At 32.7% G+C, this 114,591-nt stretch overlaps 4 protein-coding genes across 4 annotated transcripts; 2 read left to right on the forward strand and 2 right to left on the reverse strand.

Moving 5' to 3' along the window:
* Positions 1-22,718: 22,718 nt before the first annotated feature.
* LOC128170802 (uncharacterized) lies at positions 22,719-25,591 on the forward strand. The gene is made up of 6 exons (XM_052836566.1): positions 22,719-22,795; positions 23,248-23,499; positions 23,601-23,681; positions 23,884-24,006; positions 24,170-24,291; positions 24,383-25,591. Exons 1-6 carry the CDS (start codon positions 22,787-22,789, stop codon positions 25,164-25,166), a joined length of 1,371 nt encoding a protein of 456 aa, XP_052692526.1. The 5' UTR covers positions 22,719-22,786; the 3' UTR covers positions 25,167-25,591.
* A 15,557-nt stretch (positions 25,592-41,148) lies between these two features.
* On the forward strand, positions 41,149-60,764 carry LOC128170818 (uncharacterized). The gene is made up of 10 exons (XM_052836579.1): positions 41,149-41,236; positions 41,317-41,415; positions 57,694-57,994; positions 58,198-58,480; positions 58,620-58,856; positions 58,987-59,063; positions 59,155-59,259; positions 59,344-59,558; positions 59,683-59,847; positions 59,995-60,764. The coding sequence occupies exons 3-10, from the start codon at positions 57,785-57,787 to the stop codon at positions 60,278-60,280; spliced, it is 1,578 nt and encodes a 525-aa protein (XP_052692539.1). The 5' UTR covers positions 41,149-41,236; positions 41,317-41,415; positions 57,694-57,784; the 3' UTR covers positions 60,281-60,764.
* A 71-nt stretch (positions 60,765-60,835) lies between these two features.
* On the reverse strand, positions 60,836-62,557 carry LOC128170811 (uncharacterized). The gene is made up of 4 exons (XM_052836573.1): positions 62,483-62,557; positions 61,634-61,846; positions 61,297-61,545; positions 60,836-61,129 (listed from the first exon to the last, which is right to left on the reverse strand). Exons 1-4 carry the CDS (start codon positions 62,555-62,557, stop codon positions 60,866-60,868), a joined length of 801 nt encoding a protein of 266 aa, XP_052692533.1. The 3' UTR covers positions 60,836-60,865.
* A 22,995-nt stretch (positions 62,558-85,552) lies between these two features.
* Positions 85,553-99,109, reverse strand: LOC128173212 (C-type lectin domain family 10 member A-like). Its single transcript, XM_052838933.1, has 6 exons — positions 98,797-99,109; positions 92,989-93,051; positions 90,320-90,373; positions 89,344-89,414; positions 87,345-87,420; positions 85,553-86,189 (listed from the first exon to the last, which is right to left on the reverse strand). Exons 1-6 carry the CDS (start codon positions 98,930-98,932, stop codon positions 85,960-85,962), a joined length of 630 nt encoding a protein of 209 aa, XP_052694893.1. The 5' UTR covers positions 98,933-99,109; the 3' UTR covers positions 85,553-85,959.
* Positions 99,110-114,591: the final 15,482 nt, after the last annotated feature.

Below are 114,591 nucleotides of genomic sequence, written 5' to 3' on the forward strand. Positions count from 1 at the left end.
TCCAAAGGGTTTCCGCAGCGCTGAAACCAGATATTTCATCCAGTGAAAAGACTGTTACATAACATATACACAGTACTAAGCGTGAGTTTATAACTGGAGCCCGACAGGAATTTTTTTTTCAATTTGTGTGTACCTGAGTTAGAAAAACTGATAAGTAAATTATAATTATTTAGTAAAAAAAATCTAGCTAGTTGTATATCGCAAACAGTGTATGAAGAAGTATTTTACTTAATACACTCAATAAATTAATATACCTATTTTGTAAGACTCCTTCTTAAATCCTTTAGTTATCATTTGAATGAACCTTGAGGTACAGTAACTAATTAAGCAAACAAATTAAGGTAAAGTCGTTGTAAATTTTTACAAATCATACCAAATATTCGTACAACCTCAAGTTTAGAGCTAATTCATTTCTTTTTTAATACCACGCCAACACATGTAAACAGGTATTTTTTTATATAATTCTACAGATGATAATAACAAGTAAAACCCACTTGGAGTTTGAGTCTAATATAATAATTGTTTATTTACATGCATTTCAGACTTTACTACATGTATGACGTGACTGTATCATGATTCACTGACATCGGAAGCAAATTGAAAGTGGGGGGGGGCAGAAATATTGAGGAAAAACCCTAAATTCCCTACCCAAAATTTTTTCCCCAAAATCATGAAATTCCTAATCCGTGATCCGTGCCGGGGGGGGGGGGGGGGGGGGAAGCTAGTATGCCTATTACTCCAACTTCTCAATCTTTCAAGGTAAATTTACGAACAATTACATTTTCTGCGAGAAAAAGGGGGGGGGGGACATGTGCCTAATAGTTAAGTCTAACTTTACACTAAGCCCCCCCCCCCACCCCCGGTTTCGACGCCTATGTGATTCGTGCATTTCTATACTTTGTATTTACTTTCTGTACTGTAAACACAGATATTGATACATGTTTATGAAACATGCACATGTTTCTGTTATAAGATATAATAAGCATTATTTATAATTTTACTGAAGTTATACGTTATATTACAAAATCAGTTTAAAATCTAGCACTAGCCATGTGGTGCACGTGATTTTAATCCCATTTTTTAAATTTGATTATACATTCGTATACCTTTCACGTAGAAATTATACCAAAAAATTAAAATTATATTTTGTTTATATATCAGTCCGACGTGTACGTCTTACTTCCCGGCTTTTGTATTTTTTTAACGTACTGTTCATCGTATGACCAATCAGTGCACATGTTTAACTGTAAAATAAATGCCATCAATTCATCGTAGTTGTAAATTGACCGTACGGGTGAACGCTGTTAACCAAACCCCGTTAATTGATCGGCATCTAATTATATTTGTGATTTCTGTGTGTTCATGCAGAACCTGCTCTGTGATGAATATAATTTTTTCACACCTCTGTATTTTGAATAAGAATATGACCGTGCTTAGAATCGCGGTAAAAATTGGACAAGTCAAGACTAACTTGTCAGTAAACTATATATGGCTCTATCATATTCAGTTTTGCAAAATTATCATGCAGTACATGTAAATAAAATATAGTTGAAGACAAAATCTGACACATATGTCTCATTTGAATTTGTTTTTTGTAAACAAACGGTCGGCCATTTTTTTTGTTAATCACGTGTTACAAATACAATTGTAACAAACACACGCCAATACTTTGTCGTATTTAACCAGGAAATACTGACTCCGACAGTTTTTATTTATAATAAATATACATGTAAAAAGTATACTATTCGGTAAAAAATGATAATTTTGATTAAACATTATTTATTTTAAACTATCCCAAGATGCACTTTTCCAAGATTTAGCGGGTTCTGATTGGTCAGTATTGGCGCACTTTATGATTCCGAGCGAAGATTAAAATGGACAAGAAGGTGCTGTTGTAAAATGGAGAATTAAGAAGCATTAATAGCCTCTACAACAAGGAGATAATGCAGGAACGAAGAACTCATGTCAAGGTAACTTAATTCACAATATAAATACTCCCAATAACATGTTCAAGGCTCTAATTTATCTCTCATTTGTAAACGAGATCTCGCGCCATCAAATCAAGATGGCGTCATTTTTTTCAAACTTGGTTCGGCATGTTAATTTTTATTACCGTATCTCTTTTAAATATACGTTTTAACCAAGTTAACCATTAACCAACTTTATATGCACGATAATCAAGAATATCCAGGGTATACACATATATAGTTATATAAACGTTCCTAATATATATGAATGCTTGGTTGGTAAACAAGACGAACAATGAATCTTTCGCACATTATACAATTTACAAACTCTAAATGTAACGTAAATATTAAAAAAAATTATTAATTAAATCCGGAAAATGAAATCTTTCACGTTTTTCTTTTTCAGCATTGACAGCTTACAAAGTCAATGTTTCCGGTGATTAGTTGCATCCTCTGTTCGGTGACTCGGGTGAATGTTTTGATCAGCTGGACGATGTGAACACAAGGTATTTCTTTGAAATTGATTATTTTCACCATTAAATTTTACATGTGTTGGATGTACTGTTGGATTACTGTAGTCATTTTTTTGGAAATCAAGGTCTAAGTCCTTGAAAAGGAGGTTGATGGGGGGGGGGGGGGAGTGGTGGAGAAACACACTTATTGTTGATAAATTTTTCCATTGTTCAACAAACAATAATTGAATCAAAATGAAAAAAACATTGCTTCAAATATAAAATGAAACATTTTAGACCAGATACTACTGTAGTCATTATATGATATAGTTTAAACAGCAACTGGCAACTGCATAGTAGCTTCTGTATTGAGAATTTTATTCAGAATGCCTTTATTACATGTAAGGCTGAATGTTTATTGTTTAAAAATCTAAATGAAACTTTATTATTCTTGTTTAAGATAAAGAGAACAGACATAAAGTACAGCCCAGTGAAAGGAACAAGTTCATCGCAAGAAGAAGAATTTTAATCCTACCACTGTCCAGAACTACTAAGTCTGCTGTAACCATGATGTGATCATATGAGTGCTTCACCGGTCTGGACAATGCTCGAAAATCCCCCCAAAAGGCTTATTTCCATAAACTACGACTCAGGTTACATCAACAACAGCCAAGGACACTCCTTATTGATTCGAATGGACACATCTCTACGACCTGACTAAACCTCTGCAGAATAAGACTTTTTAACTGTAAAGTATTCTCATTTCAAAAAACCTATAAACTATAAAAGTACTTTTTTTTATATGATCAAATACCAGTATATTACAATGTCTGTCTGTAAGCTAGAATCTTAGAAAATCACATGGTTTTTACTTATTTAATGATTAATTAGACCTTGCAGATACTAACTTTCATGTTCTTAAATAATTTGTTATATTTGCAAATATTGCATAAAATATTAGACTCCATGTAACATATATAGAGGATATCTATATTGTGTGATTTTATATTTGCTTTATCCAACGAGTTGAAATGGTGTATATATTCGCAAGGCTTGCCGAGCGAATATAACCATTTCAACGAGTTGGATAAAGCAAATATAAAATCACACAATTATAGATGTTCTATTTATCTCATACAATTTGATTTATACTATGAAGCTTTTGAGACAGTCCCTTGTGTGACTTGTGTTTTTTTTTTCAAAGATTAAAAACGATGATGCAACGTTGTGTTATGCGGCTATTGTGACCTTGCGCAATACAATTTAGTACGTCATTCCTGAGATAATTCTAACTGTTTTAATGTAAAGTTTCACTGAAATAAACCTTAAAATAATTTTTTAGCTCTAGATAATTTTTCTTAGGGCTTTTTAACTTGATTAAATTGAAATTCCGATTAGAAGACTTGAATAATCAAGTTTGTTGACATACACAAAGTTGCGAATGCTCGTTAGTTTGAATTGACTCGAACGAGGAACAGTTGTTGATGCATGATGTTTAATAAAACAAACACTAGGCTAGCCTTCTGATTCAAAATTGAAAATAGTGAATAAGGATGCTTACTGGTGGTGGAATAAAAGTCTCATGAAACATTATTTCGGTAAGTTCTTGTATATAATCACAACCAGAGCGCTCTGTTTTCATCGCGTCGTCAGGATGAACTCCTTGATAGTTTTTGTAGTTTTATAAACTTCACAAAGCAAATTGAAAGTTGGAAGCGGGCTAAATTTATGAAAAATCTTGACAAACAAGAAAAAAGGGTCTTGTGGTAACTTTGCAAAAAAGTTGGGGGGGGGGGGGAAACCTCCCCCCCCCCTCTCACAATAGCCCCCCCCCCCCAGTTCCGACGCCTGTGCTACGCAGTTATGTGTTTTCCTTCATATTTGTAATTTAAATCTTTGACAAAATCAATTTTATATTAATTTTTGTAGTAGATATAGTTATGTTGAAAGTACTAGCAAATCTACGAAAATAGGTCACTGAAGCGCTGTGTCAAAAGTAGTTCCTACCGGAAGTATTTGATATAGCATCACCCGTGTGATATAGCAAAGGTTTATCACACGGGTAATATACACCACACGTATGAGATAAATCCTCACACCTCCAAGTTGATAAGTGTTAACTACTTTTTTTTCCCATTTCCTTTGTTTAAACATTTATTGATAACTTAGTTTTTATTTGCAGCAATATAGGAAATATTAAGAAACCAATCTTAAATGTAAAAACACTGCATTAGGAGATGAATGCATGGGTCATAGAAAAGATAAAATACACCAAACAATATTCAATTATGCAGTATATGAAAATATATAAAGACAACATATAAATCATGTATTACAATTTTTATATAACAAAATTACTTGCATGGAAAGTTGTTTCCATGTGGGTTTTATTTAAATCTGTGTTATGTAACTATTATTGGAATTAGCTTTTATATCATAAGTAAAATGCTGGTATTGATGAGAATTGTAAGGTGAATGATCTGTGTGATACTTTGTATTTTATACATTTATGCTACAAAAAGCAAGTACATGTACATGTAGTAATACTTGACATATATAAACAATGTATATTTTATTTCATGTCTTGGATTTAGAAATAGTAATGTAGGTAAAGTAGTGAAATGTAGGAAGGTAAACTGTGTGTAAAGAAGAATATTCATCAGGAATGAAGTGTGTTGCAATCAGCATAATTAATTAAATGTGTACATCATATTTTTGCACATGATTTGACAGACTGCTCCATTGTTAGCTTTTTCTTGGCCAACAAGCTTTTCATATCTCCCTCTGGGTCATCTATTAATATACTGACAGGCTTATGATATTAAAATCTGATCAGTTGGTACATCATGGGTGGAAATGAGAAGTTCACTTTGGACTTAATGAATTATCAAATAAATGATATCAAATCCTGTTCTATTGTAAACCATTAGATTATATTACTAACAAAGAAAAGGTTTATCCCAACTTGTAAGTGGGTCACTTTGACCTCATTTTGGAATTTATTGACATACATATTCAAATCAAATCTGGGTCATACCTCTATAGTCAACTACTATCTTGAAGTGTAATTTTTTTTTTTTTACTAAAGATGGATACTTTAGACTTTTCAAAAATATTTTATGGTGTACATATTCATTGTTGTTCAAAACAAATTGAGAGAAGTGTATCATGTTCATGTAACAGTGAAGTTTTCTTTGTTTATTCATGTAAATGCAGTTATTTTGTGAATTGCATTCATATTTTAAAAAAAATAAGATCTTTGTTGCATTTTTAAAGGGAGATTGGATAGGCATTTAATCGAGATGAAAAAAAAAATACAAATGTAAAGATTTCTATGGGATTTTTTTTTTCTTGTGCAATTTTAACATTTTTTAAATAAGAGTCCCTAATAAGGGAATTGCCATATAGATGTTTCTCCATTATTGTATCTTGGCTGTATTTTATTTATTATTGGAAACAATTTCAGTTTTTTGAACAAAATAAATTTGGAACTGTTTGAAATTGTTTTGTTTTTACATAAAGTAGAAACCTTGCTCAGCTTTTGTGAAAGCAAAAATATAAAAAGTTTCAGTAAGTTTCAGTCGCGGAAACCCTTTGTAAACAATATGTATCCCAATTGTATATGGAGGTTGAAACTATGCAGAAACTTCAAGTTTCAGTAAGTTTCCGTTGCGGAAACCATTTGGATTCATGGACAGCCTAAGTTTCAGCACTGCGGACACTTAATGAAACTTGAAGTTTCCGTGCTGAAACCTGTCGGAAACTTAAAGTAACCTTAAGTTTCCGCAGAGTTTCCAAAGGGTTTCCGCAGCGCTGAAACCAGATATTTCATCCAGTGTGAGTAAAATTTGTTCTAAACACCGAAATTATTTATGAAATGAATTATTATTGACATAATATTCGATATTTCAACACTATTATGGAATTAGGCTCAAACAAAAATAGACAAATAAACTATTAGCGAAACAGAGGAAATTCGGACTAAAATTTAAAGATTTTGTTTTCCTAATTAACACTTTTTTGGCAGTACTCGAATATTAAAAGTTAAGATTTTATATTGTAGTCTAAAACATTTTGCATATTTTCTTTTGGTTTTAACTCACTTATTTATTAAAATAATTACATGCCACGAATTGCAAAAATATTGAAAAATGCTAAAAACGATAAAAGACAACATACATGTATCTCAAATTTTGATCATTGACCTCATATAAATTATATGCCAACAGAATAAGGTCAATATAATTAGTTTGATACTATAAACGGTTTTTTATTACAACCATTCAATTTTCTGTAAAATTGGATCAAAAATGGGTAGGAATTTGAAAACTGTTAGAGGGAATTCGGACTGAAATATTTTCAACATTTATAGATTAATTTTTAATGCTTTGTATTTATTGAGTGCCACTACCATTCATAAACTGTATTCTTTTTTTAAAGTGTTTAATTATTTTAATAATTTCACTATTAAGAAAATTTCAGTCGTAATGTAAAATTTTATGAGGTTTTCCTCGATTTTTCAAAATTTATTCAATTGCCATTAAATCAAAAAGTAGGTCATTGATCTTCCTTTTTGAAAGAGAAAAAGAACACTACAATCAAATGTCTATAACATACAGTAGATTGCGTTTCATTATCATCAGTGGATTATTTTTTATTCTGAGTTAACGTCATCTTTAATGTCCATTTCCAGAAAAAAATATCCAAATATGGAACAGATGACGCATACTATATGACATTTTTATTTCAAGTTAACTAGGATATATCAAGTCGACAAAGTATGGAAATAACGATTGTTAATTTAGAATACGTCGTCAATATACCTGAATGTTGAGATGAAGGCCACAACGAGTGATATTTTTGGAAGACTTGATCTCTATATATTTATTAAATACCTTAATTATCAATAAGACAAACAGCTTTCAGATTTTGATTATGATGAGACATGGGTAGCGGAACCCCCGCTCCCTTAAAAAAATATATTCCAAAGATAAGGTTAACTGTCGTGAAATTAAAATATGTATAGATACAATTTAGAAAATTGTTTTTGGCGTTTTTATTTTTAAAAAAAAGTGTAATGGCAAAACAATTTTGCCAGAGAGAGAGAGAGAGAGAGAGAGAGAGAGAGAGAGAGAGAGAGAGAGAGAGAGAGAGAGAGAGAGAGAGAGATAATATATACTAACAGAGAGTTGGCTATAAATAAAACTTACTGCATGTACTTTTATCGCAATTTAGTACACTTTTAAGAAAGATAAATCAACGATAAATGTTGAGTTAATTTGCATAACATGTAAACAAAAGATAACAGTAAAATGGGACAATTTTGAGAGGTGATAAAATTGACAATGAAAATGTGTGAAAGCTGCCTTTGGCGCCAACGTCTTTACATTCCCCACATAACAAACCGTTTCTTTATTTGGTGTTGTATGTGTACAGTGTATTTTGCGACACAGTGCTTATATTTTACTACGCATCTCCTTGTAGCTATCCCCCTTACTTCATTTTACCCAGCTAATTGTGTTTTGTGGTGTTATCAGTACAGATATATTTGCAGTACACGATAACACGTTTAGAGAGGTACATGTGTGATTTTATATCATAAGTAAAATGCTGGTATTGATGAGAATTGTAAGGTGAATGATCTGTGTGATACTTTGTAGTTTATACATTCATGCTACAAAAAGCAAGTACATGTACATGTAGTAATACTTGACATATATAAACAATGTATATTTTATTTCATGTCCTGGATTTAAAAATAGTAATGTAGGTAAAGTAGTGAAATGTAGGAAGGTAAACTGTGTGTAAAGAAGAATATTCATCGGGAATGAAGTGTGTTGCAATCAGCATAATTAATTAAATGTGTACATCATATTTTTGCACATGATTTGACAGACTGCTCCATTGTTAGCTTTTTCTTGGCCAACAAGCTTTTCATATCTCCCTCTGGGTCATCTATTAATATACTGACAGGCTTATGATATTAAAATCTGATCAGTTGGTACATCATGGGTGGAAATGAGAAGTTCACTTTGGACTTAATGGATTATCAAATAAATGATATCAAATCCTGTTCTATTGTAAACCATTAGATTATATTACTAACAAAGAAAAGGTTTATCCCAACTTGTAAGTGGGTCACTTTGACCTCATTTTGGAATTTATTGACATACATATTCAAATCAAATCTGGGTCATACCTCTATAGTCAACTACTATCTTGTAGTGTAATTTTTTTTTTTTACTAAAGATGGATACTTTAGACTTTTCAAAAATATTTTATGGTGTACATATTCATTGTTGTTCAAAACAAATTGAGAGAAGTGTATCATGTTCATGTAACAGTGAAGTTTTCTTTGTTTATTCATGTAAATGCAGTTATTTTGTGAATTGCATTCATATTTTTAAAAAAATAAGATCTTTGTTGCATTTTTAAAGGGAGATTGGATAGGCATTTAATCAAGATGAAAAAAAAATACAAATGTAAAGATTTCTATGGGATTTTTTTTTTCTTGTGCAATTTCATCATTTTTTAAATAAGAGTCCCTAATAAGGGAATTGCCATATAGATGTTTCTCCATTATTGTATCTTGGCTGTATTTTATTTATTATTGGAAACAATTTCAGTTTTTTGAACAAAATAAATTTGGAACTGTTTGAAATTGTTTTGTTTTTACATAAAGTAGAAACCTTGCTCAGCTTTTGTGAAAGCAAAAATATAAAAAGTTTCAGTAAGTTTCCGTCGCGGAAACCCTTTGTAAACAATATGTATCCCAATTGTATATGGAGGTTGAAACTATGAAGAAACTTCAAGTTTCAGTAAGTTTCCGTCGCGGAAACCATTTGTAAACAATATGTATCCCAAACGTATATGGAGATTGAAACTAAGCAGAAAATTCAAGTTTCAGTAAGTTTCCGTTGCGGAAACCATTTGGATTCATGGACAGCCTAAGTTTCAGCACTGCGGAAACTTAATGAAACTTGAAGTTTCCGTGCTGAAACCTGTCGGAAACTTAAAGTAACCTTAAGTTTCCGCAGAGTTTCCAAAGGGTTTCCGCAGCGCTGAAACCAGATATTTCATCCAGTGTGAGTAAAATTTGTTCTAAACACCGAAAGTATTTATGAAATGAATTATTATTGACATAACATTCGATATTTCAACACTATTATGGAATTAGGCTCAAACAAAAATAGACAAATAAACTATTAGCGAAACAGAGGAAATTCGGACTAAAATTTAAAGATTTTGTTTTCCTAATTAACACTTTTTTGGCAGTACTCGAATATTAAAAGTTAAGATTTTATATTGTAGTCTAAAACATTATGCATATTTTCTTTTGGTTTTAACTCACTTATTTATTAAAATAATTACATGCCACGAATTGCAAAAATATTGAAAAATGCTAAAAACGATAAAAGACAACATACATGTATCTCAAATTTTGATCATTGACCTCATATAAATTATATGCCAACAAAATAAGGTCAATATAATTAGTTTGATACTATAAACGGTTTTTTTATTACAACCATTCAATTTTCTGTAAAATTGGATCAAAAATGGGTAGGAATTTGAAAACTGTTAGAGGGAATTCGGACTGAAATATTTTCAACATTTATAGATTAATTTTTAATGCTTTGTATTTATTGAGTGCCACTACCATTCATAAACTGTATTTCTTTTTTTAAAGTGTTTAATTATTTTAATAATTTCACTATTAAGAAAATTTCAGTCGTAATGTAAAATTTTATGAGGTTTTCCTCGATTTTTCAAAATTTATTCAATGGCCATTAAATCAAAAAGTAAGTCATTGATCTTCCTTTTTGAAAGAGAAAAATAACACTACAATCAAATGTCTATAACATACAGTAGATTGCGTTTCATTATCATCAGTGGATTATTTTTTATTCTGAGTTAACGTCATCCTTAATGTCCAGCTCCAGAAAAAAATATCCAAATATGGAACAGATGACGCATACTATATGACATTTTTATTTCAAGTTAACTAGGATATATCAAGTCGACAAAGTATGGAAATAACGATTGTTAATTTAGAATACGTCGTCAATATACCTGAATGTTGAGATGAAGGCCACAACGAGTGATATTTTTGGAAGACTTGATCTCTATATATTTATTAAATACCTTAATTATCAATAAGACAAACAGCTTTCAGATTTTGATTATGATGAGACATGGGTAGCGGAACCCCCGCTCCCTTAAAAAAATATATTCCAAAGATAAGGTTAACTGTCGTGAAATTAAAATATGTATAGATACAATTTGGAAAATTGTTTTTGGCGTTTTAATTTTTAAAAAAAGTGTAATGGCAAAACAATTTTGCCAGAGAGAGAGAGAGAGAGAGAGAGAGAGAGAGAGAGAGAGAGAGAGAGAAAGAGAGAGAGAGAGAGAGAGAGAGAGATGATATATACTAACAGAGAGTTGGCTATAAATAAAACTTACTGCATGTACTTTTATCGCAATTTAGTACACTTTTAAGAAAGATAAATCAACGATAAATGTTGAGTTAATTTGCATAACATGTAAACAAAAGATAACAGTAAAATGGGACAATTTTGAGAGGTGATAAAATTGACAATGAAAATGTGTGAAAGCTGCCTTTGGCGCCAACGTCTTTACATTCTCCACATAACAAACCGTTTCTTTATTTGGTGTTGTATGTGTACAGTGTATTTTGCGACACAGTGCTTATATTTTACTACGCATCTCCTTGTAGCTATCCCCCTTACTTCATTTTACCCAGCTAATTGTGTTTTGTGGTGTTATCAGTACAGATATATTTGCACTACACGATAACATGTTTAGAGAGGTACATGTGTGATTTTATATCATAAGTAAAATGCTGGTATTGATGAGAATTGTAAGGTGAATGATCTGTGTGATACTTTGTAGTTTATACATTCATGCTACAAAAAGCAAGTACATGTACATGTAGTAATACTTGACATATATAAACAATGTATATTTTATTTCATGTCTTGTATTTAAAAATATTAATGTAGGTAAAGTAGTGAAATGTAGGAAGGTAAACTGTGTGTAAAGAAGAATATTCATCAGGAATGAAGTGTGTTGCAATCAGCATAATTAATTAAATGTGTACATCATATTTTTGCACATGATTTGACAGACTGCTCCATTGTTAGTTTTTTCTTGGCCAACAAGCTTTTCTTATCTCCCTCTGGGTCATCTATTAATATACTGACAGGCTTATGATATTAAAATCTGATCAGTTGGTACATCATGGGTGGAAATGAGAAGTTCACTTTGGACTTAATGGATTATCAAATAAATGATATCAAATCCTGTTCTATTGTAAACCATTTAGATTATATTACTAACAAAGAAAAGGTTTATCCCAACTTGTAAGTGGGTCACTTTGACCTCATTTTGGAATTTATTGACATACATATTCAAATCAAATCTGGGTCATACCTCTATAGTCAACTACTATCTTGTAGTGTAATTTTTTTTTTTTTTACTAAAGATGGATACTTTAGACTTTTCAACAATATTTTATGGTGTACATATTCATTGTAGTTCAAAACAAATTGAGAGAAGTGTATCATGTTCATGTAACAGTGAAGTTTTCTTTGTTTATTCATGTAAATGCAGTTATTTTGTGAATTGCATTCATATTTTAAAAAAAATAAGATCTTTGTTGCATTTTTAAAGGGAGATTGGATAGGCATTTAATCGAGATGAAAAAAAAATACAAATGTAAAGATTTCTATGGGATTTTTTTTTTCTTGTGCAATTTTATCATTTTTTAAATAAGAGTCCCTAATAAGGGAATTGCCATATAGATGTTTCTCCATTATTGTATCTTGGCTGTATTTTATTTATTATTGGAAACAATTTCAGTTTTTTGAACAAAATAAATTTGGAACTGTTTGAAATTGTTTTGTTTTTACATAAAGTAGAAACCTTGCTCAGCTTTTGTGAAAGCAAAAATATAAAAAGTTTCAGTAAGTTTCCGTCGCGGAAACCCTTTGTAAACAATATGTATCCCAATTGTATATGGAGGTTGAAACTATGCAGAAACTTCAAGTTTCAGTAAGTTTCCGTCGCGGAAACCATTTGGATTCATGGACAGCCTAAGTTTCAGCACTGCGGAAACTTAATGAAACTTGAAGTTTCCGTGCTGAAACCTGTCGGAAACTTAAAGTAACCTTAAGTTTCCGCAGAGTTTCCAAAGGGTTTCCGCAGCGCTGAAACAAGATATTTCATCCAGTGTGAGTAAAATTTGTTCTAAACACCGAAAGTATTTATGAAATGAATTATTATTGACATAACATTCGATATTTTAACACTATTATGGAATTAGGCTCAAACAAAAATAGACAAATAAACTATTAGCGAAACAGAGGAAATTCGGACTAAAATTTAAAGATTTTGTTTTCCTAATTAACACTTTTTTGGCAGTACTCGAATATTAAAAGTTAAGATTTTATATTGTAGTCTAAAACATTTTGCATATTTTCTTTTGGTTTTAACTCACTTATTTATTAAAATAATTACATGCCACGAATTGCAAAAATATTGAAAAATGCTAAAAACGATAAAAGACAACATACATGTATCTCAAATTTTGATCATTGACCTCATATAAATTATATGCCAACAAAATAAGGTCAATATAATTAGTTTGATACTATAAACGGTTTTTTATTACAACCATTCAATTTTCTGTAAAATTGGATCAAAAATGGGTAGGAATTTGAAAACTGTTAGAGGGAATTCGGACTGAAATATTTTCAACATTTATAGATTAATTTTTAATGCTTTGTATTTATTGAGTGCCACTACCATTCATAAACTGTATTTCTTTTTTTAAAGTGTTTAATTATTTTAATAATTTCACTATTAAGAAAATTTCAGTCGTAATGTAAAATTTTATGAGGTTTTCCTCGATTTTTCAAAATTTATTCAATGGCCATTAAATCAAAAAGTAGGTCATTGATCTTCCTTTTTGAAAGAGAAAAATAACACTACAATCAAATGTCTATAACATACAGTAGATTGCGTTTCATTATCATCAGTGGATTATTTTTTATTCTGAGTTAACGTCATCCTTAATGTCCAGCTCCAGAAAAAAATATCCAAATATGGAACAGATGACGCATACTATATGACATTTTTATTTCAAGTTAACTAGGATATATCAAGTCGACAAAGTATGGAAATAACGATTGTTAATTTAGAATACGTCGTCAATATACCTGAATGTTGAGATGAAGGCCACAACGAGTGATATTTTTGGAAGACTTGATCTCTATATATTTATTAAATACCTTAATTATCAATAAGACAAACAGCTTTCAGATTTTGATTATGATGAGACATGGGTAGCGGAACCCCCGCTCCCTTAAAAAAATATATTCCAAAGATAAGGTTAACTGTCGTGAAATTAAAATATGTATAGATACAATTTGGAAAATTGTTTTTGGCGTTTTAATTTTTAAAAAAAGTGTAATGGCAAAACAATTTTGCCAGAGAGAGAGAGAGAGAGAGAGAGAGAGAGAGAGAGAGAAAGAGAGAGAGAGAGAGAGAGAGAGAGATGATATATACTAACAGAGAGTTGGCTATAAATAAAACTTACTGCATGTACTTTTATCGCAATTTAGTACACTTTTAAGAAAGATAAATCAACGATAAATGTTGAGTTAATTTGCATAACATGTAAACAAAAGATAACAGTAAAATGGGACAATTTTGAGAGGTGATAAAATTGACAATGAAAATGTGTGAAAGCTGCCTTTGGCGCCAACGTCTTTACATTCTCCACATAACAAACCGTTTCTTTATTTGGTGTTGTATGTGTACAGTGTATTTTGCGACACAGTGCTTATATTTTACTACGCATCTCCTTGTAGCTATCCCCCTTACTTCATTTTACCCAGCTAATTGTGTTTTGTGGTGTTATCAGTACAGATATATTTGCACTACACGATAACATGTTTAGAGAGGTACATGTGTGATTTTATATCATAAGTAAAATGCTGGTATTGATGAGAATTGTAAGGTGAATGATCTGTGTGATACTTTGTAGTTTATACATTCATGCTACAAAAAGCAAGTACATGTACATGTAGTAATACTTGACATATATAAACAATGTATATTTTATTTCATGTCTTGTATTTAAAAATATTAATGTAGGTAAAGTAGTGAAATGTAGGAAGGTAAACTGTGTGTAAAGAAGAATATTCATCAGGAATGAAGTGTGTTGCAATCAGCATAATTAATTAAATGTGTACATCATATTTTTGCACATGATTTGACAGACTGCTCCATTGTTAGCTTTTTCTTGGCCAACAAGCTTTTCTTATCTCCCTCTGGGTCATCTATTAATATACTGACAGGCTTATGATATTAAAATCTGATCAGTTGGTACATCATGGGTGGAAATGAGAAGTTCACTTTGGACTTAATGGATTATCAAATAAATGATATCAAATCCTGTTCTATTGTAAACCATTTAGATTATATTACTAACAAAGAAAAGGTTTATCCCAACTTGTAAGTGGGTCACTTTGACCTCATTTTGGAATTTATTGACATACATATTCAAATCAAATCTGGGTCATACCTCTATAGTCAACTACTATCTTGTAGTGTAATTTTTTTTTTTTTACTAAAGATGGATACTTTAGACTTTTCAAAAATATTTTATGGTGTACATATTCATTGTAGTTCAAAACAAATTGAGAGAAGTGTATCATGTTCATGTAACAGTGAAGTTTTCTTTGTTTATTCACGTAAATGCAGTTATTTTGTGAATTGCATTCATATTTTAAAAAAAATAAGATCTTTGTTGCATTTTTAAAGGGAGATTGGATAGGCATTTAATCGAGATGAAAAAAAATACAAATGTAAAGATTTCTATGGGATTTTTTTTTTTCTTGTGCAATTTTATCATTTTTTAAATAAGAGTCCCTAATAAGGGAATTGCCATATAGATGTTTCTCCATTATTGTATCTTGGCTGTATTTTATTTATTATTGGAAACAATTTCAGTTTTTTGAACAAAATAAATTTGGAACTGTTTGAAATTGTTTTGTTTTTACATAAAGTAGAAACCTTGCTCAGCTTTTGTGAAAGCAAAAATATAAAAAGTTTCAGTAAGTTTCAGTCGCGGAAACCCTTTGTAAACAATATGTATCCCAATTGTATATGGAGGTTGAAACTATGCAGAAACTTCAAGTTTCAGTAAGTTTCCGTCGCGGAAACCATTTGTAAACAATATGTATCCCAAACGTATATGGAGATTGAAACTAAGCAGAAACTTCAAGTTTCAGTAAGTTTCCGTTGCGGAAACCATTTGGATTCATGGACAGCCTAAGTTTCAGCACTGCGGAAACTTAATGAAACTTGAAGTTTCCGTGCTGAAACCTGTCGGAAACTTAAAGTAACCTTAAGTTTCCGCAGAGTTTCCAAAGGGTTTCCGCAGCGCTGAAACCAGATATTTCATCCAGTGTGAGTAAAATTTGTTCTAAACACCGAAAGTATTTATGAAATGAATTATTATTGACATAACATTCGATATTTCAACACTATTATGGAATTAGGCTCAAACAAAAATAGACAAATAAACTATTAGCGAAACAGAGGAAATTCGGACTAAAATTTAAAGATTTTGTTTTCCTAATTAACACATTTTTGGCAGTACTCGAATATTAAAATTTAAGATTTTAATTGTAGTCTAAAACATTTTGCATATTTTCTTTTGGTTTTAACTCACTTATTTATTAAAATAATTACATGCCACGAATTGCAAAAATATTGAAAAATGCTAAAAACGATAAAAGACAACATACATGTATCTCAAATTTTGATCATTGACCTCATATAAATTATATGCCAACAAAATAAGGTCAATATAATTAGTTTGATACTATAAACGGTTTTTTATTACAACCATTCAATTTTTAGTAAAATTGGATCAAAAATGGGTAGGAATTTGAAAACTGTTAGAGGGAATTCGGACTGAAATATTTTCAACATTTATAGATTAATTGTTAATGCTTTGTATTAATTGAGTGCCACTACCATTCATAAACTGTATTTCTTTTTTTAAAGTGTTTAATTATTTTAATAATTTCATTATTAAGAAAATTTCAGTCGTAATGTAAAATTTTATGAGGTTTTCCTTGATTTTTCAAAATTTATTCAATGGCCATTTAATCAAAAAGTAGGTCATTGATCTTCCTTTTTGAAAGAGAAAAATAACACTACAATCAAATGTCTATAACATACAGTAGATTGCGTTTCATTATCATCAGTGGATTGTTTTTTATTCTGAGTTAACGTCATCCTTAATGTCCATTTCCAGAAAAAAATATCCAAATATGGAACAGATGACGCATACTATATGACATTTTTATTTCAAGTTAACTAGGATATATCAAGTCGACAAAGTATGGAAATAACGATTGTTAATTTAGAATACGTCGTCAATGTACCTGAATGTTGAGATGAAGGCCACAACGAGTGATATTTTTGGAAGACTTGATCTCTATATATTTATTAAATACCTTAATTATCAATAAGACAGACAGCTTTCAGATTTTGATTATGATGAGACATGGGTAGCGGAACCCCCGCTCCCTTAAAAAAATATATTCCAAAGATAAGGTTAACTGTCGTGAAATTAAAATATGTATAGATACAATTTAGAAAATTGTTTTTGGCTTTTTATTTTTTAAAAAAAAGTGTAATGGCAAAACAATTTTGCCAGAGAGAGAGAGAGAGAGAGAGAGAGAGAGAGATAATATATACTAACAGAGAGTTGGCTATAAATAAAACTTACTGCATGTACTTTTATCGCAATTTAGTACACTTTTAAGAAAGATAAATCAACGATAAATGTTGAGTTAATTTGCATAACATGTAAACAAAAGATAACAGTAAAATGGGACAATTTTGAGAGGTGATAAAATTGACAATGAAAATGTGTGAAAGCTGCCTTTGGCGCCAACGTCTTTACATTCTCCACATAACAAACCGTTTCTTTATTTGGTGTTGTATGTGTACAGTGTATTTTGCGACACAGTGCTTATATTTTACTACGCATCTCCTTGTAGCTATCCCCCTTACTTCATTTTACCCAGCTAATTGTGTTTTGTGGTGTTATCAGTACAGATATATTTGCACTACACGATAACATGTTTAGAGAGGTACATGTGTGATTTTATATCATAAGTAAAATGCTGGTATTGATGAGAATTGTAAGGTGAATGATCTGTGTGATACTTTGTAGTTTATACATTCATGCTACAAAAAGCAAGTACATGTACATGTAGTAATACTTGACATATATAAACAATGTATATTTTATTTCATGTCTTGTATTTAAAAATATTAATGTAGGTAAAGTAGTGAAATGTAGGAAGGTAAACTGTGTGTAAAGAAGAATATTCATCAGGAATGAAGTGTGTTGCAATCAGCATAATTAATTAAATGTGTACATAATATTTTTGCACATGATTTGACAGACTGCTCCATTGTTAGCTTTTTCTTGGCCAACAAGCTTTTCATATCTCCCTCTGGGTCATCTATTAATATACTGACAGGCTTATGATATTAAAATCTGATCAGTTGGTACATCATGGGTGGAAATGAGAAGTTCACTTTGGACTTAATGGATTATCAAATAAATGATATCAAATCCTGTTCTATTGTAAACCATTAGATTATATTACTAACAAAGAAAAGGTTTATTCCAACTTGTAAGTGGGTCACTTTGACCTCATTTTGGAATTTATTGACATAATATTCAAATCAAATCTCGGTCATACCTCTATAGTCAACTACTATCTTGTAGTGTATTTTTTTTTTTTTTTACTAAAGATGGATACTTTAGACTTTTCAAAAATATTTTATGGTGTACATATTCATTGTAGTTCAAAACAAATTGAGAGAAGTGTATCATGTTCATGTAACAGTGAAGTTTTCTTTGTTTATTCACGTACATGCAGTTATTTTGTAAATTGCATTCATATTTTTTAAAAAATAAGATCTTTGTTGCATTTTTAAAGGGAGATTTGATAGGCATTTAATCGAGATGAAAAAAAATACAAATGTAAAGATTTCTATGGGATTTTTTTTTTCTTGTGCAATTTTATCATTTTTTAAATAAGAGTCCCTAATAAGGGAATTGCCATATAGATGTTTCTCCATTATTGTATCTTGGCTGTATTTTATTTATTATTGGAAACAATTTCAGTTTTTTGAACAAAATAAATTTGGAACTGTTTGAAATTGTTTTGTTTTTACATAAAGTAGAAACCTTGCTCAGCTTTTGTGAAAGCAAAAATATAAAAAGTTTCAGTAAGTTTCAGTCGCGGAAACCCTTTGTAAACAATATGTATCCCAATTGTATATGGAGGTTGAAACTATGCAGAAACTTCAAGTTTCAGTAAGTTTCCGTCGCGGAAACCATTTGTAAACAATATGTATCCCAAACGTATATGGAGATTGAAACTAAGCAGAAACTTCAAGTTTCAGTAAGTTTCCGTTGCGGAAACTATTTGGATTCATGGACAGCCTAAGTTTCAGCACTGCGGAAACTTAATGAAACTTCAAGTTTCCGTGCTGAAACCTGTCGGAAACTTAAAGTAACCTTAAGTTTCCGCAGAGTTTCCAAAGGGTTTCCGCAGCGCTGAAACCAGATATTTCATCCAGTGTGAGTAAAATTTGTTCTAAACACCGAAAGTATTTATGAAATGAATTATTATTGACATAACATTCGATATTTCAACACGATTATGGAATTAGGCTCAAACAAAAATAGACAAATAAACTATTAGCGAAACAGAGGAAATTCGGACTAAAATTTAAAGATTTTGTTTTCCTAATTAACACCTTTTTGGCAGTACTCGAATATTAAAAGTTAAGATTTTATATTGTAGTCTAAAACATTTTGCATATTTTCTTTTGGTTTTAACTCACTTATTTATTAAAATAATTACATGCCACGAATTGCAAAAATATTGAAAAATGCTAAAAACGATAAAAGACAACATACATGTATCTCAAATTTTGATCATTGACCTCATATAAATTATATGCCAACAAAATAAGGTCAATATAATTAGTTTGATACTATAAACGGTTTTTTATTACAACCATTCAATTTTTTGTAAAATTGGATCAAAAATGGGTAGGAATTTGAAAACTGTTAGAGGGAATTCGGACTGAAATATTTTCAACATTTATAGATTAATGGTTAATGCTTTGTATTTATTGAGTGCAACTACCATTCATAAACTGTATTTCTTTTTTTAAAGTGTTTAATTATTTTAATAATTTCATTATTAAGAAAATTTCAGTCGTAATGTAAAATTTTATGAGGTTTTCCTTGATTTTTCAAAATTTATTCAATGGCCATTTAATCAAAAGTAGGTCATTGATCTTCCTTTTTGAAAGAGAAAAATAACACTACAATCAAATGTCTATAACATACAGTAGATTGCGTTTCATTATCATCAGTGGATTGTTTTTTATTCTGAGTTAACGTCATCCTTAATGTCCATTTCCAGAAAAAAATATCCAAATATGGAACAGATGACGCATACTATATGACATTTTTATTTCAAGTTAACTAGGATATATCAAGTCGACAAAATATGGAAATAACGATTGTTAATTTAGAATACGTCGTCAATGTACCTGAATGTTGAGATGAAGGCCACAACGAGTGATATTTTTGGAAGACTTGATCTCTATATATTTATTAAATACCTTAATTATCAATAAGACAAACAGCTTTCAGATTTTGATTATGATGAGACATGGGTAGCGGAACCCCCGCTCCCTTAAAAAAATATATTCCAAAGATAAGGTTAACTGTCGTGATAATAAAATATGTATAGATACAATTTAGAAAATTGTTTTTGGCGTTTTAATTTTTAAAAAAAAGTGTAATGGCAAAACAATTTTGCCAGAGAGAGAGAGAGAGAGGGAGGGAGAGAGAGAGAGAGAGAGAGAGAGAGAGAGAGAGAGAGAGAGAGAGAGAGAGATAATATATACTAACAGAGAGTTGGCTATAAATAAAACTTACTGCATATACTTTTATCGCAATTTAGTACACTTTTAAGAAAGATAAATCAACGATAAATGTTGAGTTAATTTGCCTAACATGTAAACAAAAGATAACAGTAAAATGGGACAATTTTGAGAGGTGATAAAATTGACAATGAAAATGTGTGAAAGCTGCCTTTGGCGCCAACGTCTTTACATTCCCCACATAACAAACCGTTTCTTTATTTGGTGTTGTATGTGTACAGTGTATATGGCGACACAGTGCTTATTTTGTAAAATGCATCTCCTTGTAGCCCCTTCCCCCCACCCCTTACTTCATTTTATTCAGCTGATTGTGTTTGGTGGTGTTACATTGTATCAGTACATATATATTTGCAGTACACGATAACATCTTTAGAGAGGTACATGTGTGATTAAAATGTAAAACAAAACAACACATGTAATTTACACAACCAAATTTTGAAGTTTTATGGGTTTTTTACTGATGTATATTCGGCATAATAAACAACTCTACCAAGCTTACATGTACCTATGATTGTATTGACGATTCTTTCGTTTAGATAGTAATACATGCTTCTGCGCCTTAACCCTCACCTTTTAGAAAATTTAGAATTAATAAAACACATAGTAAAACAACCGCCCTCCCTTCACCCCCCCTCCCTCCCCCGCATGCATTTCTCCGATATAACCACCGTATTGTTACACTACAGACAAGAAAAATTCTTAGATTCGCAACACACACTGCATCCTAACTAACTTTATAATATAATGTGTGTAAATAATCAATACAGATAATCATTTAGCTTGGTATAAAATAGCTTAAGCGCATAACATTTACTGATAATCTATTTTAGGAAAGGAAGATGTCGATAACATACTGGCTTTTAGATCCATTATTTAAACTATTTGGTGGTTGTAAATACAAAATGTCCATTTCACAATTTTAATAACTTTGATAAATGTGGATATGTTTCTTAATAATCATAACATATATCTACTCTTTAGAAACGTGATTAATAATATTAAACAAAGGAACTTTTGTTTCTTTAGTAAATTACATGGGAACATATCAAATCGAAATTTATGGATACCTTGACTTCGTAAGATTTCGTATTGTTGGTTGTTTAGTGTGGGAGTATTTCATAAAGTATATATCAATACAGTAATTGTTTCTCTTACAAACAACAAATGGCCTGTTTTCATCCACAATTATTGATTCATAATGGGCAAGCCAACATGTACATATCACATTTGTCAAAATAAATCAAAATATACATGTACAAGGTATACATTGTTTTGTGCAAAGTGATTCTTTGGATTAGAAGTTTGAAATCGGAACCCATAAATATGCCAAATGACTATACTTCTTCAAAATATATATTCTAAAAAAACCCACTAAATTTGACTTTTTAAATCTAGTTGAAAACCGTAAGTTTTTTTGGTTTTTTTTAAAATTAATACATGCATGCTCTTTTCCGCATTACAATAACAAATAATGGTGCTTAAATTAGCTGCAATCGTGTAGCTCTCTCCAATGGCCATAACTCTTATCAACATAAGCTTACTGTTATCAAATACATGTACAACGACCAAGTCAATATGATAAAAAAAATTCCTTGAACTTGGCTTTATATATTGACTTTTGTAAAAATGGTTTTTAAAAAAACAACAAAAACACAGACAGGTTGTCTCCTATCGTAAACATGTTATCAGGGTTGTTATATGTATAGTTAGTCCGCTATTCATAGATAAAAGACTTGGTAACTATTCAAATTTATATAAGTTAGATACCAATACTTAAATTTGAAAAACCCAATTGTCTTTAATTGATTAAAGAATGCTAAAAACAGTATCAAACAATAGCGAAATTTTTTTAGGTCTTATTTAGAAATTACTGAAGTTGGATGTGTGGTGCTAGCACTGCTTAGACCATCATTCTACAAGTCTTTCTTTATATCGACTTCCCTCTCTCCTCTTACTTTTCACAACTATATTTAAGATACCATAATCAACAATTGGGTTCAGATTTAGAGTAGTTAAAACACATCGGTGACCATTTTTTCTGCACTATACAGTTAGCATAGTGTTCATTCAAAATTTGAAATAAAACGAAATTGAAACGGTGTGTTAGTTTGAATTTGGCATACACGCTTTTAAAAATCTCTTCTATTTAGAAAGTGAAACATAGTACCAAGAAACCCCATTTTGTTTGTTTCGATTTCAGTATAGACAATGCATCACGCAAACTCGGGACGAGTTTATAAGGGTACGCACTTAAAATCAGTAATCATTACTGATTTCCTTATGGCTGAGGTAAGAATAGTATTAAGTTTCAACTGCACTTTATAGTCTTGATATTAGTTTATATGAGTAAAAAAGGTTCGGTTCTGAAACAGATCTTATACGATTGATGTATCAATACAGAGGGTTAGCAAATAGGTAGGTACTTGCGAGGTAGTTACAGGTAAGATCTACGATTACCTGCTCGTATATGGTTTCTTATTTAGAAACTATAACGTATACTTGTAATTTTTTTTTTTTAATTCAGTTATCTCCATCGTATTTGCACTTTCCTCATTTTAACGGACGCAGTCAATAATTGAAAATTGCTGCAATTAATGCGATAATAATTGTACATTATCTTTTCAAGTAAACATGTGTTTAATTCTATTCGTGTTTTGAGTTTTTAATAATACACTTATATAATACTATTTGTTTGATCTGGTGGAAATTAAAACAACTTTAGATTTGTTTTGCTTTGATAGTTTGCAGAAGCAGGAAAAACGACTTTGGTCACAAGCGTACGAAAATGTGAAAAAATAGTTTCTCTCTTATATGAGGAAACAGTGCTGGCCGTAGACTGTCAAGGGGTCTATCGTGGGCCTCACCTCAGGTTGACCCTTTTACAGATTGGGACTTCCAAAGGAGATGTTTATCTGTTTGATATACATGAAAATAAGGATCTTCTTTTAAAAGGTTCGCTGAGAGCTTTGTTAGAATCTGAAAAAATTGAGAAGGTTTGTAATTTTGTATGTCTGTGTATACTTCTATTGAAAAATCAGATTTAAAAAAAACTGTGTTATCGGATTTTCAATTTGCACTTAAACTTGTTATGTAGGTGATGTTTAAGTGTTCGAAGGATAGTGGGGCCCTGAACCACTATTTTCAAATTACTCTGCAGAACGTCTTTGATATACAGGTATTAGATGAATGAGTTAAGTGCTATGTAATAACAAATTTTTCAATAAAAATATAAAATATTTAAATGTCAAAACATAAATTTATACTATTCGCATTGCTTTCACGCAATGCTAACTATTGTACAAAGTGGTTTTAAGAAATGTGGGTCCATTTATGTCCATATTTTTTAGTTCTCGAAAACTGTTTCTATTTACAAATAGGTTGCATATATTATATTAGAAGAACAAAAAGATCGTAAACTCTTCCCACCATTATTGCTGCGCAATGTTTGTCGAGTTTATTCATCCACTGACAAAGTGTCTAAAGACGAAGAAGAAATCATGGTATTTTTTTAACATTTTTTTTACATTAAAAATGCGTAAAAATTATAATAATGTATATAAAGATTTTTTTTTTTTTTAAATTTAGAAATTTCTTTATAATATTTTACTAAAGATTCCGATAGAATGTGTCCATTAGAGCAATAATATAGTTATTTTTCTGTAGAAAATATGTGCTGTGGAAAGTAGTAGATTTTGGGAGGAACGCCCATTAACTGACAAAATGGTGTCCGTAGCAGCTGGCCAGGTCATAGCTCTGATTCCAGAAGTATACAGGGAACAGAAACGGTAAATTTGTTTTCATATAAATTTATATGTGTGACATGTATGATAATTAATTGAAAATTTTATCCAAATGTTTAACCAATTCCGTTTTTAGACTTATTGAAAACTCTGGATTAAACCAAAAGTTTAAAGAAAGAGTTCTTGAGTCCGTGAAGCTGCATATTGATAGAACCGTCTACACACAGAGAAAAGATCGAATCAATGGACACGTTATGGAGATACTACATTCAATTGAAAACACATGCACTACAAACACAAAATTGCAGGACTTTGAAAAAGACAGTGACGAACGGATAGCCTTACAAATTGTTGATGTTGAGATTGCTCAAAAAATGTCCGAAATCATTCAGCAGTTGAAGAAGGAATACATTGATTCTAATTTAGATGAAATTCTTGAAGAAGTCGAATCAGATGAAGCTGAATTACTTGTTACCACAAGTAAACTTAGATTTCTTAACAAAACTCGAGGCCACCCTCATAAATTATTTGCAAGAAAAGCAGGGCGTATAAGAGAAAAAATACAAAATATTGTTCTTTCAAGCATAGAGAGAAAATACGACGTAGGTACAGATGTCAGCTTGTTATCAACATGTGAACAGGAAATATTAAGAGATTTGCCGATATGGAGTGACGATGACACCAACTTTCCCAAAGTTATTAAAGGTCTGTTTTGGCGTCTATTAGATAATGATTTGGCCAGAAAAAGTGGCGCACTTCATAAGCATAAGGGAAATTACAGACTGAACAAACATTTTTATGATCGAATGCAAAAGTTCGCCCGTGGTCCTTCATCAGTCCCGATACCAACGCATGTGCGCGAAAAGGTTAAAAAATTCTTAGATGACATTGGTATTTACAAAATAGACACAAACTTTTAATCACGCGATGGAAGTACTCAATAAAATCAGCACTCGGTCATCAATCAAGTACGATTTGTCAGTTGCACTGGCTTATTGTTTGAAGAAGAACTTGAGAGTATATAATTCCGAACGGCTGGAAATAAGGTGTTTTAACTTTTTTGTGTGTTTATAACTTCAATATTTTTATGGTGCATGTTTTTTTATAGATTTATTCCCAAACTTTTCAATTTATCAATTATTTGATATAGTACTCGCATTTTACATAAGATACACATCCTATTCTTGGGAATATTGACGACTGAGGAATGATTAAAATATCTAAATAAATTGTTTCCCTTTTTCTTTTCATGTATATTTAACTTCGATGTACTAATTAATGTTTTATGATTTTTTTCGAAATGTATATTGATGCTAGTCTATGCAAATAAAGTCTAACAACTATGTATCGTTAACATTGATTTGGAAATTTGACACTTAAAACACTTCAAATTTAATGATATATAAGGGATATGAATTCATCTGAATTTTTGCGTAGAATGTACTGTATGTGAATTCAATTACGTAAAAAAAAAACTTCAATTCTATTTTCAATAAATAGAAGAATTACCTTTTTAAAACAAATTTTAAAACTCAGAGCAATAAATAATTTATCGTAAGAATTGCCTTGACGCTAGTCACTTCAAAATATTTTACTACCAGTGTATGAATTACAGTACCGATCAGACCCAACCTAACACCAGATTAATCCCCAACTAAACCCGGGGTTTACTTTTGGTTTACTTTTTGAAAATTTGGGTCCACTCGGGGTTTACCTTGGGTTTACTTGGAAATTGCTTTTGAGGTCAACTGTTCGCACTGAAGTGTGAAGCAGATCCGTCTTATATCTGACAATCCTACTGCCTGTAATTCCTGATCCTTGTATATTCCGAATACACAGTTAGAGTCTGTTTTCAGGGGTATACTTGTGACTGGGTTTACTCTCTGTGTCCACTCTGGGTTTACTCTAGATCCATTCTAATAAACCCGGAGTAAACCCAGAAAGTAAACCCAGGGTTTAGTTGGGGTTTACTTTCTGTTAGGTTAGGTCTGATCGGTACTGTACCTCTGGTGACATTCGTTAATTAATAACTTCTATCTGATTCTCCACATAACGGACCTCCGTACGTCTATTTATACATTCACTTACAATAGCAATACATATTTATATATGAACAATAATAAATAAATAATACAAGCCTTAGGTCCTCTTGATCTACTTTAGGCTCATCTCAAACTTAGGAATCACCAAGTCCAATTGTTGGTTACCAAGCAGTTTATTAGCAAGCGTGATCGTATAGTCAAAATTACAACACCAATAAAAAGCAACCAAAATCAAAGATCTCTTATTCAAAATATGAATCAAAATCTTTTATTTCACATCCAAAAAAAAAATCCTAAATAAAGTTCTAAGCTCAAAAAATTAAAAATCACAATTCAAAATCAAGTAGAATTCTAAATAAAATTCTCTAAATCTAAAAATTGAAAATCTGCTTGAACATTATTTTACAGCGGATTATATTACATTTTATTTATGATTGACATTGTATTGATATGTATATAATAAACCCAGTACAACCACACTCCTACTAGCACTAGCTAGTTGGTTAACCCTTTTAGATGAGTCGGTACAGCGTTGGTATTTTTACTGAACGGTCTCGAGAGTTCGAGCCTAGCTTTGGATTACCTCCTCTTCTATAACAGTATATAAAGTCGAAATTGGGCTTTTTATTAAATTATAAAAGAAACTAATGGGATTTCCCGGTTAAAGTTGAACAGACTTAATTAATGTTTGATACAGTTTCCCACCAGATATACTTTACAATGGGACTAAAGGCAAATAAACATTTACAATATGTATAATTATGAAATAAAAATAATGCAAATAATGCTAAAAGAATGCATACAGATTGGAAATAGGCAAACATACTCAATCTGAATTTTCTCGACGATATTAGATATAATTTTATATAATTGATAAACGAATCAAATAGTTTTATATTATTTACAATTACAACATGAGCTATAATTATGTTGTGGTTTTCTTAGCTACTTTCTTCATATCCACCCTATTGAATATATGCACATATAAATTACTGATGTTAATGTGTTCATTGATACAATAATTTATTTAATTAAAACATCAATATCGCCTTAAAAAAGCTTAATTTATCTCCACATAGTTTGCAGGCCGGTTATCGGGCAGTTATAAATGCAGTGCTCAGTGCATGTAATTTATGATGCACCCTTCCAAAAATTGTCAAAAGAGGTCGTTGAACACTAAAAATACTCTTTAACCTCACTTCAGCTGATAGCTAACGTGAGACTTTCTGATCACATTTTGTCTGTCGTCCGTCTGTCTGCCCGTAAACTTTTCACATTTTCAATATCTTCTCATGAACTAGTAGGCCAATTTCCACCAAACTTAGCACAACCCATCCTCAGGCAGAGATAATTCCAAGTTATGAAATTTACAAATCAATTTTAAGAGTTAAATACTGTTAGAGTGTTGTTCATCTTCATCATTCAAAGATATCCTTCAAAGTTACAAAAGAGTCTTAATATTTATATATAATACAATTGATATTCATTTGGATAAAAAAAAAACATTTCATAAAAAGAAACTTATTAAACAACATTCAGTTTGATTGTATGCTTTAAAAAAACTCACATACTTCACAATTTCAATTTTTTAATATATTCTCCAAACATCATAACAACAAAAGATCATTATGATTTTATAAAACTACCTACATAATACCTATATAGTTTGAAATATGTTTCCTAAATCCTATATTTTATTTTAAAAATTGGCGAAATTCAGTTTATCCTTTCCGAATAATCGCATTACATCACACAAATATAACAAGTTTCTTGTTATCTAACACTGTAAACAGTATTCAATTAGCAGCGACTTTATTTGCAAGATATAAATTGATTCACGGGATCTTTTTGAGCGAATTAGCTTCATCTACATCCATGTTAATATTGCAACTATATAGGCAATAAATAGTTCGCTAACAGTTGGTTTACAGTACATACAGCACTGTATTGAAATATACCAATACAATATTGCTTTGTGTTCTGGAAATTAAAAGTCATATTTTTTTTCAAAATTGATCTATCAAAACGAAATATTTTGAAACTTATTTTGATTAAATAACTAAACTTTGTCTAATCAGAGAGACAGACAAACTTTCTTTATTTCCTCTATAAGTTAGAGATTAAATCCATTAAACAAGTGTTTGGTGCAATGTGTTTACAATAAATAGTGCTGAAATTTCAAGCATAAAATTATCACGAACACATATATAAAATTACTTATATACAGAACACAATCAATGTTCAAATATCAGGGAGTGTTCATCTTGAATCGCACATATTTTTAACAAAATAACGTTACAAGAGTGTTCGCATGTCCTTTATCATCACTGTCATGCCTTCCGAAACTGAAAGAATATAGCTTGTCCACTCCTCCTCTGGAATGACGTCGTCGTCCTTCGATCCGAGAATAGTACCAACTATTACGCTGTCCAAGTTGTATGTCAACTTGACATATGTATTTACAGTCAACGAATTTACTATAAGATGCATAAGATACTCGCGACTTTTATATAGGAAAGGACAGTATAGAATAAAATGCTGTACTATATCGTTTACTTTTCTTTTACAGAGCTTACACGACACTTCCTCTGTTTCATATGTAAAAGGAAAGTTGATTAATTCAAATAATTTCCAGGTGTATTGCAGATGCTGAAGGCTCAATGACCAGAGTGGATGAGGTTCAATATATTTATGCACTTCGGCAAAGCGGCTAAGTTCTGGTCGACTTTTCAAAGATTCTCTCCATTCGTCCTGAGAAGAAATACGAATAAGAGTGTCGGTGTATTGGTTCCAACTTGACTTTGAAGGTGTTTCCCTGTTACGGAGATAATCATTAAAGAAGTAATCAATTTTATAGTTTTTTATGGATCTATAGATACAATTAACGAACCCACGTTTCTTTTGGGGCGTGCCTACCGAGTATGTACACAATCTTGCAATGAACACTTTTTTAAAAAACAATGAGTAATTAGATCTGCAGAGCCGATTCCAGAAGAGTAGTTGAAGTTTTTGAACCAGATTTTCCATTTTGATAAGACCTAGTGAGTAAATAGTGCACGCAGAGGGAGATTGCTGATCAAAACCTTGAATCCTGCGTGCAGCAAATCTTTGTAAGATTTCAAGGTTTTCCAAAGATTTTTTAGATATATCTGTCCATAATTCACAGCCATAAAGGACTGCTGGTGCAACAACAGTTTTCCACATTTTGCAGCTCAGGATCGGGTTCATGCCATGCTTGTGCACTCCTATGTTTATAAGAGAGTTCATTATTTTTCGCCCTTTACAGCATGAACGCGAAATGGCACTTACACATGAAAGTTTGTTAGTAATTGTCACCCCGGCGTAGATGTTTTCGTCTGTGATATCGATAGGCGAGTTTTTGTTCCTTAAGAGGAATATGTTTTCAGTGGCAGGTTTTCCACGGTTGCGTTTGGACGTAAAATATATAATGCAGCTTTTCAAAGGGTTATATTTCAACCGCCATTTTGACGCATAATCAACAACAACATTTAGTTGCCTTTGCATTGTAGTTTAAGTATTTGAGATAAGTGATGTGTCATCGGCGAGAATAACACAAGGAACATGTAGATCGCAAATATGTGGACCAATGTTGAGACGATCTAGCCCAAGAATGAGGCCATCTATCATTAAGAGAAAGAACCAAGAGGAAAGAACCCTGCCTTGTCCAACTCCTTGTCTCATGGTATAATTGCTTGACATTTTCCCCTCGTAAAAAATACAGGAAGTCATATTCTGAAATGAGTCAACAAGCAAGCGCCATCCTTTTCCATTTATCCAAATATGAAACAGTTTGTAGAAAAAGCTGGCGTGCCACACACTGTTTAAAGCTTTTTCGTTATCTATAAAAGCTACATAAACATCCGAGTCTCTTTCTAGATAATGATTAACAGTTTCAGATAAGACAAACGCTGCCGTTATACTGCCACACCCTGGTCTAAACCCTTGCTGTAGAGGGTGCGGAAATGCTATTTCACTGCTGTAGTTCTGCAATCTAGTGTACAATATATTTTCAAAGAGTTTCTGCAGGATGGATATAAGAGTTATGTCGCGATAGCTGTTCATATCTAGTTTGTCTTTATTGCCTCCTTTCAAGAGTGTTATGGTAACTCCTCTTTTGCATCCATAATTGCATTAAACAATTTTACTAGATGGATAAGTAAGATATCTTGAGTGATCTTGATGTGTTCTGTTACAATTCCATTGAACCTGGAGCTTTTCCATTCTTCATTTTTTGTAGAGCAGCTACAACTTCATTTTCGTTAATGTGTGTTTTACTGATTTCATCAGTTTCCCCTTGAGAGAGAGTGCATTTTGGAGACTTCATGACAAATTGCATTCTCAAATTCTACATTAAATGAGGGGTCTTGCTTTATTTGGGCTAGCCTTTTGTGATGTTCGTACCAGGCGTGCCTGATGATATCAGGATCACGAACAATTTTACCATCGACACGAAGTTCATTTGATGTCCACGTTTATTGCGTCTTTTTAAAGAGCGATAAAATAGCCCTAAGTCCAGTTCAGCTGTTTCTTTGAGTCGAATGAATTCTTCTTATTCGAATTGTCATTGTGCTCGTTTCAGAGCATTTGTGAACTCACGTTCGGCCCGCTTATAATCTCTGTATGACGCATACTGCATGCCTCTAGGTTTACCATCGAGTATCCAAGTATTTCTTTTCTGCCTATTAACAGCGTGCAATTCTTTTAAATTTCCACTCTTCCAGTAAGGTTTCAGGAACGGTCGAAAAAGCTTCCTTGGTAGCGCAAGTTCTGCTGCGTGCACCAAGGAATAAGATAGTTTAGTAATATACTCCTCGATATCCGCAACAGTAGGACCATTAAGAACAATGTTATCCGTAAAGTCACGAACCAAATGCCTATAGGTACAAGCATCATCATCAGACACTTTACGCCAGTTTACACCCATTTCTTTATCGTTCATTTCCGATTTGATGTTAGGAACCTCCTCTAATGAGATATTTAAGAAAATCGGAATGTGATCGAAGCAGTTGAGGTAATAATCTTTTAGTATGCCTGTCTCCTTAACGAGATCAACTTTGTCCTATGAAATAACCACATGATCTATCAGAGATGTCTGTTCTCCGCTATGACCTACGTAGGAGTAGTCTGGACCTATGCTGACATTAGCCTGCGTTCATCTAAAAACTGCTCTAGAACTCCCCTACGTTCGTTCGAATTGACTGGGTTTTTATCTCCATATCCATGCGATAAGTGGGCATTGAAATCACCGAGTATCACCACAGGACCGTTTGCACTATATGTGTCGTAAAGTTTTTCAATATGCTCCAAAGTATGTCTGAATTCATCCACTGTTTGGTTTGTTGACGGTAGAAGTACACCAATTATATGCATATCGACATTTCTGCATTTAGCAACGGCAATGATCACGCGATCGGTACATTCGCGTTCGACTGGAAATACTGATAGTTCCTTTTTCCACATGATTGCGACACTTCCAAATCCTATTGAACGGGTTCTGTTTTCCGGCTCAATGGGTATGCTTGTGTCACAAATGCCATATGCTTTAAAATCGAAGTTGATTGGGTCTCGAAAACTGATTTGTTCCGGTAGAAGCCAGTGTTCAACAGCAATAAAAACATCTGTGTCATTTAAAAGTTCTGACAGATACGATGTTCCATACATGATTCCTCTTACGTTCCATGACTTTATTCGCAACATGATTTGAATAAAGAAAAACCGTGTATATAATCTGTGATAAAAGTTTAGCCATTGTAGGAATGATTATTGTTTTCGCGTGTAGCTTGCGATAACCACGGTCTAACTAAGATGCCGGATGGCCAAAATTCCTGTTCAAGTGCTTTTTCACAGTCCTCGGCTCGTACGTTCACCCGAAGTGTATATGTAGGATACTTTTGCTTCCAAAGTTTAAGAACTGTTATATGCGTAATGAACACGTCGCGGCCCCTTGCGTACTGTTTAATTGCACTAATTATTGATTGAATATCTCCATCTGCGTTAACTCTTGACAATAGTAAGCGTCTTACTCGGGATCCTGACTTGACACCACGGAAGACGTATTTATGTCCTCATTGTCTTTAATGACTTCGCTCGTTTTTGCACATTCGCGTTCGTTCTGAACGCTGTCATTGTTCATCCGAGATGCATGATCCTGACCTGCACTTAAGTGTTGATCATTACGTATGAGTCGAATTTTGTCTGCGATATGATTTTCTCCACTTTGATATTGATTGTTTTTATCTAGAAATGACACGACTCTTTCTGTTTGGTTTTTACCTTTTGCCTCTTTTACTTCCACATGGAGATTACTAGAGGGAGATTTGACAGCGTATGCATATGAACAAGACGGAGAAGTGGGTCGAGTGGAATTACCGATAGTGGAATCAGGCAATAGCTTGTTTTGTTGCTCTTAAAGACAAAGTAGTCTTTATCTTTCTGTTGCACTAATGTACGAAGTGCAATTACCTCCCTATTTAATATTTCATTTTGAGACATGCACCTTTCGAACATTTCATTCAGTTTGTCAAGAATTTCTTCTCGAAACCCAAGAACAATATTGGCCAACTCCGGAATGTCGATAACGGGTAACTGAGCGAGTTGCACTGGTGAGTGGTTAACGGATCTATTTAAAGGGCTATTGTAAGTTTGGTTGTGTACCGTTTGATCGGCCATCGGGCTTGACTGCACATCTTCGTTGTGTCCGTAGACTGTTTGACTGACGTTTGTGAACTGTTTTGAGAATTACTTAAATTATATTCACCAAGCGATTTTGTTCTGTCTCTATAACATTACACTGCTTTTACCTCTGAAGTTTGCACATTACCCTCTATATAATGAATTAACGTGTATATATTTTCTAAAAGTTTGTCAATTGCTTTCCATTGGCCCGAATTGTTTCGTTTAACTAGTGGTCCTTTTAGTGTGTCAGGTCTACGATCTAACGCTACTTCATAGAGACATTGTCTTACATGTGTTATGTTCTCAGGAGAATCCCTGTATACAACACCCAATTTTTGCTTAAACTTGACACGATCAAAACTTCCAAATTTTGCGCTATTTCTTCATATATAGCAAGAGCACACTCACTGTCACTCTGACTTCGGTTGTCCGCCATGTCTATTTTTTTTCAAACATTCGTTGAAAGAGAAAAATCCAAAAACTCTGAGTGGCTCGTACGAACCAATTATAATTGTGCTACTTGATCTAAGTATTTGCTTCTTACCCACACGCTGAAAGAAGCAAGCAAGCGTGGAGTCGTCTCTTTCACCCAAAGTTTGTCAGATAATCACCGGAGCTCCTTGCCATAGGTGTTGCGCGGTGGCCGCAATTTTTTTTTTTTTTTTTTTTGTTATTCCACTCCGCTCCTTTGAACATGTGTCAAATTTCATTACGAAAACTCGAAGATTCGGTGAGGCTATCAATCGCATGCGCCCGTGGCAATTTCACATTTTAATCTAATAAAATATCAGGCTAAATACACTAAACGGTATAAAACATGGCCTGATAACATATATAAAGAAACCAAATGTGTTTTATTAACACGAACGTATACGTCGTGAAATTTATGGGAACAAGATATAACTAGGGCACGGCTAAGCGGAGCATCCCCTCGCGACATGAGAATATTGAGTTATTGTGTCGTAGGTGCATTATTTAGGAATACATAGTTATGTAAAGAAGGAGACCACATTCTACTAACTCTCCATTACTACAAAACTACTTCTAAATCTACAAAGTATCAGGGTTTTGATTTGAACTGCTTCCTTTCATTTTGGTTTCACATAAGTGAAGCGGAAGTAGTTATTGTTAAGTCGTACATAAAATTTCTGTTTAAAATTGTGTTATTTTAACGATATAATAAAAACACCCCTGCGAATGTTATTGTCATTCAAATTTTAGACCACGTGGTTTTATTTGACCCTTTCAGTTTCGCAGTAAAAATCATGCTTCGTGTTTATCGTCTAATTCATAGAATCTAAGTATTTGCACTTTGTAATCAAATATAAAATCTAGAGGTTTATTGATTTTGAACTTCATCTTCGTTAATTCGTGGATAAAATGTGTTCTAGAAATAAATGTGACAATACAAAAAATAGTTTTTTATCTATTCCAACAATTAACATGCTTTAGTAGGATAAATTTTCGATCTGCGCCTGGCCTAGTATTAGCATCAAAAGTGAAATAGACTATACTATTTTATGCAGAAAATGGCTCGATATACTAGATTTTTATGCAAAACAGACACCCATTATTTTTTTAAAACATGATATTGCACACCACAAGCATCAAACATGGCTATGATTTTATTTAACAACACAATTTTTATATTTACAACCACTCTACACGTGATTGAACACGAACGATAATTCTGTTCTGAATATTATCATTTAATATAAATAACCGCTAGATGGTGAAATAAGACAAATATCTTAAAAGATTTTCATAACAACATAAATCAAAGAAAAACAACCATTACTTTGTATTTTGAAAATATTATCCGAACACTTACACTTCCGCTCAAAAAGACACTGAACAAATCTCGTTGAAGTCTCGTGAAATTTCATTAAGGCACCTCTGGATTTTTTACCTACTTAACAACGATAATGAAAACATTCCGAACACATTCGCAGGGGTGAAAAAGTACTCAACTTATTGACTTGAAAATTAATAGGGTTTGTCTTTTGACCATACTAAATAAGTGTACGAAGTTTGATAAATATCCGTACAAGATTTTTTTTTTCAAACTTGCTCCCAAGCTGAATACATACACACACACGCACAGCAGCGATGATATACCCCCCTCGCAACAAGTTGCACGAAGGATAAATAAAATTAAAGGAGAAAGAATAGAAAACAGTTTATTGACCATCCTAATAAAGCAAACCTTATAAGCGATTTTTCAGACCATCTTTTTGGAGGCACTTCAAAAGAGCACTTGCGTCAACTTGTTAAATCACTGAACGTTTAACCAAAGACCACACCTGTTGTTCACACTTTAGACTCGGACATATTCATGATGCCTGTGTATTAAACGTTACGATTGGATCAGCTACATGTACTTACATCCTCAGCCAATCATAAAACAAGGCTCATTACCGAGTTTTTCTGAAGATATTGGTCAAAACCCTGGGCTTGTTATGATGTTGAATCAGTTGTTTTAAAGAAAATATACAAGTTCCATTTATAAACATCATTCTATTGAAAACATCCAAAATACAAAAAATACAACATTTACAAAATCAAATACTATATGTAATGTTAACAGTTACACCAGTACAATTTAAGCATGGATAAGAAATACATACAAGTACATTGTCACACACCAGGTGCTTGTGGACTGGACTGTGCACTACCCCCTCCCCCCTTTTCTATTTTTTTTTATTTTTTTTTCTTTTATTACTGATCGTTAACAACCCCTTATATAAGTTTCCAGTTGAAAAATAAAAGAAATATCACGACTCTGTGGCATTTCATATTCACACTCGTTTCCCCTATATATAAAAAGAGAGAAGGTAAGCAACTCCCGTTTGTTTACATTGATGTACCAGCTGGGAAATTCAAACGATAACTATATCAAAAATCGCTATACCTTTGGTGTCATCTATTTTTCTCACTTCCACACATATCCTTCTATCTGAAATCTGATATAAATTAGCACGCTGAACCGTAATCTATCCAATTAATAAACATTTGTCACTCGCGACCACGATATTTTGAAACGTTCCAAGTAGACGCTATAGAAGTTAGTTGTACGGCGACATCAATACTAAGAACGATAACTTTCCCAGGGTTCCGAATGCTATTGACTCAATGATAACGTACAGAATTTACAGGTAGATTAGGATCAAATGTGTAAGTTTGCTCATTTGTTTTCATGAGATAGCGCCTATTCCTACGGTAAGTATCAACGTTTGGGGCATTGACAATATTGGAAAGTACAGTAGCTGGCTTCAAGGATTTGTCGTTTTGTTGAAATCTAACACTATCTTCTTGTTTGTCATTATGATGCATTCGGTATTTGCGGTTTTTGTTTAACATGACCTTGACCTTGTCATGATCAATAACCTTGGGAATTAGTTGATCACTAAAATTTAACGCAGTTGTGTACCTTGGAGGAGTTCTGCCGAGGAATAACCAACTTCTGATGGTGTAGTTCGGTATTCAAGATTACCCAAGTAGGGGTCACGGCCATCAAGCTCAGCCTTTTCGAATATTCTCTTCGCAATTTGTATTGATTTTTCAGCCAAACCATTGGATGAGCGTATCGTGGGGAAGAAGAATGAAATCATACTCTTTAGCAAAATGAGAGAAATATTGAGGGCCATTATCTGACACTACCTTTTGGGAATATGTAACTTAGCAAAAATACTATTAAGCTTCCAATTTATAGCTTTGCTCTTTGTGTCATGAAGCTGGACGATCTCAAAGGGCCGTCTGTAGTAATCAGTGACAATCAAAAAATCCTTGTTGTCCCACAAAAACAAGTCTGGCCACAACTGCCATTAAGAATGATGTGTTTAGGCAACTGAAATTGTCTATTATTGTCTGATTCTGTCTCTATCTTTCTAAGTTTTCTATCACTAATATGGAGGTTAGCCAGTGCCGAGTGTATTTGGGCTTCATTATCTTTAGGAAGACCCGAGAATGTGTCATCTACAAAACTGCGTGACAATGAGTCAGCAACGGGTATTTGCTTACCCGGGATATAGTCTACGTCAAGATCATGGCTCTGTAACTGTAATGACATTCTCTGAAGACTAGGTGGGGCTGCAAAAGGTGCTTTCTTAAAGATAGGTACTAACGGTCTGTGGTCTGTTTCAACTATAGATATATTGATGAAAACGTTTGAAACCAAAGAGGATCGTAAGTATCTCCTTTTCTATCTGGGGAAATTGCACTTCACTCTGGGCGAGACTCTTAGATGCAAATGTTATAGGCTTGCCTTCCTGCATCATGGCAGCGCCAAGACCATACTTTGATGCATCACAATGTAGTGTGGTGACCTTACGGTGGACAAAATGAGCTAACACAGGACTTGGACCAGAAGTGATTAGGTCTTTAAACGGATAATAAACGTCATTTTGTTGGTAATTTTGTTAAAAATTCAATCACGTTCCAAATGACTCGCATATATCCATTTTTCTTATATTTAATGATATTATATTACAGTCTTCATTTATTCCTCCGTTTAAACCCATTATATAAGCTTCGAATAATGTGCGCTGAATTTATGCTTCCTGGACAAAAATTCAATTGGTCATTTGCATATTCTGATGACCTTTTGTTTGACCCTACTTCGGCCATTTCGGATGATGATGGCGGACGCCAAACCGAAGTCCAGTCGTGGAAGAAAACCCACGTTAACTGACTCTGGGCGGAAAAGAAAGAAAAAGGAAACTAACGCTTTGATAAACCGGTCGAGGGTATATGTTGGTGAACAGTACAACCGTTGGAATGAATTAAAGACGACCCTCCGGCTACAAACGCATAGTGAAGTTGCCAAAGTTCTTCTCGATCGGTATGTACATGGTGTAGTCCTTGTCAGAAATTGTATAAAATATATTAGTTCTAGCCTAAATAATGTTTCATTATTCTCGATTTGATTTGGCATGGATTTGTCCGTCGTTATACCAATATATTTGTAAAAATAACCTTCAGAGAGATTGGGAAGATTTTTCACGGATGCTGGTTACTTCGTTGGGGCCTCCCAAGGGGTAATCCTAAAAACTAAATAAGAAATTGGAAATTTAGCATTTACGAAGTTAACTCGTTGAAAATAAAATGATAAATCATAAGTTAGATATGGAGGGTAATATTTTGTTGTAGAATATGATAACTAATTTGTCTGAGGTTGGAGATCTGTAGCTCCCGAGCTGAGAAAATTCGGATGGTAGTCTAACGTTATCCAAATCACAGGAGTTTGAATTTTTATCAATAAAGCCAAAAAACTTACTTTATTGACTGACCCATGAGCTATGCGTAAACATAGCGAATGCTTACGCATAGCTCATGGGTCAGTCAATAAAGTAAGTTTTTTGGCTTTATTGATAAAAATCCAAACTCCTGTGTCCAAATGCTTTCAGCGGCAGCTAAAGTTTAATTAGTACATTTACCATTATTTTTTACAAAGGATGTAAAATAAAAAGAGGACATGTTTTATTTTAGCTCTATAATTAATAAAATGTCAGACTCGTGTTAATAGTTTACAAAACTTACTATAGTACATGTTGATTGTTCAAACCATAAATAAGCCTCGCGAATATATACACCATTTCAACTTGTTGAATAAAGCAAATATAAAATCACACAACATAGATATCCTCTATCTCTGTTCAAACGAGCTATTTACTATAATTTAGAATTTACTATGAATAATTGTTATGCTATTCATTGGCATATCTTTTCCTTATTATTGTAATAATTTCACACTTCTCTCTTCTGAAAAAAAAAAATATGTCCGAAACAAAATTATTGTTCTATTGAAATATAAATGATTATCTTTAATTCATAAGGTATGATCAGAGTGAAAAAGATACCGAACTGCCAGTTAAACAGAAAAGCAATGCTGTTGTGGCAACTCCTGATTTAACAGCAAAACATGGTCTGACATCAACACCAGGACCTAGTCATCAACATAGTGTTCAAATTCCAATAGATGTTTCAGAGATCTCCAACACAGATACAGATAGGTAAGTAGTATGTACTTTATACATATGCAGCAAAAATTCAATATGATTAAAATCAGTCGTTGTGATATGCTACCGCTTTTGAGAGCGATAGTGTATCAAAACAGCTGATTTTAATCAAATTGAGCAAAAATTAATTCATGTGCAAGTCAGAGACAAAAAATTCTACAATTTCTTAAACCATGTTAATTATATATATATACATATATATATATATATTTTTTTTTGGGGGGGGGGTTGATTTTAATCAACTCTCCTATGCAGTTACTCTGGCAAACCAGAAGTGAAACAGTGTTTGGACCTAAGCACAAATCATCACCGCTGACAAGACTTAGTTCTTGAAATTAATAGAGAAATTTAAAGTGATGTATGCTGAAGCATTGTTTTTCAGGAAACTTATCAATAAACACTTTGAAAATAGTCAGATTTTATATACCCGGTAATACGAACAAATAAGATATATTTTTATAGTCTCATGTATTCCTACGCCAGATTTTAATATGGCCTCGTTCAACCAAACGCTCGGCTGTCTCCATAAATCTCTGAGAAGCAGAAAGGCTCTTTTGCTTGTCAAAGATTAATGGAGACGGCCGAGCGTCTGGTTGAATGGGACTAGAATTCGATATCAATAGTGCTTGGATCCATAAAATTTTTAGAATTGCTTCGATTACTTATAGCGAGCGCAGCTCGCTGGTGCGCAGCGCCGGCTCGAAGCGAGCTCTACCGGCAAGGCGTGTGTGAATAGAAAATTCGGACTAGTTGCACATTCATTCAACGGATTTTTTTGGCGTCAGTAAATCGGACCAGTAATGCATTGTTTTAATCGTCCCAGTAGTTCCCTGTAATTATGGTTTCCCATTTCACACTCTCACGAGAACAAGATAAAAGACTGTGTACATGCATATTGTAAATAAACTGCCGACACAACGCAAATTCCATTACATAAGAATAACAGAGTTATCGTCCTTTCGAGTGACGTCACAATGGATTTCTTACACATTGATCCGACAGAATTTTTCGGCGTCAGTAAATTTCGACCCACAATGCAATTCCTCAATGTCGGACGATCTCTCTAGACTGGATACCATCTCGCGAGAATCAAAGTAAAACTTTTGAGAAACAGATAAATTATGTAATTTCAAGAACATAATGCTTTTAAGTAAACAAAACAGTATATTTCGCGGAGTTATTTTTTTTAGGGTGTTTTCAAAGAGACAGACGACACTTGACCGACGTGAACTATGACGTCACAATAAGGGGAAATTACTCTAAGTAGTTATTGTAAATCTGCAGAAATATAAATACCAAAATCTTCTCAAAATCTTACAGAGCTAACGAATGGGGACATTTCTTCAAAGATAGGAAACAGCTGTAACTTGCTCTTATTTGAATGAATGCTCACATTTTTTTTATTCACTATATTAACGGTAATTTCCAGGAATGTTTTTTTAAAGGGGGTGTGGCAACATCATTCAAAAATTCTTCGCAAGCAAAAAGAAAAAAATTCTCAAAATAAGGAAAATTCTAATCCGGGTGAAGAATTGGGAGTGCGTAGTATGCCTATAGCTCTTTAGCTGGTCAATAGTGTCTTTATTTTCACTTCCATTTATTACATGCTCCCGGGGGATCCATTTTCCTTCTATGATCAGCAATTTTTTTTTTATAGATTTGTACATTATGTTAAAATCTTTATTATTCAACAACATTTAAATTTATCCGAGATAAATTCTATATATAAATAGATAACAAAATCTTATGAATTATGAATAATGAAAATTTACTGGAAAAAATAGGCATGTTTATTTTATTCTGCATTCAAATTCATTTACTTTACGTCGCTACTTTTATTTTTTTTGTTTTATCATAATTCATTATTTTATCACATGCTGCGCTCGCCCCAACGGTCGCACCGTAATACATATTACAAGTTTGAAATCTATCTTTAAATATTACACAAAATGATTCATATGGAGTTTCTCGATATTCTTGTTGTAAAAATCTAAAATTCATATAATAAAAAAGTGGGTAATTCAAACAAGACTAGAAACTAATTGCCATGCAAGATAAGTTGATTTTAAAATAAATGATAATCGACAAAATCAACTCCTATCAGTACTTCAGTACTTTGATTCAATTTTCTTCTTATTTTCAGTGATGGGGCAATATCAGGAATACAGGCATTACCAACAAAAGGCCTAGAAAGGAAAAATCAAAGCTATCAAGCAGTTTTCTTGATCCATTTGAGTAAGTGTTAGATACCCAATTTCGTTCATTTTATTAGGCTATTAAGCATACTCGATACATTGAATGCATTTTTTTTTTAGGTTGTCAATTATAGATACCGGTATATCTGAATCAGAAAGCCAAAATGAAAGCCACAGGTCTGATGAGGATTATGACCCAAGTTTTAATATCACTATAAGGTACATATACCTTTTGTGCTTTTTAGCTCACCTGAACCGAAGGTTCAAGTGAGCTTTTCTGATCACCTGTTGTCCGTCGTCCGTCCGTCCGTCCGTCCGTCCGTCCGTCTGTCCGTCTGTCCGTCTGTGTTCACGAGAGAACATTTATTGGGTTCAATTTATGTCATTGGAACACTTATTGGGTACTTTTGACTTATTGGGTATACCCAATAATCCAATTGCTTTCATTGTGTTCCAGAGACATTTACTGGGTATTGGATAACACAAACCCAATAAATGTTTGTCTGAGATTTGTCTATGAAATCTAGTCCATCTTATGGACTTCACTGTTTGTTGAAATCAAATTCTTTCGGAATGCCTTTGGTTTTATCATCAACAATGAAGAATTCAGAAGAGTTCCAAACAACTATGACATGTGATAAGATTATCCAATCAGAAAGTAGCAATGGCTACTGAAACAGATGCTAGATGAACATATCACCTGGAATTAGAGAAAACCGATTCAAGGCCTTATTGCTATCTGGATAAGAATGTAAGTTATTTTTAAGTCTTATTTATTTCTTTTCTTTTCATATCTTTAAAGATATTGACATAATCTATTTTAATCATAAACAACACTACTTATATGGAAGAATTAGCCAAAGTACCCAACAAGTTTGTCAATGTTTCTTGTGTTTGTTATAAAGAAGTTTTATTGTAAAACTTTCTTTCAAGAAGATTTTTTCTATCTGCTAGTTTGTTTTTGGCATAAATTTTCATTTCCAATCGTTTTACACATTGATTTCAGTTTTAAAACTGGTGTTTTTATGTATGTAAACAAAATCATTGCACAATCCTTGTTTACATTACAAAGCCTTGTGTCACAGTGAACTCTTTATCTTGCATAAAACTTTACAACTGACAATCATTTCGATTAATTATTTTAAATGCTTTATTTGTGCATTCAAAATAGCAAAATAATTTTTTACTAAAATCGTGACCATGTCCCTTTAATACTTTATTCATATGTGATTGTTTAGTTAACTTTTTGTCTTAAAAATTGACATTGTTTCAATAATTAAATTTTTTTTAGCGGTTCCAAATCAACTATAATCACTTCTTGGGGTCTAACATAGAAACATTTTGGGAAAATTGTAAATGGTAATAGATTGAAAATACAGGTAAACATCGGTATCTTGAGCTTGAAGTGACTTCAACAAAATTTCGAGATATCCAGGGGTTCAAGATATCTGAAGTGGCTTTCTGATTAATTCCATTCTTATATTTACACGTGTTTCAGTACCTGTCTATTCCAAATTCTTCTACTATACTCGTAAATGACTAATATAAACTTTGATGAACTCAACTGTTGGGATCCTTAACCCCTCATTTGCTGGGACTGTGTATACGTATATGAAATACATATCAATATTGGTACAAAAATTAGATTATTAAATCAATGTTTCGTTTCAAATATGACTTAAAATTTTTGTTACTCGACGGTTTGCAACTTGCAAGGGATGAAGCACTTACCATGTAATTACTGAAATTTATCACATATGAAATGAAAAATACGGCTTAAAATTTACCAAATAACACATACGGTATTTATTATCTAGCTAATGCACACAGTATATTTTTGTCTTTTTTGTGTTTGTGAAGCTAATGTATTTTATATTAATTTATTGCGCTCATCAGTCCTCATATCTAGTAATTATATTGAAAAGTGGAAACGTTTCACATGTATATGATAAACCATAGTCACTTCACAAGTTGTGTATTCAATATGTCCGTATACAGTGTGTTTTATTAAACACATTTGCAATATTCATGGCTGTGTTTTATCTAAATTTTTATAGATGTATTAAGGTGGTATGGGATGGGACATCTGTAGATATTACTGTGGATTCAAGAACATTTATTTCTTATAATTAGAATACTTTCACCGGTTTAGAATTTTCAAATTTTACAATATTTAACCCAAAAAAAGCTTTTGAAATAAGATGTGCCCCACACCACCTTACATGCCCAAAACACACAAGCTGCCATCTTAATAAACTATGTCTCGCATGATTGAGGTAACAATAGTTTTGTAAGGTGTAAATATTGCTATGGGCAGACGTGTGAAGTAATGATACCATGCAATTATGTTCAGCTGTTAAAAAAAATGACTCCATTTTTAGATAAATCAGGTAAAATTAGCGTTTCAGCCCTTCAATATACTTTTACATAAGAAGGGTATTCGAAAATATGTACCATATTCGAGATATCAGGAGTTTTTAAAATCATTACATTTATATAGAGATTGAACGGTCGGGACTAGCGGTAGACTTCAACATAAGCAGGGTATTCGAGATATCTCTTGTTCGAGCTACCAATATTTACCTGTGATAAGATTCATTGGTATTTGGATCTTTAGAAACCTAATGACTATATATGTACATGTATATATTGGGTGCAGTAGGAAAGTTGTGTGGACCTCTTTGGACCCCAAAATGAACAAATAAGCTAACTATGTCATATACATATACTTTTTCTTTGTTTTTTGTAGAATCATGTGATGATGACCCTTTTGATTTAGCACCTGGAAGTAGAAGTCAAGCCTGGATGAGCTTTATAATGGTAATTAAGTCAACGTCACATGCACAATGTATGTACAACATTTGTGTAATGTATGTACATGTTTTATGATGTATATTTAGTATGATTGTACCTCACAGACACCTGCATGATATAATACATCTTTTTCATAATAAGAAAATATACCCTATACCTAAAAATACACAAGGTACACATCGCTGCCATCTAATAGATTGGCTTAATTTATCTAAAACTAACACTTCAGTCCGATTTTAAGTCTGAAACTCAATCATAAAACTATTTTTTATCCTCTTGGTTTTGCAGTCTTTCATATACATATAATTAAACTCAATTTCTAAATGACCATACTAGGAGACAGACTAAGTGCCGTCACTAACACCTTTCTGAGTTTTCTCTGTTTCTTTATCGCGACTACCATTTATATCATGTTCTGGATCAGTGTTCCTTTCAGCATGAACCTCTTTGTTGTTATTAAATTCACATTAACTGCCTGATATAATTATAATTATATTGGTTAATATATCCTGGTTCGGGAGAGATTTTATGTTTTATTCAGTGATATCATGACATCAACTTCCCCGCCGTAATGTAATGTTTCATTGATTTTCATTGGTTAATCATAAAGTGTTGACCAATGAGATTTTGGCTTTTGTAGTGTGCGATTTTTTCTTCGGAACAAATCTGTGGTCTTGATAAAAATCTGAAACATTTCTTTGTTGTTGTAGAATTACATCATGATGATGATGATCAGAGCTATACTGACATCTGGACAAAGAGCAAAAATGGAGCCCTGGATTCACAGTTTAAAGGTATGTTCAACATGCACTTGTATAATTATGTATATAATTATATTATCTTGTACCTGTCAAACAATTTAAGTTTTTTTTTTTTGATTCTGTAGAAAATAGAGTTGAGCCTTGGATAATATAAATAATAATTTTCTAAACATACCTTAATACATTCTTTAAAAAAAGACTTTTATTGTAATTTGTTAACTTATTATATTGCATTATTTCTATTGGAAACAAAGACAAATTTTCTAATTCATTGTGAAGTGTCAGCTGCATGGACACAATGATAAAAGAATGCTAGCAGTCATATGAAACACACACACATAAATATAAATTCTAATTTGTAGATTGAAAGTTTTTGTGAACAGAATTTAGGTTAGCAGCATAGAAAAATCACTGCATGCAGACCTTTCAACTCTGGAAAAGTTTGTTGTGGCCAGGGGCAAGGTATGTGCATTAAATATGTATGGGTTCCTATGTGTAAAAATAATCATAAGAGAAAACTGCTATTTGTAAACTGAAAGGTTCAGAAAGGTTTCTGGCAAAGCTATGCCATTCAGTCAAGTTTTTGTTAACTTTTAGAAGGGCAAAGGTTTATCCTAGGCCTAAAAAAAAATTGTTTGTGTCGGCTTTCCCGACCGACCCTTGCTTTTACGCGCCGACTCAAAACTTTTTTAAAGGATTTTTGATGGAAAAACGTTTATTGTCGTTTTTATCCGATTTGGAAAAAAATTACTCAAAATTTTGGTCACAAAAATGCCTGAAGCAGTTACTCTTCTCAAATCAGTGTAACTCGAACGTTTTGTTTCAAAATGGCTATATGTTTTTATGTGTTATAGATTTTAATAATGCTCTCATCGTTGTCAGAGGAAGTATCTGATATATAATATCATTTTTTTGTTTTCTTAAGACCAGCTTAATAGTCAGGAATGATATTAAAGTATTTCTCATTTTATACCATTCAGCAGTGTCAGTATCTAACCGGCATGTATGGATACTGCAATGTTAAAGAAAAAAAAAATATTTGAAAATAATAAAAAAAAAAAATTCCGACCGACCGACCCTACTTTTTTTCAGCAAGAAAGCGGAAACAAACATTTCTAAGGCGTCGAGCTAATGCTCGACAGCCTTCTAGCGATCGTCTGGATTGGCAATCGTCCAAACTCATGCTCTGCACCGCCTTTTAAATGCGCATAAGTAATAAGTTTCTTAAAGTTTTGAACGTATTACAAGATTTTTATTCCATTTATTAAATTAAATTGTGTACAAAAAAACCAACTTTGCCTACCTGGTTATTGACAACTCATTGCATAAGTATAAATTTGCTTAATCAAGAAATGGCGGATGAATACAATCAGGTGTAAAAATTCACTAAATATTATTTTAGTTTATCGCTTACATTTTAATTGGAGAGCGTGCCCGATAGAAATAAATTTGCGATGTAAATTTATTTGTTATCAGGCACGGTCTCCAAAATAAATGTAAGCGATAAACGTATCTAGTGATTTTGTTGCTAAAAATAAACACGATAATGTAGTTGGTCTGGTCAAGCATTTAAGATAGCAGGTGTTGTGGATTTGTTTGTAAACAACCGTACCATAGGGAATATTGTTTCAAACGGGAATTGAAATAAATAAAAGTATGTTTTATTATTATTAGTAGGGACATACTGTTAATGTATTCAAATCATGAACCTGTGAAAATTGTTTAAAGAAAATAATTTATTTTTGAACTTTGAAATTTCTTCGAATTTTGTAACCATAATGAGTTATTGAATTGTAAAAGCACCAATACCTATTTTATAAGAAAATAAACTTATTTTTGTTGTTAAAGCAGCACAAAACATAATTCATATACTTCTCTATTCTATGTCTAAAATTATTTGATATACGACTATTAAATTAACAGAAATTCAAATTATTGATATCATTCTATATAAAAGAAAATGTCAGTTCGACGCCTTTGTGGCCGTTCCGGCCTTTGATTTTTGATAGGCCCTATGAATTTGATTTATGATATATATTATTAGGGTTAATCATCGGGCAGTTACCTTGGATCTGAAAAGTTTGAATTCAGATATGCAAATAAATAATTATGTATGTATATAAATTAGTTTTAAATTACATACAATTTATACCACTACTTATCGGTAGTACATGTACTCTAAGCTTGTACGTTAATTTGTGAACCATGAACAGATTGTGTTAACAATTTTCTGTCTGTATAAATAGATGATGTATGCATAAAACAAGGAAGTTGAATCATCTGAAAATTCTTATTTGGGACAGTGATAATAGTTAAAGTGAAAATTGACCTAAAAAATTAGAAAAGAGAGAGATACGATGCACTACAGTATACATCCACTCCCTGATTTGATATTTAAAATAAAACAATTTGTAATGAATAAATAAAGGTCATGTACATGAAGCATTGTATCATATTAATGTACAAATTCCCGTGCTTGTGCGGAATATAATCTATGTTATTTAAATAGAAATTAAATTTGATTTCAATATTTAATCAATATATTTTTTTATCAATTGCAGAAATAGCAAGCAGTCTACCTGACCTGCATGAAAAACGTAAGTTAATTTTTTAAACTTTATATTGATCACGATATTTGACATGTTTGATATAAGGGAAAAAAATATAGAGATAAAAATACAGTCCATCTTGCCCAGTGAGGTTATATTTTAACATTGAAATGCTTTCTTAGGTCAGTATATCCTTCCAACTATTTTTAGAATCGGTAGGACAAGAAAGTAGTGCCTTTAAGCAAAATAGTTCCTATACTTGCAGAGTGTATATAAGCATTTATTGGGACATTTTAAATCAGAATGCTTGATGCGTGTCAGAAAAGAGGATTAGCAATTTTAAAAGCAAGTGTCATAATTAAATTATCATTTGAAGGAAAGAATTGAAATTGATGTACTGCACCCTTTCAAAAACTGTGAAATTCACTACATTGCATTTCAATACAGACACATTTTACCGGGAAACCAATCTGACTTCACATTATGAAATTTTAACAAGAGAGAGGCAATTTGATGAGCTTTCATTCAAGAGGTCGTTCGTTGCTGAACGAAAATTAAGGCTTTGGAGCTATGAACCTGAACGTTAACATTACAGCCTCAGATGGAAATGCATTAGTGGACAATACCAATATTGAGCTCCATGCTGGTAAGGTATATTCCTTGTTTATTTGCAATTATTATGATAAACGTGCATTTCTCTGTTGTACATCTTCTCAATTATGTGAACAACCTAAATTTCCAAAAAGGTCAATCATTTAAATAACTCATTCTATAAGAAAAAATCCATCACAACCCCCACCCCACCCCTCCCACCCCCATTCCCTTTGGGATTATCAGAAAACCATTTTAATGAATGAAAGAAATTCTGATTTTGACCCAAATGTAATTTATTTTGAGTTTTTATATTTAAAAAAAAAAAAAATATCGCATTTGTTTTTTAGTGCGATCATTTCAAGCGGGTAAAAGTGAACGTAGATAAGTAGAAAGTTTCTAGTGAAGGAAAATACTTCATTTAAGCAGTGTCTAGCTATCTACATGTAATATTAGTTTGCATTATAAGGGATTTGCATTTAATGCCTGGTAGGTTCCAATTCTATGTTTATGATTATAGATGTGCATTAAATTTGCGTAAACAAATCTGCCATGTATGTGACATGACTATGTAGATGTACGTATGCACACTTAATATGTGAAAGCCTACCATGTTGCTTAGTACTAAATCCGTAAAACCTATCCTTGTTAAACATAATCAAAATATTAAATGAACTTATCTGTAATCATTTTATGTAGATAACTACCTGTATTTATCTATTCATACTTTTGAAACAATAGATTAATTTTTGGGGGTGGGGGTTGATATTGAATGTTTGAAGGGGGGAGTGTTGGTGTTGGTCTTTAGGTTGTACACATGTGTTGTGCATGGAGATGTTACAGTAGTTGTTTGTTGTCTAGCTGTTCTCTCTCACTTTCTCTCTCTCTCTCTCTGTGAGTTTTAAATATATGGCTGATTGTGACATGAAAATGCAAATGTTGGGGATAGTGTTTGATACATGTAGAGTTAAATTCAAAAAAATTCATTTTAGATACCTTGTAAATTGAATTGGAACTTCATCAAAGATTAAAACACAACAATGAGACACACTAGATGTAAGTAAAATTTATTTATGTAACAATGATGTCTACCGGGTAATTACACTTGTCCAAGTTTGAAAGAAGGAACCTGTAAAAACTATGTATTCAGTATTTGACATGCAGATAATTACTGGGAAACTTTATATTGATTATACATATATTTCACAGACTTAGTGGGTATTTTTATTCTTTTAGATTTTAAGCTCTAGTTAACTGACTCGTTTCCATAGGATATGTTTTTATATAAATGTTACCATGGTTATCATATAGAAGAGTAAAAGAAACCTCCTTATTAGCAAGTTCCTTTTCCTTATGACATATCTTTAATGGGTTAAGTAATGGTGTGCTTCTTCTGAAACTAGGGTTAAATAAAGTTCAGCAAATATTACAGTATATGTTTTTTAAGAACATCAAATGCTAATGAACTAGATGTTGTTTAATTAAATTTTGACTGGACAGTTTCAGATGTAATCCATGTGTATCAATGCTGCAAAATCCATGATTATGTACTGAATTTTTCCCAATTTGGAATCATGGTTCTGTATGGTGTCTGGAATGAATATGTATAAGCTTAGAGTTGTAAATAACCACAATGACTGTTTCATATTGGGTATATACCTCTTACTATTTTTTAGAATCGGTAGGACAAGAAAGTAGTGCCTTTAAGGAGGTTGGCGCCTGAAATAATAGTAATGTCAATCATCCGAAAACCATTTGGATATAAAGATGGGGACCTAAAATGTTCATTTATTTTATTTGTGATCCATGTCACATGCCATTTTTTTTTAAATATAAGGCCCCAAACAGAAATGATAATTTTCCTGAAATTTTTGCTAAAATTTGACATGGAATTTGATAATTTGAAGAAATCAAACAAATATTTATAGTTTGAACTATTATTTAGCTATGATTTTAATACGGTATGAAGTTGAACACATTTAGTGACTATAAAAAATAAAATCTAAGTCAAAGTTTAAAAATTCTTGCTTTACTGGTGGCTTCAAAGTCCAGTACAAAATGAACACAACAACAGATGTTACAAAATTTTGAAGTAATCAAATTATAACGCAAATAATTTTTTTTAGTAAATTGTTATCTTTCCAAAACAAGTAGGGGTCACATCTCAAAAATTTGAGATAAAGCATGAAAGAAATAAGCTAATTTTAGGCCAAAATTGGAGTTAATTTTTTCTTAACTTCTATGAAATATAAGCTAAATATGCCAAAATATACCGATAGAAATATCAAAATATTGTTTAAATATATTTTTAGAACATTATGAATATATCGTAATACACAAAATATCTAGAAGTTTGGTCTGCGCTGAAAATTAGGAAGCTAAAGTAACAGTACTCTAAAACTAGTGAGTTATGAAAATTCCATGTTTTTCCAAATTATGGAAATGTTCATTTAGTTCTTGAAAACCTTCCGCCACAAAATATAGTCCCTTACTAAACTCTGTAAAAATGTAATTTTGGTAAAAGAATTTTATTCAATAAAGTTTATTATGCATTGTAAAATATGAATATACCACTAGAATTAATATGTGATGCAGAATTTTTAGACTAGAGGTGACCCAAAATGGCTACCCAAAACCTAAGGAGCGAACCTCTTTAAGCAAAATAGTTGCTTAATTGCAGAGTGTATATACATTTATTGGGACATTTGAAATCAGAATGCTTGACACATGTTAGAAAAAAGGATTTGCAATTTTAGAAGCAAGTGTCATAATTGAATTATCATTTGAAGGAAAGAATTGAAATTGTTTGACGTACACCCTTTCCAAAACTGTCAAATTTAATACTTTTACTTTCATTTTCAGAGTTTTTCAGTACAGACTTCACACCATAAAATTTTAACAGGAAAGAGGCAATTTGATGAGCTTTCATTCAAGAGGTCCCTCGATGCTGAACGAAAAATAGGGCCGGAGCTATGAACCGGAACGTTTACATTACCGCCTAAGGAAAATGCATCAGTGGACCGGAACGTTTACATTACCGCCTATGGAAAATACATCAGTGGACTATACTCAGGCGTTTCATGTGGATACGAAGGTAGCGAGCATTGCAGGAAAAATACAAAGCTAGTGTTAGAAAGCGTTTAATGGGGTTTACCATCAGAAAAATCTGGTAATTGAAGTGGTGAAATGACGGGTTGACTGCCTAAAGGGTGCCCCTTTGGCTGGACAACTCATACAGTTTTCAAGATATAAAGGTTTTTTGTTTTGCAGATCAATTGTATATATAATAGAGATATGCATTATTGCTAGGATTTTAACTTTTGTAAATTTTTGCAAAACTCGTCATTTGCTTATAGGGTACATCTTTTGTGCAAATAACTCCTCCCAACAGTTTTGAAGATAGGGATATCTTAATTTTGCAGATTAATTGTACAATCTCAACCCCCATAAACTTGAAATGATGACCAAATATCTTAAAAACAAAAGGGATCTCCAAACAATAAATATTCTTGTTCATTGTGTAGGTCATTACCTTAGAGGGTAGTTATGAAGATAAACATTTACAATTTTCTTCAATACAGAATGTTGATACAGGAAAAACATTCAATATTTTCATATTATATATTATATATAGCAACAAGAGTAAAATGGTCAAACAAGAGGAAAAGGAAGTAAGGGAATATTTTTCAGACTGCTGCACATCAAATACACTCCCATGAATGAAAATGTGCCCAAGACTTACAGAATTTAACTAAAAGTGCGGAAGAATATTGTGGAAAAGGATATGGGACCATAAAGAAAAAATATGGAATGACCTTAAAAGAGTTAAAAAGTAATAGATTTGCTAAGATTTGCACTTTTGATTGAGTTATGTCTTAGTGTACAGGAATTGTTAATAATATATGTGTGTGCTCATAGAAAAGAACATCATGCATATGCATTGTAATACCAGTAAATATCGTATTGAAATTGTTGATCATGTTAAGATTTTCAAAGTTTATGATGAGTTACAGTGTGTCTAATTCCACACATACAAAATTCTCTGTCACTGTTTTAAGGGAAAAAAACCCAAATTGTACCAGTATGTGGATATGAACATTTTTTGAATATTTTTGGATGTGTATTTTTTATGAGTCAGCCAATGACTGTTGAATATTTAAACTTTCTCTGCATTTTTGTATGCAAGCTGAATATTATGCCAGTTTAAAGGTCTATGGAATGGTCTGTTTGATCTTCTTAACCATACATGTAAGACGTCTGACAATCTTTCTGTAAGATTTGATAAATTCGTGTACATGCATATGCATTTGCGTATATTTCATATTTGATGATAATTGTTGAAATTGTTGATAAAGTTGAGATTTTCAAAGTTTATGATAGTTATGTAAATTGATCGATTTTGAGTTTATGATCATAAATTGTTGTTTAAAGTTCCTTTAAGTTGTTGTTTTTCACTCTCCTTAATAATGATGCTCAATTTTCATTGAATTTATGGGTGCCTCTTATCCACAAATTAACTTCGTCCATGGATAAATAATTAAGGGTTATAAATTACGTCCCCGCAAACTTGTAAAATTTAAGCAATCCACGAATTTTAATGATTTCACAGTATAGTTGATGCATTTAAAGATAAAGTTATCAAAAACTTGAGTGTGTTAAAAAATTTTAAATCAAAGTACTGAAGTAATGACGGGAGTTAATTTTATTGATTATTGTTTATCTTAAAATCAACGATGTGTAATTTTGTATGGTAAGTATAATATGTAGTTTCATAGCTGTATTCAAATAATTTCGTACATTTTTCTACTATGAATTATCGGGCTTTTCCGAGCTATAGACGGAAATCCCCACGTGAATCATGTTGTGTAATATTTAAGAATATATTTAACGCCATCAAACTCTGCCATGCATTATGTATCAGTAATTGAAATATATCTTCAAAATTGCATCCCAGCAATATTGAACTTTGGCGAAGGAATACATACGACTTCAAAAAATATCTAAATTGTTCGTACCATTTAAAATCTGACTATTTCAAAGGTATTTATAAATAAGTTTCTGTGAAAAACAATGGTTCGGAATACATTACAACGAAATTATTAATTATTTCCAATTACTAAGTCTTGTCAGCAGTGATGATGTGTGCTTAGGTCCGAACACTGTTTCAATTTCCGTTTGCCATAGTAACTGCATAGGAGAGTTGATTAAAATCAACTCACAAAAATTACTCGAAGGAAAAGCATACATGACTGCAAGTATAAATACTGCATAAAGGGATTTTTTTTATGTGTCACAAATTTGCGAAAATGGGAGAGATATGTAATATTTTTAATTTGCGTCAGTCATTTCTTGCGTTTTGAAAAGTTTCTAAAAGAAAAGAATATGGGATATTATTTCTGTGAGTTTAAAAAATTAAAATATAAAAGTGGTCGCGAAAATTACCTGTAGATCATTGCAAAATTTACCGTATATGCGGTATTGCATACATGTTGCAAAGACAGCACTTTAATTAACTCAGATGTTTCCCTGAATTACTTTGTTGGTTAAAATTGCACATTTCTGTATTACCCAGTAAGCCACAAAATTTTCCATGCTTTATTGGGTAGATGTTATAAGGAATAAACCCAAAAAAGCATGAACAAGTCTCTGACTTAATGGGTAATGGATACTAGTATAGGTATTTACCCTCAAAAACAGTGACAGTGTTTTACTAACTGTTTACTTATTGGGTTATTATAAGAACAATACCCAGGAAAGCATGGGGAAGTGTAAGACTTATAAGGTATAACCAAACAAATAATGGACACGTCTGTGACTTATAGGGTATTACCCAACAAAACTTGGACAAGTCTGTGACTTATAGGGTATTACCCAACAAAACATGGACAAGTCTGTGACTTATAGGGTATTACCCAACAAAACTAAGACAAGTCTGTGACTTATAGGGTATTACCCAACAAAACATGGACAAGTCTGTGACTTATAGGGTACTACCCAACAAAACATGCACAGGTCTGTGACTTATAGGGTATTACCCAACAAAACTTGGACAAGTCTGTGACTTATAGGGCATTACCCAACGAAACATGGACAATGATCAATGCTTACTTGGGTAATACCCAATAGGTCACTTTATATGGTTATCCCCATATCTATGACCTAGTAGCCCCCCCCCCCCTTTCTTTAATGTTCCTAATCAAATAAATTCCTATACTAGATTAAAACAAAGTAGGTCACAGGCCTGTTCGTTCTCTGTTGAGTATTACTTTGTTGGGGTACTGTAATAATAGACTTTAAAAAATTACTATTTTATGCTTTGTGAATTATTAAAAAAAATTCATGAATTTAATTAAAAATATTTATTTTAATAATTTTATATTAAAAATGCATGGTTATATCTAGAATTATGTACCCAAGAAGTTGATGGACATTTGTTGATACCCAATACATCTGCAAAGAAATTTAACCCAATAAATGTATTCTCGTGTGAAACCATATCATGTACCCAATAATGATACCCAATAAAGTTTTGGACACTAAGTACCCAGTATATGTCTAAATGTGTGTCTGTCTGTCCGTCTGTCCGTAAACTTTTCACATTTTCAACATCTTCTCAAGAACTACTAGGCCAATTTCAACCAAACTTAGCACAAATCATCCTTAGGCAAAGGGGATTCAAAGTTGTGAAAATTAAGGGCCACACCCGTTTGCAAGGGGAGATAATAAGAAATTAATGAAAGATTTCGAGAAATTTTCAAAAATCTTCTTCTCAAGAACCAGAAAGCCAGGAAAGCTGAAACTTGTGTGGAAGCATCCTCAGGTAGTGTAGATTCAAAGTTGTGAAATTCATGACCCCCGGGGGTAGGGTGGGGCCACAATGGGGGGGTCGAAGTTTTACATAGGAATATATAGAGTAAATCTTTAAAAATCTTCTTCTCAGAAACTAAGCAGCCAAGAAAGCTGAAACTTGTGTGGAAGCATCCTCAGGTAGTGTAGATTGAAAGTTGTGAAATTCATTATCCCCGGGGGTAGGGTGGGGCCACAATGGGGGGTCAACATTTTACATAGAAATATATAGGGTAAATCTTTAAAAATCTTCTTCTCAAGAACCAGAAAGCCAGGAAAGCTGAAACTTGTGTGGAAGCATCCTCAGGTAGTGTAGATTCAAAGTTGTGAAATTCATGACCCCTGGGGGTAGGGTGGGGCCACAATGGGGGGTCGAAGTTTTACATAGGAATATATAGAGTAAATCTTTAAAAATCTTCTTCTTAGAAACTAAACAGCCAAGAAAGCTGAAACTTGTGTGGAAGCATCCTCAGGTAGTGTAGATTGAAAGTTGTGAAATTCATTATCCCTGGGGGTAGAGTAGGGCCACAATGGGGGGTCAAAATTTTACATAGGAAAATACAGAGTAAATCTTTAAAAATCTTCTTCTCAGAAACTAATCAGCCAGGAAAGCTGAAACTTGTGTGGAAGCATCCTCAGGTAGTGTAGATTCAAAGTTGTGAAAATCATGATCCCTGGGGGTAGGTTGAGGCCACATTGGGGGGGAGGGGTGTTAAAATTTTACATAGAAATACATGTATATAGAGTAAATCTTTAAAAATCTTCTTCTCAGAAACTAATCAGCCAGGAAAGCTGAAACTTGTGTGGAAGCATCCTCAATCAGTGTAGATTCAAAGTTGTGAAAATCATGATCCCTGGGGGTAGGGTGGGGCACAATGGGGGGTCGAAGTTTTCCATAGGAATATATAGAGTAAATCTTTAAAAATCTTCTTCTCAGAAACTTATCAGCCAGGAGAGCTGAAACTTTTGTGGAAGTATCCTCAGGTAGTGTAGATTCAAAGTTGTGAAAATCATGATCCCTGGGGGTAGGTTGAGGCCATATGGGGGGGGGGGGGGGGGGGGGTGGGGGTGTTAAAGTTTTACATAGGAATATATAAAGTAAATCTTTAAAAATCTTCTTCTTAGAAACTAATCAGCAAGATGATTCTTTATAATTGTTAAAACTTTGGCTCCAGGACAATTCTTCGGCCTCACAAGAAGTTTCAGAGTTTGATGTAGCTAAATATCCCATATATAAACAATTGTAAAGGATCTTTTTGAGAACTGCAATACTCAACATGTGATATGACTATAAAATTAAAGCAGGCAGCTATTTTTTTTCATTAGAATCTTTTTGTATTACTGTATTGAGTTATTGCCCTTGATTTAATGATTCTTGATTATTTTAATTAATGCATCCACTGTTAACCAATTATTGTGATGATTATTTTTATACAATAATAAATATTCAATGTATATAAGTTGTTCTGCATAAGAAGTTTTGGGTTAGGCCGGATTAGTTTGTTTATTTTTGATTTCCAATTTTTAGATACTATGATTTATTTAAGGCTGGCACATATATAGGGACAGTGTCTATTGCATTAAGACTGTTTGGGGTTAAACTGAAACAGGTATGGATAGTTTGAGTGTGTGAACATCCCTGCTCTATCTAATCTATGTGTTTTCTAACCTTTGATACAAAGTGTGCGGTCATTCCTGCCCTGTATCGCATTAATACAAGTGTGCAGTCATACCTGCTTGTATTGGTGGTGGTTGCAGCGGAGCACTAGTGTGGCAAGCACTAGTGTATGGTCATCCCTGCTGGTGTTCAGGCCTTTCTAGCGCAAGTGTGTGGAAGTCCTTGTTTGCGTTAGGTTGAGCTGTTGGCGTAAGTGTGCGGTCATCCCTGCCTGCTTGTGTAAATGTTGGTACCTGTTGAGTTGTGTAGTTGTGCGGTCATCCCTGCCTGCGTAACGTGTGCAGGAGCGGTGATTAAAGTCCGCTCTTGTAAATATTGGCAGCAATCAGGGCTATCCGAGTTCCAAGGGGGAAAAATGGATTTTATTTATACAGGATCTACATGTATTATTGTACATTGTCCAGATTGTTTGTATTTTGACTCCATTAAGCTGACTTTATCGTACCTATTGTTCCTCAGGTGAGCGATGTGGCCCATGGGCCTATTGTTTGTTTTTTGGAATTTCGATCCCGACATCAATTACTCACATATCGGGATCCAAGTGATCGGGATCAAAGATCATAAATTCAAACAACATCAAAAAGGTGTGGATCTTAGTTTTTACGAAGTTTTGATTCACAAACAAACAGTTAGGAAAGATAAAGGAACAAAAGATAAAAAATGGTCATGGAAAAAAATTAGGAATCATTGATAGACTTAATCAACTATATAAATACTTTCCATGTTTTTTGAGTTTAGTCTATAGGACAGATGATCGATGAGAATGCAAAATCTAACATGCCTATAATGTCCTCATCACACCTGCAATATTTTTATTTGATGAATCGATAAAGAAGCTTTTAATGATTGAAATACAAAACAGATGCCAATATCATCTTTTAATTATTTAACGAATATTTTTCAATTTTTTCAGTGAAATTGGGATTCTTTTTTACTGCAAATGGGTATTTTAGAGCTTAAAATTCAGTCTCATTTGATGTGTAAAATAACTTTGAATAAAAACATGCCAAAGATAAAATTGTTTCTTCTTTTTATGTATTGTTTAATATATGGCGAAATCTCGAAATATATGAGTTTTACAATATTTATTCAGAGTCCACTTCATAATAAACGCTTTCGAAATAAAATGATAGAGGGACTATTGTTCAGGTGAGCGATTTGTGGCCCGTGGGCTTCTTGTTTACTTTGTCCTTCTTGTTAACCTCATAAGTACATTAAATATGATATTTTGTTAACTTATACATGTAATTTTTTCCAGACCAAACAATGATGATTTTGATTCTCTAAAGATTTGCAGTGGTGTGAATGATGATGGTTCTGATGATGATGATGATGATGATGATGATATTATGGAAGAGGGGTGTGTGGATCCAGGCCCTGATTTGATTAAAATAACAAGTATCAACCCTGAGAAGTTGACCTCAGATCAACCATTTCTTGTTTATTACCAGTGTTTAATGCAATTGATAGATATATGCATCCAGGGAAAATGTAAGGAATGTGGATCAGATGTAGACCTGACAAAGAACATCATTGGGTCAGCATTACATTTGAAATGGGTGAGCTCATTTATCACAAGTTTTGATGATTAAGTTGAATGCAAATATATTGTGGATTTGATAATTACATGTATTGGTTTTATTTGGAGGTTAAATTCAAAATTGTAATTAAAATATATCATGGCCATAATTATTTTCTTTGCATTTTAAAAGGAAGATGAAAATATTATAACATTATTTAGAAGAATTCAATTTGATTTCAGACATGTAGAAAAGGACATGTTATCAAGAAATGGTGCTCGCAGCCGATATTGAATAGGAGGATGCACAGTGGGGATCTGATGTTTGCATCTGCTGTCCTGCTTTCAGGGAACAACTTTCAAAAAATTTCTTTATTTGCAAAGTTTCTGAACTTGCCCGCAATCAGCAGCACAACATTTCACAAGATTCAAAGAACATACCTTATACCATCAATAGATGACTTTTGGTTAGAAAAGCAGGAAGAAACCATCAATCTTTTTCGTGGTCAGGAATTGGTCATTCTTGGTAAATAAACTACTATTATATTATGTGTGTACATATACTTGTACTTCAAGTTAGAATATTTATTTTCAAATCTTTAAAAGTACCAGGTATTATGTTTATGTTTGCTGAAAAGGTTTAAGAATATTTCTGCTTTTTGCAGGTGATGGTAGAATGGACAGCCCTGGGCACTCGGCGCAATACTGTTCCTACACATTCATGGAATATACCACAAAGAAGATCCTTTGCATAATTACTATGGATAAAAGAATGACAAACCTAAAAAGTACAAACTTAGAGAAATCTTGCTTTGTAAAAGGACTGCAGTTTCTTCTGAACAGGGGTTTGAAAGTTGTTGAAGTTGTAACTGATGCTCACGTACAAGTTGCTTCTATCATGAGTAAGTTTCACTCAAATAATTCTTGTCTATATTAAATTCATTTTTCATAAAAATTGAACTTTTAAATTTTGAATTGATTTAATTTTAATCAGTGTTCTCTTTATATATTGTTTTTGTTTTCATTTCTCAGAAAAAGATTACCCAAATATTTGCCATTCATTTGACATCTGGCATGGTACTAAAAATTTGGGAAAGAAAATAATGTCAGTAAGTATGATCACCAAAACTAAATAAAAGCATTTCATTCATCTCTATTGATTATTCATGAAGAAAATTGATCTCCTTGTTTTTTTTTTAGATTGGACAAGAGTCAAATAAAAAAGAATTACTGCCATGGACAAAGGATATCATGAACCATTTTTGGCATGCAGCGCAAGTTAGCGATACATATGAGACGTTCATAGTAAGTTTCTTCTTTACTTGGTCAACTATCCACTGCTACAAGTTTATGTATAAATATATTATTTTTTTTGTCAATGTTTTTCAGGGCATATGGTTTGGATTGCTTCACCATGTCACTGATGAGCATGAGTGGATTCTCTCCTACAGTGACAATGGCATAAATGACTGTCAGCATGGTCCCCTGACTGAAGAAAGAACGAAGGGATGGCTGAAAAAGGATTCCCCTGCTCACATTGCTTTACGCCATGTTGTCATGGATAAGAGACGCTTAAATCAGATACACTACTATTTAAACTGCAGGTAAAACATGTTTAATGTTAAGCATGTTAGATTTACATGTATGTAAATGTATAGTGTTCAAACTTTTATGAATGCAATGTTCAACTTACATGATACATCTTTGTTCTATTTTTCTCTTCTTTAGGAGTACTGCTGAGCTTGAAAACTTTCAAAATTTGATTTTGGTGTATGCCTCTAAAAGATACTCGTACGGTCCACCCACGTACAGGGCACGAAATAAACTTGCAGCCTTGGATCACAACGGGCATTTGGAAAGGGAGACAAATATTAACAAGGATGGAAGTGTTAGGTCTGTATCCAATCATTGGTCTTAGGACATTTGTAATATTTACATAGTACATGTACTGAGAACTCTATATTAACAAGCTCTTTCGACAATTTAGATTAAATACCATAATATATTATAATGTAGTTGAGAATCGTTAAACTATTACAGGTATCAGAGATCCTTCAACAAGAAAAGTGGAATATGGTCCGTCCACGAATTGAAGGAGGATAAAACTTATAATTACATCCAATCTCTGGTTGAAAAGATTGTCCGAAGAAGATTAGATGATGAAGGAGGAATGAGTGGAAATGTTGTTTTGGAAGCAGATGATCCAAGAAGAATATCGAAGACTCTGGCCCGCATTCCTCCTCCCCCAACTGCACAACTTGTGAAGGAGAGGAAGTCACGATTTGAAGATCCAGACAAAACATTAGACTATTCATGGGACTCTTGAAGTTATTTTATTATACCCCTGCTCTGAAGGAGAAAGGGGTATACTGTTTTACCTGTGTCCGTCAGTCTGTCCGTCTTTCCTTCCATCTGTGTCCGTAACAAAAATTTCTGTCGCATTTTTCTCAGCAAGTATTTATCACAGATGCTTGAAATTTTAACTTATTGTTTGTTTAGGCATGCCATATGGTGGGATATTTTTTTGTACCAATCGGACGTCAATTTCCTGTTAAATGACAACTTTGTTTATTTTGCATATTCACATTAGAGCGGGGGTATTGATAGTGAGCATTAGCTCACAGATATCTTGTTGTATAATACAATGCATGCTAAAGGACTGGATACAAATTCTTACAAAACAATATTATCATTCTATGCTGAGTATGTACTTTATATGTCACTTGAAACATAAATGAATCCATGTACATGTATGTTTGAACAAAAGCAGAAAAAAGAAGAATTAAATAACAGACTGTTAAATTTTAAAAGATGTATGAGTTTTAATCTCTAATTGATATACTGTTACACATATTTCATATACAAACATCAGTGCAATGAGATTTTAAAAGTATGGAGTTGGTAGGGACTGCTATGCTAGTCTGCCATGCACAAACCCTGAATATTGTCCAAAAGGATCAGGAAAAGTATCTCTAATCCTCCACACGCAACAGCTTGGAATCACTCGACGATTCCCAGCACCAAGTCGGCCATGCTGCCAGAGAATGTATTGCCTGTAGGCAGTATGACGGTTACCCCTGTTCCAATCGTTGTCATTTGGAACTGCCAGGACATCTTGCCTATATGTTCTGGCAACATGAAGGATCAACTCATCTAGAACTACAAGGTCAAAATCCTACAAAGCACAATTAAAACTGATCAGCTTAAGAATTTAAATAGGGTACCATGTTATAGACTGCGGTAAATATCAAGGATGATTAAATTTCGAGGCTAAAATTTGACTGAAAAATTAAGTATCTTGTGCACAATACATTACACATGTAGTATTGAGAAGCAAATTACTCGGATCCTGGAGAAGCAGTTCTCTGGCAATTGTCCACAGCATAGCCGTTCTGCTTCGGTTGGCATTTCTCTGCAATTCCTGCAGGAACACCAGTTTGGGCTTCCCTGGTCGGGCGATGGGTGATATCCTTGCTGCACCCTAGTCCTGCTTCCTGCCTCAAGAATATCAAACACTAAAGCTGGATACTTTTTGGTGACATCAAAGAGCAGCTCTCGCACGTTTTCTTCTGGAAGGTTATTAATGCGCTCCTGCAAATGAACCCACAATCATGTCTATGTATGATTCCAATAATTTGTTGATTTACTTACACTGGTGTCATTATTATAAATACCTTGCCTTCAATTCTGTGGATCTTTCTACTCTGGCAGTTGCTGCTATTTCAGCTCTGTTGGGGGTCTGATCTTGTCCACCACGTCCACGACTTCGACGCGTTGTCAACCCTCTACCTCTGGTCATGCGTCCTGCTCTCCTTACTCTTCTTTGACCTCTGCCTCCCTGCCCCCGTACCACTCTATCTACATCACATCTTATATGTTCCTCTTCAGATGTCTGCAACATCCATGCCATTGTTTATTTTAATTTTTATATGATATAGGCCTAATAATCAGTCAACGGGATTACAATATTCTTTTTATGGGATATCAAAACTAAAATGTTAGTTATAAAAAAAAATTAGGCCTTGTGTCAAGTCAAATCTACAAAAATATACAAGTTGTTTTAATATGCTTCAATTTATCAATTCACTTTTTTATACAGACTGATACAATATGTATTCAAATATTTCGCCATAACCAATGAGTCGGGTAATGCATAAATGATGCATGTCAAATCACAGGCACCTGAATTTATATCGATCAGTTGCTCAACAATAAGCCCAATATAAATAAAACTCTACCTCATGTATGTATTTATATATTTATAGAGGAGGTACGATTTTTTTATGTTTGGCTTATTGAGCGACTGATTGATAAACATTCAGGTACTTGTGGTCAAATTATCGTATTGTTTTATATTACAGTTTCCCCGTTTGGGCCCCTTTAAGGGTGAGAAACACAAGACCCGTTTTCTAAGCAATTAAATTTTATTTACCGCTTCACTGAATGTTTATTGTATCACATATATTGCCTACTTACATTAAAGATGTTTTTATACAATGTTTCATTCAAAAAACTTTTTAAAACTCACATTTTCGTCATCGGTGTCCATGCTTGCAGACATTCGGTAATCTTCGTTGTCAGCAGCGCGCGCGCGACGAAGCATCTCCGGAACTAACGACGGTTGTTAATTACGTAAACCAGATTGGTTTTATTTACACTTAAAACTATAATATATCGAAATAAGTTATGTGTTTTAACCTTAAAATTGTCAATTTTTGTAATTGTTATACGTAAGGAAAAACGTATGTAATGCTTTTGGGCACTAAAAATTGTATTGATTTGAGCTTTAATATCCCTTTAACCATGTCAGAAGCTTTGCTTTGGGCACTATCCCAATGAAATAATGCGTCCTTTGCAAGCAGATTTTTAAGGGGACTAGTTATTTCGGACAAGTTAAGTGCAAACTTCTCTAAGTAAGTCACCATAACTAGGAAGGTTTCCTATTCAGATTTATCTTTGAGGGGTACATGTATCAAGATCTGGACCCACACCCTCTAAGGTTATCAAATGACCAAAATATTTTACTTTTGTTATCCTGTCTTCAATATGTCTTTGTTTAGCTTAACATATCTCTCTTTTGACCTTATGATAACTTTACGGAAGTTCCTGTCGTGCTCTTCCTAGTTGGACAAAATACAAGTAAATCATCGATTATAGCTACAACACCGTTCCGACCTTCATTGCATTCATCAATCTTTCTCTGAAACTCGTCTTGTGATGACTTGGGTCCAAAAGGGAGTCTAAAATACCTTTAACGACAAAATGGCGTATTAAATGTAGCAAGGTAAGAAGATGCCTTTGATAACTTAATATTCCAATACCAACTTCAAGCATCCAACCTAGTTAGGAATCTAGCTTTTGACAGTTGGGGAAGGACATCCTCAAGGGTTTACATTGGGTAAAGAGGTTTAAGTATTGCCCTCTTGAAGTCTTTCAGGTCAAGACAAGCCCATAGTTTGCCATTTGGCTTTTCGACCACTACTAGTAAACTCATCCATTGACTGGCTTTAGTGACCTTTTGTGTAATGTTAAGAGATTCTATTCACTCTATTTCGGTTTTTATTTGTCTTGAATGGCAAGGGGTACCCTACGGGTTGGGTGCACTGTCGGGTTAATGGATGGGTCTGTGTGTATAGAACATTCCCCTTTGAAAAGACTAATACCTTCAAAGACCTCCGATAATTTTGACACGACTCGACTTGCATTCAGGGGTTCACTATTGTCTTAAGTTGTATCCAAGTTCCATAAGCAGACAAGTTATATGAGACCAAAGTCTAAACATGATCTCATTCCTAACATGGGAGGGGAAGAAGTCTCAACAACATGAAATGTTAGACTCCCCCCAAAAAACACTTTTCAAAATACTTGGTCATGGTTATGATTTGTCTCAGTGATATCTTTGAAAGATTCTGATTCAGTATCTGATTGCTCTGGCAAGGTCTGTGATTGTTGAAATACAACAGTTTTACATTTCTTAGCAGAATGGACCCATCTATTACAAGTCTTACACTGTTTATCCTTCGCAGGACATTAAGCACTTGTAGAATGATCATACCCACATTGATCGCACTCTTGTGATGATGCTTTGTTCTGGCCTGCGGGGGTCTTCTTCGCTCTGCATCTTTGGTGTCGTATTGATATGGGTTGCTTCGACCTGCCTTCTTTGTGTTCTGGTTGTGAGAATGGCTGACTGAATGGACCTCTTGGCCCGACATGGTCTTCAGCTGTTCTCGAGAATACTCGTGTGACTGAGCTATTTGTATTGCCTTTTCTAATGTCAGTATTTCACCTTCTGCATATAACAATAATTCTTGATAAAAAAAAAAGACTCGTGTTTAAATTTAATTGAATTTATTTCATTCAATATTATCGATGCATGTAAAGTCTTCTACAAGAAATCGGTTTAAAAATCCGGTCTAAGGTCCACCATTTCAGAAATTATATTTTGTTGGTTTATCACTTTTTTCCACATTTTCAAATGTATATTTTTAGTCTTCAATCGAAGAATTTGATATTTTAAGGCATAATTCACTGTAATATCTAGCAGGGTCATTTCAGCCAAAAAGCCATCCTTGTTTCTTTCTTTCACTGACAAGATCTGAAAATCACAACATTAGTAGTTCAAATCAATGCATTGTCTCATAACTTTAATATTGATAATGCACCTTTGTGCGTTTTCTTTTATTTATTACATGTTTTCTTGTATTTGATAATGTATTGAAACGATAAAGCGTATGCATATTTTCTTCATACATCATATTTAGAATTACCCAATTTGAAAAAGAGATATATTGTCTGAAAACTGCAATATTGATAACGCATCTTTTTGTTTTATTTTACTTATTACATGTTATGTTGTATTTTATAATTTAATGTAACGGTAAAACATATACACCGTTTCTTCATGAATCACTTTAAAATTACCCCGTTTGCAAAAAAAGAAAATGTGTTAAATTTGGGAACAATCAATGCACTTTCAATATGCGTTATTATGGCCAAAATCAACTCATGTGGAGAAAAAATTATGTGCGAAGATTTGTCAAAACTGGTAAAACTATCATATACGATTAAATATTTGTTTAACTTAGTTTGATTGAGATTCGATTATTGGCTATCTTGAATAAAAATAAAAAAGGTTTTTCGATTAGAAGATATATTTTAACAATTGAAACACAAAAAAACAAAACAAAATTATGCAATTGTTATTTAAGATTTGTACATCCACACATCACATGAACTGAGCTAATTAGCCAGCACGTGTCCTTTCACTTTGTTATCGTTTTTACTCTGTGAATATTTCTCTTTTTTTAAAGGAACCGATGATTAATTGAATGGAAAACGAAAGCCGATCTAGATTTAAATGGCGTTCAGAAGCTTATGAAAAAAAAACCATGATGACAAATACAAGAGAATTACTGAATAATAATGCAGAAGGCGCATACCCTAATTTCTAGTATTTCTGAGTTAGAACTGCTATAACAACTGTAACTGTCTTACTTTTTTATAGCAATGATTAATTTGGGTTGATTACGTGGACTTATGCGTAGAGACCTACAGATTGTTCATTATACAATCATGGAATAAGCTATTGATTTTTTTCACCAGTTTATAGAATGTATACAATGTTTGGTAGGAAAATTACTCCGGTTATAATTTGAATAAAATATTAGAAACTTAACTGTATCTGTGAGTATGCCCTCTCGTTCCCAGTGATGCTAGGCCAAATCTAACAGTGTTTTTTTAAAATAAATATAAACACTTAATCTGACTCAATTTGTTAATACGAAATCAGATAAAAAAAATTGCTCGTAATTTCTGATTTTTTTTTTTACAAATTGCATCAAGTGTCTTCATTATTTACTAAACAAAATTTATGTACACAAATAGCGCAATTTGAAAAAAAAAATTACGTTGACTTGGTTCCAAATTTAATCCAATTGATTTTTGTTCAAAATTTAAAGCATTCTGATTTTTTCCCCGAAGAACTTTTTTTTAGGGATGCGTCATTACAATAGAAAAGACAAACATATTCATTACAGCTTTTAGATTGACAATAAGACTCTTTAAAAATAAATGACTATAATTATAATGCGTTACGTATGCCAAATTAGAAAATCACCACTGTTTTGTTTCAAATTCAAGTAATGTTTAAAATCCTTCCTTCACAAAGATTTAAGCCATTAGGATTAAGTTCATTGAAACGTAGCACTTTTTCACTAAAACGCTGATCAAAACATATTGTGACGGTGACAAATGACCTAGTACAATGCAAACATACTGAAGTTTCGGATCGTATTCCTTTAATTATCGAATCACGCTCAGTGGTTGCCTTAATCATCGATCAATTCATTGTGTACACCTGAAATAGCCGGCGGGTTCTTGGTATTACTAAAGTAGAAATAAATCAAAAGTAAATGGATACCTGCTACAGTGATGTGAAAGACAGGTGAGTGATTTTGATTCTCAGCAGTACAACAATACTCTCTTGAAACAATTATATACAAAGCTTTGAAACCGTGGGATTACAGTATAAAATGAATCGTCACATTAAGACCTAATTGATCATTCTTCTTTAATTTGTAAATTCTCACTTATATATATATATATATATATATATATATATATATATATATATATATATATATATATATATATATCCCTCTGTCTGTTCCCCCTCTCTTTTAATTTAACAATTATGCTGTATTATGTGAAAACCAGACACTCACCATTCGTGTTAACAGTTTGGTCATCATACAAACGCCATCCTATTTCATCGAATGTCATATATAAGGCATTGCATGAATTGTATGGTCGGCACATTCCTGTCTGGAGATTGAAATTGAAACACTTGCATCCAAATCCACAGAACGAGGCGCACATTGCAAGGGAATCCGCGTGTTTGATGTAAATTGGTTTTACGATAGACACTTTGTTATCAAACTCAAGCTTAGCCTTATAATGTTGAGACATTAAGACAACCAGCATGTACATTAATGTAAGGAGCAGTAGACATCCACCAACATAAGATGCCATGATTTTTCCACAATCCTTTATAAATGTATAAACTCAAAACTTTAATAGTACCTGAACATTCAGTTTTTCTTTCCGAAATGCGCTTGCTATCAAATATGACAAGTTTTTACAAACAGCAAACCAAATATCAAAAAATCAATAATATTGGTTGCATAACATTATTGTATGAATAGTGGATCCGACTTTGATTGCAAATATAAGGAGAAACAAAATTAAGACTTATGACAAATTACTAATGATTGACGTATAGCTAAAGAGAAGTAGATGACACCCGTCATTAATTTTCCTACGTAGCATTAGAACGAAATAACAAAATATTCGTTTCGCACAACTACTTTTCGAAGTAAATATCCTTCATAAAGTTATGAATTCATAACACTACGTCCGAAAAAAGAGAATGTCATTTTAACCATATTTAAGTTATTTGTGTTTTGCAGTTAAATTTCAAGGTATATCACGTTTAATCAAAGGTGGATTTCATAATAACCATAATATTTAAGTCCACACTTTACCCCGATCATTAAAAGGAACAACACTTATAGTTATATGCATCATAGCGCACTGTAGAGGGACTCTTGGTTTTTATTTGTCACAGAAAACAGAGCAGAATATTGTAATATAAATATATAACTATGCTTCCCTCGCCGCCACGTAAAAAACATAGATAAAAAATCACAATGTTATGTGTACAACAACTATGGAAACCTGTCAATCCGCAGCAATTACGACGTAAAACAAAACGAATGGCGGATTCAATCTCACAAAAATGAGTCTTAAATGAACTTTTAAAAAATCTAATTTGTACATGCTCGGGTAGAGCGTGCGCTAGAATCTGAACTTTAAAACCTAAGAATTCTACTGAAACACGTCATTCCCAAAACTCTTATTTCAGTAGCTATTACTAAGTATAAAAACGCTACTAAATATACGAAACAGAATTTCCGTTTCTGCGCCACAAATTGTTTACATGTCGTTAGGAGAACTATTTCTCGCTATACTAACGTAAATTAAACGCGAAAGTAAAATTATTTTGTTATTTTCCAGGTGAAGATTTAAATACGATTAATGATATTGGAAATCAATGAATTTCAGAAAACATGTACGATTGAAAACATTTAGAAGTTATCAGTCTCACATTAAACCTTTAAAATATCCCGTTATCGATATCCTGAAATCTATATTGTCGATATGAGAAAAAAAAATGTAAATAATATTTAAAACACAAACAATTCAAAGTAAGATACCAATGTAACAACCGTTTTCTGTAACCACACAGATGTAGACGAAACAGTAATAAAAAGATAGCAAACACTACCCTCTTTTTTTGCGTCAAATAATTATTTTTTTGGTGAATGGCTTCGGTAGATTACGGTTGTGTTTGCATGATGTATCCGGCAAAACTAAATAGGTGTACATACATTGTGCTTTAGACTAATTTGTTAACTATGCAGTGACAGCTTCTCGTCGGTTGACAATGACAATGGTTTTCTCGGGGTTTCAATTTCAACTGTTACCCTCCCAAACAGGCACTATTTATATAATAGCGTAATACGTAAGAAAATATATTTTGATGCATTTTTCTTGAAATGAAACATTTATACAGTTACATATTGATTGGAGTATTGCGCTTTTTCTCATGCGTTCGAAGTTTTTTTGGAGAAACACTTCGCTTACTATACGTTAAGTTTTATTGTTTCTTGCTACTTGAGAAAGCAAAAATACAGGAAGATTTGTCATAACTTGCTGTGCTTTTGACACAACATAACATGCGCTGATAACGAAAGTGTTAAAATTCAAAAGTCCATAGGAAAAATACAAAAGAGGAGCAGAACAACCACGGACCTCTTAAAAAATAGAGGTAGGACCAGGCGTCATGGGGGAGTGAACGGTCACACCCACTGTGTGCTCATTGTCGTTATCGGGAAATACGGAAAACTTACGGAGGTGATAGATTATGATCTAACAATAAGTGTAAAAAACGTTAGTCAGCATGCGACCCAGTCTAAGATGTATTTGCTGACAAGATCCTTTAAACCACCACAGAACTTACGAAAAACTGACTTCAATTGAGAGTGTTGATAGTCAATTAACTGAGAGACAAAAACTCCATATGCAGGTAATGAAGGTATATTACTACATAAGTTAGGAAAGCTAACTATAGAAAAATTGAAGTCATTACGTTTCTCATTAAGTTCTGTTGTAAAGTTACCATCAATGCCCCTTTTCAGTAAAATATCCAAATATGAAACAGATGACGCAGACTCTGTGGTATCTTTGATTCAAAATTCGCTGAGATATATCAAGTCGACGTAAGGTTGGAAGTAACAATTGTTAATTGCTAATACTTCGTCGATATACCTGAATGTTGAGTTGAAGGCCACAACGAGTGTTCTTTTTTTTGCGTACACAATTTTGAATAGCTTCATAAGAATACAAAAATAGGTCTGTTAACAATTGGGCGAAATTAGTGCCCATGGGAATTCAAACATATTGTTATAAGACCTTATTTCCAAAAAAAAAAAAAACTACATTTAACGCAGGACAGATAAGGCTACACGTCGTTTTGATATGCAAATGAAGGGATAATGAGATATGCCGTCATTATATACGCCTCGCCTCTGTATTTTGTGTTTTTTATAAGTTTACAATAATCAGAATATACGAAGAATTTTCATAACGCATTTGTCGTATGGGTGTGAATCTGCGTCCTAAAAGCGCTCGTCAGACGATGTAAACACATGTTGCTGGTATTCCCGATGATAGCAATATTTTGATGATTTATCAGCTAAGTAAAAAAGATATACAGTGTATTTGTTATGTACCAGATAGCTTAATAACTATTTTATTGTGATTGTTGATGAATTTCCAACCGACTAATTGTGTTGTTTTATTCAAAACATGAGGAGAGACTGTATTGTTTACATTTAGGCCTATACAATGTACATATAGCTTTATTGCAAGACCGTTAAATTGTTGACCATTTTCATTAGAACCAAAAGATACGAATCCGTTCATAATAGCGAGCGCAGCTCGCCGGCGCGAAGCGAGCTCTACCGGCAAGGCGTGTGTGAATAGAAAATTCGGACTATAGTTGCACATTCATTCAACGGATTTTTTTGGCGTCAGTAAATCGGACCAGTAATGCCTTGTTTTAATCGTCCCAGTAATTCCCTGTAAATATGGTTTCCCATTTCACACTCTCACGAGAACAAGATAAAGACTATGTACATCATGCATTGTAAATAAAATAATTCCATTACATAAGACTAACAGAGTTGTCGTTCCTTCGAGTGACGTCACAATGGATTTCTTGCACATTGATCCCACATAATTTTTCGGAGTCAGTAAATTTCGACCCACAATGCAATTTATCAATGTCGGACGATCTCACTAGACTTGATTCCTTCTCGCGAGAATCAAAGTAAAACATGAGAAACAGATAAATTGTGTAGTTTCAAGAATTTCATGCTTTTTAAGTAAACAAAACAGTATATTTCACTTAGTTTTTTTTTTAAAGAGACAGACGACACTTGACCGACGTAAAATTTGACGTCACAATAAGGGGAAATTACTCTAAGTAGTTATTGTTTATCTGCTGAAATATAAATATCAAAATATTCTCAAAATCTTGCAAAGCTAGCGAATGGGGACATCTTTTTTTTTTTTTTTTAATAGGAAACAGTTGTAACCTGCTCTCATTTGGATGAATGCTCACATTTATTTTATTCACTGTATATTTACAGTAATTTCCAGGAACGTTTTTTTAAAAGGGGGCGTCATTCAAAAAATATTTACGAGCAAAATGAAAAAGAAATTCTCAAAATCAGGGAAATTCTAATCCGGGTGAGGAATGGTGAGTGCGTAGTATCACTACTTTCAATTTGCTTCCGACGCCAGTGGTATGCATTTAGCTCTTTAACTGCTCAATGGTATCTTAATTTTCACATTTATTACATCCTCCCGGGGGGGGGGGGGGTCCAAAACCGTTTTTCTTATATGATCAGCATATTTTTTTATACGTAAATTATATATTTTTTTAAACGGGGGGGGGGGGGGGGCTCTATGATAAGTCAATTTTTTATATGTAGGTTTAAGAAAAATGTCTGCTGCAAGAAAAGAGGAAATAAACTGCAATAAACATTATGTTAAAATCTTTATTATTCAACAACATTGTATCTGAGATAAACAATCTTATAAATTATGAATAATGAAAATTAACTAGAAAAAAAAGGGCATGTTTATATTTTATTTTGCATTCAAATTCATTTACGGTACGTTGATACTTTTATTTTTATTGATTTATCATAATTCATTATTTGATCACATGCTGTGCTCGCCCCAACGGTCGCACCGTAAAACATATTACTTGTAATGACAATACGTAGCTTTACACAACTTTTTTTTTTCAATTTGTTAGTAAACAACACAAGACTGTGTGAAAACAGCTGATTTGATTTTCTGAAAATCAATACAGTACAGGCTAAAATGTTATAAACAGCTGATTTCATTTTCTGGAAATTGATGAGCAGCTTATCAATAACATCTTTCTACTGTGTTTAAAATTCTTCTATGACAATTCATTTTAAATATTCTTTACATGTACACATTCTTTTAGTTGATATAAGATGTTCATGCACATTAATTCTTACTACTAGTTTTTTTTATAACTCAAAAAGGTCAAGGTCACAGCAATGGAGTAGGCCACACTTTTCAGCTCTCCCCTATATTAGGCTGATTATGTGATATATACCATTCCAATTAACTATTAATGGATTGTGTGATGAGTATAAGGGTGACTGGTATGTGCTGTATAGTCTTGAATTAAAATTTAGTGATAAATTGGTGAAATTCTTGGAAAAACAATGAACTCTGAACATTCAGGTATGTGAATACTTTTCACCAACCTAACTGTTAATGTAAACAAAGAGATACCAGTGTGATCTGTCAGAGTCTATATCTGTGCTAATACTCAATAACTTGTTACCAAACCAGCTACAACTACTTATCTAATGATGTCAAACAATAAACCCACCACTAAAAACATCAATAAAGCTGCAGTCAAATCATCTGTAACAAACAGACCCACTGATAGTGCTAAACTTGGTGAGGGAGCCGCAAGGCCAGCAACTACACCAAACAAACCTCCATTAAAGAGGGGAAGAGTTGAGAGCTCAACCTCCGACTCCACCAACAATGATTCAACAACATCATTTGATGACCCCCAACTCAACCAACTAAGTTCCTTGCTTGATGACCTCACCAAGGATCAACGGGGCACCAAACAGGTTATCGATTTGATAATGCAGAAACCCTTCATCAAAAACTGTATGAGTGAACTCTTCATGCCCCAAATTAAATCACTTCAAAATGAGACAAAATTATTAAATGACCGGATTGACGAGATGGAACAGTATTCCCGCAGAACTTGCCTAAAATTCTCAGGAATCCCTGAAGAGGGAACCAGTGAAAATACTGACAAACTAGCAATGAATGTCATCAATCTGATACTATCCAAGGAAACATCCAAAATTGGGTTGGACCGAATAGAGAGAACCCATCGAGTCGGCCCGCGCAAGGGGAATGGGAAACCAAGAGATATCATTGTACGGTTTCTCAGTTACAGAGATCGCGCCACAGTTTTTCATCATAAGCGCAATCTTAAAAACTACAACCATAATCCGAGTACTTCATCGAGAGTCTTTATTAACGAAGCACTGACTAAACAAAGATCCAACATCCTGTTTGAAGCTCGCAAGCTTGCTCGTAGCAGACTTGTCGATAGTGTGTGGACGTATGATGGTCGCATCATTGTAAAAATGGATGAAAATCGTATAACACTTACCACAGAGGACGACCTCGAAAAGCTAAAAACGCGTTTGGAGCATCATTATGATGAACGTATCCTGACCACTTCTACCCCTGTGACTGAAAGGGACTAAGTCGTTCTTCGTGATTAACTTTGGCTACTAGAGCTGTTGCTCTGTAGCCACCCACGTGCCTTAGTCCATTTTCAGACTGGTCAAATTATTATTTAATTCGTAAAATCCTAGAAACGCTATGTACTTTCACTTAACCCACACATGTGTATTATTGATCAACGTCGTTAAGAAGCATAATAATCTTTGTCTCTTGTATGCTCTAAAAAAAGGGTATCATCTAATTTCAGTAAACATGTTTAACTTACTACATTAGTCAGCTGTTAGTTAGGGGAAATAGCTCTATTTATGTTCTTTACAATCTATTTCCTCCTTTTTTATTTACCTTGTATTGGATTTTCCTCATGTAACCTAATCGACATTTCTATTGTTCAGAAATGCCTTGTAGATAAGTTTTCTGTTTATTTGTCACCTCGACAATACCCATGTGTATATAAGTTATGTATTTCATTTATTTTCTACTGTAGTGGAAAATCATATTACCCATTATTGTTCTTTTATAAATCACTACTATTAGCCTATAGAAGTGATAAGATATTGCTTATACATTGTTACTTGATTATCTTTATTCACCCGAGAGTACATTACTATAAATGTAGGCCATTTCGGTCATTAGCTTACACTCTGTGCAATACGAAAGTAAAAGTAGATTTGTTTACATTTTGTGGGATGAAGGCTGTACATAAAGGTTTATTCTACATTTTTGATTCGTATGACTAATATTCTCATGTACAGCATTTACTATGAAATACAGCCGACTCATCCAATTCCTAAAGGTACGTTATTGTCTTACGCTTTATTGGTACTTACTGTTTTACTATTAATTGGTGGGATAGAATTCAATCCTGGTCCCGTTCAAGGTTCATTATTGTCAAATGTCAAAATAGTACATAATAATGTTTGTAGTCTTAAGTCGAAGGTAGATATTATTTTTAACGAACTTTGTGATTTTGATGTAATAGGAATATCTGAGAGTCATCTAGATAGAACCATTTCTGATGAGGAAATTGAATTTGAGGGATTTCACAAGCCTGTCAGATTAGACCGTAATAGATTTGGAGGTGGAGTTATAATTTATGTTAAGAACAACTTGCAGTTTTTGATACGCAACGACCTGAGTAATCCAAATATTGAAATCATATGGTTAGAAATTCATTGTGTTAATAACAAATTTTTAACTGGGGTTATGTATAGACCTCCAAATTCCAGGGCTGATGTACTTGACAACTTAGCAATATCACTAGAAAATGCTATAGACACTGGCTTACCCATATTTTTGATGGGTGATTTTAACATTGATATGTTAGCTGATGGTAACCATATATTTAAGCATATGCTCCAAAATTTTTCCCTTACAAATGTTATAACTCAACCAACTAATTATACCACCACAAGGGGTACTTGTATAGATCTAATTATTACTAACGCTGTAGAAAGAATAGAGAACATAGATGTATTAACCCCATTTTGTAGTACACACAGTCCAGTAACTCTTGAAATTCACTTTAAAACTTACAAACAAAGGGCATATAGAAGAATACTTACAGACTACGCACATGCTGACTACACCTCACTAAATAGTGATCTACTTCAGGTCAATTGGGACAGGGATGTATTTAACTCTACAAATATTAATGATGTCTATAAAAACTTCACAGATGTATTCACACAGCATGTGAACCAACACATTCCTAAAAAAGTAGTTGTCATTCGCCCTTCTGATAAACCATTCATGACCAATGCCATAAGACGTAAAATGCGCCAACGTAATAGGATCCATTATAAAGCAAAAAAAACTAATAGTGACTACCAATGGAACAAATATCGTTGCTTAAGAAATCAGGTTATTGACATGGTTCGTACTGAAAAAAACAAGTATAAACAAAAGCTTACATCTCAAATACTAGATAAATCAATTCCTCCTGGTAAATGGTGGCGAATAGTGAAATCATTATCAAAGTGTAACAATAAAAAAAAAGTACCACCTCCAATAAATTCTAATGGTAAAATACATATACACCCAGTAGATAAAGCATCAGAACTTAACAAACATTTTGCAAGCATATCACATATAGAAACAACTAATGAACCCAGGCTTCCACCTCAGGGCCCAGGGCCCCCTCACAGCATAGAAAGAATTAACATCACAGCCCAAGATGTTGTTGATCAATTATCAAATCTAAATATCACCAAACCTCCAGGCCCAGACGGTATCTCACCAAAGATTCTTAAAAATATCATACCTTCAATCAAACATCCAATCGCTAAATTATTTAACCTTACACTTCAACATCAAGAATTACCTTTTATATGGAAATTGTCACATATTACACCTGTATATAAGAACAAGGGCAACCCAGAGGACCCCTCAAACTATAGACCAATTGCACTCACATGCACCTTATGTAAAATACTGGAAAAAATTCTTTTAAAAACCCTTCACAATTATATGAAGGACCACAATCTTTTATTTAAAAACCAATCAGGATTTCAGCCCTCTGATTCCACTATTAATCAGCTTACTGAAATTTATAATATTATAATATCTAACCTTGATAAAGGTAAAGATATTATGTTCATATTTTGTGATATATCAAAAGCTTTCGATAAGGTCTGGCATAAAGGTCTCATCTATAAATTACAAAAATATGGAATCAGAGGAGAAATCCTTGGATGGATAGAAAACTATATTACTGATAGAACACAAAAGGTTGTCATCGAGGGCTATTCCTCAGGAATTGAAACCACTAATGCAGGAGTACCCCAGGGGTCAGTGTTAGGACCCTTCCTCTTTCTTATTTACATTAATGATATTGTTGAAAATATATGCAACCAAATAAGACTCTTTGCAGATGACACATCACTTTTTGTAATAGTTGATGATAATGATAATAATTCAGCTAAATCATTAACAGCTGATCTTGAAAAAATCAAACAGTGGTCTAATCAATGGCTGGTGGATTTTAATCCAAGCAAAACTATAAATGTTAACTTTTCCAGAAAGAAAAAAACCCATCCCCAGGTCTCTTTTGGTAACACTATAAACAATATTATCCAAAAAAATAATCATTGTCATTTAGGACTTACTTTGCAATCAAATGGGGGATGGTCACATCATATATCAAATATCTACGAAAAAGCATGCCAAAGATTGAACATGCTACGCATACTCAAATATAAAATAAATAGGGAATCTTTGATTAAAATTTACTTTGCATTTATTCGCCCTGTGTTAGAGTATGGTGATGTAGTCTGGGACAATTGTACAGATGAACAAAGTAATTTATTGGAAAGTATACAGATTGAAGCTGCACGAATAATTACTGGTCTTAGACGAAATTCATCTAAACAATACCTATATCAGGAATTAGGCTGGGAAACACTTAAGAAACGTAGAAGTAACCATAAATTAATATTATTGTTCAAAATATTAAACAATTATACCCCTGAATACTTATCTAATATTGTTGGTGAATGTTTCCCCCCACATAATACCTACAATCTTCGAAACAATTTCATCTATCGCACACCTGTTGCAAGAACAACATCTTACTTCAATAGTTTTATACCATCTACAATTATATTATGGAACAATCTACCTCAAAATACAAAAAATATAACTACAGTTTCAGCATTTAAGAACAGCCTCAAAAATATTAATAGTAAAAAACTGTATATGCATAAATTATTTAACCATGGCAAAAGATTAGAAAATATTTGGCATTGTCAGTTGAGAAATAACAGTAGTAACTTAAATGCTGACCTTTATTCACACCACCTTATTGCTTCTCCACTATGTCAGAAGTGCTTCCTTGAAGTGGAAGACTCTAAACATTATTTCTTACACTGTCCATCATATGCCTCCCAAAGAAAATCTCTATTTGATTATATGAACGACAATTCCATACCAATCACAATTAAGAATCTACTTTTTGGAAGTGATAAACTAACATTTCAAAATAACCTACTATTATTTGATAAAATTCATTTTTACATAAAAAGTACAAACAGATTTAAGTAAATGCATAGGTAAAAATGTACACATTGTATAAAAAATGTATCTGTATCAAAATGGGTACCACTGACTTTCCTTACACTCCTTTCTTTTCATTTTTTATTGCTTATTTGTTCTCCCCCTCCCCCTCCCACCCCATCCCCCCAAACTTTCCATTTTTTCTACTCTGTTATTAATTTTTGTTTTGTTTTTATTACATGTTTTTTCTTTTCTTTCTGATTTTTTCCCTACATTACATATACTTTTTATTTCCAACCTTAGCAATTAACCATTATTTTTCTATTTTTTTATTTTCATTTTCCTATCATGAGCTATTTGTTTTGTTTATTTTTTTGCACTGTACCTCCTTCCAATACTATTTACAATATTAATCTATTATACAAAATTCCATGGCAATATATATGTATATATATATATATTATATATAATTATATAATTACTCATATTATACCTTGACTACAGGAGAGAACATAAATAGGCATTGTGCCTGCTGTTCAATCCAATTCAATGTATTTATATACTTGAATAAAATACTTATTAAATTAAATTAAATTAAATTAATAACTCAGTATATTACTATCATAACACTGTTTGAAATTTTCTCACCTGGGTTCATACTTATGATTCTTTACTATTTAAAAAATAATAATAATAAACAAATGGCTGCATGTCTCCGTCTGATTTTCTTTAAATGAGGTATCTACATGCATGGTCATATATGGTTCTTTTTAGGTAGAATATGTATGTGTAACTTTCAAATATTTAAATTGTTGGTCATTTTACCCATCCATGCAAAATATATATGTAGACCTCTCATAAAATGTTCAAATTACTGTTGACATGTCTTATGCATGTAAATTAAGTTGTACGACTTCCCATAATTAATTTTTGATAATTGCAGAGTAATTTGAAAAGTGCCACACTGATTAGAAACAAAGGTTTGAAAAAAATGCAGAGAGTGCAATCAAAACCACTTAATTCATGGACGTGAGAGTGTGTTAATGCCACGGTAAGGACATAAATAGAAAGGTCAGGTCTAAATAATGTTAGTAATTGATTGAACAGTGGGGAACATGTCAGTTTCAAAAGCTGCGATCGGAAAGCAAACCGAAAGTAGAAATCGCGGGTTCAGTTCACACCAACGCAAGGATGTCGATAAACAATTAGTTATGCATTCTGCACATGTATTTCTGCTTTAAAAGTTTTTTTCACGTCGTTTACAAGGATAATCTACTGTTTGAATTAAACGGGATTGATATAATTATGCTTGATAAATGAAGAAATGACGAAACACGTAACATGTAAATTTATTCAGTATAAAATCGATGACTGTAATTTTCACAGTTTCAACATTCAGAAATAATGCATATCTTTTCTGATTTAACAAAATACAAAAAATATACATGCATCTGAATAGTTATACGTTTGCTTACATCCCGTGCACTGTGTACATTTTGATTCCCCGTACAATCAATACGTGCTGTTTGATTTCAGGATTTTAATTATAAATTGTTCATTCTGCTTAAGATTTGGCCGACAATAAGAATGAGGTCCGATGTACATTTACATGAGTTTTTATTTAAAATTGAGTGAAAGGATCGGGAGTTTCAAATTTTTCCCCTACAGATCAAGCCATACACGGCAGCTGAAGATTCAATAGTCATTTTTAGTCGCCTTAAACTCCTAAAAGGTGTCAAAAAGTAACCCCTGGACCACGTTTTTTAAATTGTATTCTCTCCTCTGTACAATAAACCGAAAAGATTTTAAAAATCAGATAAATAGTATAAAAGTTACAATTTTTTTTTAATTTTTTTTTTTTAATTTTTTTTTTTTTTTTTTTTTTTGGGGGGGGGGGGGGTTAGCCCCCTCTAAAACCCTTAATTTTTGGCAGTTTTATTCCCAAGACCCTTTCTAGGTCTGCGCATAACGTTAATCATTATATAGATGAAATATGGAAAGCTTCACTTTTAAACTGTGCGAGAAAACGAAGAACGCGTGATTTCAATATTTTACCTTATTAAGGTCTTCCGTTTCCAACGGAAGACCTTATTGTTTTCGTACTGTTTATTATTATTTTTTTTTTCAAAATTTTGTGCACGCGATTTCTCGAAAACTACACAACCGATCTGAACAATTTTTTTCACAGATGATGGGAAATTATCTGAATTTTATATGTTTTTGAATTTTTTGTCGTCGTCACTTCCGGTCCGGATTTACGGTCGATTTTGTAATTTTTTACGACCAATTTTGTGCAGAGTTGATCTCAGAAACTATAAGAGATATGACTTTGAAATTTTCAGGATAGGTAGAGCATGGTTTGAAGTTGTGCACTATTTAGTTGTTTTGCACCAGTGGTGCTATTCCTTGGAGCTCGCTTAGGCACAAAAATGGGGGTACATATTTCGAATCAAAATTTCCATATGTTTTGATCAGTATCTTTTTATCAGTTGATATTTTGACAAGACATATAGAACAAAAGTAGTAGAAAATCAAAAATTCTATCCAATAAAATCAAGAAAAAGGGGCTGGTCCCTTTACTTAGGGACCAAGAGACTCGTAAATTCTATTACGAATAACTTGAAAACGATAAATATTTTGTTATGCATTATAAAAATCAAAGTTGTTGATCTGTACATTATCGCTTTGAAAGAGTCATCGTCAGGCCCATGTCTGACGTAATTAGGGTTTTTATTCTTTATCTTCAATTTTTTTTTTTTTTTTTGGGGGGGGGGGTAATTTTGAAATTGTATCGATATCTCATGGTATCATTTTATCTATAAAAAAAAAAAAAAAAATCGGACGGAAGACCTACTCGTTACTCGTAACGAGGTCGTATCTAGTTAAGGTCTTCCGTTTCCAACGGAAGACCTTATTGTTTTCGTACTGTTTATTATTATTTTTTTTTTCCAAATTTTGTGCACGCGATTTCTCGAAAACTACTCAACCGATCTGAACAATTTTTTCACAGATGATGGGAAATTATCTGAATTTTATATGTTTTTGAATTTTTTGTCGTCGTCACTTCCGGTCCGGATATACGATCGATTTTGTAATTTTTGACGACCAATTTTGTGCAGAGTTGATCTCAGAAACTATAAGAGATATGACTTTGAAATTTTCAGGATAGGTAGAGCATGGTTTGAAGTTGTGCACTATTTAGTTGTTTTGCACCAGTGGCGCTATTCCTTGGAGCTCGCTTAGGCACAAAAATGGGGTACAGATTTCGAATCAAAATTTCCATATGTTTTGATCAGAATCTTTTTATCAGTTGATATTTTGACAAGACATATAGAACAAAAGTAGTAGAGAATCAAAAGTTCTATCCAATAAAATCAAGAAAAAGGTGCTGGCCCCTTTAATTAGGGACCAAGAGACTCGTAAATTCTATTACGAATAACTTGAAAACGATAAATATTTCGTTATGCATTATAAAAATCAAAGTTGTTGATCTCTACATTATCGGTTTGAAAGAGTCATCGTCAGGCCCATGTCTGACGTAATTAGGGTTTTTATTCTTTATCTTCAAATGTTTTTTTTGTGGGGGGGGGGGGGGTAATTTTGAAATTGTATCGATATCTCATGGTATCATTTTATCTAAAAAAAAAAAAAATCGGACGGAAGACCTACTCGTTACTCGTAACGAGGTCGTATCTAGTTATTATTATTATTTTTTTTTCCAAATTTTGTGCACGCGATTTCTCGAAAACTATTTGGCCGATTTCAGCCATTTTTTCAAAGATGATGAGTTATGATCGGAACTTTATATGTTTTTGATATTTTTGTTGTCGTCACTTCCGGTACCGATTTATCGGCCATTTTGTAGTTTTTTACGACCTATTTTGTGCAGAGTTGATCTCAGAAACTATCAGAGATATGACTATGAAATTTTCAGGATAGGTAGTCTATAGTCTGAAGTTGTGCACTATTATTTTGTTTTACGCCAGTGGCGCCATTTCTTGGAGCTCGCCTAGGCACGAAAATTGGGTACGAATTTTTATCCAAAATTTTCATACGTTTTGATCTGTATCTTTTTATCAGTTGATATTTTGATAAGACATATATAACAAAAATGGTAGAGAATCAAAAGTTCTATTCAACGAAATCAAGAAAAAGGGGCTGGCCCCTTAAATTAGGGGCCAATACACTCGTAAACTCTATTTCAGATATTTTAAAAACGATACAGATTTACTAATGCATTATAGAAGCAAAGTTGTTGATCGTAACAATATCTATCAGAAAAAAATCATTGCCACGCCCTTTATTACGTCATTAGGGATTTTAAGGGGCCAAAGTACTAAAAATTTGACGCAATATATCTAGAGAAGGAAAAATATTTCGTCAAGCATTGTAGAAGACAAAATGTTTGTATTGATGATTTTAATCAATTCCATTAATCAAAACACCAATGTCTGTCCCCATTAGGGATCTAGAGGGCTGGCCCCTAAAATTTTCAATCATTTTATTTCAAAATTGATCTAGAATTCTAGATAAGTGTAAGAACAAAAAATGTTAGTATTCGTAAGACCTTTCGAATGAACTCAAGAAAAAGGGGCTGGCCCCTTTATTTAGGGGCCATGACTCTTGTAAACTCTATTACAAATAACTTAAAAACAATAAAGATATTGTAATGCATTATAGAAGCAAAGTTGTAGATATTATCAATATATGTTAGAAAAAATCATTGCCACGCCCATTTATTACGTAATTAGCGATTTTTAGGGGCCAAAGTACTTAAACTTTGAGGCAATATATCTAGAGAAGGAGACATATTTTGTTAAGCATTGTAGAAGAGAAAATGTCTGTTTTGCTGATTCTAATCAATTCCACTAATCAAAACACCAATGTCTGTCCCCATTAAGGATCTAGAGGGCCAGCCCCTAAAATATTCAATCATTTGTATCTAAAAAATGATCAACAATTCTAGATAAGTTTAAGAACAAAAAATGTTAGTATTCGTGAGACCTTTCAAATGAACTCAAGAAAAAAGGGCTGGCCCCTTAAATTAAGGGCCAAAACACCCGTAAACTCTATAACACATACCTTAAAAACGACCAAGATTTTGTAATGCATTATAGCAACAAAGTTTTCGATCGTAACAATATCAGTTTGTAAAACTCATTTCAACACCCATTGGTGACGTAATAAGGGATTTTAGGGTACTAAAATCTTAAATCTTTTATGTGCTGTATGTGAAAAACCAAAACTCTTTGTTAAGCATTTTAAGGGATATGGACAATCGTATACATTATTTGAAATAGAGTGGCTGAAAGGACTTCTGAAATTTCATTGTTATTTTAATCGTACCGTTTAAAAATTGAACGGAAGACCTACTCGTTACTCGTAACGAGATCGTATCTAGTTATTAAGGTCTTCCGTTTCCAGCGGAAGACCTTATTGTTTTCGTACTGTTTCTTATTATTATTATTATTTTTTTTTTCCAAATTTTGTGCACGAGATTTCTCGAAATCTATTCGACCGATTTCAACCATTTTTTCACAGATGTTAGGGCGTGATCTAAACTTAATACATTTTTCTTAATTTTTTCGTTGTCACTTCCGGTACCGAATTGTCGGCCATTTTGTAATTTTTGACGACTCATTTTGTGCAGCTATAAACTCGGAAACCATAAGAGATATGAATATGAAATTTTCAGGATAGGTAGACGATAGTTTGAAGTTGTGCAGCATGTAGTTGTTTAATGCCTGTTGCGCCATTTCTTGGAGCTCGCCTGGGCACGAAAATTGGGTACGAATTTTCATTCAAAATTTTCACACGTTTTGATTTATATCTTTTTATCAGTTGATATTTTGTTAAGACATATATAACAAAAGTGGCAGAGAATCAATAGTTCTTTCCAACAAAATCAAGAAAAAGGGGCTGGCCCCTTTATTTAGGGGCCAAGAGACTCGTAAACTCTATTACAAATAACTTAAAAACGATAAAGATATTGTAATCCATTATGGAAGCAAAGTTGTTGATAATACCATTATCTATTTGAAAAAATTATTGCCACGCCCCTTTATTACGTCATTAGGGATTTTTAGGGGCCAAAGTACTTAAACTTTGACGCAATATAACTAAAGAAGTAGACATATTTTGTTAGACATCATAGAAGAGAAAATGTTTGCATCAATGATTTAAAGCGATTCCACTTATCAAAACACCAATGTATGTCCCCATTAGGGATCTACAGGGCTGACCCCTAAAATATTCAAACATTTGTATCTCAAAAATGAACAACAATTTAAGATGAGTGTAAGAACAAAAAATGTTTGTATTCTTAAGACCTTTTCAAAGAAATCAAGAAAAAGGGGCTGGCCCCCCTTTTTTTTGGGGGGGGGGGGGGCGGGTGGGGCAAGAAACTCGTAAAGTCTATTACAAATTACATAAAAACGATTAAGATTTCGTAATGCATTATAAAAGCAAAGTTGTTAATTGTAGCAATATCTATCTGGAAAACTCATTGCCACACCCATTTATTACGTAATAATGGATTTGTATACATTATCTGAAAGTGGGGGGGGGGGGATAATTCTAGAATTGTATGGATTATTCATGGTATGATTTAAAACAGAAATCGCAAGGAAGACCTACTCGTTACTCGTAACGAGATCGTATCTAGTTATTATTATTTTTTTTCCAAATTTTGTGCACGCGATTTCTCGAAAACAATTCGACCGATTTTCAACATTTTTTCACAGATGATGAGTCATCATCTGAATTTTATATGTTTTTGAAATTTTTGTTGTCGTCACTTCCGGTACCGATTTATCGACCATTTTGTAGTTTTTTACGACCTATTTTGTGCAGAGCTGATCTCAGAAACTATCAGAGATATGACTATGAAATTTTCAGGATAGGTAGTCTATAGTCTGAAGTTGTGCACTATTATTTTGTTTTACGCCAGTGGCGCCATTTCTTGGAGCTCGCCTGGGCACGAAAATTGAGAACGAATTTTCATTCAAAAATTTCAAACGTTTTGATCTGTATCTTTTTATCTGTTGATATTTTGTTAAGATATATATAACAAAAGTGGTAGATAATTATAAGTTCTTTCCAACGAAATCAAGAAAAAGGGGCTGGCCCCTTTTTTTAGGGGCCAAGGCACTCGTAAACTCTATTACATATAACTTAAAAACGATAAAGATTTTGTAATGCATTATAGAAGCAAAGTTGTTGATCGTACCAATATCTATAAGACAAAATTATTGCCACGCCCATTTATTACCTAATTATGGAATTTTAGGGGCCAAAGTACTTAAACTTTGACGAAAAATAACTAAAGAAGTATACATATTTTGTTAGACATCATAGAAGAGAAAATGTTTGAATAAATGATTTAAATTAATTCCACTGATCAAAACACGAATTTCTGTCCCCATTTAGGATCTAGAGGGCTGGCCCCTAAAATATTCAATCATTTGTATCTCAAAAATGATCAAAAATTTTACATGGATGTAAGAACAAAAAATGTTTGTATTCTTAAGACCTTTTTAAAAAAATCAAGAAAAAGGGGCTGGCTCCTTTTTTAAGGGGCCAAGGCACTCGTTAACTCTATTACAAATAACTTAAAAACGATAAAGATTTTGTAATGCATTATAGAAGCAAAGTTGTTGATCGTACCAATATCTATTCGAAAAAATCATTGCCACGCCCATTTGTTACGTAATTAGGGATTTTTAGGGGCCAAAGTACTAAAACTTTGACGAAAAATAACTAGAGAAGTATACATATTTTGTTAGACATCAAAGAAGAGAAAATGTTTGATTAAATGATTTAAATTGATTCTACTTATTAAAATACGAATTCCTGTCCCCATTAAGGATCTAGAGGGCTGGCCCCTAAAATATTCAATCATTTGTATCTCAAAAGTAAACATCAATTTTAGATGGATGTAAGAACCAAAAATGTTAGTATTCATGAGACCTTTCGTATAAAATCAAGAAAAAGGAGCTGGCCCCTAAAATTAGGGGCCAATAGACTCCTAAACTCTATTACTCATACGTTAAAAATGATCAAGATTTTGTAATGCAATAAAAAAACAAAGTTGTTGATCGCAGCAATATCAGTTTGTAAAACTCATTTCAAAACCCATTGATGACGTATTTAGAGATTTTAGGAGACTAAAATCTTGAATCTTTAATGTGCTGTATGTTAAAAAGCAAAACTCTTTGTTAAGCATTTTAAAGGATATTGACAATCGTATACATTATCTAAAAGGAAGTGGTTGAGGGAGAATTTTGAAATTTCATTGATATTTTAATCGAATCGTTTAAAAAATTGAACGGAAGACCTACTCGTTACTCGTAACGAGATCGTATCTAGTTATTTCAACTTTTTATTTCGTCTTCCAAGGAAGACAGTAACAATGTTAATGTTTAACTTTTTGTCAGCCAAATAACGGTTCACACTTCCTTGACTTGACTTTAACGTGTCGGGTTCATTTGCTTTATTTGCATTCATTATGAATCTTGTTTAATGCATATCCAACTCCTCAATCAGAATTCCCTTCGGTTTAATAAACTCACCACTCCTCGTTAGATAATCATGAACTTCCTTACGTCACAATTCAGTTTTTTCGTCTTGTTTTTTTTTATTTGAAGGCCCCTTACAATATTTCTTATTAGGTTTATTACTGACTTTTTACAGAAGTTTGTGGGTCGGTAAAGTCCATAGAAGGCGAGGCGAAAACAATGTGTTATTACATTGTAAGGAGCTATTACACTGTACATCGTTCCATTAAGTATTATAATTATAACTTTGTTTTAATCAAAACTAGAGTAAATAAATATCTTTTTTTAAACAATGTACAATCATTACCATTTTTCCATAGCGTAATTACACTTAAGAACAACAGAAGGAATTGAAATGTTACACCATTTGCAATTAATAAATATACACATCGGTCACACAAGAAATATACATAGAAATACATCTATAAGATACTGGCGTTAGTAACATCATCGGGAGGACAGGCGGCGGTTAAAGTTTGACATTGCTGACATAGACAATCGCAGCTTCTTATTTTCCTCTCTCACAAATCATGTTAAATGTGTCTTGACACGGATAATCATGCCAGAAACCCAACTCTGACAAAACACAATTTTCATCATTGTCCTTACTCTCGCCGTTCGGTTGGGAATCCTTCGAATCCCAGTTCGTGAAGACCAGTTCACTGTCTGAATGATCCCATACCCAGATGTTCTTATTTCTATCTTTAATGGCGCCTGTCCACCAATTGCCTCCTGAAACTAATAATAAATGAGTCTGTGCATAAAAAAGATGAGATTTAACTAAGGTATCTTAATTCTCACGTTTTGATTTCAGTGCGCTGATGATTATATTTTCAATGAATAATTACATTTATTTAATCATCACAGAAAAATGATTATTTCATAAATACACAACATTCATTAAGAAAAACCACTTGATTTAAAGAAAGTTTTAGGGGAACCATTTTTTCTTGCAAAATGTTTTTTAGACGAAAATGACAGAAACAAGCAATTTTTGATATTTTTAATACACATTTCTTTTTATTATACTTTATAATTCACATTTTTAACATTTGGTAGGTTTGTAACATATTACAGAGGTTCTTTGTGACATGTACACAATTAAATCTTGAAAGAATGATATACATTTAGCATGAAATCATGCAAATATCTAGAAACTGTCTGAATTTCTTAAAATCAAATTTTTCGAGAAATTTTACCTTTTTTACCTGAATGCATATCAATGCACACTGGAATAATCTTATAAATTTCTTGATATTCAAAATATTTTCATTTGAAATCAAATTGTAACTATATATATTGTCTATGTGCAAAAAGATCACAAAAGAATATATGCAGCTTTTTAGTTTTTTTTTCTAATCCCTATATTCAGTGTGACCATTATGCATTATTAAATACAATATATGAAGAAATGATTTGCTTAATCAAAATTACTGACAACAATTCCTAATCAGGCTTAAACTGCATTTTAGATGCAAAAAGGTAAAATTAAATTGGCCATAACTTGGAAGAATAATGACTGTCCCCCATTGTCTTTGATTTTATCTAAGTATGTATTTCTACAGATTTCAGTGATATACTTCTCAAGAAATTGTTGATACAAACACATTGAGTGGTTGGGTACTTAAGTGATGTGGCTTATCTTTAGTGTCGAGTTATTTTGGTCCAGCGTGCTTAGTTGGCTGTGTGTTTCAAAACAGTGAATACAATGCTCTGCAGTTTATTTCATTTCTCATGTGAGATTTTCTAATGTAAAACATATTTTTCAAGATTTACCATTATGCATAAAATAGATTATGTTTGGGCAAATATCTTGTTATTTCAGAGTTTCTCAAAAACGAATGATTTTAAAGAATTATGAATTAATGTTAATACACAAAATACACATTTTACCTTTATCTTTCAACCAGTTTTGTTCTGCTTTCGAGTTGATCTCGAGAAGATATGACTTAAATGATTCGCATTTCTTCTGTAAAAAATACATAATCTATCAAATATCTGCAAAAACTGAAGGATTTTTTTTTTAAAAATCGATAGAGAATTTCTAAACATTTAACACAGAACACTTATGTTAACATTCTCAGAGGTAATACGTGAATATCGTAGATGGGTAAATGAAATCATTCTCTATATTAATTAAGATAAAAAAGTTAAAATCGTGAGAACATTAGCACATATTATAGTTTTACTGTTAGTCTTAATAACATTTTTTTCGGAAAGTGACAAACCGAAAAAAAAACTTCTTAACGATAAGGACAAACTTCTATTCTTACGTGCATTACTATACTCAATGGAGTGACAATTATCCTGTGACAATTAAAAATGCCATCTGATAGAATTTAGTCTGCCATATATACTTCATTTAAGAGTTGCATAGAGATATAAGGAATTAAATATAAAATGATGTTTTAAAACAATAAATTTGTTTGACAAGTGATCAGGATTTTTCAGAAAACACAATAAAAAGTCATGTCATTTTTGTACTACATATACACATTTATTCACAAATCATTATTGGCTAACGGAATGTATATAAACTGCCACCTACAGTCCCTTGATAAAAGGTTTTAAACAAGCTTTTGGCCTCCTTCAAAATGATGTCAAATTGAATATTGGTAACGGAGTATATTTCACGTCAAAACCACTTTTTCAAAAATATCTTGGCTTTTTCAAAAAGCTTAAAAACTTGCTGATATGAAAAGGAAACTCTCGGCGCTTGATTGAGTACATTTTAAAAAAAATTACATGCCAAAAAATTCAATAAAGTGCGGCGGGCTTAGCACTCCTGCGAATCTTATGTCATCTGAATTTAGACCACGTGGTTTTATTTGACCTTTTTAAATTCGCTGTAAAAATTGTGTCTCGTGTTTTTAGTTATTTTCCTAGACTTTTAAAACCAACTTTTTAGGTACAGTAAAACACGCTCATAACAAAGTCCTTGGGACTTCATTTTAAGTGTAATTCGTTATCTCCGTCAAGTTTACAACATGAACAAAAAGTCTCAAGGAATAAATATCACTTCGCTATAAACGTCAATTCAGTGTAAGGGTGTTTGCTATAACCGTGTTTTACTGTACTTGTAGTCAACTATAAAATGTAGAAGTTTATTTATTTGAAATTTACCACCATTAACCGGTGGATAAAATGAGTTCTATAAATAAATGTGCCAAAAGAAAATATAATTTTTTTTGTTTTTTGCTGTTTCAACATTAAACATACTTAGTAGCGATTTCTCCTAAGGATTAATTTTCGATCTGCGCCTGACCTAGATATAGCATCAAAAGTGAAACAGACTATACTATCTTATGCAGAATATTCTCTAAAAATGACACGTAATATTAATTTTTATACAAAACAGTCACCCATTTTTTAACAAGCATAGTATTGCACACCAAAAGCATCAAACATGGTTATGATTTTATCAAGCAACCCTATGTTAATATTTTCGATAACTCTGTTATGAATATCATGTTTTAATTTAAATAACCACTAAATGATGACATAACACATATACCTTATTAGATTTTGATATTTTAGCAAAAATCAAGGTAGAATATGATATGAAGCACGACCAATACTTCTGTATTTTGAGGATATCATCCGAACACTTTTACTTTCGCTCAAAATTTCACAGGAATTGAACAAATATCAAGGAAGTCTCGTGAACTTTCAATCGAGGGCCTCTGGATTTATTAATTTATAACATTTTTTCATACTTAGCAATGACGACGAAAACATTCCGAACATATTCGCAGGGGTGTTTGTGGTTTTGATTACTTTTACACGGACAAATATGTTTGTTTGAATCAATGCTTTTCTTCAAAGTAAAGACATGTATAAATATTTGAAAAAATGAAATGGGTAGATTATTTGAATATAAAACACAACGTACCTTGGCATCATTCCAGGTCAAAGAAGTTTCTATGAAACAATATTGATTCTTCAACGAGTTTTCTTCATAATCTGAGTGTACATTGATATACAGTACATTGGTTACGATATATTTGAACTGTATTTGCAAAACAATGAACTTCAGACGATTCAGATTCAAAGAAAAATATTAAGCAATATTCATTTCCAGTTAGTCTTAATATGAATACCAGAAAAACTTAATTGGTAGCATATTATGAACCACGCAGACAAAAATACATGCATATGAACACTTTTCAGATAAAACAGGAAAGAGCAAATGGATCTCGTTTGAAAAGGCACATGTTAAGAACAAATTTAAAATTAATTTTGAGTTAGTTCTTGTTGATAGATATAACTATTTTCTCTGGCTAACCTCATACTTATTTTTCCAGTATCATTGTTATTAGCGTGTGCATTTCAGTTATACAGTAATTTCATTATTATATTGCTATTTTACTTGCATTTATATTTACATTTAAGATAACTGTAATGATGATTGTATAACGTATTGTTTACGATAGATAGATAGATAGATAGATAGATAGATAGATGAAGAGTAGGATAGAGATAGAGACAAATAGATCACAGATAGAACACTAAATAAAAAAAAACCTTAAACATACTGTTTTCATTCAAACATTATTGATAAAACCAAAAAGAATGAATGCAATTTCGTAAAATAAATATTTTTTTTTCGTATGCCTGAATTGCGTGTTTCATTGCAATACGTGGTGTTTTAACGAAAAGTTGTTGGTATGAGTACATAGAAAAAGGAGTGACCCAAATAATTCATGCGTTACTTTGACATTTTGAACCAGTCTGATGGTATGCAGGAATAGCAGCTAATCTCTCAAAAAGTGGTATGTATGGAAATACATTTGCATGCGTAAATATAAAACGATATGTGTCCGTCATCTCAGACAGACAGACTGATGAAGCCAGATTAGAAGACTTACATGTTCCGTTTTCATTTAAACACATACGATGAAATTGTAAAGATTCTACAGTCCCTGAAACCAAAAAAGAACAGTATTATATTTTTGTTGCTAAGTGCAATCAGTTTTTATACTTCTATGCAGAGGCGGACCCAGCAATATGATAAAGGGGGGGGTGTTCCAGACAGATGATAAGAAAGTGCTATAGAAAAAATCTGGGAGATGATCTCTTGGTTTGAAGAATCTGTAACTTCATCGGCAATTACACTATAAAACGAATTTACCTCCCCTGATTTTAAAATTTTTGTAAAGTGGTTCCTGATAAACATACCAATGATAGATATTAATTGGTTTTGAATTGTTTGTGAAGTTTATTTTTGTGCATTTTTACGACCCTCCAAGAGATGGTGCCTGAGAACATCATCATAGTCAGATATCAATGACAAAATAGCACGGAAATTGCCCTTTCTACTAGAAGTAGAAGTACTGTCGTCCCTGTGCCCTCTCAATGCGATGTTTTGTTTTCCACATAACAAGACAACTTTGAAAATGCTTTTAAGAATGTGTTCTTTTTTTGTATATCAATTCGTTGTCCTCTGAAAGTCTATATCGAACACTTTCTTTTGGATTTTGAATAACTGCAGCTAAAGAAGATCCTTTGACAAGCGACTGTTTGCGTGATTTTCAAGAACGCCTTCTTTGTCGACAGCTTTAGTCAAGTTTACAAATGATATTGAAACGAGAACTGCATTTACGACACGACCTGTCTGAGGTGGGAACAAAATGCAATATTTGCAAAGTCTGCCGCCCAATATGGGACTGTAAACCAACCAAGGATATTTTATCAACCATGAATATTGGAAAGTAAGCGTGTACTTTTTTTAAGTGTCCCCTTAATAACGGTTTGCTGGCAAAACTGTGAAAAGTTTTCATCAGGACGAAAGTGGTGTTTTAGAAATGTATACCTCTCTGGATCAGTTAAATGAAATGAACTAGAGTTTATCTCCCGATGTCATATAAAAATGACTGAGCATCACCAAAGTCCTTTGAAGGTTTTTCCTTCTGAGCATTGTCAGCAGTAGTTTTCCCGCTTTTGCCACTCATATGTATCAATGTTTAACTTTTTTCCCTAAACTTATGCTTCAGAACACTCAGGGACAGAGTTTGACACATCTGTAAAACTCTCAGGGACAGAGTTATAAATATCTTTACATTTGGGAACAGATTTAGAAACATCTTTACAACACCCGGGGACAGAGTAAGAAACCACTTCACTACAATCATCAGTAAAGTCATCGTTTGAAATTAAAAGGGCAAAGTGGTTAGGCTCATATGCAAATCAAGTCCTTGTATCTAGATTACAATCTCGTGACCAAATAAAGCCAATCTTTGCATCAACAACTCAAGGTGAATCGAAAGGGGAAATGCGATCATGAAAAAGAGGACGAAGTCCGTCAATTGCGTATGGATACACAGACTCTATATTTAATTGAAGTAGGTTTGAAAGGGCCATAATATGTATCATTGACGACCATTTGTTATCGATACAAGTGGCGGATAGTCGCCTCTCTGTCTCTTGTTCTGTCAAACAGGTCACTGGCTTCGCCTTAAGTAAAAGGGAAAAAAGCGTATCCTCGTGATCTGTAAATATCTTTGTATGTGACACCCTGTTTTCTAGCACATGATTGTTTGCATATTTTTTAAATTTAATGAGCCATTCTGCAGCGACAAGAACACGCAATTGTGTTGAAAGGGAAAGGTTACCTGCTAAATAGACGGAAACGCAATTGAACAAGAAATTTCCATCATCGGGAATTTGAAGTGCTTTCCTAAATTGTGCTCTATATCAACTGGCACTAACGCAGATGCCAGAGCATCTTCAACAATTAATGTTTCGAACTGTTGTGTTTTGATTTACGTCCTGTAAAACCTTTTCACAGATTTCCTGTGTCAAAAACTCCCGAGTCTTGAAAACATGTATTTATGTTTTTATTCAATATTGCTTTACGTAATTTTTCATTTCTCCACATGTTTACTTAGTCAAATGAAAACCGGATGCTGAGGGAGCGTACTATATTTTACTAACCTACACTCTATCCGTATGAATTAATTATTCCGAAACAACTTAATATAGACACATCTACATATTATATCTGTTTGTACAGAATTCTTATACATGTAAATACGACATTTTTAGAAGTATTTGTGTTTTAATATATTTGTGAAACATAAACTAAAAATTGAAAATAGTCGTCTTTAATATACTATTTAATGGTAAAAAAAAAACACGTCCAAGAGAAAGGGGGGAGGGTGTTCCCACCTCTGATTCCGCCAATGCTATGACAACCTTTAAATGCGCTTACAAAATTATCCATTATACAATACAAAATGATATATTTGGTCATTACGTTACTGATTTTATGTTTCTTTTTTGTATGTACCGAATATTATCTTGACGAATTCAGGGGCAAATGTTACAAAGCTCAGCTTTTCTTGTAAAAAAGAAAGAAAAATGAACAGTAAGAATTAAGCACCCAATAACTGTAAGACTTTTTATGAATCATTTTTTTAGGTAATGAACTTTAATATTCTAGTGTTTTATTAAATAATTCAAATAGTTAAGGTTGGAAATGTATATACAGCTTTGCTTAATTGTTGAATTTAACATAAAATCTCATTCATAAACATACCTTTAACAATATCAAGTTGATTTTTTAAGTTGTCCACTTGAGTCTGCAATAGCACGTCCCGATCTGTTAAGAATAAATGTAAAATTTGAAGCCTTACTTTTGATCTGATTGCGTTACGTCAGTGACATGTCAAACAAAGAAATAACATAACAAACATTTTCAAATTCGTACAGCCTACAAAAAAATATCCATCCACTTTCTTTTTTTTCTACCCATTTTACTCTTGTAAACATTCGGTAACAAATACTACAATTTAGGTAGTTATTTAGAGACACAACTCGCAAAGTTTGTCACCTATCAAAAGTTCATTTTATCTTAATACTGAATTTTAGTGTCTTGTTGAAATTCTCTACTATTAAATCTCAATGTTTTCAGATATTTTTTTTTTTACAATTTCTATAGATAAATTGTTGTGATAACGAACAGTGATTCAAAATCAAACGTCCAAAGAAGAAAAAAAATACAAAACAGGATCATAGCAGACACGGATTTCTCCAAACTAAGCGAACTAATCAGGCGACTAGGACATTTCAAAAATTAAAGAAAAAATATTATTTGCAAAAGATTTCGAAATCCAATGATATATTTTTTTTATATATTTATCTTTATTATGATACCATCAATAAATAAATAAATAAATAATAAATAAAACAATGAATTACATGTTGTCGGAGTCGTAAGAGTAAACGACTAAAGTGGGTGATTGCAGGATAAAGGTATATGCATCAAAATGCGTGATTGTAGGATAACAGGTTATACGTTATAGTGCGGAGAAGGTGGTTAATAATGGCATAACAATAACTACGTAGAACGTCAATCAGCATTCGGAAGATTGTACATTGAAGTATTGGCTGACCATGTCGTTGTATCGATCGTAGAATGATAATTTCAATCGAGACCGTTGATAATATTGTTTTGTTAACTTGTTTGTCAGTAGTTTGCATCTTTTCAGAAATTCTTCTTACATAGAGCATGCTCTAGCCTATCAATCACTTGCCAGACAAAAACACCATATGCAGGTGATGAAGGTACATAGTATATGAATATTGCTACATAAGTAAGGACAGATGAAGATAGAAAAATTAAAGGCATGTCGTTTATCAAAAAGTTTTGTTGTTAAGTTATTATTGATGTCTTTCTTTAGTAAACCATCTAAGTATGAAATAGATGATTCGGACTCTGTGGTATCTTTTAGTTCAAGTTTACTGGGATATATCGAGTCGACGTAAGAATGGAAGTAACAATTGTTAATGGATAAAACGCCATCGATTTACCTAAATAGCCACAACGAGTGATTTCTTTTTTTTCATGTACAAGTCCTTAAAAAACACTGCTTAATGGGAATACAGAAATAGTTCTGCTCACATGTGAGCGCCATTGGAAGCCATGGGATGACTAAATCATATTTCAGCTGGACGCTAAAACATGGCTTTCTACCCGTGATTTTCTTTAACAAAGAAACACATTCTTGATGTATTGGTAGATGCTGTTCTATAAACAACCTACGCTATAGGAATGTTTTGCGCACTTTGCAAAATTACGCACTTTGGCATTTTTTTTTACTTTTTAAGTGCGTTACATTTGGAACAAAGTCAAGTCATTCTGATTAAAACAATATTAATAGTCCTGTTAAAAATGTCAAAAGACTCAAATATGATAAATAATTTCTATAACCTTATTTAGCTCAAAAGGAAATCGAAAAAAAAAGAACCCATGATATGTTTAGTCAACATCAAAATCAGTTTAACAAATTGTCGTGAAAATCATTTTGTTTTTATAATTTACACATGATGAACAATAGTTCAAAAGTTTATGGCAATTTGAATATCAAAATAACACTATAAGTGCACCTTGTTTTCTTCCTGTTTCATTGTTTTACTTTGCAAGTGTATTTTTTTCTTTATAGACAGGGGAAAATGATAAACTAAATGATTAAAACAAAAGATGGCCTATTTTGAGATTGCAAATAACATAGGACCAATTACAAACATAAAAAAATGAGATGTATTAAAACCTCTAATAATTTATGAAACATATTCTTTAAGTAGAATTATAATATGTTATTTTCTAAGAGATTTGGATAAAGACCCATACGTTATAAATGCTTTATTACAAATATTAATATAAGAATATGAGTCAGTATCCAGAAATATCACTAATCTTATCTTTTTTGCTGAAACATTGAACTCAAGTCACAGAACCATGCATATCCCTTATAATTTGTTCTTAAGCTTTTTTTTCTAAGAAAAAATAATTTAAGCTTTTGTATAAATACCTTGTTTTTCTTTAGAGTAAAAACTTCATTTATGTATAGCGTTAAAACCTTGTATTATATACCATATGTTATACATGTAACACACGTTTATATCGAGCATTATACAAATTGGTTACTCATTGGTATCCCAAAACAAAAGGAAACTAATATCTTGCCATGGGATTATTTTATTGTCAATAACATATGTCTCGTTCAAAAAGGAATGACTACCATTCGTCACCTACAGTACCCGCAACGTTATTCTTTACAATCCTATCCTATCGTATCGTGCATATGTATTGTTCTATCGTGCGTTCATCCTATCCTATCGTGCGTTCATCCTATCATGCTTATCGTTTATAATCAAATCTGCAATCACCAGGAGTTAATTTGCAAATCTTCAAAAGTAAAATATTTAATAAGGGAGAAAGTAAGGCATACCCCCCCCCCCCCCCCTTTGATTTTATGTGACACAGTTTGTAAATTTGAGAATACATTTTTTTTAATTTTTTTTTTAGCCTTTTGTTTGTCGATATATTATTATATTTTGTTTAAGTTAACAAATTTGCGGGTTATTCTTAGTTACAAAGACTAGTGGAATAGGTTTTAACCTTTGTATTATTATCAGCTGCGAGAGTCATGTCTTTGTCGTAACTTTCAAGCTAGAATTGATTGCATTTCTATTTTAGAATCCTTTTTTAAAGGTCTGTTTTATATTCCCTTGGGATTTCTTTTTATATAGTAAGTTCGCTCGCATACCCCATATGGCCGCTCGTCTCTCCCTAGACGAAACCCTAAAAACGTATGCATTCCGAGTACTCCTTCCTTCATAGTAGTGGTATGCATTAGCTTGTTACCGTCTTCCTTTCAAGACGGTATAAATAAAGAGTTGATATAATTTACAGTCTCCGGGTTGTGCACTTCCTGCCTTTGTGATTGGTAGAAAATACATGATTTGAAAATTTAGATTATTTCATTGGTTACACTACTGTTCGGCACAAGGGAGATAATTTCTAATGATCGTTTTCATGTACGACTTAACAATTTTTGAAGATTTTAAATCTTAAAAAGTGAGAAAACCAAAAAGCCATACAAATTGCCATAAATGAAATTCAGCCTTTTGATTTTCAGGTCAAACTAGTTGAAAGCAGTTTTCTATAATATATATTGAAATTATTTGCTTTCATTTATTATTTTTATTTAAGTACAACAAGTTATTTGCACCTTCTAAAAACTAAGTGTAAAAACTTTGTTAACCAAAATGCTGAATGGAGCGGTATAACTTTGAATTAATAAAAATAATACGAGTCCATGATCCTTCCCAAGATCTATTTTACCCTACTATAGTCGATATTAACTTACAAGCTCGGGTAGGCATTTCTCAATGTTGGACAAGCAGGTTTAAAAGACACATGACATAAAAATGTTCCAAACGCCATGGTATGTAGATGAAGATGACATGTATATACGAAAAAAGAATTGAATTGTCTTTGATGACTAATTGCTGTTTAGGGTTCGCTCTAAAGACGGTAAGTTTAAAAAAAAGAAGATAATCTTGTTTTATTCATGTTTTTAAATCAAGGGTTTGAATGCCAATAAATACATTTTTTGAATACCACACTGTTGAGAAAAATAAAATGTTTGCTTCGTAAGTGAATTCATGCAATTGATGATTATACATGTAACTCATGGGTTGGATTTTAGTTTTCATGAAAAAGTATGATACATTTTTTTTTTCGTGTAAATTTTATGAAAAGTTTATGTTATTTGATGTAAGCGAACTTTGCAAAAGCAGGGGACCACTTCGACCACATAGCACAACTTATAGTTGTTTATACAGTGTATGTTTGGGAGTTTAATTCAAATACATTTTCTAAATTTAGCTTGAGTAAGTCACTTGGATCTGATGTGGGATGGGCTTGTAGTGAATAAACACTCTTGTCCAACTCATCATAGGCTATTTATACAGTGGTAATTAGTTCTTCGAACTGCATGTAAGTGTAAAGGGATGTCCATCATAATTGACACGCAGACATAGATTGCAATCGGAAAGGCTTGATTTTTATTATGAGTGTCGGAGATATCCCTAACATAAGTGTTTAAAGTGGTGTGTACAATTAGTGTAAAGAATTGGACACATATTGACCAAGATTCTCTGTTGGTGTGTTTATTATCGAGATGATTTTTCTTCCTGTTATATGACAGCATTGTTTTATAGGAACCATTGTTTTAATAACATTAAATTAGCTTAAGTCCAATTTGAGTATTTAAGAGGGGCTGATCCAATCTTTAGTTTTCGTAAGAAATTTAAAAGTCACAGTGAATTTTAACCCTTTGTTTTCATATATGATTTTTTCTTGAATCAAATTGTTTAGACACTCTCAATTGTGATATAGATTTCTAGGTAGTTTCTTTTTTTCTTTTTTTAACTATAATATTGCTTTAACTATGAAGTCAGCTCTGTTTATGTTAATGCACATATTTTCTATCCACCTTTTTATGACAATAAAAGGGAGTTTCTTAACTTTTGTAATGCTCTCTGTTAAGGCAAACTCAAATTATATGACGTTTTCTCAACTTTGATCGACGACAATTCTAGTTTGGTTCAAAAGCAGCCTATATCAATAAGGGTGAAGACATCCCTTAAGTTGACATACGATGTAAACACCGACTGGAACGTCAATTTGAAAGTTGTAGAACATAAACTTATAACGGGTTGTTTAATAGCTGAATCGATTATGTCGTTGCTATGAATAATCAAGAGTTTTGTTGTTTTTTTTGTGTTTATTCTTTTTTTAGTTTTTAATATATTGGTTACATTGAATAAAGATAAGAACTCGGCAATAAATTTAAAAACGTCACAAAGTTAATATTCAGTTCACTTAATGGCAATGCTTCATACTGTTTAATTATACAAGCGGCATATATGTTGAGAAACAAATCAATGATTGTACTTTTCACTAGATGTGTTAATAAGCCACGAGTGCCCCTGTATGAAACCAAAATTTCAAATGCCAAATTAAGCATAAAAGTTATTTCAATGCTAAATTGAAAAGAAGCTATAAATCCTTAAAACATTGTATGAACATAGTTTCATGAGGCATAACTCTGTAAAAAAATCATTGGACTTGAACCAAGTTCAAACTTGACGACCTATATTACTTAAAAAATTAGCCTTTTATTACTTATCAACATTGATAAATGGGAGTTGTAGTTTACATGCATTATACTAAGATAACAGCCATGTTTGATCCGTTCTTCTTTAAAATTAATGATGTTACCTTCAGAGTACCTGACGTCAAGATTTTTCTGCTGAATACATGTTATATTTGTATCATTATATGGATAAAATATCTATTTGATCAGACATAGAGCCAGACCAGATTGGATTTGACAACTTTTTGGTGTTCCACTCGATTATACATAAATATGAAAATCTGCAAAAATGTCAGAGGCGCCTTTCTATGATAGGCGGAGGATAGTATGATATGTAGGATTCTGTTTAGTTATAAGGATTAAACGAGTTTTTTAACGTCTATTAGTTTAAATCTTACCGTAGGCTTCCTTTAAACGTTGGTCCATCCCATTGACAAGGTTGTTTCTGCATCTGTCTTCATACAATGGTTGCCCATAATAACCGCCCATGAAACAAAAGCACATTGCCACTTGAATCAAATATAATCCAGACATTTTTATTTCCTTTTGGTTTTTTCGTTGTGTAATTTCAAATAGTAACTGAAAGAATAGCTCACAATTCAAAACGTATACACGGATAAAATCACTTAGGGGAGTGAATATCCCGTGTTACATTGACAAAAGACAGTCTGAGTCAGCTAAATCTTGTAAATATTCCATGCTGTATTTCTAGGAAAATCATAGAGGAAGTAAATTATATATATATATATATATATATATATATATATATATATATATATATATATATATATATATATATATATATATATATATATATATATATTACTCAAACTCAATAAATGGGTGCAAATGAAAGTGGGTATTGGAAGAAAAATGAAACAGTGTCCTCATTGATGGAATATTGTTTTTTCAAAAGAATAATATGTAAGGTTTATTTTTCTAAAATATTTTTAACATCAAAGAAAGCGTTTTTTTTGTGAGCTCGTTTCAAACATTGACCATTTTTCTGTAACTAAAATACTAAGAAATATCCGTTACTAATCCACATGTGGTTTGTAAATTCTCAAAAGAGACATAAAAAGGAAAAGACCCTAATAAATTATTTTTTTTTATATGAAATACATAAAATAGCTGCAAACCAGTTAAGGCTTTCGTTGATACTTCCGATTAATTTCTATCTATTGTCAGCTAAAAGAAACGACCCGAATATGTTTTTACCAAAATCAAATGTCATGTCATATTATCTAATCATACAAACTAATTCATGTTTAATAGACACGGACTAAAACTAGACTTGTGTTCAAATTTTATTCATTTAACTAACACCAAAACATATAAACATTTAATCAAAATAAAAAGCAATTATAAACTTTTCAAACAGAGATTTAAAAACAGTACCTCTATTGTAACGAACATTACAGAATTAGACATTTGTTATTTCAAAATTAAAACATATCTTTAAGGTAATCTTGCATAGTATTTATGTTTATCCTAGAAATACAGTGACTAATATTAATCCTATTTTTAATTAATATGGATACTAATGGTTATATATTGATTTTATGTTCATTTCTGTACAAAATATTGAACAGAAATAAATTTAAATACATAAATTTTAAAATAAGTTTAATTTCTTAAAGCACTTGTTTTGTTTTTGGAAAATGTAGTATACTACGGATTAATTACAAAGACATCTATAAAAAAAACTCAACATATTGTTTGTAAAATAACTTAGACTTGTGTTGTAATTTTCGTTACAATTTGTAAAATGTACGTTACAATGCACAAAATGTATTAAATTTAATTAAATTCTTTATGAAACTTTTTGTTTCGTGTAAATGATGAAACATTTAACAAAAACATAGCAACTTAAACATCAACAAAAACATTATTAGCTCGGAGTAACATATTTAAACTGTTTTTAATCAATGTTTGGACATGTCCGTTACTTAAAGATTGTCAAGTTTTTCCCAGAGATCATTGTCGATTATAAATAATCTTTTTGACTTTCCTGAGGGTTTTGGCTCATTTATGGTGTACACAATGTCGGATGTTTTGCACCACAAAACATCTGGGGTTTTTGGCCACGCAAACATCTTTTTCTTCTTTTCCATAAAAGAAATCTGATATGGAAATTCGTCATGTTGTATTACTGAATTTGTTGCTGCTACGGTCACAGCAGGCTCTTCGGTTTCAGATTCAACTGGTTGTCTACCTTCAGTGACATCATTCTGATTAATATCAAATTGAGTTTTCTTGTCAAAGAGTGGTGTAGGTAAAGTTTCTTTCGGCTTTGTTGATTCTTTTCTCCACGATAAACAGTTGCTTCCAGCCAAACAATCACTGCAGTAGCAGCTTACGTTTCCGACTAGAATGGAGTTTGATCCTTGTCCAACAACTGCATGAACTTTCATTGTGCCTTTTACAGGTTTTGCATTCCATAATGCAATCTCTTTCTCTGTTTGTTGACAATGTTCTTTTAGAACAAATCTAAATTTCACCTGCTTCATGGAACAATGTGCTGACTGTGTCCAACAAAAAAATCATTTGCGTCCTGGATGATGACTTTTCCCGATTTTACTGCCTCATCAGCTAAACGTTTGGTTGATCCACCAAGCCCATCACACGGACCTTTACCGTGTCCTGCTTAAAAAAAATTCCACTTAGCATCTATTCCGAACGTTTCTTGGTGATTTGCCACTAAGTGAAATATTGTCTTATTCCTGTACTGTGATGTTGGACTGTCAGTCCAGTAATGGATACATTTAATTTCTGGATCTAGTAGTTTAACGTCCTTCACAATCTCTTTAATAAAAGTAACCACAGATGTGGAGTTGTGATTCTGGTCATCAGATATAATCACACAACTTTGATGTTGTAATTCTGACTCCTCTGTTGGGCGTGTGTATATTACTGTGGGATGCAATGTCACGCCTGTCTGATTCCAGTATGCTGACTGGATTTCCTCTACACTCTTGCAGTTGTAATTTTCTGCAAAATCCATGTGAATTACTGCATGATTCACAGGAAGTTTCTCTTTTAGTAAACGTATCTGTTGATATTGGACTTTCATTCTAGAAACGTGATCTGAAAATTCCGCTGTTTGCTTTTCGAGGTGAGCAAGAAACTCTTCTTTTGTTTTGGTCACATGGACAACCCGCATCACCATCTTTGTCTGTCCCTTGTCTTCCACACTTACTCGTTTCCATTCGTCAAAAGTAAACTCGGTCGTGTCAATTCCTTCTCTTACTAGATCAATCGGAGGGTCGTCAACATAGGTCTCGGGGTTTAGGGGTACAGCAATGCCAATCTGACGAATTGCTTTCAGAACAAGAGCCATATTCTGATGCTTGGTACATAGACAGCAATCCCGAGTGATGAAGGAAGTGGTTAAGATATGTTTAGGTCGTATCCTCTGAAATGACACCAGTGAAAGTTTTATGGTTGGATTTTCACTCAGATACTTTGTGTGAAGGTTAGACATATAATAAGTCAGTACACGCTTTTGGGCGCTTTGACTTAGACCTGTCCTGACCTTGTCTGCTTTTCCAGGCATGTTACGACTGTTATCATCTCTTGATAAGAAGTTGATTACACTATTTTTAAACTTCATAACCTCTCTCATTCGCTGCTGTTTACTACACAGTAGTGTCTTTGACTTTGGTTTTCCTGCAGCATTGAGTTTATTTCTACTCAGACCTGTCCACTTACTAAGCAAATTTGAGCATCTGTATTTCCGAACTATCGCCCCCGCTACAACCTTGTGAAGAATCTTTGCTCTTCCAGGATTATTCTGCTCCTTTGCAGACCTTACTTCATCCATGACAACGTTGCTCAATAAAAGATGTTTCCTGACCGTGTTTGCCTGATGTTTATCTAATCTAGCAGAATTTATCTGTGTCTCTGTCTTACTCCTTGGGGTTGATGGTCCTTGTTGACTCGAAGAAATTTTTCTTACGCAGCCGCAAAAGTCGCCTCTGTGTCGTCTTGTGTTTAGTTTTCAGCTTTTCTAACTCTTGTTTCAATGTAGATACTTCTCTTGATTTTTTTGCAAGTGCCTTTGCAACTCTTTTTCTTGGCCCATTTCTCCTATTTGGAAATGCCATCTGAACGACAAGTCTGGGGCTACTATGGTCAGGTGATCGAGGATCAGCAGTCTGTGTGTCTAGACTGTCATAGCCACTTGTACTTTCAACTTCTGGGACATTCTGTTGTAATAGTTCTGCTATTGCTTCCTTTTTTCTTCTGCGATGACGTTTTACAGCTTCGTTCAGTTTTACATTGCGCCTTACTGTGGAATCATTATATTTCGTGGGGGCCAATTTTCGTGGATGACTTAAATTTTACAGGTTCGTGGGGACGTAATTTCGTGTATTCTCATATATCTACTAAAGGAAATATGACGTTATTACTCTAATTTATTCATTCGTGGAGGATGTTAATTCGTGGATGAGAGGTACCCACGAATTCCACGAAAATTGAGCCATTGCGAAATTTAATGATTCCACAGTATACGTTCTCTCCTTGACTTGACGGCACGTTATTTTTTCTTCTTCTTTCCCTTTCTTTTTAAAGATATTCTTCATTATTTTTGGCCTTTAATCTTTCCCTGTAGCTTTTTTGAATCTCGGCTCTTGTTTTGGCCATATTTTTCTGTTAACAAATTAGATAATTTCGCTGTTAATTATTTCTTTAGGTGTGAAAATGTCAATGAAATGTTCGTTACTTTCGTATGAAATGTACGTTACTCAAGATAACAAGATTATAATTTGAAGATATTCAAGCATGCTGACGTTTATCCTATTGATAAGCATAACATAACTTCAAAAATACATAAAATATTTGTTAATATAGTTTTTTTTACTTCCTTTATTAATACGTTTGGTTTTGTGTGTTATAAATGCTGAATTGTATTATGTAATTATGCATGTTCCTTTCCTACCTTGATATGCGATGCAATTTATGAGATAAATCCCACTTAAGTAGCAAGAAATTAATCAAATATTAAACTAAAATAAAAATGTGTGTATGATTTCAATTTAAAGCTATTTATAATTTCAATATTTGTTAAAAATTACAATGCTTGTCTATTGAAATGTTCGTTACAATAGGTAACGGACATTTCATTCTTTTTTTAGATATACTACAACAACATAAATAAACATGTGGCTCGTTTATAATATTAGAACTGATCTTCACGACTTTTATTGTATATACACATTTAAATTTGTTCGATACACATAATATAAACTAATTAGTCCTAATGAAGGTGTATGCATACTCACGAGGTCAGACGTTTAGGTTGTTTTAGCAGTCAATCATGCTCTCTAACTGTCCTTGGCACTAATGCCGGATGTTGATGTACCAACAATTTGTCACGTGTTTTATTTGCATCAAACAATTTGAGCTAGGATTGAAATTACAAAGAGTTTCGTAAAATACGGTAACGAACATTTCGGTAACGAACATTTAGTAACCAACATTTATGTGCCTAGGGCGCTTCAAAATAAAACTGTAGTGTTTATTAAAGACAGTTTTTGATGGCAACAAATACTATCGTTATGTTCAGTATTCACATTGAACAGTTGTTGCATTTGCTTTCTCAGTTTCGGCAGTAACGAACATTACAGTCTTAAATCTACGCTCAGACTTTTTTTTGTTTTTTGTAGTGATATGATTAGACAAAAGGAATTATATTAAATATCTTAACATTTATGTGGACAAAAAGACCTCACAATGTTCTCTTTAAGATTTTTGTTTTTTTTCATAGAATGTACAACTCTTGCACTGGTTATATATCTAAAGTAACGGAGATTACACCGAAACTGGCGACAATGTTCAAATTAATTTAAGTAACTCTTGGACTGAAAAATAATATGTAGGAACTTATTTCGCTAATTGTCCAGTTAATACTGCAAAACATTCTTTTCAAAATGTAATTTCAAAATGGCGACAGTAACGAACATGTCAGTTTAGCATTTTATATTAAATTTTCGCTGGAAATAAACGCATTCCCGTGATCTTTTTGTGTGTTTTTGAAACACTTATGGACTAACTTTGTATTGCAAACTCAATTACAATTCTGCTGATTTTAATTTTTTTGTTATTTTATGGCGACATTAATTGCACCCATTTATTGAGTTTGAGTGATATATTTGTTACATTGTCACATGTACGCATCTGTTCGACATACTGAAACAGGATTTGATATATAAAATTTTGAAAAATGTGATCTACTTATATTCATAAATGATTAAAGTAAAAATGCTATACACGTATATATTTCCTTGCATGGTAATATGTGATTAGTAATATGTTTTCTGCCTTCGTAACAACATAATCAGTTTAAAACGGTTAAATATGTGCTGCTATGTGATGGGACTTACAAGTCATTGTGAATTACCTATACTGTTGGAGATCTCTCTTTTGAAAATATTGATATTGAACTGTATATCTAAGAAAGATTAAGCTGGTTTTAATGAATTGCCAACACACTGATAATATTTAGTTGTATTTACACAACGTTAAAACAGGACACTATAATCGAATGCATCGAATAGTATTACTGAACTATCAATTTAGAATCAAAATAATTTAGAGAACTTCGGCATTTATCAAGAACATTTAACTTTGTAAGACGAAATGTGAAAGAGAGATTTAAAAATTTTGAAATCTCTGAGAACAACTGATGGTATTATCAACCAACAAGAATCCTATATCAAAAACGATAAGGAATCTGATCATAATCACCTACTGTAATATCTAATTTGTACTTTGTTGCACGTCATGACTGGCTATAAATATGCAGATATATCTAGATTTGTTGCAACATCTGTAACATATACCAGGGTATGCCATATCAAATGTAAATGGAACATTGTTTAGTGTAGAAAAAAAGTTCGTTATTAATTTTAATACGAGGGTTGTCCAAAAAGTTCGTGGACATGAATAAATTAATTTTTTATATGAAAATTTGACTGTTAATTCCAAAGCAGCCTCATTAACTTTCTCTGAAATCGTTTCGGAGCGACTTTGCAATTTTTTTGCTACATTACGGGTATATGGGAGGCATCTTAACTGTAATGAAGGCCCGTTCCGAGACACAGTTAGATTATTCTAACTAAGCAGAGTGTAGTGAAATTGATAGCGTTTTTGTAGTCTTAAATCTTGGTTATGTAAATGTCAATAAAACGGTGTGTCGATTTACCTATTTCGTAAATGTCCGATATCATATGCAATGTCAACCCGTGCACGCACGGGTCAAAATCTATTATGAATAAAATTCGGAGCTATGTACATTTTTGTAATGAAGTTATCAATGTATATACATTGCCTATACAGGGCCACAGCCCAGTCTGATGTTTAGTTATAACGACTTTCTATAACGCCGTAGTCCTGGGTCTACCTGAGAGTAATATGCCGCATTCACCGTTTGGTCAGAGAGTACAATCGCACATTTCATCAAAATATCACTTTTATTTACTCGAACTATTTTGATGGTTTTCCCGTTTCCTCCATCTTTTGTTGTTTTACCTCTGTTGACACAATTTCCTGACGGCGCGCTGTTCCATGCGATCAGATGCCGTCGCTTTTTCATGCCTTTTCAAAGACATGTTTTTGCCGTAGCGCCGGCGCGAAGCGAGCTCTACCGGCAAGGCGTGTGTGAATAGAAAATTCGGACTATTTGCACATTCATTCAACAGATATTTTTGGCGTCAGTAACTCGGACCATTAATGCCTTGTTTAATCGTCCCAGTAGTTCCCTGTAAGTATGGTTTCCCATTTTCATACTCTCACGAGAACAAGTACATGCATTGTTACTGCTGACTCAACGCAAGACTAACGGAGTTATAGTCCTTTTGAGTGACGTCACAATGGATTTCTTACACATTGATCCAACAGAATTTTTCGGCGTCAGTAAATTTCGACCCACAATGCAATTCCTCAATGTCAGTCGATCTCACTAGACTGGATACCATTTCGCGAGAATCAAAGTAAAACTTTTGAGAAACAGTTAAATTGTATAATTTCCAGAACATCATGCTTTTGAAGTAAACAAAACAGTATTTTTCGCTTAGTTTTTTTCAGTGTGTGTTCAAAAAGACAGACGACACTTGACCGACGTGAACTTTGACGTCACAATAAGGGGAAACTACTTTAAGTAGTTATTGTAAACATGGTAAATCTGATGAAATATAAATACCAAAATCTTCTCAAAATCTTGCAGAGCTAACGAATTTCTTCAGAGATAGGAAACAGCTGTAACTTGCTCTCATTTGGATGGATGCTCACATTTATTTTATTCACTATATTTACGGTAATTTCCAGGAACGTTTTTTAAAAAAAATCTTCACAAGCAAAAAAAAAAAATTCTCAAAATCAGGAAAATTCTAATCGGGGTGAGGAATGGGAGGTGCGTAGTATGCCTTTAGCTCTAGCTGCTCAAAAGTGTCTTTATTTTCACTACTATTAATTACATGCACCCGGGGGATCCATTTTCCTTATATAATCAACAAATTGTTTTATAAGTAAATTTGTTTTTTTTTCAAACGGGGAGGGGGGACTCTGTGATAAGTCAATTTTTATATGTAAGTTTAAGAAAAACGTCTGCTGCAAGAAAAGAGGAAATAAACTGCAATGTACATTATGTTAATTTAAAAATCGTTATTATTCAACAACATTTTATCTGAGATAAATTCTATACTGACGTGCGACCAGTATATAAATAATTAAAACATATCTTATGAATTATGAATAATGAAAAAATACTGAAAAAATAGGTATATGTTTATTTTATTTTGCATTCAAATTCATTTACTTTACGTCACTACTTTTATTTTTATAGATTTATCATTATTCATTTTTTGATCAGCTGCTGCGCTCGCCTCAACGGTCGCACCGTAAATCATATTATCTTTTAAAAGTCCTTTGCATTGCTAGCTTGAAAATTCATGTAGCTTCAAATGACATATAAAAATGACAGTACTTTGACTAACAGTTCCAATCCAACAGTTCCGGTCTAACAGTCAAAATGCTGGAGGTTTTTTTTCGTATAGAGTTATAAGGTAACTGTTTTACAGGGGTATAAGAATGGTGTTTGATTTGATTTGAACATATTTTATTATGCAAAATAATATTTACATAATAGGATTGGGCAGCAGGCAAAGCCTATTTAAGCCTTCTCCACAAGAATGGTGTTTCATTTTCAATAGGTCAGAACAGCGAAAGAAAATCTAAAAGAATGCATAAGCTGTCAAGCTGTGCCTAGAAAGAACAACATAGGTTCGTGTTTTTAACTTACGTTACATTTGTTGTCATTTTATTTCAGATTAATTTTATTTGTGTTTGTACTGCGCTGACTTGCTCAACTGCTGTTTCGTTGTTACATGTAACGTGATCTCTTGTAATGGAAGAAGCACATTACTACATTACTTTCGTCTCTACGGAGTGCTTTACAATATATGTAGCTATGTAGAATACGTCCGTCTACAGAGGTGAAAAATAATCTGAACTGTGATTAGGCGAACAGCTTACATATTACAGGCCTCAGACATAAGACATGATAAAAGAAATATAGCAGAAAAATACCTTATATGAGTCGTTGTCAGCTTTTATTAGATTTTGATTTTTTGTGTTCATGGTCATTGAATTTATACTGGAAAAAAACTAGAAAAAGACAAAAGGTCTCTTGACTTTTATGTCTCAGTATTATAACATTCATATATTTATTAGATATTTTCAATATCACATTAAAATTATTTTACACAATAACCAGGAGGTGTAGAACATGGATAATATTGGTCTATTCAAATGTCCGATGGAACCAACAGAGCTCTTTCCTGCAGATAAAATGCTTCTTCTTCAATGCTTAATAGCAAATTTACATATATAACTGATAACACTATTTCTAGCTCATCATCATTGGAACTATAACCAGTACACACATTTTCAACTTTATTTACACGTTGCCCTTAGAAACTTTACATTTTCTGTCATTTTAAACTATTAAAAATCGCCTATAATAATTGTGTATGCAAGTCATAGAAATAATTAACGAATTCTTATCGTATAGATTCAATTTAGTATTCGCTGATGTTAAAAGAAGGAAAACCAAGAAGAGACAATATTGCGTTTGCAAACAGTGATTGCTTCTTTTATAGAGTTGACGTCACATATCCGATTCAAGCGTCACATATCCGATTCAAGCGTCGAAAGGTAGCGGATCGGAATCAAACAATATCAGACCCCATCACAATAACTGCAATATTGCTCATTTGCAGAGCAAATTGATATACGTTGTTGAGGATTTAGTTAATAGATAATCAAATGAAGTCAATGAAACAATTAACGTTATATCATTTTTTACCAATATACCGGTATGTCATTTTGCCCTTCAAAAGAGTGGTAACGCAGTTACTGTGAATGGCCCTATTTATATTTTAATAAATAGAGCGTAAATAGCAAAAGTTCTAACACCATAAAAAAACAGACATATTCAATTGTCTCGATATAAACAAAAGAAAAATAACAAATAAACAAACAAACAAAAACATAAAAAAAATAGGAAAAATAGGAAACAAGGAAAGGAAAGAAGAAAAAGGGACCCCCCCCCCTCGAAAAAAACCCAACAAAAATCATGATTTATTCCTGCAAGTTTTTAAAGACTTTGAAATTGCTCATTATTATTAATGATTTCAAATTTCAATATAAAACGTCCCATCTACTTCTTCAAGCCTTTACGGTGCTGCGTAGGTGAATATACTGATTAGGAATTGCCAACATTTTAAGAAAATAAAACCATCTTTTAAAGTTTATAAATCTTTGCCTTGCTATGTAAGGATTTAAATCTAGGGTTTGACCAAAACACTTATATAGGGTAAGGGTTCTTCATGCAGGGTTTGGATAAAATCCGAATAATCGCGAGATTCCTTAAAACTTCGGAATACCGTATGCCCTGCCTCGTGCATTCTGTAAACAGCTTTTATTTAATTTTTCATTTTTTTTTTAAAAACTGATAATCACTTGGCCGATTATTGTATTCAATGAGAGAGAGAGAGAGAGAGAGAGAGAGAGAGAGAGAGATTCATTCATGCATCGTGCAACATCGATAAGAAAATTAAATTTAGTTAACATGTAAAAATGTTACTACTCATTGAGCATAAGTTACGTCTATCGGCACTAGTACTATCGATTAGTGCCAAAAAGGGACATAATAAATACAGAAGTCTTATTGAAAGTTACATGCAATCGAACATTTTGAAAACAAAATGTGGATAATACTTATATATTACTAATTATTTCAACGATTATGGTTTATTGAAATCTTATATTCAAAATGTTTTGTTCTTTTTTGTTAAAACAGTAAGACATCTAAAATTGTAGAAAATGCGTAATTCATTCTACTTCAAACAACTAAAGACGATGAAACAGAGTATAGAGGAAAAAAAAATAATGCAAAACAAAATTTGACGTTCGTGACGTTCTCGACCGGCTACGTCAAAGTCGTGTTGACATTTCCTACTAAAATTGTCATACAATTTTTATAGAACACACAAGATCTTGGATATCGTTGTATATTTATTTTCAGAAAGCGTTGGCTAATCGGAATTGAAAAAACGTGAGTTTGTGAAAATGTGGCCTTAAGGACCCTTTTCTCGTGACGGCAGTCATTTCCTTCAACATTGTGTGTTAATGCTTACCATGATACTGTCGTTCATTGATAGCAGAGGTCACTATCAACCAGACATATTGATCATTTTACATTCGTAGGGGATATTTGAAGATTTGGATAACAGAAAAATACACACAATATATTTTTTGAAACATTTAATGGAGAAAACAAAATGTCTTTATTTATTCTCGATTAAATCTAAATGAGAGCAGCTATATATGAAAAACTCAAAATAGACCAAACATTAATGTCTGCAGTTTTGGTCAGAATATGTTGAACCGTACTTGAAAGGCGACAAGAATATCACCATTAAATAACAAAGGGCACCTTGCAATTAATCTAAAATAGCTATCGCTCAAAGGTCATATTAGTAATTTGGAAACGAGTTAAATGGCCGTCACTGAAGTATGATCTACATGATTAAAGTTTAAATACGACACACCACAAAGCGAGAGTATAAAACATTCGTATTATTTACACCTGATTGCGCATCTGGAATTAATGGTTATCTTCTACCTCATTGTAGGAACGTGTGAGTTTTTATTGTCTTTTCTTTTTTAAATTCGCGTACCCGTTCTGTTTGTTAAAAATTGCCCTGCGTATCTGATTTGACTTTTCCTCTGGCTTGAAATAAGTTTAAATTATTTCATCGCGACCAATTCACTAATATTTTATAATAGGATCCCCCCCCCATCCTTCCTTCCTCGAATTAGACGCACAGTGTATTTGGTACTTTTTATGGAAATTCCTCTAATGTCAAATAATCAACATTGGCCTTTCTAGATATCTAAAAGTTCACGGCAAATAATTAATCCATGTAAAACACCTACCAACCTGCATATAAAAAAAGAAAGAAAGGCAAGTCACTTTGCGTAGTATCTGGGACTGAAGTAAAACTATTTCAGTCAATATAACACGATATTATCTAAAAAGTATTTGCCAAAAATATCATAAAATTGAAAAAAAAAAAAAAAAAAAAACAAGACCAAAAAACATAGTATTGATGGATTACAGAACAACGTACATTCATTTGTGCGGGAAAAAAAGCATTTTGGGAAAGAAATACATTTAATGCGACAACATCAAGGCGGGCTTATTTGATACATAAAGCTGGTATATTTTGATAGTTTAAAAAATGAAGGCGAAGTAATATAAAGAAAGCAGAGTTGCACATCTTTCCTCTCTCTATCTATTTTCAAATGACGATGGGGGGGGGGGGGGGGTTATTTATCTGTTTTCCTTTAATGCCCATATATAAAGAAAGGAATATGTTGTGTACATGACATTAAAAGAATTGTTATTTATTTGTTATTGGAAGTGTGTGTGTGTGTGTGTGTGTGTGGGGGGGGGGGGGGGGGTAATTGTCCTCATGCACCTGTAAACAAGGTAACAGGGAAGTGTCAAATGTTAGTTCACATGTTTAAGTGCGGAAGAACAAAAGGTTAATTTAAACTTCGGACGGCAATTGCTAACCGGTTCACCGATTAATCGGTCGGAACGATGGTACAGTAACCAGTTACAAATTTTGTAATTGATATCAGTTAATGGGATTAAAAAAAATCGGACACATGTTTATAAAAATTCAACACCAGGACATATGAACGTTCATAATTTAAATTAAAAAAATAAATAAAAAAGATATCGTTGCGAGCAACGAGACCTGCTGTCTGATTGTTTAACTTAACATACATGTATGACATTTACTTTGCTTTTTAACGGCTACATATCACATGAAAATAGAAGAAAGGGGTTTTCATCATAGATTTAATATGATCTCTCTTGAAGGACAAGCAGTTTATTACCACAAAGAAGATACTTGTCAATTCTTGGAGCATGTTCATGGAACTTCCAATGATTTACTAAAAGCCGGTTTGTTAGACTGCAAAGAGGATTTGTATATGGCAGGAACCAAATCTCTCTCATATATATCCAAATTCATAACTTCGCCTTTGTGGTGGCTGATAGAATCACCAGGTCACTTCCTAGACATGAATGAAAACTTCAATACGTTGGTAAATTCATGCCAAAAAACACAACTCCCTTTGACACAGCTGTTCAACAAGGTGACTTGATTTTTTCCAAACTGCTTGAGAAATCTGACCAAATAGATGAAATTGTTCTGCCATTACTTCAAAACTTGTTTACAGCAATTAAACAACTTTTAGCACGAATGATTCCAGAACATTTACCAGGTGGAAAATACTGGGATGCATCAGATAACTTTCGACAACAAACAAGATCTGTTGCAAAGCACAATAAGATGCCAGAATTCATATTTGGTCAGCTAGACCATTCGATATCTTTTAGACCAAATGCATCTGTTCTTTATTTACAAATGAGGCGTTTCTTTTGTATCCATACAACAAAATATCCCAATGGCTGTCATCTATTCCAACAGATGAAAAAGACAAACTAATGCAGGATTCAATTTTAGAAGGAAGAGAGATTCGCGATAAGTTCAAGGAGCGGATACAAATAATTAATAAGAAAAGGTTAAAAGCACAGCAAGAGAAACAAAAAGAACTGGAAAGAATTGAGAGAGCACAGGATGAAACTCTGCCATTCAGTCAACTGAATATTAACTGAATGGTCTGAAAAGGGGACTGAATAGCACAGCTATGCCAGTCAGTCACCTTTTAGTTATCGTTCAGTCACATTTCAGTTAACTGAATGGCACAGATTCATCCTGTGGAGAAAGATTGAAGAAAGCAGAGGACATGACTAATGATATATGTTTTTATGGCGTTTGGCAGAGTGAGAAGCAAGTAGATGAGGGTGTTTCAAGACTGAAGGATGACAAGGAAATTGTAAAAGCAATGCAAGCACAACTAAAATTTAGGAAAAAATTTCTTAAACAGAAACCAAGGAACAAGAAGCTTTTCAATTTTTCAACGAAATCAGATGGAGGCAAATACAAGAAACTAACAATTCCGGAACTAAGGACGAACTTGCTTGAATTGATTAAAAGTACTTTGATTGGTGAAACAACTGAGAATGAAGTTGTAGGTATTCCTCTTTTAGTGGGAAAAACAGTCGACCAAAAATTTACAGACCAAACCTATTGATATAGAGGTAAAGTGATTAGTGTTATACCAGGATTTCAAATGTGGTACAATATTCAGTATGAAGGGAATCAAGCTATTTATGCATATAATCTGCACGTAGATTATGAAAAGGGTGATCTGCAGATTGTTGTTTTATTTACTGTGTATTTGAGATTTTTGCAGAACATTATATAAAAACGTTCATAACATAATTTGAAAAAGCTCAGACCTTTAATTCGTGTACTTCAAAGTTGTTATTTTAGATGGTTATTTGCCTGAGCAAAGATTTAAAATGTGTATTGTGTAAGTAATACATTGTTCAAGTGTTGTCATGCAGAGTTCGGTTTTGTTGCAAGCTCATTTTCAATTCAGTTATTCTTATTTAATTTGTTGTTGAGATTTGTTGTTCAATTTTTTTTCTTTTACTGGGGTAGTTTAGAATATATAGAGCATAACAATCGAAACAAATTATTTAATTTAATTAACAACTTTTATAAATTATATTTGATCAAATATGTTTACATGAAATGAACAAAAATCTACCACAAATATCACACACCCCTGCATTTAGAGCTCATTTTAAAATACTATCGAATTTCCCACTTGGTGAAATTCTTGCTTTTGTCAGCAGCTCGCTAAATCCAGACGCCCGTCGCTTCGCCGGCATCAAAGACATGACGCCGAAACTCCCACGCAGTACAACCGCATTAGAACCACCGGTATCAAATAAATGCCGCTTTGTTACCGATTATGAATAAGGACTGTTAATTTTTCATTCACATAGATTTATGCATGCATTATAAAAAATATATAAACATGATTAACCAATCAGTTGGTTTTTTTTATCAGTAGTACACTATATTTAATTCCGTTGCACGTTTCAACTGCATGTGTTCTCTCTCTCTTTCTCTCCTTGAGTCTATGTGTATGTTTAGGCTACATTTTTATAAAGTAATTTCAAATATGCATATTTATATTACTTAATATTAGAATAAAAAAAAACCAACAAGACAATTGTTTTCCGACCTGCAGGTTCCATCTCTAGTTCAATTGCACCGTTTATATCACATGCGTTGTTGTGACGGCGGCATCCTTTTGATGCCGGCGAAGTTACCGGCTGACTGATTCTAGCGAGTGGCTGACGTAAACATTGGCTGTCACCAAGTGGGGAAATCGATGGAATTTTGAAACGAGTTCTATGAGACTATATTTTAAAAAGAAAAAGGATTTGATGCTTACATTTAATTTTTGTTTTACTTTTTGTCTTGTCTGCAAATGTGATTCATATCTCTAAAATCCTATTTTGTCCTAAGGTTAAGTGAATATAAATGGAAGAGTCAATGTAACAGACAAAAGCGTGAAGTTCAGCTTTTAACCTTTGAGTACCCTGTGTGTGTTACAGCGTTATAACTGCCGTAGCTTTCAACACACCTTACATGCAATATATGTGTAATGTAAATATTTTTTATTACATAAAG

Source organism: Crassostrea angulata, chromosome 2 (genome assembly GCF_025612915.1).
Source record: "Crassostrea angulata isolate pt1a10 chromosome 2, ASM2561291v2, whole genome shotgun sequence".
NCBI classification, from domain to species: domain Eukaryota; kingdom Metazoa; phylum Mollusca; class Bivalvia; order Ostreida; family Ostreidae; genus Magallana; species Magallana angulata.

Coding starts and splice junctions, on each gene's coding strand:
- LOC128170802 (XM_052836566.1), top strand. Junction 23,682..23,883: donor AGAACGTCTTTGATATACAG/GTATTAGATGAA, acceptor ATTTACAAATAG/GTTGCATATATTATATTAGA. Junction 24,007..24,169: donor AAGACGAAGAAGAAATCATG/GTATTTTTTTAA, acceptor ATTTTTCTGTAG/AAAATATGTGCTGTGGAAAG.
- LOC128170818 (XM_052836579.1), top strand. CDS start 57,785: ATGGAAGAGGGGTGTGTGGATCCAGGCCCTGATTTGATTAAAATAACA. Junction 58,481..58,619: donor TCAGGAATTGGTCATTCTTG/GTAAATAAACTA, acceptor TGCTTTTTGCAG/GTGATGGTAGAATGGACAGC. Junction 59,559..59,682: donor CACTACTATTTAAACTGCAG/GTAAAACATGTT, acceptor TCTCTTCTTTAG/GAGTACTGCTGAGCTTGAAA.
- LOC128170811 (XM_052836573.1), bottom strand. CDS start 62,557: ATGCTTCGTCGCGCGCGCGCTGCTGACAACGAAGATTACCGAATGTCT. Junction 61,847..62,482: donor TGGACACCGATGACGAAAAT/GTGAGTTTTAAA, acceptor TGGATGTTGCAG/ACATCTGAAGAGGAACATAT. Junction 61,130..61,296: donor ACTGCTTCTCCAGGATCCGA/GTAATTTGCTTC, acceptor TGTGCTTTGTAG/GATTTTGACCTTGTAGTTCT.
- LOC128173212 (XM_052838933.1), bottom strand. CDS start 98,932: ATGTCTGGATTATATTTGATTCAAGTGGCAATGTGCTTTTGTTTCATG. Junction 93,052..98,796: donor ACGTTTAAAGGAAGCCTACG/GTAAGATTTAAA, acceptor TATTCTTAACAG/ATCGGGACGTGCTATTGCAG. Junction 87,421..89,343: donor TGACCTGGAATGATGCCAAG/GTACGTTGTGTT, acceptor TATTTTTTACAG/AAGAAATGCGAATCATTTAA.